A 144,179-nucleotide genomic window follows, 5' to 3' on the forward strand; every position below is an offset into this window, starting at 1 on the left:
GGAGCCCATACAGGTAAGCACTCAGTTGCTAACCAAAAGGTTGGCAATTCAAACCCACCCAATGGCTCCACAGGAGAAAAACTTGGCACTCTGCTTCAGTAAAGATTACAGCCAATAAAACCCTATGGGGCAGTTCTACCCTGTCACATGGAGTTCCTATGAGTCAAAATTGACTGGACAGCACCTAACATCAACAAGATAATGTTGTTGTTAGGTGCCATCAAGTAGGCTCTGACTCATGGCAACCTTATGTATAACAGAATGAAACACTGCCGGTCCTGCACCTTCTTCATGATTCTTGGTAGTTTAAGCCCATTGTTGCAGCTTCTATAGATATATAGGTATAGATAAACATCCTCTTGGTTCTATTTCTCAGGACAACCCTGACTAATACGCCACCCTAGGACTGCCCTGTGGGTCTCAGACTGAGAGTTTGAGGTCAGGATGACCCGGTTAGTCCAAACAGCATCACACCTCTTCAGTGCTTTCCCATCTCCCACACTCCTGGACTCCTCAGCCTTTTCTGATCTGCTGTGGAACAAGCATTGGACTGGTATCTAAGGGCCTGAGTTTTGTCCTCTCAGTAGCCAATCCTATGACTGTTGTTCAGGCTTGTAGCTCAGCCTCCCTGCTGCTTGGCTTCCTCCTGTGTATAATGAGAGTTCCTATTTCTCAGTCCCTTCCAGCTCCATGAACATCTCTGCAGCCTTATCTGCCAGTCCATCCCTTCACATTCCGCCTAAACTCACCATTTGCCCAGCCCTGGACTCCCCTCTTGCCTTCTCTCTCTCGGATCTTTGCTCCTGATGCCCTGTTCCGTGCAATCGTCTTCCTTCCCATCTCTGCCCACCCAAATCCTATTGATCCTCCCAGCTCCAGCCCCAGCGTCACTTCCTCTAAGAAGCCGCCTCTAATCCCCATTAGGAAAGCCATTTTTTTCTGAACTGTCCCAGGACGACTGTGACTTTCCTTAGGGACACAGCTCCTTTGCCTTGTTTTTATGAGGTTGCACCACCCTGGGTGGTGAAAAGAGTTAAAGTGCTCAGCTGTTAACCAAAAAGTTGGAGGTTTGAGTCCGTTCAGTGGCTTCTCAGAAGAAAGGCCTGGCAAACTACTTCTGAAAAAAAATAAGCCATTGAAAACTCTGTGGGGCCCAGTTCTGCTCCATCACACATGGGGTCACCACAGTTGGAACTGACTCAGGGGCAACCGATTGTCGTTGGGGGTGACTTTTCTTTTTTTGGTACTGCTGCAAGAAGCACAACACTGTTTGGATTAAGGACACAGGTTTCAAGTCAAACAGACCTAGATTCAAATCCCAGTTCCCCTGATTGTGATGATCTTGGGCAAGTGACTTAACCATTCTGAACTCGAGTTTCCTCCTGTGTAAAATAGGAATAACACAGTCTCTCCCTCAGAGAGCTATAGTGAAGATTAAATACAACAAGGTATGTAAAAGCTCGATAGATGGTAGGTAGGTATTACTATTGTCTCGTCTGTCTTTTATGTAAGCTCCTTGAGGGCAGACATGGTGTCTTTTTCATCTTCTCCTAGAAGCTCAGCACAGCGTCCTGAATACATCTAAGCATTTTTAGAATAAATGAAACAAAAGTAGCTTTAAGCTGAATCCCTCAAGGGTCTCAGTAGGACTAAGGAAGAGAAGCCACTGAAAAGATAGGCTTTAAAGTCAAAAATGTTTGGATGCAATGTTGTTCAAGTGTGTGAGAGCCTACCCACATATACGTACACTCAAAACGAGCTCATTTTTCTTCTCCTTTCTGCTCTGAAGGGTAACAGAGATCATCAGCACAAGAAGGATCAGAACAACCCGCTGATTACAGGATAATATTCATACAATGAGGTTAAAAGCACTGGCTGAAAAGTTCTTTCATAAAACCTGCTACATGAGAAGAGAAAATAATTTATGAGAACATGAACAATTAGCACTTTGTGAAAAAGACATAATGCACTTAACTTGATCCCTATATTTAACATCAATTAAAGATTATCCTCATGAATGAAACTCGACCTGGAAATTAACAAGGGATTTAAATTGCATTATGCAAGCTAAAGGGAGAAGCCGGTGCACCAGTTCAGGGCTTCCAATATTCTGCTAGGATGGCATCTGTGCAATGAAGCCTGGCCATTTCTTCCATTTCTCTGAGCGGCAAAGTGCTGCAACATATAGAAGCATTTGTTTCAGCACAAAAAATCTCGTGATAAAAATCCCTAGGTAGTTGCAAACACAAGGTTGGCACCCTTCATTTTTAAAAATAATTTCTGGGTCATTTTCTACCTGTAAAACAAACCAAGAGATTCCCTTAAAAGGAATGACTACACTGCTCCCAGATTTGAATCTGAATCATTTCAATAGGACTACTGAATCTATAAGAGTCCCCAGGTGTCTCAAACAGTTAAGCCCTCAACTACTGGTGGAAAGGTTGGCAGTTCGGACCCACCCAGAGGTGCCCCAGAAGACAGGACTGGCAGTCTGCTTCTGAAAGCTTACAGCCTTAAAACCCTATGAAGCAGTTCTAACCTGAAACATACGGGGTCGCCATGAGTTGGAATCAACTGGAGGGCAACTAACAACAACATTGAATCTGTAGGGCAGGGCTAGATCAGAAACTGTATTCTGGGTCACCTGCTTCCAAATCACAGAACATTTTATTACTTAAAGCTCAAGTGGTGTGAAAAGGTTCTTAGAAAACAAGAGTGGGCTGTAGATGTTTATTTGTGGTTTTTTAAATAGTTACCATGTATTGAGTTCAAATTATGTGCCAGACTCTGTGCTAAGCAACCCACAACCTATGAGGCCACTGTTATTATCTCCATTTTACAGATGAAAAGACTGAGGCTCAGAGAGGTCACTAACCTGGGGTCACACAGGCAGATCTGGGCCTGAGACCTAGGGTTGCCTGTTTCCAGAGCTCTCTGGTAGCCACTATCCTTTACTGCAGAGGATGGATATGATAGCAGAAGCACAGAACCCCTAAAGAGGACAAGTCCAACCCCGCTGGATGCTCCAGAGCCTGTACCTAGAACCAGAGACTGAGCTCTCTCTGTTTGACTCCTTCTGATTCAAAGCATCCTGCTGCTTCCCAGGGGACATGTCAGGACCACAGCGTTGATGCTGATTGCTAAGAATTGTCCCACTGGGAGGAAGCAGATAGCTTCTTGATGCCTTGCAGACCCCCTGGAAGAAAGAGTCTTGTTCACAGCCCACAAAGTGCCCCCCTGAGAGATTGGCTTTGTTTTTTTCCTATCACTGTCACTCTTGCTACATCCAGGATTTCTGGTTATTGTGCCTAGTGCCGAATCTGGGGACAATTTGCCTCTTTGCAGAGAGAGAGAGACACTCCGCTCTCACAAGCCTAGCTTGGTGTGGGCGCCTGCACAGCACAGGTTTCCCCGTTGTTATCTTGGGAAAAGGAGAAAGCAGATGTTAACCATTACCCCTTGAGAATTCACCTTGCTGTGCTGTAAAATTCTGCATTATTAACATTCCAAAATCCTTCCACTCTTGTACACGTCTTAAGACAGGAGTGAATGTTTGAGAATTCAAAACTGTGGAGAGGATGGAGGTGGCAGAAGTTTATTAAATTGGCCCAGGGCAGTTTTGAAATTTGAAAGTTTCTCACTCTCCCAGGCTCTGGGCCAACTCACAGCCGACTCTGCCGAGCAGCCTGTGCAGTGGATTCTCATTGGCAGCCCTCCCTCCACCCTTACAAGAGGTAAAGGCAAGTGCAAGGGGGAGACACTGGACTCCTGGGCACACCGGGGACAGAACACAGCAGCACAAGGAAGACACTCAAGATGACTTCACAGTAAGGGCATCAAATATTAGTTAAGTTAATGGATAGCTTTTAAAGATAAATAATTCTAAAGCCACTTTCCTTTCACATAACCCAGCAATGAACCTCAGCAGTTCCTTCTTCCTCTGATCTGGCTGACCCATTGGGAAGTGAAAGAGTTGGGTTTTCTTGGTTTTATTTTTGTTTTTCTCTGTTTTAAAGAAGAGAGAGAGAGGGAAGCAGGGAAGCCAAGCAGCCACTTATTGCAAAACTGTAAAATAAGTTTAAACAGTATTTTCCCAACATACCAATGTGCTTTGCAACAAGAAATAACTGCAGGTTTCTGTAACAATAGGGCTTTGGAGTCAGAAGGATTTAGGTTGAGCACTGTCTCAGTCCCTTTCCAGCTGTGTCATCTTGTCAGCTGCCAACAGCTGTTGTTCTGCACAAAACAATGTCCGGTCCTGCACCACCCCCGTGACTCATAGGGTTTTCACTGGCTGGTTTTTGGAAGCAGATAGCAAGGCCTCTCCTCCTAGTGTGTCTCAGGCTGGAAGCTCTGCTGAAACCCGTTCAGCATCAAAACAGCACACCAGCCTCCAGTGCTGCTGGGTGGTGGCTGCACATGAGGCACACTGGCCAGGAGTTGAACCCCGGTCTCCCCCCGGAAGGCATGAATTCTACCACCGAACTACCAATGCCTCATTAAGGAAGTTAGTTAACCTCACTGAGCCTCAGTTTGCCCTCTTGCAAAATGGGAATAACAATGGCACCTGTGGACTGCTGCGAAGATGAAGTGAGATAATGGCAATAAAGTACGCAAAAACAAACAAAAAACCCCACTGCCCTTGAGTTGACTGAGACTCATAGTGACCCTGTAGGACAGTCCTCTGGGACAAGAGAACGGCTCAATGGGGTCTCCAAGGCTGTAATGTTAATGGAAGCAGACTGCTACATCTTTGCCCCTTGGGACGGCTGCTGGGTTCAAATTACCAACCCTGACCTTTTGGTTGGCAGCTAGGGGTTAACCACTGTACCACCAGGGCTCCCTCCAATTAACTGATTCTTATTGTTGTTAAGGGCAGTAGAGCCAGCACCAACTCATAGCAATGCTGTGCACAACAGAATGAAATACTGCCTGCTCCTGTGCCATCCCCACAGTCGTTGCTATGTTTGAGCCCATTGTTGCAGCCACTGTGTTAACCTATTCTGTTGAGGGTCTTCCTCTTTTTTGCTGACCCTCTTCTTTGTCAAGCATGATGTCCTTCCCTAGGGACTAGTCCCTTCTGATAACATGTCCAAAGCACATGAGAAAACGTCTCACCTTCCTCCCTTCTAAGAAGCGTTCTGGCTGTACTTCTTCCAAGATAGATTTGTTCGTTCTTCTGACAGTCCATTCAATATTCTTGGACAACACCATAAAGATGTCAATTCTTCTTTAGTCTTCCTTATTCACTGTCCAGCTTTCACATGCATATGAGGCAACTGAAAATACCATGGATTGGGTCAAGTGCACCTTAGTCCTCAAAGTGACTCTTCTGCTTTTTAACACTTTTTTTTTTAAAACACTCTTTTGCAGCAGATTTGCCCAGTGTAACATGTTGTTTGATTTCTTGACTGCTGCTTCCATGGACATTGATTGTAGATCCAAGTAAAATGAAACCCTTGGCAACTTCAATCTTTTCTCCATTTATCATGATGTTGCCTATTGGTACAGTTGTAGGGACTTTTGTTTTCTTTATGCTCAGGTGTAATCCATACTGAAGGCTATAGTCTTTGATCTTCATCAGTAAGTGCTTCAAGTCCCCTTCTGTTTCAGCAAGCAAGGTTGTGTCATCTGCATATTGAAGGTTGTTGATGAGTCTTCCTCCAATCCTGATGCCATATTCTTCTTCATATATAGTCTTGCTCCCGTGATTATTTGCAGAGCATACAGATTGAATAAGTATAGTGAAAGGATGCAACCCTGAGACACACCTTTCTTGACTTTAAAGCACGAAGTATTCCCTTGTCTCTGTTCAATTGACTGCCTCTTGGTCTATGTACGGGTTCCTCATGAATACAATTAAGTGTTCTGCAATTCCCATTCTTTGCAATGTTATCCATAATTTGTTATGATCCACACAGTCGAATGCCTTTGCATAGTCAATAAAACACAGGTAAACATCTTTCTGGTATTATTCTCTGCTTTCACCCAAGATCCATCTGACATCAGCAAAGATATCTCTTGTCCCACATCGTCTTCTGAATCTGGCTTGAGTTTCTGGCAGTTCCCTGTCGATGTACTGCTGCAGCTGTCTTTGAATGATTTTCAGCAACATTTCACTTGGCGTGTTATTAATGATATTGTTTGATAATTTCTGCATTCTGTTGGATCACCCTCAATTAATGGAATTTTTAATTGTACAGTTTTTCCAAGAAGAAATGAACCAATACCCTCCCTCTCTGATCTCTGTCTCTTCCCAGGGGTAAACTGTTCCCTACACTAAGTGCAAAGTGCCACCAAAGACAACTCCGGTGAGTCTTGGTGCCTCCTGAGCCTCAAGCATCCGAGGAAGGAAGACCCATTTGAGTTTGTTGTCGAGCCCAAAAGGAGGCGGTGGCCGTTTGTGCGAGGTTGTCACAGATCAGAATGAAGAAACTGAAACGTATATTCTCGTTAACCCAAAATAACCGACCAAGTTAACTGACCGAGACCCATGTTTCCCCAGCATTTGGGGAAATGGGAGTTTGACGAAACGCGGCGCTGGGTGCGGGAGGCTGCGCGATGCTCCCCGCAGAGGGAGCTGTGCCGGCGCTCCCCCGCCTGAGTAGTCAGCCATCCGTCACTCCAGGAGAGCAGCGGTGGGGACGTGAACTCGGTCACCTCCTCCCTCCCACCCCCTCCGAGGAGCCGAGGCGGTAGCAGCAGCGCGAAGAACAGAACACGCTGCAAACTGCTTTGCAAGACTGAAGCCGCCGACACAAGTTTTCCCATTTCCCCAAACAGCGTCTCCGGCTGCCAATAAAGCCAGCTGCTCTGGGCCCTTGCACGCTGTCACAGGGGGCCTTGTCCAGCCGCGTCACAGACGCCTTCTCGGCCCAAAGCAGGCTCTGGGGACCTCTCGGGCGGCTCACCTAGCCCTCCTCCCTCTGCTGGCGGACCCGCCGGGACCCCGCCGATTGCCTGGCTGTGCGGAAGAATTATCCAGTCATTTGACGGTGGGCCTTCATAGGTGCCGGACCAGGTCCCCTTGGAAATCGAATGCCGCGCCCTATGCGCCCCGGATGCGCAAGGCAGGGTTAACGCCTCTGACCCATGTTCGCGAAGCTCCGGGACCGGTGTGCTCAGAGCCATTGCGGCTCCGTTAGAGAGCGGCTGTAATTGTCACTTTAACAGAGGGGCTGTAATGGGTACCAATTAAGAGCCCTCTTCCCCGCGTGGCAGTTACTAGGAATGGCTCATCAGTGGATTTCACACGACTATTGCCTACTCCCACAGGCCTACCCTCATCGGACAGGATTGGAGAAGGCACGGCCTGGAGACCCACTGAGAGGGAACCATTCCCCTCAACGACCTGCTGCACTCCTAGGGCCCAATGATCATGCAGTCCGGGACAAAGCTTCAAACGCTTCTCTAAAGGAACTCAAACTGCAGACCTTCGCAAGGACGTTGGGATCTAAAGTAGAAAATCTTTTGAGGAGACCTTGCAACAAGAATCCTAGGGTGGGAGACGTGGATGCCCTTGAGCAACCTTGGCAAAGGCATTCCCCCTCTGGGCCTCAGTGTCCCCCATCTCCAAGGGCCATTACAAGGCTCAGTTTCTCAGAATCTGAAGCCATTCAGGCCTGTCCTTGACCGACGATCATTGTTGTTGTTACGTGTGTGGAGTTGATTTCTATTCAGCATAACTCCATGTGACAGAGTAGAACTGACCCATAGGATTTTCTAGGCTGCAGTCTTTATTTATAGGAGATAGCCAGGCCCTTCTCCAGCACACAGAGCAGCTGGGTGTGTTCAAGGGCCAACCTTTGGGTTAGCAGCCAGTCACTTAACCAATGCAGCCACCAGGGCTCCTTCAATGACCCGTTGTGATCCAGTCTATTCTGACTCATAGCGACCCTACAGGACAAAGGAGAACTGCCCCATAGGGTTACCAAGGCTGTACTCTTTACCTAAGCAGGCTGCCATCTATCTCCGGCAGAGCGGCTGGTGGATTAGAGCCCTACCCCACTGCGGTTAGCACCCAAGTGCTTAACCACTGCGTTGGAAATCCTTTCTCCTGGAAAGGAGGGCAGCCATTTCTTAAGATGGAATTTGACTGGAGGAGGGAGGTGAGAGGGTGTTTGTGGACCTCACCTGCCCTGGAAGCAGCTCCCAGTCAACTGATGTAGGATCCTGGAAGGCAGAGACCATAAGACTGCACACACACGTTCCAGGAAAAACAGGTCTGGCTCCAGACCCCTGAGTCCCACTCCCACCCCCGCTCTGGGAAAGGTAGGTTGCGCTCCCTTCCCCCACACATACACCACGACCACCTCCTCTACACGTACATGCCTCTCTCCTGTGGCTAGGCCCAGGTCCCTAGGTGTGCCAGCCTCAGAGACGCCCCAATCGCTGCTCGACCCAAAGCTGCGGCCTGGAGGTAGGCAGGGGTCACTCTGCCGGACACCGGGGGTCGGGGGTGGGAGGAGTGTCGCCGGGACTAAGAGGCAGGCAGAGACTGACCCAGGTCACATAGCTATCGAGAGGATCGGAACGCCCAGATCTGTCCCGGGGACGGGGCGGGGGGCGGGGGGGCCTGACCATGGGTCACGTCGGAAAGGCCGGGGTTAGAATGCGGCCGCCGAGGATTTCACCACGCGCGGCCTGCTCGGTCAGGCCCACGCCCGCTCTGGGCCCTGCGCGCGCGTCCCGGAGTGCCCAGGGCTGAAGGTACCTGCCACCCCGCAGAGAACCGCGCCCGGAGAGCCCGAAGAAGCCCCTACTTCATCCCAGGCAGGAGAGCCTGGGCTGCTGCCGGCAACTCTCTCCCTCCTTTGGTCACCTGGACTCCGTAACCCCGGGATCAGGTGTCAATAGCAGCGCCTTCCACCGAGCAACCCGCGGGGCCTCCCGCCAGCCCCTACAGAGCGCGGGCAGCCCTGCGCGGCGGAGACCAAGGCTGCCATCTAGCGGGCGCGGCCGGCAGGCCCGTCGGGGACCGGAGCTGCCGGGAGGAGAGGTCTGTGGCAGCTGGGCTGCGTTTGGAGTCCACCGACTGGGGCGCAAACTTCAGCACGAGCTGTTTTACCTTCGTCACCGGGAAAACGGAAAGGATATGACTTCTTCCCTCAGGGTCGTCGGGAAACGCGAGACCCGGGGACCGCGTACCCCGTCCCGGAGGCCGGCTCTCCGCGCGTCCGCATCCCACCCTACTGTCTTCCAAGGGGTCTGGAGTTAACCCCGCCCGTCAAAGACGAGAAAGAGTGTAGAAGGAGACGCTGCGGAAAGCCTGCAAAGCAGGAATCCGTACAGAACAGCAGGATCCTTTTCTAGGAATTGTAAACCCAGAATTGTAAATAAAATGCTAATGATTTATTCGTGCTCAAACTCCGGGGGCTGCGTCGCAGCTTTTGAAGACAATTCCAAGAGTGGCTTTCCAGGAAGGCGGGCCTTCCCGCGGCGCCTTCCAGGGCTTTCTGGGGCCTCTCGCCCTTACCGCGGGTCGGAGTGGGGACCGGCAGTGGTTCTTGGTAGGGAGGTCCAAACCCGTCCTTCCTGAGACCCGGGTGGGGCCGGAGGACGACCCAGCTCTCCCCTTCGGTGCACAGCCTAGCCAGGCCCCTCGGCATTCACTCGGCACTCATTCAACAAATATTTACCCATCACCAAGTACCTGCTCGGCCCTTAGCTGAATAGTGGTAATCAAACGGTCGTGGAATTCATATCTGGTGGCGAAGGCTGACTTAATCAACAATCGCACAAATAAATACATGCTCACACATCACAGTAAGCGACTCAAAGCAAGAAGTGTAGGTTATTAACTTCCGGTATGGAGTCCGTGAAAGTTCTGGGAGTCTCCGTGGGCCGATCCTGCCTGCCTCTATCAGCCTTAGGAGAGCCCTACATGTTTTAACCTATTTCTTTATTTAAAAAGAAGAAGAAGAAGACTTAAAAATAACTTAAGTCATATGCATTTGCATCTCACTGTATGGGAGCTGCCCCAATGCCAGATTTGGCTGGTTAAGGTGAGGGTCACTGAACACAGCCAGGTGGACATGGAGAACACAAAGTCCGTGGAACTATGTGCCCAGCCAGCCCGACAGACAGGAGCAGCAGCAACGGCCTCACTTTGAGCTTTCCTCTCCCACCTGCCTGTGCAAGAGAGCCCAGTCCCTGGCTGAAAGCCACCTGGAGAGGCTTCAGGGCTACAAGTCCTCCACCTCAAGGGTAGGAGACCTGGAGCAGCCCCAGCCAGCTCTCCAGCAGCTCCCTGCAAAAGCACTTTGCAGGCTTTGTTTGTTTTTAATAAGAGCTTCTCTCCCCCTGCACTCTTTTTCTGTAATTTCTGGAGAAACAGTGAGTCTTTGGTTAATACTGACCTTTCTAAGGCCCTTATGAATGCAAGACACAGATGTGCTAAGGATGATCAAGGTTCCTGCCTGCACCGCTAAGCTGGTGTTTTGCATTTAAGGGGCCTCCCTCAAATTCCGCAGGAAATAGTTCCTAGGTGGCTGGTCACCAAAGATCACACTGTTGAGGAAACCCAGGCATCCTGCAGAGGACTGGACTGAACGGCCCTTATTCTGCCACTCCTTGGACGAACGTTTACTGATCGCCTCTTACAGACTGGTTCTGGACTGGGCCTTGAGGATACAGACAGATAAAACAGCTCCTGCTGGGGGCGGGGGGGGGGGTGCAGCTCACAGCCTAGGCCAGGCGTTTAATTTGCAAAGCAAAGAATTCTGGAATTTCTACCACCCTAGGGTGGAGATCTGGACCCGCAGCACAACCCTGTCTCCTAAATTTGTGTATGCTTTGAGGGAATTCCTGAAGCCTAAAGCTAAGAAAAGTGGATGGTATTTGCCCCATGGAGCCAGTCCAAAAAAATAGCCCTTTGGGGGACCGTTGTTCCAACACCTACACCCACTAGGCTGAGTTAGGTCAGGAATCCAACCTTATTTCATAAGGCAAGTCCTAGTAGGTTTCTCAAAAATAATTTTCATTTAAAAATGAGTGAAATTCCTCTCCTCCTCACTACAACATGGTAAATCTCACAACTCTGGCTGAAAGAAGCAAGGCCAAAGAGGAGATACCTGCAGTAGGGTTCCATTCTATGAAGTTTAATCACAAACAGCAGTAACCTACTTGGGTGGTGGAATTATAAAGACAGGCAAGGAAATCATCACCGTAAAAGTCAGGATAGTGGTTTCTTCTAGAAGGGAAGAGCCTGACCTAAGGGAGGGGCACCCAGTGGGTTTTGGGGGACTGGCGAGGCTTTGTTTCTCAACCTGGGTGGTGATTACAAAAGTTTTTGTAAATTATTTGTAAAATTGTATTTACATTTTATGCATTTTTCTATATATGTGTGCTATCTCACAATAAAAATTAAAAAAAATAAAAACCATGTCAAAGAAAAAGAATACCCAGCTTGGTTTTAAAATGTACTATAATTTTTTTTTTTCTGCCTGAATTCTTCAGGTTGACTGTCTATACTCTGCGCAAATTCTCCATAGTTGGCTGTATCAACCCTTTTGTTTGATTCTCTCATGTGGCCCAAACAATTTATCATCTTGATTCAGCATTATAGTTGTTGTTGTTATTAGTTGCCTTCGGGTGAGTCAGACTCAGGGCGACCTTATGTGCAACAGAACAAAATGTTGCATTATAGCTGCAGGGCAGCAAAAGAGCTTAGCCTAGGACACTTGAGCTCTAGTTCTGCAGCGCTTCTGATTTACTGTGTGACCTCGGGCAAGTCCCTTCCCTCTCTGGGCTCAGCTTCTTTTGCACAATGAGGGGGTTGGAGGAGATGACTCCCCAGGCCTGTGGTTATGGGAGAGGTGCCTCGTGTGTTGGGTGAGGTTTCTCCTGTTACTAGAAACCTCCTTCCCATCTCCCACAGGATCCACCCTTAGAGCCCAGCAAACTCTGCAGTGATGTCACCCCGCAGAAAAAGCAAGCATCCCAAAAGCAAGGTCATCGAACACCCACCATGGCTCTCTGGTAATGCCACACAGGCTGTTCTGGAGGGATGGGCATAGCACTTGGTACCCTCCATGTCCCTCCCTCCACCTCCCAGGATCCACACACAGAGAGTCACAGCCCCATCAGCTCTCAAATCCCTCCGTTCTGCGAAGACAAGAGCTGCCTTTGGGCCTGATGTCCCTAGGGGACGTGAACACCAATAAAATCCCATTGATTAATCGGGTCCCACCCTTGGATCAATGGCTGGCATTAGGCGAGCTTAGGGAAGTTTTATTAGTCTGGCTGCCCTCTAGCAGATGTTATAGATGAAGAAACAAAATGAGGAAGAGAGGGAAAAAGGACAAAATCATTAGTCTGAAAGGAGCAAAAGAGCATCTTCTCTATTTTGTATTCAGATTTAGAGCTGCTCTGTCCAAGCCGGGAGCACACACAACAATCCATTTCTACGCTGTTTCCACAAGTTCAGCTCAGCCTTCCGGTTCCCCCATTTCGCCTGGTTACCAAGATCCCAGGAGCATTCGGTCCACAGCAACTGCCAGGCTGGCCTCCGAAGCCGTTTTAGAGGGTCCCCAAAACACCTGAGGTCCCGGGCATTTGTTCCTTCATTTCTCACAGTGGCAGAAGGCGTTTCCCTGATGTAGGGAAACAGGCCTCACTCTCTGCTAGATAATCCATCTTGAAAGTGTCATATCTGCTCTGAAGGGACAGGTCCTTCCACAAGACTTGCAGAGACGCCGGCTCTGCAGTCCCCACCTTGCCAAGGCAGCAGAGGAAACCCAGAGGCTGTGCTGGCTGAAGCTCTCCAGAGAGGCCCTTTGAATTAAGACCAGAAATGCTTTTAAAAGACTTTAAGCCCCAGTCTTCTAATGATGACCTCTTCCTTAATTTTGTGATGGCTTCCTCGGCCCCTTTCGATCACGTAGGTAGCTATAAAAAGCAGAACACCTCCTACTAACCCCATTAGGATGAAAGCAGAGGATTTTATTATTCATTTTTAATAGGAAGAAGCTCAAACTCCCCCAGGAAGTGTAAAAGGTAGGGTTTTGATGTATCTGGTATGGAGAGGTGGCAACAAAGCAGACCCTCTGAGAATGGGGACGCCTGGTCGGAGCTGAGCAGGGGCGGCTGGGGTTACTAGCGTCTGCATGTAAGTAAGTAATTCTAGGCAGCTCGGACCTCGGACCGACTCCGCCGAGGGGCCTCAGTTCTGTGGCGTGGACTAATTTCAGATCTGACTGGGAATCCAGGAATAACCGAAATCCCCAAGAACACCGTCTCCTGATAATTGTCTGTTAAACATTTGCAACACACACACAAAGGTAACTAAATGGAGTGGCTCCCTCCAGGACCGTGCCGTTCACAACAGTAATAAAGCCCCTGCCACAGACAGTGTCATTATCCAAATGCCATTAACATCAATATTCGTATCAAATGCCATCTGGCAAAGGAGCCCGCAAACCTAAACCCTGCCTGCTCTGGGACTTCGCAGCCTGCTGGGGAGAGGTAGCGCCCCACAGCCCTCCTTCTCCTCCCTCACTCTGATGCTTAGGGCTTGGGGGGCCAGGCTTGCTTGGGAATCCAGGGCCAGGCCAGAGGCAGCCCCCAGGGGAAGGCAGGAAGGACAGGGAGAGCGCAAACCGTCTAAGTCTAATTTATTCACTGTCATTGACTTCTCTTCAAGTCTTAATTATGAAGATGCAACCAACTGCTCCTTCATATTGGCATAATAGGAAACTGATTGAGTATTTATATAAACCTCAGAGGAATCATTGTTTTCAAGAGAAACAGAACTTAACCTCCCGCCAGTCCCCAGGGTTGCCTTGCAGACAGCTTCACACACAGAACCCTATACTTAAGTAGGAAGAGCTTTCTGCAGGGAGTAATTATGTGACCCCAGAACACTAGCTCTTCCTGGAGAGAGAGGCAGGGTGCTGGGGGCACAGCTCAGATCCTCCTCTGGGCTAGATTCTGCTTCCCCAGCCACTGCATCGGGGTCACCCGTATGGCCTCCTGAGAACCAGGGGTCACCCAGCCGTAATGCCCAGCATTCCTGAGCTTGGCATGTACAGGGACAGAGGAAAGCAGAAGCCTTGTGGGTCTGGGGTTTGACAAGGGAGTACTGGGCAGAGATAGGAAGAAATACCGATCAGGCTTCAAGGAGATCCTAACAAGCCATGCTGAGTCTCATCTTTCCCCTCTACCAACTGTAGTAACTATTATGATTACAAATATCTATAAATAAATAGGTATCCCTGGTGGCACGAAATTTTAGGAGCTAGGCTATTAATTGAAAGTTTGGTGGCTTGAATCCACTCAGATGCCTCAGAAGAAAGGCCTGACAATCCCCGATTTCCAAAAGAACACAGCTATTGAAAACTCTACAGAGTACAGTTCTGCTCTGAAACACATGGAGTTGTCATGAGTTAGAATTACCTGAATGACAACTGGTTCGGGTTTTATAAATGAATATCTGCCACACAGAGTTATGATGAGATTTGAATTAAGTAGTAATAATGAGTCCTGGTGGCACAGTGGTTAAGAGCTCGGCTGCTAACCAAAATGTCAGCAGCTCAAATCCACCAGCCACTCCTTGAAAACCCTATGGGGCAGTTCAACCCTGTCTTATAGGGTCAATACAATTTGGAATCAACTCAGTGGCAATGGGTTTGGTTTCTTAATGATAACAAAGGTAATAATAATAATAATAATAAATAATAATAATAATACCCACCATATATTGAGCTTAATATGTGTCAGGTACAAGACTGAGCATTTACTCCCATTTTATACAACATGAAACAGAGGCTCAGAGAAGTTAAGTAATCTACTTAAACTAAATCAGCTTGTAAGTGGGCGCACTCATTTCCCAGGACTGCTGTAACAAATTACCATAAACCGGGTAGCTTAAAGTGACAGAAATTTCTTTTCTGAAAGTTCTGGAAACTAGAAGTCCACATTCAGGATGTCGGCAGGGCCGTGCTGTCTGTGAAGGGTCTAAGGGAAGATCCTGCCTTGTGTCTTCCACCTTCTGGTGGTCCCAGGCTTCGTAACTGGCAGCATAACTCCAATCTCTGCCTCCATCTTCCCCGGGCCGTCTTCCCTCTGTGTCTATCTGTCTCTGTGTCTCTTCTCCTCGCTTTATAATCACCAGATGTATTGGATTAGAGCCCACCGTAGCCTCATGTTAACTAATTACATCTGCAAAGGCCTTATTTCTAAATAAGGTCACGTTCACAGATAGTGGGGGTTAAAACCAGTTGCCATTAAGTTGACTTTGGCTCATGGCAACCCCATGTGTGTCAGAGTAAAACTGTGCTCCGTAGAATTTCCAGTGGCTGATTTTTCAGGAGTAGATTGCCAAGCCTTTTTTCCAAGGCACCTCTGAGTGGACTTGACCCTCCAACCTTACAGTTAACAACTAAGCACTTCAACTGGTTGCACCACCCAGGGACTCCATCAGGGATTAGGACTTGAGCATATCTTTTTGGAGGATGAGATTCAACCCATAACAGTGGGAGAGCTGGAATTTGAGCCCAAATCTACCAAACTGCAGCATCCAAGCTCTTGATCACTGTTCTATCCTACTACCAAAAGCATTTTATACACTCTGGAGCACTGAGCATAGAATCTTGAGTTGGAAGGCTAAGGTTCTAGTCCTGGCTCCACCACTTCCTAGCTGTGTGACCTTGGGTTATTCACTTTGCCTCTCTGGGTCTCAGTTTATCTGCCTGCCTCACAGAATAGTGGTGATGTTCTCATTAGCTGGGTGGGTGAGGCTGACTGCTCTTCCTAGTGGGTGAGGCATTGTACAGAAGAAAATAGAAACCTCAAGGAGCTTTACTGTTAGGAACAGCCTGGCACAGCAGCAAACAGCTGGGAGGCAGCAACAGCAAAGAGGCTTTAGGGAAATGTCAGGGAAGGAAGTTTTATTTGGGCCCAGGCTCTGGGGCAGCCAAAAAACAGAGGGATCATTTCCAGTCACTACTGGGATCTCCAGAGAGCAACCAAGGGCCAGAGAGACGCTGTTTGGGCTGTGGACTTAGGGAGGCCTTTGGCCCCACACAAGCCACACTCCCAGAACCAGGAACCTGGACAGTGGTAACAGAGTCATTATTACTCTTAGCAGCAGGTGCAGCATCCTTCCCACTGAGACGTGGCTGACTGGTAACAGCACTCAGAACCGCTCTGACTAGTAACTATCTCAGTGGAAGAACAGGGTACAGGGCAGGAAGCTCCTCTATACACTCCCCCCCGCTTCCACTTTAAACCCTTTCTGGAAAGATACACAGACTCAATAAATTCAAAAAATAAAACAGAAAGAAGTGAACATCCCACAACTGGAACATCCACACACGGGCTGTCAGCGATGTCCCAGGGAGGAATTCCTGCAGTGAGAGGAACATTGTCAGCCCTAGAACTTTATAGCCACCTTTCATAACCACTGAGTGCAAAGCCTTCACGCAAGAGGCAGGGTCCAGCTCAGAGAGGGGACAGAGCTAGCTCCTGGGATAATCTAAGATTTTGACTGCAGTGCAGTGCCGTGCACCCTCACACGTGTGTCTCCTGTGATAAAGTCTAACCATCTATCACTCCCGTGCTCCTTGGGGCTGACATGGGTGGGCACTTACTAAGAAGCTAGAACAGAGTAGAACATTCCCTTCGCCTGGGAAAGCAGGAGCCACCACTGCCGGGGGAAGCAAAGTCAGAGTGCAGCTCAGAGAGTCCAGAGCAAAGAGGCGAGATCTGGTGAGGCAGGTCAGGAACTAAGGGGAAACCTGAGTAATTACATCAAACGCCAGGTGCATTAGAGCTCACCTCTCCAGCCATTGAGGATGCCCTCATGGCTTGGTCAGCCCCGTTCAAAAAAGACGTGGGGAGTGCAGGTGCTTGGCGTGAAGAGGAGCGGCTCCTGTCACTAAGCGCACAAATGCCAATCCCGGCCCTTGACCGCCCACGGTGCCCTCTGAAAATCGTTCACATCACCCTCTGTGACTCCTACCTGCTAACATCACAACCCTGGCAGAGGGAACTTTTCTCCTTTTAACTTTTCCCTAACGCATTCACACAGAAGAGTCATTAATACTTCACAAAGAATGAAAAATCAAAGGGGGAAGGCAATTTTGTACTGTATTTTTAAAACATTTGGGTAAGAAAAGTCAGATGTCAAAAAAAAATCCCCATTTACATCTTTTAAAACCTGAGCAATTAATATTTTCCAAGGAGGTTCATGCTCCCTCTCTTCCTTCTGTTTGCAGGGTATTGTTCAGCCAGGCTTTGTAATTTGTTGCATGTTTAAATATTCAGTCTGTATTTCATTTGGGCTACACATTTAATTCAGCCAACATGTTCATTTTAAGATCAATACTGTCATAACTATGTTGAAAAATTAAATTATTGTAACTTTATTTACATTTCTTAAAAGTACTGTGAAAATTATTCTTAACCAGGACCTAATCAATGTTAGAGTCTAAAAATATGCCACTCTGCATGAAGCTATAAAAAGATTAATGTACATTTTTTTACAAGAAATTAGTAGCTTAATGAAGTGGATAAAAACGCTGTCACAATTTTTATTGGATCTAAATTGCATAGTAGTGGAGGTACAGTAAGTGCCTTCTACATAATGACATAATGAGTCATGACTGGTGCTGGAAGGCTAATTTGCCCTTAACTGACACAAAACCAGGGAATTAACATCCCAGTCGCTCTACGCCAATAGCAGATGCATTATTTCATTGCACAGCAGGGTTTTTAACTAAACTCTTAACTGTAGAAATATTGATCTATTCTTCTGTGAAATGATGGAATTGGAATTTTTTCAAAGGACGTCTTAAATTACAGCTGCTGCAGTGGCATTTGCTTTCGCAGTACCACGCCTGCCGACACAGCAGATGCAGCAAGAGAAGTTCACTGAGGCTCGTACCTGGGCTTTGGAGGCTTCAGTCAGAGGAGCGAGGAAGGGGGATGTTAATGACAGCGAATGCTGGCTTGAAACCACTGTGAGAAAAGGACAGCCCATCTGCGGGTGCCCAAGTTCTGGAGTGAACGTTCTCCAGCATTGTCCTAGCCCATAAACTGGTTCATTCTGAAGATTATATCATGCTTGCAAGTTGTTTCAGGTAAAGCATTACCCAAACAGTGCTATTTAACTTACGCCTGTATCATGGATTGAATTGTGTGCCCCTAAAAAGCCCTAGTGGTGAAGTGGTTAAGTGCTACGGCTGCTAACCAAAAGGTCTACTGATTGAATCCACCAGCCACTTCTTGGAAACCCTATAAGGCAGTTCTACTCTGTCCTACAGGGTTGCTATGAATCGGAATCGGTTCAATGGCATGTAACAACAGCACGATATGTTGAAGTCTTAACCTCTGGAAGCTGTGAACTTGACCTTGTTTGGACATAGGCTCTTTGAAGATGTTATCAGTTAACATGAGGTCATGCTGGAGTAGGATGAGTCCTAACCCAACCTGAGTGGTGTCCTTTTAAAAGAGAAGACAAGGCACGGAGAGACAGCCAGAGGGGCAACAGCCATGCGACATCAGAGTTATGCTGCAGCTGCGAGTCAAGGAACGCCTGGGACAACCAGAAGATGAGAGAGACAAGAAAGGACCTTTCCACAGAGGCTTCTGAGAGAACATGGCCACATCGAATGTTGATGTGCACCTCTAGCCTCCAGAACTGTGCAACAGTACATTTCTGTTGTTTAAAGCACCCACTGTGTCATACTTTGTTACAGCAGCCCTACGAAACTAATACAGTCCCAATAAGAATTTAGCGATGAAAGGTAGAATCGGAAATAGTTGAAGGGCTAGAGACCCTCATAAGAAGCAAACATAAAGTTAAAGACACTGCAATACTCTGGCTTCTGTTTTGTCGTTCATTTGTCCATTTATCGTATGTTATTGGTCGCCAACCTGTGCCAGAAATGGATATATACAGTAGCTACCCTGTGGTGTCTAATTATTGCTTCTGTTAAACAGTGCAGGGCAACACATTTCTTTGTTAAACCAAGTGAATCAAAATACATTTTGCTTTGAAACTTTCACAATAAATTTTTGTATTAACTGCAGATACTTTGAGCTGTCACAACCCAGGAATTTCAAAGGAAAAAAAAAAACGTGTACTGACTAACAGCATACATCTGACACCCTCTGTTAGACACTTTGGGGAAGAAGGAGGAGGAGAAAGAGAAGGAGAAGACAAAGCAGTAGAAAGGAGGAGAAGCAGCAGCAGCAAAAGTCAGGATTGTTTGTCCTTGATTAGCTGGAAGACCAAACATATTTAACTCAATTCAACAAGCCTTTATGAAGTCACATGACCTAGGCTTAAGCACACAAAATAACTAGATGCAGTTTAATGGAGCCTAGAGGCCAGTGGTTCTCAACACTTAGTGACATTAAATCACATGAGGGGAGCCTTATCTAATTGGCATGGGTTGGGTCTGGCATCATGAATTTTTAAAACCAGCCCAAAGATTCTAGAACGCAGCCAGGGTTGAGAACAAACACTGAAGGCACATGCGACCCAATGACAATTGAAACTGCACAATCCATGCTCAGAAAACTAGCAGAACTCGTTGATCAGCCTCTGACCAGGAGCTGAAAGGCAGGAGAGCCACAGATGGGCAAAGGTGAGGAGCCACAAGAGAAAGGCAATTTGACACACTGGAAACTGCAGGCAACAAACTCTGTCCCCTGCTCTGAGTCCAGGATCATGTTCTGCTACATGTTAAAAACCCATAAAAAGGACTCTTTGTTCAGTTGCCTTAGGTATCTCTCCTCCCTACCTCTGTGGTGTGTGAACAAGACTGTGGGACTTGGAGACAGAAAATGGTTGCCAGCTGTGTAATTTAGACCAAGCCACTTTATTTCTACTAGCCCCCCTGTTTCTCCAACTGTAAAAAGGAATTCATAATGCCTACTGTCTTAGTTTCCTAGAGACGCCATAACAAAAAGCACAAGTGGATGTCTTAAAAAAAACAGACATTTATTGCCTCACAGTTTTGGAGGCTAGAAGTCCACAGCAGGGCATCTGCTCTAGGGGAAAGTCCTTCGTTGTTGGTAGCCCTGGGCGTTCCTTGGCATTCCTTGGCTGCTTGTAGCTGTATCTTCACATAGTGCCTGTCTTCTCCTTGTGTGTGTGTGTCACTGTGTCTACTCTGCTGTTTTTTGTAAGACACTACTCAGAAGGAATTAGGTTTAGGACCCACTCCACTCCAGTATAACCTCATTCAGATAACAAAAGAAAACTGCTGTTTCTAAACAGGGCCACACTCACAGCTACAGGGGTTATAGCTTCAACATACATTTGTGGGAAGATGCAATTCAATCCATAACACCCACCAAGTTTTCTGAGAATGCAATCCAATCAGCACCATAATGACAAGGGCTTTGCTTCCTTGTTTTCTGGCATATCCTCAGAACCTAGGACAGCACCTTGCACCCTGTAATCACTCAATAACTATTTGTTGATTGAGTGAAGGAGTATCTGGTTTGGACCCTAACATAGAGCAGGTACTTAGTAAATGTTGGTTGAACCTCACTTTCACCCACAGCAAGTCCAGAAATCTTTGCTCCTAAGCAGCCTTTGACAAGGTCAGAAGCTGTACCTTGCAACCCTGCTGTGTGCATTTCTCCCATTATTCCCCAGCACTGTAAGGCATGTGCTGAGTGTGTGGTTGACACCAGCCCTGAGTTGGGCCACTTTGTGGCTAAGGCACAGACTCTGCCTTTCAGCCTGGTGATGGCCCTTCCGGAATTTCATTACACATCTGGAATCTTTGAAAGAGGAGATGAGCCAGGCCAAAAAGTGGGCCAGGAGTCTTACTGCAAAGTGGATGGAGAAGGGAAATGCAAGATCAAGGAAGACCTGTTAGAGAAGAAGAGGCCCACCAGTGGCTTTGAAGTATGGGAACACTTCAGATCTGCAGAGAAGGTGCTGGCAGGCCAGGCGAGGTGAACGTATAATCTAGGCTTACTTTTCTAAGGGGATTGGCTCCATGTTCCACTTGACCACAGACAGCACATTTTATACTCACAGTTTCCCTCACTCAGACTATTTTACTTGTTCATTGACACTTGTACCATACGCTAACGTATTGGTTTCAAGAAAAGCTTCCTTTTGTAGTTTTTACACACACAAGGGACAGAACTGGAAACCCCAGGAGGAAAAAAAAAAATGTGAAATCCAGAACATTCAGCCAAGTCAGTTTTTGCATTTCTGTTCTAAATATGCCTCCTAAGTGGCTTGTGCTCAGATTCATAACTGGTTCTTCACCTTTTTGAATGCAGGTCCCTTTGAGATGCAGTACAGGCCAGGTTCCCTCTGTCCAGATGGTACGTACAACTTTGCATACGAATTCAGGAGCTCTATCTATTGACCATCTATTGACTCCTACGGTCATCCAGCGAGCCCCTTTGCAGTGAGTCCTAAAGCTTGCCCTGAAGAGTATCCAACAAAATCCAGACTTCAAACTCTATTATCATTATAAGCCCCTGGCCTGAGAAACTTTTTTTGGAGTTTTGCAACTGCCACCAATACTGGATCTTTCTGACTAACATCTTTCCAGATACTATTTCGTTTCTCACCCACTACCTGCCTGAGTGCCTAGCCAAGAAATCATGACCCCAAAAAGGGGAAAATACACAACAGAATTTCAAATTCTCATGGAACCCAGGCTTTTGGAGCCATAGAGATGGGATGAACCCCCAAAACAATTGCCCTGAGATAATCTTTAAACTTAAACCAAAAATATTTTCTGAAGTCTTTTTTAAATCAAACAATAGTTTGACTTAACTAATAAAGAATGTCTGCCTTGAGCATTGTGTTTTTTAAGAACTGTCTATATGGGATCAAACTGACAACAGCAACTTGAAAGGTTAGATAGGAAACAGGGGAGGGTGAATTTCTGTTAATGGGGAAGGAAAATTTGGAAAAGGAGGGTGAGAACGGTTGCACAACTTGAAGAATGTAATCAGTGTCACTGAATTGTACGTGTAGAAATTGTTGAATTGGTGTATGTTCTGCTAGGAATATTCTCAACAATAAAAAGCCAAACCCAACCAAACCCAGTGCCGTCAAGTCGATTCCGACTCATAGCAACCCTATAGGACAGAGTAGAACTGCCACACAGAGTTTCCAAGGAGTGCCTGGTGGATTCGAACTGCCGACCCCTTGGTTAGCAGCCATAGCACTTAACCACTACACCACCAGGGTTTCCCAACAATAAAAGTAAATTAATAAACAAAAAGAAATAAATCATGACCCACATAGCATACAGGTGTATTAGGATAGCATTAGCTGATGTAACAAAGCCCACAATCTCAAAAGCTTAACATCACAGACTCTTATTTACTGCTTATATAGTAGTCCGAAGCAAGAGCATCTGGTCAGCAGACGATCCTCCACAGTGATTCAGGAACCCAGGTTCCTTTCAGGTCAAAGCTCCACATTGTCAGCAATGTTGCCGCAGCAATCTGGTAGAAGGGGAAAGAGCATGGAAGGTCATTCATGAGAGGATGTTATGGGCCACGCCTGGAAATGCTGTACACTTTCATTCACATTCTGTTGGCTAGAACCCAGTCCCGTGGCCATCCCTAATGGCAAGGGAAAGTGGAAATGTTATCCCTGTGCCCCAGAAGAAGAGGAAGCTTGTCTGGTGAACTGACGCCCTGCCTCTGCCACAATGCATAGCTACTCTCAAAGAGCTCTGGAATAAGCTGTTCAGAGTCCCTGTGTATCTATCTTCCTTCCTTCCTTTTGCAGAATGACTCAGCCTCTAAGGAGCCCTGACTGCTACAACCAAGAAGGCAGGTATTTTTCTCAGATGTCAGATAGACGGGACTTCAAGTCCAAGCTCTGCCAATAGCTAGCAATATGTGCTTTCAAGTCCCTCTCTGTGCCTCAGTTTTCTCATCTGTAAAATGGGCTACAATAGCTCCAACCTCACGAGGAGGATGAATTAAATACGAGAGTATGAGTAAAGCTCTTAGCCCAATGGCTGGCAAGCTATAAGCACACAAATATTAGTTTATAATACTAATGCTAATACTTACAATAATTATGGCAAAAATAGTACTATTGTTATTATAGGCTAGCCCAAATTTTGAAAAACAAGAATCTAAGAGACAAGTGTTAAGGCTGCTATAAGAATCGAGATAAAATATGTTAAGGGCCTGGTCTGAGGTAAAATGAAAAACGATACCGTTGTTAAACAAGCACTTTTACAACCATTATCATGTATCTGAAAGAAATCAGGAGTGAGACATTTAAGGGCTTAATAATACATTGGAAGAGGAGAGTCAAGGACCCACAGAAGTATGAAGTGGACCAGACCTCCAGCGTGGAGGACTTCCAAGACCACCTCTCCTAGGCAAAATGAAGGCCTCTTGTCTGTTCTCATCCTTCAGGTCTCTGTGCTGCATTTCATTGTTGAGCATGCCCTTCTCCACCTGGTTTCCTTCTCACTGCAATGACCATTCTACTTCCTAGCGTCCTCCTTCCGTCGATCGACCATGGCCCTTCCTACAAAACAATGTGGTTCCCCTCAGTGTGCTAGCACCATCCCCAGCTCAGCCTTCTTCCCTGCCATCCAGCTTCATCACTCCAGTTGCCCAGAGAACGTCCACTGACACCTACATGAGTTCTTTTTTTCCAAACAGCCTGACTGGCTCAACCATTGCATTTCCATCACTAGAATGCCCTAGGGGTCATGCAGTGAAGAAATAGAGCCCAAAGAGTCTTCAGCCTTAGACACCTGACCAGGAAGAGCTACAGTGCAGCAGAAAAGCATCCTCCAGCATGGAAATGGCAAACGGCTCCATTTCCAAAGTCAAGGAAGGTATTAGGGAGAAGGTTAGTAGAGCTATGGGCTCACCTTCTCAGTTCATCTTCCAAAGCTATAAAGCCAATGCCTTTTCTGTGACAAAATCCCAGGGTAGAGAGTCCTTGCACTGCTTTCAGAATATGATACAGCGGGTTGGCTCAAATAAATTAACATTTTCTTCTCAGCTTACTCATTACCTAGAACATGAAGTTTGCATGCCAATTTGAATAGGGACAAGGGAGGGGACACGGAAAGGAAGGAAGGGAGAGAAAGTTACAATTTACCAAGCACGTGTAACAGCACCTCTTTTTAAAAAAAGAAAGAACACTGTAGAAAATTAATATTCCATGTTTATGACCAAGCTTCTATCTGTTCTGCAGGTTATGTTGTATTAAACCAAATTAACCAGCTCCCATGTGCCTTCTGATATTTGATCACTTGAATTCAAAAGACGCTTTCTAAATGTAAGACTCTTAAAGTGGAAGTTGCAGCACACTGAGGCCAACACACTGTAGTAATGAGCACATTGTAGGGGCCAACTAGTTTCCTTCCATTCAGTTCCCCATTATAACTGTCCTTTGCAATTTTCTCAACTATATTTTAAACAGGTCTGAAGATGCATTGCTGTATCTAGTTCTTTTTTACATTAAAATCTGTCTTTGCAGAACAAAGTCACACTGGGGATCATAGAAGATATGCTCTAGAAGAGAGAAAAACAAGTGCCCATGAAAGGATAATGTGTTACATACAGCCTTTTCTTCTGCAGTGTTTTAGCTCTCAACGCCAAATCTGAAATAATTACAACAAACCTCATTTGAGGCAAAGGAAGGCGATGAAAGTGAATATTTTAATTCAAATACATGGCATTTCCTTCCATGGAAATCTTTAAGAATACAAGGGATCATCTACACGGAATAGTTTAGGGAGCAAGTAATTCTGCCTACTATAGGGATGTGAATAGAGCTGTCTTCTTAAGGCCCCTTTGTACGTAGGCCAGTAATCCTGGAAGCAAGTGTTATCACCTTGTCCTATTCAACCTTCCTTGTTAAAAAGCTGGTAACACACACACAAATAGCAAACTGCTTTACTTCCAATAAAATGCCTCAAATCAGTGTTGGTCCTGAATATTATTCAAGGAAAATAACTTCAGGAGTTCTTTGGCTCTCCAAGTTAAGAGCACCTTTGGGTGATACAGGCAATTTTAACTTTCAGAACACAGCAAATATGCAGGAACCAGAAAGCTAGAGCAGTGTTTAAATAATACAACACCGCCACCTAGAGGCCAAACACTGAGGACTTGCACACCAGAGCCAAACCCAGTGAAATGCCAGACAAGCTACTGCCCAGGCCAGAAAGGCACCTCTGCCTTTTCATCAAAGCTGGGATGAGACATGGTTTAAATGAGCAAAGGCTTTTCCTCAACATATGGAAGATTGAAGAAATGCTACACGTCCCCCCTCAATACCTACAAGGACAGGTGTTGGACTAGCTAACCAATAAACAGGTGCAGAGACCAAACCCACGCACAGTGAGGGGGTGGGCGGTGAGGGAAAGGGGGTAGTTAGAGGGCTTTTGTGGAGGATGTGGCCTTTAAACTGAGCTTGGCAGAAAGCATAGAGTTTCTACAGGCCAAGGGAAGTAGGCCCCAGGCTGAAGGAGCAGCATGAGTTACTAAACTCAATTTTGAAACTGAGCTTTACTCAGCTTCACTCTGTTGTACAACCAGGTTGCTGACAATTTTATTAAGACACTTGGGAAATGGTAGGAAAGTCATACATTCAATCCCACTGAAAACATTTCAATAGTGTCCTTCAGCATATTTACTACACACTGCTTTTGTAGGCGTTTCTTAAAGGGGCAAATAAATTTAGGAATATGGACTATAAATCAAGGCAAATAGGTTTCTTTATTGCAGGGCTTCTCAGAGCCTTTAATATTTGAATGTACATAGTAAATCTCCAAAAGGAGACTACAGAATGCATATTTTCAAAATTTAACTATAGAACCCTATAGAAACCTCTTTCTGCAAAACACCCGATGAGCAAACCCTCCCTTCCTACTAGGGAAGCAAGGAAGAGTGGCAATTTAAAGATTTGGGTTCTGGAATCAGACTGCAGGTTCCAATTCCAACTCCACCTACTTCACAATGTAGTTTCTCGGTGCCTGTTTCCCCATCTGTACCCACCTCGGAAAGGGTTGTGAAGGTTACACGAGATAACACATATAAACCACCTGAAAAAATTGGTAATAGTTGCTATCCCTTCACTTCACATCCTTCCTGGATGCTCTTTAAGTCCAAAATCTCCTAACTGAAGAAGCAATGCAGGGAAGCTACTATGAACAGAAACACTGTTTCTGGACTTCGACTTTGCCCAACTGGTGTTCACATGCCCTTTCGAGACTATGTTTCTTCAGGGCTCCCAAAGGGGAAGGAGGGGGAGCTTTTATTTTTGTTTCTTTTTATCGTGCTTTAGGCAAAAGTTTACAGCTCAAATTAATATCTCATTCAAAAATTTATACACATATTGTTTTGTGACATTGGTTGCAATCCCCACAACGTGACAGCCTGCTCTCCCTTTCCACCCCCAGTTCCCTGTGTCCGTTCTTCCAATTCCTGTCCCTTCCTGCCTTCTCGTCCTGCTTTTGGACAGTAACTGTCCATTTGGTCTCATGTATTTGATTGGGCTAAGAAGCACGTTTCCCACGTGTTATTTTTCCTTTTATAGGCCTGTCTAATCTTTGGCTGAAAAGTGGCCTTTGGGAGTGGTTTCAGTTCTGGGTTAGCAGAGCATGCGGAGGCCATAGTTTCGGGGGTTCCTCCAGTCTCCGTCAGATCAGTAAGTCTGGTCTTTTTACGTGAATTTGAATTCTGTTCTGCATTTTTCTCCTGCTCTGTCCAGGACTCTCTGTTGTGTTCCCTGTCAGGGTGGTCATTGGTGGTAGGTGGGCACCATTTAGTTCGGGTCTCAGGCTGGTGGAATCTCTGTTTCATGTGGTCCTTTAGTCTTTTGGGCTAGTATTTTCCTCATGTCTTTGGTTTTCTTCATTCTCCTTTGCTCTAGTGAGATGGGACCAATAGATGTATCTTACCTGGCCTCTCACAGGCTTTTAACACCCCAGACGCTACTCACCAAAGTAGGATGTGGAACATTTTCTTTATAAACTTTGTTATGCCAATTGACCTAGATGTAAGAGGGGGAATTTTTTAGATTTTGACATCCCTGGTGGTGTAGTGGTTAAGAACTCAGCTGCTAACCAAAAGGTCAGCAGTTGTTGAATCCACCAGCCACCCCTGGGAAACCCTATGGGGCAGTTCTCCTCTGTCCTGTAGGGTCACTATGAGTTGGAATCAACTCGACAGCAACAGGTCTTTTGGCTTTTCCACTTCACTAGGAAAAAATAACCGTATTCATTAATAATCTTTTCTGAATAATTGGATGCACTTTCAGCATTTGCCAAACAAAAAGAACGAAATACAGAATCAAACCAAAGTCCACAAATCACACACACGGCTTTCCCCAGTTACAAATCTTATGACTATCATAATTTTATCTTTTAAATCATGTGTTTGTATAAAGGAACCCTGGTGGTACAGTGGTTAAAGTAATTGGCTTTTAACCAAAGTTTGATCAGTGGTTTGAACCCACCAGCCACTCAGCAGGACAAAGATGTGGCAGTCTGCTTCTGTAAAGATTACAGCCTTGGAAACCCTGTGGTTTCTGTCCTAAAGGGTCTCTAGGAATAGGAATAGACCTGACAGCAACAGATTGTCTAAGGATAGAACTCAATGTAGAAGGTAAATGACTGCAACTCGCAGATACCTTTAGCATTCTATATTGGGACATCATTACATGTGTGTGTTTATGCATATATGTGCACGTGTGCGTACGTGTGTTTATCTCTGTTTGAACTGGAGATGTAGTGGTATGTAGAATAGCTAAAATATCTTGCCACAAAATATTTTAAATGTATTGTTTTAACTATCTGTCCTGGCTTTCTCTGAGGTAGCCTGGTACAGATAAATGTCCATATGGATGCAAAACATCTCAGGCAAATCCTTCTTAATAGTTTTACATAGTTCTTCTATTTCCTTCTTCCCAAGCTGTCTCCTGTCCTCATTCACTTTATTTCTGCTTCACTTTTTACTCCTCAATCATTCCCTGAATTTATAATTTTCAGTAGTAGTAAAAATAACACTTACATGTTGCCTGGGTGGTACAAATGGTTTGTGCTCGACTGCTAACCTAAAGGCTGGCAGTTCAAATCCACCCAGAGGCACCATGGAAGAGAGGCCTGGCCTGGCAATCTGCTTTCATAAAGACTACAGCCAAGAAAACCTTATGGAGCAGTTCTATTCTGTAAGACACGGGGTTGCCATGAGTTGGAATCAACGGCAACAGGTTTGGTTGTAGTGTTTTTTGTTTTTTGTTTTTTTTAATGCACCAACTACAATTATCTTGAAAGGACCCCTGGTGGCACAACGATTAAGTGCTCAGCTGCTAAACAAAATGCTGGCTGTTCAAACCCACCCTGCCGCTCTATGGGAGAAAGACCTGCTTTTATACAGATTACAGCCAAGAAAACCCTACAGGGCAGTTTTACTCTGTCATACGGGGTCACTATAAGCCAGAATCAACTTGATAGCACCCAACAACAACACAATCATCTTGAAGTATTTTCTCCATATAACCAATGAGGAGCATGAGGCTGAAGGTAGACAGCACTAGGCTGCCAGATCTGAAGTACGGGCCCCATTTTACCACTAACTAGATTTATGACCCGCCACTCCTCTGTTGGAAACCCTGGTGGCATAGTTGTTAAGAGCTATGGCTGCTAACCAAAAGGTCAGTGGTTTGAAACCACCAGGTGCTCCTTGGAAATCCTATGAGACAGTTCTACTCTATCCTATATGGTCATTATGAGTCCAAATCAACTCTACAGCAATGCGTTTTTTTTGTTTTTGTTTTTGTTTTTAGGTTACTTCCCTGTTAATTTGTCATACCCTGGTGGCTGCGTGTTGCTGTGATGCTGGAAGCTATGCCACCAGTATTTCAAATACCAGCAGCGTCATCCATGGTGGACAGGTTTCAGCAGAGCTCCCAGGCTAAGACAGAGTAGGAAGAAGGAACTGGAGGTCTACTTCTGGAAAAACTGGCCAATGAAAACCTTATGAATAACGGAATATTGTCTGATATAGTGCTGGAAGATGAGCCTCTCAGGTTGTAAGGCACTCAATATACGGCTGGGGAAGAGTTGCCTTCTCAAAGTAGTGTCAACTTTAATGGCATGGATGGAGTCAAGCTTTTGGGACCTTCATTGCAGATATGGCACAACACAAAATGAGAAGAAACAGCTGCAAGTATTCATTAGTAATTTAAACCCGGAATGTATGAAGCATGAATCTAGGAAAACTGGAAGTCCTCAAAAATGAAATGAAACACATAAACATTGATATCTTAAGAATTAGCGAGCTGACCAAGCCCCTTCCTGTCCTCTGGCTCTCTCTGCACTCTGCTTCCTGTAACTGTTTTGCAAATTACTCCACAGAGAAAAGCATTTGGAATTCTCAAATTTTTTTTTAATCTACAAATAAATTATTACAACTAATAAAAGACTTCAGTAAGCGTCTTAGTTACCTAGTGCTGTCATAACACAAATATCACAGTTGTGTGGCTTTAACAAGCAGAAAATTATTTCCTCAAGTTCAGGAGGCTGGAAGTCTGAATTCAGGGTGCCATGGATTGAATTGTGCCCCCAAAAAATATCTGTCATTTTGGCTAGGTCATAATTCCCAGTATTGTATGATTGTCTACCATTTTGTCCTGTGATGTGATTTCCCTATGTGTTGTAAATCTTATGACTATGATGTAATGAGATGGATTAGTGGCAGTTATATTAATGAGATCTACAAGATGAGACAGTGTCTTAAGCCAATCTCTTTTGAGATATAAAAGAAAGAAGCGAGCCGAGAGGCATGAAGATCTCATACCACCAAGAAAGCAGTACCAGGGTCAGAGAGCATCCTTTGGACTGGGGGTCCCTGCGTGGAGAAGCTCCCAGGCCAAGGGAAGATTGATGACAAGGACTTTCCTCCAGAGCAGACAGAGAAAGCCTTCCGCTGAAGCTGACACCTTGAATTTAGGCTTGTATGCTACCAGACTGTGAGAGAGTAAATTTCTCTTTGTTAAAGCCAAAAAAAAAAAAGAAGAATTAGTGACCTGAAATGGACTGGTATTCATCATTTTGAATCAGACAATCACATGATCTACTATGCCAAAAATTACAAATTGAAGCGGAATGGCATCACGTTCATCTTCGAAAAGAACATTTCAAGATATATCCTGAAATACAATGCTGTCAGTGATATGACAACATCCATAGGCCTACAAAGAAGACCAGTTAATACAACTATTAACTTAGACACCAAATTTAGGCACCAACCACTAAGGCCGAAGATGAGGAAACTGAAGATTTTTACCAACTTCTGCAGTCTGAAATTGATCAAACATGCAGTCAAGATGCACTGATAATTACTGGTGATAGGAGTGCGAAACCTGGAAACAAAGAAGGAACAGTTGTTGGAAAACATGGCCTTGGTGATAGAAATGACGAAGGAGATGGCATGATAGAATTTTGCAAGACCAACAACTTCTTAATTGCAAATCCTTTTTCCAACAACATAAACAGAGGCTATACACATGGCCCTTGCCAGTTAGAATACACAGGAATCAAATCAACTACCTCTGTGGAAAGAGATGATGGAGAAGCTCAATATCATCAGTCAGAACAAGGCCAGGGGCCAACTGTGGAAAAGACCATTTATTGCTCATATGCAAGCTCAAACTGAAGCTGAAGAAAATCAGAGCAAGTCCACAAGAGCCAAAATACAACCTTGAATATATCCCACCTAAGTTTAGAACCATCTCAAGAATAGATTTGACACATTGAACACTAATGACCAGAGACGAGTTGTGGAATGACATGAAGGACATCATATATAAAAAAGCAAGTGGTATTAAAAAGACAGGAAAGAAAGAGAAGACCAAAATGGATGTCAGAAGGGACTCTGGAACTTGCTCTTGAATGTCGAGTAGCTAAAGCAAAAGGAAGAAATGATGAAGTAAATGAGCTGGACAGAAGATTTCAAAGGGCAGCTCAAGAAAACAAAGTAAAGTATGATAATGAAATGTGCAATGACCTGGAATTAGGAAACCAAAAAGGAAGAACACACTTGGCATTTCTCAAGCTAAAATAACTGAAGAAAATATTCAAGCCTCGAGTTGCAATGTTGAAGGATTCTATGGGGGAAAATATTAAAGGACTCAGGAAGCATCAAAAGAAACTGGAAGGAATACACAGAGTCACTATACCAAAAAGAATTGGTCGCTGTTCAACCATTTCAGGAGGTAGCATATGATCAAGAACCAATGGTACTAAAGGAAGAAGTCCAAGCTGCACTGAAGACATTGGCAAAAAAACAAGGCTTCAGGAATTGATGGAACACCAATTGAGATGTTTCAACAAACAGATGTAGCCTGGAGGTGCTCACTCGTCTATGCCAAGAAATTTGGAAGACAGCTACCTGGCCAATCACTGGAACAGATTCATATTTGTGCCCATTACCAAGAAAGCTGATCCAACAGAATGCAGAAATTACTGAACAGTATCATTAATGTCAGAAACCCTGGTGCCATAGTGGCTAAGGGCTACAGCTGCTAACCAAAAGTTTAGCAGTTGGAATCCACCAGGTGTTCCTTGGAAACCCTATGGGGCAGTTCTATTCTGTCCTATAGAGTTGGAAGTGACTCGACAGCAATGGGTTTATTTTTTATTTTTTATCATTAATATCACGCACAAATAAAATGTTGCTGAAGGTCATTCAAAAGTAGCTGCTACAGCAGTAAGTTAACAGGGAACTGCCAGAAATTCAAGCTGGATTCAGAAAAGGATGAGTAATGAGGGATATCGTTGCTGATATCAGATGGATGCTGGCTGAAAGCACAGAATACGAGAAAGATGTTTACCTGTGTTTTATTGACTATGCACAAAAGCATTCGACTGTGTGGATCCTAACAAATTATGGATAACACTGCAAAGAATGGGAATTCCAGAACACTTCATTATGCTCACGAGGAATCTGTACGTAGACCGTCTTGGTCATCTAGTGCTACTATAACAGAAATACCACAAGTGGATGGCTTTAACAAAAAGAAGTTTATTCTCTCACTGTCCAAACTCAGGGTGCAGGCTCCAGTGGAATGCTTTCTTCGATAGCTCTGGATGAAGGTCCTTGTGATACCAGTCTTCCCTTGGTCTGGGAGCATCTCAGTGCAGGAACCTCAGGTCCAAAGGACGTGCTCTGCTACCAGCACTGCTTTCTTGGTGGTATGAAGTCCCCAACTCTCTGCTTGCTTCCCTTTCATCTCTTGTAAGATGTAAGGTGGTGCAGGCCACACCCCAGGGAAACTCCCTTTACATTGGATCAGGGATGTGACCTTAGTAAGGGTGTTACAATCCTACCCTAATCCTCTTTAGCATAAAATTACAATCACAAAATGGAGGACAACCACACAATAGTGGGAATCATGGTCTAACCAACTTGACACATTTCTGGGGGGACACAATTCAATCTATGTCATAGACTAAGAGGCAGTCGTGTAAACAAGGGGATACTGCGTGGTTTAAAGTCGGGAAAGGCGTGCATCAGGGTTGTTTCCTTTCACCACACGTACTCAATCTGTATGCTGAGCAAACAATTCGAGAAGCTGGACTGTATAAAGAAGAACGGGGCATCAGGATTAGAAGAAGACTCATTAACAACCTGCAATATGCAGATGACACAACTTTCCCTGCTGAAAGTGAAGAGGACTTGAAGGACTTACTGATGAAGATCAAAGACTACAATCTTCAGTATGGATTGCACCTCAACATAAAGAAAACAAAAATCCTCACGACTGGACCAATAAGCAATATCATGATAAATGGAGAAAATACTGAAGTTGTCAAGGATTTCATTTTCTTGGATTCTCAGTCAATGCCCATGGAAGTCAAACAACACATTGCATTGGGCAAATCTGCTGCAAAAGACCTCTTTGAAGTGTTCAAAAGCAAAGATGTCACTTAAAGGACTAAGGTGCACCTGACCCAAGCCATGGCATTTTAAATTGCCTCATATGAATGCGAAAGCTGGACAATGAATAAAGACGACCAAAGAAGAATTGACGCCTTTGAATTAAGCTAGTCGAAAAATACTGAATATTCTGTGGACTGCCAGAAAAATGAGCAAGTCTGTCTCGGAAGAAGTACAGCCAGAATGCTCCTTAGAAGGGTGGCAAGACTTCATCTCACATGCTTTGGATGTTATCAGTAGGGGCCAGTCCCTGGAGAAGGACATCACGCTTGGTAAGGTCTTAGCAAAAGAGAGGAAGACCTCAATGAAATGGATGGACACCGTGGCTGCAACGACCGTCTGAGGATAGCATAGGACCAGGCACTATTTTGTTCTGTTATACATAGGGTCACTATGAATTGGAACCAACTTGATGACACCTACCACCACCAGAGATCTGTGACTAGATTAGGCATTCCTATTTTACAGGACAGAGCCAGTTTACACCTGTTTTTCTGGCATAATTATTAATGGCATCCCTTTCACTCTCAAAAATATCCTGGTTTGGAGGATAAGTTACATGGTCACCCTATCTATAACCCTCCTTGGACCTGTTTCCACATTTTAAAAATTACACAGGATTAGATAGTTTGAGTTCTTTTCAAACTGTTTTTTTGTGATTTCCATTTCAGTTTTAAAATTGAGCTTCTATTTGGCTGGCCTTTGTTCAGGTTCTTGGAGGTAACCTCCAAACTCCTAGAATGTCCTCAATGACGGGAGCAGGTTATTTACGGTGTGTCCCTCAGATCACACCTGATAATTTATGCTAGCAAGGTGACACTGGGTGGAGGCTGGCCACTACAAAAGCAAACCATGTGATTTGAGGGTTGGGGCTTTGAGTGATGTGTAATCAGTCCCATCTTCAGAGTGGAATGGGAGGAGCTGGAGATTGAGTTCAACCATGTAGGTGGTGATTCAATCAATCATGTGTATGTCATGAAACCCCAATAAAAACTCTAGACGCCAAAGCTTCCTGGGTTGGCAATACTCCATGCCCATATTGCCAGCACGTGGAGATGCCTAGAAGGTAACACACCCATGAGGACACAGAAGCTTCACATCTCAAACACCTTCAGTCCCAGATTCTGCTCCACGTGTCTCTTCCTTTGGCTAGTTCTGATTTGTACCCTTTTGCTATAATAAAAACTTTAATAGTAAGTATAGCATTTCCTGGAGTTCTGTGACTTCTTCCAGTGAATTACCAAACCTGAGGGTGTCTGTGGGACCCCCAGATTTGTAGCCAGCTAGTCAGAAATGAAGGTGACCCTGAACTTGCAAAATTGGTGTCTGAAGCGAGGGCAGCCTTGTGGAGGACTGTCCCCTTGGTCTGCACATTTGGCAAACTCATTGCAGTAGTCCAATTATGAGATTAAAAATCTTCCAACCTCCACCTACCTCCCCTATTTCAAAAAACTAGTGTATACTTTTCTCCAGTTTAGATCTAACCTAACTGTATAAGGCTTTATACAGATCAACATTGATTTAACTGACATTTAAGGGTCAACAAGGAGTATCAGGAACTAAAAACAAAAAACAAGCTGGAATTGGTATACTTTTATATGGTATTCTACTTAGTTCATCTGCTTAATGCCTTCTTAGCTTGGGTATAATGCATCAGTTATGCAAGACCTTTGATATTCCCCCAGCATGAGTGAGATTTGTTGGTATGAAACATCACAACCAAAAATAACATTTTACCTGGGCCTAGACCTCCTACCCTAAAGCAGAAATCAGCCAGAGGGGATGCCTGGACACCAGGCCATGAAATTCCTAAACCAAGAAAGAACTTTTAAGTCCTGAAACATAAGGAATTCTAGCTATATGAGGCAGCAAAAAGAAGGCGGAGGGGGGAACAGATGAGAAAATGATAGGGTGCGGCAATCCAAAGTTCCATCACCCCACCCACCCACACCTTAGGCAAACAGAAAAACTGGTTTTGGAGTAAATACATTTATTGATACCCATTTTATATAGTTCAAGGAAATAATCTATAAATATAAAAGCATTTTTCTTTTGGATATCACCATGGTCCATGTAAATACTCAACAGTCAGGATCATCTGCGGGAAGCACTCCAAGTCACACTGTTAGATTTACAGACCTGAATATACATATTTCATAAAACAGTGGCACTTATGTACTCAAGGGGTCCAGTGGCTTTGGAATATATGACTATTAGGCATGTGGAGTAAAAATAATGTGTAAATTTAAATCAACGGAAAGGGTATCAACCATCAACAAAAAAGAAACAATTAAGAATTAATATCCTAGGCAAAGAAAGTACCACAGTTGACACTTGGTGTCAGAATACTGGAGACAAAGTATGTGAAACAACACATGTTGTGGCACCATGTGCTCGCTCCAACTCCCAGTGGACAGTTTCACCAGTGCCTTAGGGTCATTCATGGTCAACAAAACAGCAATTCTGAAGGAATCTCAATAGCTTAGAATAAAAGGTATACAGCGGCTGATGACAAGATTAAAGAAGAGTGATCTATATTTCAATGACATAAGGAGTTTCTCCCCTAGAAGGAGAAAACCGGAGTGGGAGGATTCTTTTTAACTTCCTGTTACATTGATAATGATCATTTATCTAACGCAACAGAAAAAACCCGGACATGAGGTACCCAAAAACACAGGTCCAAGATTTTCTTCAGTTTCGGAGTTTTTTCCTTAACATTTCCAAAGGAACTAACGCAGCCACTGTTGAGCCTTGCCTTCCAGCTGATGCAGCATAAAATTTTCTCTCATTTCTTCAGTAACGAATACAGGAATGTCTTTTGCTGCAGCCAGACTACCTGTCTTCTGAGTTAGCAAGCAAACGCATTTAAAAGGTCTTAGGTGTGCAATGTCCAAAATTGAAATCTGAGAGGCAGTGTTAGAACTTAAGCGAGGCAGGAATTTTAAAGACTACTCAAATGAAAACCTAAGTGAAGCATATAAAAATTCAGTTTTTTCTATTATTCTCAACTGGTAATTGATGGTGACATTCCCTGGCAAAGGTAGGTAACCGGTGTCATCTCCAAGTCCAAAAGAGCCCAACTAGTAAAGTAGGACCCAAAAGAGGGGAAAGACACACTTGAGTTCTGTGGTCTCTAGAATTCTTTTCTGCCATGTAAGAAAAAAAAAAAAGAGAGAGATAGTAGCTTCAGTTGTACACCACCGGTTGAAGGGGGTTTCCATCCAAATGAGAAACTCTACCCCTTGTCTCTAGTGGGACAGGCACCAGGTTCCCACAAGCGGCAGCTCCCTTGTGCTGTAGCACGTGACATCTGACCCTGGAGTGAAGAGCAAGCTGGCACAGAGCCCCAACCACTGGGGTTCAGGCTAGATGGCGTTTCGTGGTGTGCCATTGTGTGTCAACGTTTTCAGGCTGGGCGCACTGGTCTGGTGGCCACAGCTCCTGTGAGAAGTCACGCCCACCTCAAAAACTTCATGAATAGCTTTTCGGAAACAGTGGAAGTTGTAGTCTATTAAACCTGTAAGGGAGAAAAAGATCAGGCATCCTGAATGCCAACTGTGGAATTATATATAAGAAACATGTGGTGACAGAAAAAAATTGATGTGTCTACAAAAAAAGATACACCCAATTGAGGAACTCTCTATGTTGGACACACGATAAAGCATATACTCAACATTAGCGACACTGGTTGCTGGGAACTGGCAGGGGACATGGTAGACAATAGGGCAGGAAAGGTGATTAGACAATAACATACACCACTAGATTTCTGCATATACGCTCTCATACTATTCATTTAATTGTTAACAAACAGCATGTATTACTATCACAATTACAAAAATGTTGGCAGCAATGACCAGCAGGTAGAAATCGCTAGAATGATCATGTTCATGTATCCACAGAAAAAGACTGGAGAGACTCAGGCAGAAAAACAGAGTCCAGGTATTTTCAGGTCAGGCCCATAAAGGGAAAAGGCCCTGGCAGTGGAGGGTCTCTCAGAGTCAGCATTGTGTCACAGGGTTCTAAGGCGGCATCTGGGGCCTCCAAGATCTGGTGTCTGGGGCCACTGCCCAGAACACACTGAAACAGAAGGATGTCAACAAACTGGGGCCCTGGAAAACCAAAATGGCCCAAGCATTGTTATTGCTTTTGATACTATTTAACAGATGAGGAATTTTTTAAATTTAAACACACTTCTGTATAAACACAAATCATAACAGAATCAACTATCACTAAAAACTTAAGTTTCAGTATGTTTATCTAGTAAAAAAAAAAAAATTCTTTTTTTTTTCTAAACAAACTCCTACTATCTGGACATCTCAACTCCTGGGGGGAAAACGTTCAGGGTAAGAACAGGTAACACATGAATGATTCTTCAGAACCTAGAAATGGATACAAATAAGAGAGGCCCATCTGAATGATGTTACAATTTATCAGAGTTACCTAGTGTTGAGAAGGATTGAAAAACTAGAATCACTCAAGGGGAAAGTAAAACTAAAAAGCCACTTTCCTCCCTGTGGCATCCTTCCGGAACAGTAACTTAGGCACAGGAGTTGGAAGAGGAGATTGGCTTCTTTCTAGCCTGGAGGAAGAGTGCTAGGGCATTCTGGACTGGCAAATCACGCCCCGCCTTTCACTCTGTTCTTGGATCAAGGCGCAGGTATGCTTGATAAGTGAAGGATGAACTGAATAGGTGAGCATGTTGATAAAGAGCCTATCGAATGGTCAGTTCTGGGTCAAGCGATGGTGGGGTTAGCATAACTATGGGAATGAGCTGAAAATCCAACTCAATTTAAATATGTATACATAATAATTTTATCATCTTTCGGGGAAGAGCGAAGAGGCTTTTCTCTTCCCCCTGCATACCACCAACTACACACACATACACAAGTCTCCCGATCTTTGTTCATTCTCACACTTGACTATCAGCAAAAGCATTCTCCAGACTCAAGTCCTAAACACCCAAAATAAAAATACAATGTTCCTACTTGTTCAAATCCTTGGGGATGTAATGAGGACTTCTGTCCACTCTAAATATTGGCTATAGTTCTAAAGTAGCACATAAAAATCATTTCCACATACAGGGCATTCCCACAGAGCGAACAGGAAAGCTACCTAAAACTACTCACAACATGGATACTACCTGCCTTATTATCACCAACATCTTTCTTCCTGCCACTTACCACCTACTGTTCAGAATCAAAAAGTTGCTGTCTCCAAAAATGCATCAAAATAGACACCAGAAGAGAAAAAAGAAAGAAATGTTTTAGACTTCCTTCCTTATACTTATTTTATAATTTAATATTGTTTTTACTCTGAATTGTTTGGGGGTGGGGGCCACCTTAATCTTTTCAGTGCTTAGTACAAAAAGTTTTAAATGCACCCTGGCTCCATAAGGAAATACAGACTAACTTCAGTAATTAATCCAAGTAAAGCAATGAGGAAATGTCTTAGTTATCTAGTGCTGCTATAATAGAAATACCAGAAGTGGATGGCATTAACAAAGAGAAATTTATTCTCTCATAGTCTAGGAGGCTAGAAGTCCTAATTCAGGGACACCAGTTTCAGGGAAGCCTGTCTATCAGTTCTGGGGGAAGATCCTTGTCATCAATCTTCCTCTGGTCTAGGAGCTTCTCAGCACAGGAACCCTAGGTCCAAACGACACACTTTGTGCCCAGCGCTGCTTTCTTGGTGGTATGAGGTCCCCCTGACTCTCTGTTTGCTTCTCTTTTTTATATCTCAAACGAGACTCACTGAAGATACAGCCTAATCTTGTAGATTGAGTTCTGCCTCATTAACGTAACTGCCTCTAATCCTCCCTTATTAACATCACAGAAGGAGGATTTACAACACACAGGATAACCGCATCGGATGACAAAATAGTGGACAATCACACAATACCAGGGATCATGACCTAGCCCCCCAGATATTTTGGGGGGACACAATCCGATCCATCATAAGTGCTTACAGGGTGCAAGGCACTGTCCTAGGTTCTGAGGATATGGCAGGGAACAAGATAGCAAAGTCCTTGCCTTCTGACCTGGAACTAAGCCGTTCACGGAGACAACCTTTCAGCCAAATAATAAGCCCAAAAAAACCAAACCCACTGCTGTTGAGCAGATTCTCACTCATAGCAACCCCACAGGACGAAGCAGAGCTGCCCCATAAGGTTCCCAAGGAGCAGCTGGTAGATTCGAACTGCTGACCTTTTGGTTAACAGCCAAACGCTTAACCACTGGTGTCACCAGGGCTCCAAACAATAAACAGGCCCATAAAATAACAACACTTGAAAGGAACGTTCTAATGCCCTTAGAACAATTATACAAGATCAAAAGGGCAAAATCTGCCCAAAAACAAAGATGAGAGGGCAGAAGGAAAAGAAAATCAGGACGAAAGGAAATGGGGAACCCAGGGTAGAATTGGGGAGAGTGCTGGCACATTGAGGGGAATGCAATCAATGTCATGGAACACTTTATGTACAAACTATCAAATGGGAAACTAATTTGCTCTGTAAACTTTTATCTAAAACACAAAAAAAATTAAAAAAAAAAAAATCATCTCCCAGCCTTCTTTGAAGTTAAGTCTGGCCACGTGACCAATTCTGACCCCTGAGATAAGTGCAAGTGTTGGGGGTCTTCTGAGAGGTCTTCTTCAAAGGAAGAGGATGTACTCTCTCCTCCACCCCTGTTCCTTCTTAATGCTCACAACATGGATGAGATGGCTGGAGCCCGAGGAGAGTCATTTGATCACGCATTGACGTCAAGACTAGAAGCCAGTGCTAAGAGTGACAGAGCAGAAAGAGAAACCCTATGTCCTCAAAGAAACTGGAAAGCTGCGTTAACTGTCCCAGACTTCTTTGATGTGAGATAGAAATAAACTTCCACTGTTATTTAGGTTCGCAGCCAAATCTAATCCAACTGGTAGACACTGCTTGAAATTTTTTAACTAGTTCAGGTGGTGTTGCAGTTAAAAGCTCATCTACTAGGCAAAAGGTCGGCAGTTTCAATCCACCATCTGCTCTTTGGGGGCCCTACAGGGCAGCTCTACCCTGTCCTATAGGGTCGCTATGATTCAGAATAGACTTGATGGCAACCGATTTGATTTCTTTTGTTTGTTTTTCTGCAGGGGGAGGGCCATTCAACTAGAGAGCAGCCTCCTCAGTCGTAACAGCTGGACATCATATACCCATCACAACATTCTGCTAGACCACAAATGTGCAATTTGACTGTCACCCTTGGCCGAATTAACATCTCTGGCATCTAAGTTTTCAAATCACTCAATTCACATTCAGGCCAAAACAAAATATTAAAATACATTGTCTGGCCCTGCTTGAACATGGTGTGATTTTCAAAAATTTATATTTGGTTTGACAAAAATCAGTAAGTCCTTACGGAACAGTACTACACAAAGGCAACGATGGGTCAAAATAAGCAGCACATATGGTTTATCCCTTTAAGGAGATGCTCCTACCCACCAAACTCACTGCCAGTGAGTCGATTCTGACTCACAGTGACCCTCTAGACAGGGTAGAAATAACCCCACGGGGTTTTCAAGGCTGTAAATCTTTACAGACTCAGACTATTATCCTTCTCCTGTGAAGCAGCTGGTGGATCTGAACCACTGACCTTTCAGTTAGCAGATGAGCGCTTAACCATTCCACCACCACTGCTCCTTAAGGAGATGCTAGCTGGGGCATAAACCAACACACCAGAAACAAGTCAGAAACCACTTAATGTCAAATTGACTACAAATGAGAAAGAAGCCCAGCGAAGGGAGAGCCAAGTACAGGACAAATGTATCCAATGGAAGTTTCATGGATGAGGCAGAACTCTGGGATACAGGCAAGATTTGCCCAGACAGGAAAGAGGAGCAAAATTGACTTGACAATGAGAACACAGCACAGGTGGGGGTAGGAAAAACACTGGCCTCACTGGAGCACGGCTTGGAACCAGTTGTTTCTGGCTGAAACGTCTGCCAAGAACGGGCATTTCTAACAAGTTCCCAGGCGATGCTAAATGCTGCCGATTAAGGACCAATTCTGAGAACCAGCAGTACAGCAGTGGTTCTCAAATTTTATTATACATACAAATCACCTGGAGATCTTGTTAAATGTAGATTCTGATTCAGTACGTCTGGGGTGGGAACGCAAATTCTCTGCAGAGGTTCACACCAGAAGGCACCAGTTCAAAAGCAAAGACTGAAGAGAGAAGCATGGAAGAATTCGCAGTAGGAAGCACTGAGAATCTAGTCTGAGTAACTAGGTTAGAGCCAGATTAAAGTGGTCCTTAATAGTCAGGAAAAAAACAAACTATAAAGAAAAAGTTTTGACAAATTCAACTACACTAAAATTAACTTCTATGAAAACTGTGAAATAAAACTGACTATTAGGGAAACATGAACACTGACCAGAAATAATTGCTCATTTTTTTCAAGCTTATTAATGGTAATATTATTTTTGCACTGGGCAAATCTGCTGCAAAAGACCTCCTTAAAGTATTAAAAAGCAAAGATGTCACCTTGAGGATTAAGATGCATCTGACCCAAGCCATGGTATTTTCAACCTCCTCATACGCGAACGAAAGCTGAACAATGAATAAGGAAGAATGAAGGAGAAGTGACACCTTTGAGTTATGGTGTTGGCAAAGTATACTGAATATACCATGGACTGTCAGAAGAGCTAACAACTCTGTCTAGGAAGAAGTACAGCCAGAATGCTCCTTAAAAGCAAGGATGGTGAGACTTTGTCTCACATGCTTTGGACAGATTATCAGGACGGACTGGTCCCTAGAGAAGGACATCATGCTTGGTAGAGGGTCAGCAAAAGAGGACCCTCAGCAAGATCTACTGACACAGTGGCTGCAACAATGAGCTCAAACACAGCAACGACTGTGAAGATGGCACAGGACTGGGCAGTGTTTTGTTCTGTTGTACACAGGGTCGCTATGAGTCGTTATGCTTTTAAAAGAGCACCATTTTCTAGAGATACCTATGAAAATCTCCATAGACAAAATGATTTGCTTCAAAATAATACAACAGGCAAAGAGGAATAGAGATGAAATAAGATTGGCTATGACTTAGGTAATCGTTAAATCTAGGTGATGGGTACAAAGGGGTTCATTACACATTTTCTCTACCTTTTTAAAAATATATATTTGACAGTTTCCACAATAAAAGGTTAGAAAGTAATCTATGAGAGAGTGAGCACACATGAAACCAGAGTGAACATGTTAATGACTGCTGAAGCTGGGAGGCAGGTATGTGGACAGTCATTGTGTTGATCTCCCTATACTTTGGTATGTATCTAAAAATTTTCCTAAAAGTCTAAAAAATTTCAAAAAGATTAGAATGAAGAAAAATAAAGAACTCCTAAGAATCAGTAGGGAAACCCTGGTGGCATAGTGGTTAAGTGCTACTGCGGATGCTAACCAAGACGTCAACAGTTCAAATCCACCAGACGCTCTTTGGAAACTCTATGGGGCAGTTCTACTCTGTCCTATAGAGTCACTATGATTCGGAATCGACTTGAGAGCAGTGGGCAGTGGGTTAGGAATCAGCAAGAAAAAGATAAAGGTCTATGAACAGGTAAATTACCAAAGAAATCTGAACAGTCATGAAAAGATGCTTGCCCTGACTAGTAGTTAAAGAAGTAAAACTTAAAACCAAATGAAATAACGTTTCACACCTACCAGACTGACAAGAATTAAATGATCTGATAACATCAAGCATTATCAAAGACGTGGTGTGACAAGAACTCTCTCATCCAGTGCTGCTAGGGGTGAAAACAGTAAGCCGCTCTGAAAGCCGTCTGGCAGCATCTGATAAAGTTGAAAACGTATATACGCTATAACCCAGAAATTCCACTCCGGAATACATACCCTAGAGAAAAGTCTCCGCATGTGCAAAGGCAGACTTGTTCACAAATATTCGCTGCAGAACTACTGTTAATTAAAAAAAAGAATCTAAATGTCCAGCAACAAGAAAATAAGCTGTGGAACATTCAACCAATAGAATACTGCATGGCAGCGAAAACAGATGAACTAGAGCTACATGTTCTCAATATGGGTAAGTCTCAAGACCATCTTTGAATGGGAGGAAACAAGCAAGTTGCAGAAAACTTGATTTTGATACCATTTATATAAAGATACATGACACTTTATATAAAGATATACAATACCCTCGTGGTGCAAAAGAGCTATGGCTGCTAACCAAAAGGTCAGCAGTTCAAATTCACCAGCCACTCCTTGGAAACCCTATGGGACAGTTCTACTCTGTCCTGTAGGGTCACTATGAGTATGAATCAACTTGACGGCAACAGGTTTGGTTTAGGTTTATACGATACTCTACACTGCTCAGGGATAGATATAAAGAGAATAAATTGTGCATGGGAAAAATAAAACACTAAATTCAGCATAGCGTGAAAGAAGGGATTTCAACTGAGAGAAATACACAGAGGACTTCAACTCTATTTGTAACGTTCTATTTCTTGAGCTCGAAAGTGAATACATTTTCGTTTCATCTACAATATTCTGTATACCTGAAATATTCCACTAAGAACTCAGGCAGATGAGAAACTAATTTGCTCTTTAAACCTTCATCTAAAATGCTATATACATATATAAAAATTCAGGCAGAAGAGCTGGGACTTGTTGCAGTAAATAACAGAGCTACCACAAATCCTTTAGTGATTAAATAACATGATAAAACTAATTTGCTGAAAACCAGTCTGCCTCTGAAATAAAAAATGATACATACTAGACCCTCAATATATACTTGCTGCTACAGAACCAAGTCTACATGAACAACAACATCACATACCTTGAGACTGGATGAACTAGATGATGCCTGGCTACCACTACTGACTGTTCCAACCAGGCACTCAATTAGAATGGGATACAATAGAATGGAGGAAAAATGTGGAACAAAACTCAAATTCCTAAAAAAAAAGGCCAAACTTACTGAACTGGTAAAGACTAGATAAACCCCCTAGACTATCACCCTGAGATCTCTTTAAACTTGGAACTCAAACCACTCCCAGAGGTCACCTTTCAGTCAAAAGACAGACTGGCCCATAAAATAAATAATATCACCCATGAGTACTGTGCACCTCAAAATAATCATCTAAACGAAACCAAATGGTAAACAGTTACCCTAGACCAAACATGAGAAGCCAAGGAGGGGCAGGGAAGGTAGATTAATGGAAACAGAAAAACCAGAATGGAAATAATGAGAATGCTGATATTGTGAAAAATGTGAGCAATGTCACTGAACAATATGTATAGAAATTGTTAAATGAGAACCTAATTTCCTGTGTAAACTTTCACAAAAAACACAATAAAATTATTATCTTTTAATATGTATATATATACTTGCTGAATGCCTGTATAGTATCAAGTAGGAAGTTATTGCAATACCACAGGCCTAGAGAGAAGATGACCTAGACTGGAGCCACTGACAGTAGAAATGGAAAGGAAACCAAAAAAATAGTTCCAAGGGCCCCTTCAGCAATTAACAGGATTACTTGACTATAAGCCATCTCAGCTTGGACACACAAAAAACGGGATCACTAGAGAGAGAAGCAGGTGAGCCAGGAGGGTCATGAAATAGTAAAATAATTAATCAGTTTTTGACACTATGGACAAGACAACAAAACATCTAAGTGAGGATGCTGTACTAATAACTCCAAACATGAGACTGGCACACAGGCCCAAAAGCTGGAAATGTGAATTTTTCTATCAGTCTAATAGAGAAGATTAGCCAAAGCCATGGATTGAATATGCTGACCAGGAGAATGAGAATTAGTAAAGAAGTGAGCAGAAAGATTTGGCTCTGAAGAACACTCATGACTGAGAAAAAGAAAAACAGAAGAGGTGGCCAAAGAAACAAACAAAAAAACACTGAAGGTTCAGCTTTAGGGAAGCAAAGGGAAAAGAAAGCTTCAAGAAAGGAAGAACTGATAGGGTCCCCTGCCTCACAAGACTCAAGGGGTTGTGGAATGAGAAACGGCCACTGAATGCAGCCAGAAGGTAACCTGGTAACCTCTCAAAAAAGGTTCAGTAGATTGGTTCAGAAGGAACCAAAACTGCAGGTGTTAAACAGGTAATGAAAGGATCTGAAGTAAGAAAAACCAGCTGCCACTATGTCGATTCCAACTCATGGCGACCCCATGTGTGCAGAGTAGAACTGCTCCACAGGGTTTTCAAGACTGTGACCTTTTGGATGCAGGTTGCCAGGCCTACCTTCTAAGGTGCCTCTGGGTGGGTTCGAACCACCAATCTGTCAGTTAATAGTCGAGCACACAACTGTTTTTGCCACCCAGGAATTCCTCTGAAGTAAGAGAGGCCAAAATAAAAAAACTTAATTAAGAAAAAAAAAAAAAAGGACAAAAGAAAGAAAAAGTCTGGACTATACAAGGGAAGGGGTAAAAGTAGTTAGAACTTTTTTTTTCAAGTAACCATGTGTCTAACACTGCAGTATTATTGCCTGTAGTGTTCAAGGGCCTAAAAAATTATGACAAATTATATAATAATTTTTTTAAATGCCGTTACCTTTTCTTTCAAAGCTTTCTTCTCTAAGAATGCAGACCAGTGCCAAAAATTTAGTCACTTCCTTTAAATAAAGGACAGTTGTATTATTCAGCTTGATAATTGCCATAGATTCTTTGTCATAAGCACTTCCACTTCCATCTTCCTTTAACCTATTTTAAAAGAAAATATTTTTCATTTTAAGTTTCCCAGCTAAGCATTTTGTTACACTTAACTTGCATCTAAACACGTCTTACTACCCAGTTTCCCAAATGAAAAATGAAAAATACCGGCTTAAATCCATTGGAACAGAAGTTGTCGTTTAGGTATAGGGCTGCCAAACAGAGTCTCAGGGATTCATGGTAAAGGCAACAATAGCAAACGACTCCTTACGTATCCTTTCCTACTACAGATAATCAGGCATTTAGGGAAAAAAAGTGAAAACATATGTAGCTCTTAACCAGGGAAATGACAGCATTTCCAACATTCTGCCAGACGGGGCTACTAACCCTCTTAGATCACATTTTGTAGGCCCAGCTGAGGCCTCCTTTCTTTACTTCCTTCAGGTCACAGGTCCCTCTGTGACCTACTATCGCCTAAGTGAGATGCTGCAAGGCATAGTCTATATGCCAGATCCATTGCGTATTTTCTCAGAAAACACATTTTTGCTTCTTCACAAAAGCTGGAAAATTCTTAGACCACGCAAGAACAGTCCCAGCTAGAGACCAGTAGGAACTATGCTGAAATCACCTTTTAAGAGATAACGCACTCTGAGAGTTATTTCTGATGTACTCTTAGTAAAGGTTAGACTTTTACTAAGAGTACATCAGAAATAACTATTGTTAGGAATAAAAAGTTGTCAGAATTGCCTTTTAAATTCCTTAAAACCCATTGCCGTTGAGTCAATCTCGACTCATAGCAACCCTATAGGACAGAGCAGAACTGACCTGTATGGTTTCCAAGGCTGTAATCTCTATAGAACCAGACTGCCACATCTTTCTGCCAAGGAGCAGCTGGTGGGTTTGAACTGCCAACCTTTTGGTTAGCAGCCAAGCACTTAACTTTTAAATTCCCCTACTCCCAGCAAGAAATACATGGGTTTTGGTGGAGTGGGGGAGGCCAGGATGTTAGCAGTAGTAGTCTTTGGTAGTGAAACAATGGCTTTTTTTTTCCTATTTTCATTTTTCTACATTTTCCTTTTTTTAAATGAATGTGGGTGGGGAGCTCATTTTGAAAACTATTCTCAACCTTCTTACACGTAGTTTGATCCTCACAGCAACCCTGAGAGTAGGAATTATTACTATAGCTCCATTTGTTGTTGTTGTTAGGTGCCGTGGAGTCAGTTCCGACTTATAGTGACCCTATGCACAACAGGAGGAAACACTGCCCTGTCCTGAGCCATCCTTACAATAGTTGTTATGCTTGAGCTCATTGTTGCAGTCACTGTGTCAATCCACCTTGTTGAGAGTCTTCCTCTTTTCTGCTGACCCTGTACTTTGCCAAGCATGATGTCCTTCTCCAGGGACTGATCCCTCCTGACAACACATCCGAAGTATGTACCATGCAGTTTCACCATCCTTGCTTCTAAGGAGCATTCTGGTTGTGCTTCTTCTAAGACAGATTTGTTCGTTCTTTTGGCAGTCCATGGTATATTCAATATTCTTCACCAGCACCACAATTCAGAGGCATCAATTCTTCTTCAGTCTTCCTTATTCACTGTCCAGCTTTCACATGCATATGATGTGCTTGAAAATACCATGGCTTGGGTCAGGGGCATCTTAGTCTTCAAGGTGACATCTTTGCTCTTCAATACTTTAAAGAGGTCCTTTGCAGCAGATTTACCCAATGCAATGTGTCTTTTGATTTCCTGACTGCTGTTTCCATGGCTGTTGATTGTGGATACAAGCCCCATTTAACCATTTTAAATCCTTTCTGGAACAAGTCAAAGTATAAGCTAAAAAAATATAAGAGGACTATACCCATTTCAAAGATGTAAAAACAGAAGTTCAATAAAAGCAAAGTAATTCCCTCAAGATCTCACACCCTGCCAAAGTCAGACTCAAACTTTCTAAAGTTGATTTGGTAAGGCTGAGTGGTAGGGAAGGAGGTGTCATCTGCTTTGAGTATGAAAGAAAACTACCTCCTTCTGACTGGAGAAGAGGAAGTTATAAGTGCTATGTGTTCTCAGCCTATAGTTAAAACTCCCCAAGTAGATCCTTGATTCTCTAAGCCAGTGCTCATAGCCAGCAGCTGTAAAGCTTCTAATGTTGAGCCAGCATATGACCTTGAATTGCACACTAACATAAGAAATATGAAAAGTGCATTCTAATTAAAGTTTGGACATTAAATTTGATTTCTCTGTGATTAACAAAATTAGGAATTAAAATATGCTAAGGACCTTAAAAAGCTTGCTCAGAAAGCCTTTCAACTGTAATATTTGCTTTCTATGTTTTAATAATTTTTAAGACTATTAGGAAAACGTACTTTTCTAAACCTCAGCCAAAATATGCCTGACCCAGTGCCGTCGAGTCGATTCTGACTCATAGCGACCCTATACAACAGAGCAGAACTGCCCCATAGAGTTTCCAAGGAGCGCCTGGTGGATTTGAACTGCTGACCCTTTGGTTAGCAGCTGTAGCACTTAACAACTACACCACCAGGGTTTCCCACAATATATGCCCAGGCACCACCATACTTAGTGGTAACCTGTTTCCGTCAATTCGAATCCGACTCACAGTGACCCCACAGTAGCATACACTAATGGCTGCCACCAAGGCAAAATGGAGTATAACATAGTATAACGAGGGACAAAATTTAACCTGGTAAGTCCTGAAACTATAAAGCGAAGCATCTGTAGCAAATATTATGGGACAAAAAGTATACCAGTATCAACAAGAGATACCTTCTCTTTCTGTGACCCTGTGATACTCCACACTTTCATCCTGTTTACTAGGACGCATGGAATACAGAAGGCTTCAAATCTTCCCTCATACTAATCTGTACTGACATGGTCTGCAAATAAACAAGGGCCTAAAATACGAAAATTGCCATTAGTGAAAAAGAAGTATAAAAACTAAAAGAAATAGAGTCTATTAATGATATTAATGGTATTAAAGAATCCTTATACTTACAAAGTGAGTCTTACAGGGTCTGAAGGCTACTTCATGTATTAAATTAGAATTGCTGAAGTTATATGTAGTCTTTACTACATGTGATTATAAGGATCAAGTAAAAAGCAAATCAAACACACAAAAGTGCTTGCACAGATTACGTTAAGAAAAATGAAATAATGGACTTTTTTTCTTCCTTTTTATAATGTGCTTTATAGTATACAATGTATCTTATAAGAAAATGAAAATAAATTTTAGAACTAAATTTGGCTTTTTTAATTATAAAAAAGTTTGTAAGATTGTTTCTTTTAAAGAAAATGCAAATATTCTATTCATCCATTTTGTCAAATTAAGAATAGGGTACAGGAAACTTTACTGAATTATATAAAACAAACACTATGTCTCACTTTCATTTTAGAAAAATTAAACCAAAAACAAAAACCCAAACCTGTTGCCATCGAGTTGCTTCCAACTCACAGCGACCCTGGAGGACAGAATCAAACTGCCCCATAGAGTTTCCAAGGAGCACCTGGTGGATCTGAACCTTTTGGTCAGCAGCCAAGCTCTTAACCACTATACCACCAGGGTTTCCATTAAACCAAAAAGGAGCATATAATCACAAAAGTGAAAACTGAATAGACAGAAGTGGAAGACAGGAACAGATAGATAAAGAACAGGTAAGACATACCCATTCTCCTACTCAGAGGCAGCTAGAGAAAAAAACACTGACAAATCTGGCAGAGACCAAGGTGAAGCGTAGGGACAGACAGATCAAAGAGGTGAAACTTAGGGACAGACAGATGAAAGAGGTGAAACCATGAGGAAAGTAATGGCAGAGGACACAGGTATTAGAAGGCAAAGGAAAGCAGCTTGGGGATCCTAATGCTAAGGTATTAGGGGAATCAGGACTATTAGGGGATACAGAGGGCATTGCCTTTTGAAATGCCAGTAATTCTCCCAAGCTCTGGACTATTCTACAAAATCACTTGTTTGCTGGTGTTTATACATTTCTGCATAGAGTTTCAATAAATTACATAAAGGAAGAGCTTACATTTTAAAGACTTATTTTAGAACCTTAGATGTATAGATCAAATTTGTAACTTGTTTCCTTGCTTAAGATTAAGGACCCCTCCTTCCACAAAATCTGAAGATTAAATTAGGAATCAGTACTTACTTTGTTACACAAACCATTTTAAGTATCTATTTTCTTGCTTACTTGTTTGTTTTTGTTTTTTTATTTAGAAGGCACACTGCAAACCCCCTAAATACCATAATGGAGGGGAAGAATTTTCAGTGATAAATAAGCCCAGCACTAATACTTTTCAACTGCTCTTATCTATTCTCTCTGAAGGAGTTACATCCAGGAGCCCAACTAAGGAGAAATCACGCTCCCAACTGAAGCACTACGGTCAGGACAAGGCCACTTTATATAATCCTTGCCCCAACAAATTTGGCTTACAGTTTTCCATTTGTCTGAGATCTCACAGAAGTATGTATACAACTTACCCATATATACAAGATACATCAATTACAACATCAATCATGTCACAGCAAAGTTCATAAGACTGCATATCCACAGGAGAACTGTCTGTTGCAATATAGATTTTGCTGACAACATCGAAGAGAAAAGCTTTCTCGATACCTGAATTCTTGGAAAAACAAAATTAGTGAAGTGTTCAGTTCTTTTAAGAATCACAACATGAAATTTCTCAAGGATCTTGAATCAATGAATAACATCCAAAGTCATTTTTAATTATACAATCCAATACCAAAAAAACAAATGGTACTTGGTTGAGACATTTCTATTATCCAAAGAATGAAAGTGGAATTACTTCTCTGCTCTGATTTACTGACAGATGTAATTCCACCAAATTTATTTTTTCCTCCTATTTTATTTTGTTGTTGAGAATATACACAGCAAAATATACACTAGTTCAATAGTTTCTACATGTACCATTTAGTGACACTGATGACATTCTTTGAGTCATACAACCGTTCTCATCCTCCTCTTGAGTTGTTCCTCCCCCATTAATATAAACTCACTGTCCCCTAAGGTTCCCATCTAATCTTTCAAGTGGCTGTTATCGATTTGGTCCCATGTATATAGTTCTTAAAAAAGCTTAAGGCCCAAGGCAGACATCTTTTACTTATTAAGCTAAACTATTTTTGGTTTTAAGATGACTTCAGGGTATATTTTTGGTTTCAGGTTTAAAGATTATCTCAGGGCAATAGTTTCAGGGGTTCATCCAGCTTCCATGGCTCCATAAAGTCTGGAGAATTTGTAATTCTGTTCTGCAGTTCTCCCCCTTTCATCAGGATTCTTCCAAAGAATCTACGATCAAAATGTTCAGTAATGGTAGCCAGACACCATCCAGTTCTTCTGGTCTCCTGGCAAAGGAGGCAGTTGTTCATGGAGGCAATTAGCCACACATTCCACATCCTCTTTCAATTCCTAAGGCTCCTTCTTCCTGTTGCTCCAGCTGAATAGAGACCAACTGGAGTGCCTTGGGTGGCCACTAACAAGCTTTGAAGCCCCCAGGCACTGCACAACAAACTAAGAGGCAGAACAGAAGCACTAAATATGGTATCATGCCAATTCACTAGGATGTTCCATGTAATCATGACCCTAAGCCTCCAAACCAAGAAGCCAAACCCTATAAGGTTTTTGGTTGTATATAAGCAGCCTCAGCAGCTACTTTTTTCCCTTTTTCTGTCATTGTTGTAAATCTATCACCCAACTTTGCCAATCTGACTTTTTACAGGTGACAACTTATTGACAGTAATTGGCTGTGCAACCCCACCCTCAATCAATGCAATATTTCCATCACTTTTAACCCCCATTTCCCCCTCCCTCCCGCCCCTGGTGGCCACTAATAAACTTTGTACTCTACACATTTGCCTTCTCTTGTCTTTTTACATAAGTGAAATTATTCCTTCTATTTAAATGAATTGCTTTTTAAGACATCACCAAAAAACTTTTAAAATTTTTCTCCAAAAATCAAGCCATGCTACATTTTCAATAATCTTTTCTTTTTAAAATAATCCATCTCTAATTTGAATGACCTTGCCACTAGAAAGGCTTTATATGGCAATTAGCAAAACATAAGAGTTACAGCTCAACGTCAACATCTACCATAACTCAAAAGCCCAAAAGAGTCTACTTGGGAATAACCACACACTGAATCCTTTTTCAAAGCAATTTTTGGAAAATATAACCACCAAATTTTAAATTTATCGGACGGATATCTTTTTTATTAAGCTGAATCCTCAAAACAAGAATGTAAAATATGATACAAGATTAAATTTAGCAAAGAAAGAAAAGATCAATTTTTCAACATGACCTCCAATAAGGCAGAGATTCCACCCACTGCTGTCGAGTCAATTCCTACTCATAGCAACCCTATAGGACAGAGTAGAACTGCCCCACAGAGTTTCCAAGGAGTGCCTGGTGGATTCGAACTGCCGACCCTTTGGTTAGCAGCCATAGCACTTAACCACTATGCCACCAGCGACCCTATAGGCAGAGATTAGGCTGAGTCGAATTCCCAAAACCCAGTTTTTCCAGTTACTACTTTTCCTTTAGGAGACAAATGTCAGGGAGATGTTTTCTAGTTAAGAAAACATGAGAAAATTTTTCATCAGTTAATTTTAAGACACGGTGAATACTAAGGAAAGAATTCAGAAAATAATAATTCTAAGCATTTTTTTAAGAACTTGACACCACAAACATATTCAATGGAAATGGAATCAAAAGCTATAACGAATTAAACGGCTCACTTACTGATATAAAGATATTTAATAGGTTTTCCAAGGTCGGCAGCTGTGGAATGAGTTTCTGTACCACCTTACTAAAGGCTTCAAATATTGAATGGTCATAGATACTAGTCAAATAAAAGCTGAAAAACACAACACAGTTTGATTTATTTGAAAAATACCTTTAGTTTAAAAACAACTATAATAATACATAAAATTTTAGATTTTATAACACTTGACTTCAGTAAATTCAAATAAAGCCTCTTTATCTTGTCCACTATTCCCATCATTCAAGATGACAAAGGCCATTTCCCACCCGGCTTGTGGCTATCCACCCCTTCACTGCATTCCAACTGATGGCAACTGAGGTGGTACCTAGGCACACATTTTCAGTTGCAGAAGTTTGACTATTTATCAAAGCCTTTGAAAACAGATCAGAAAAGCTTGGTTTTTCAAGTACATAACTGAACAGAGGCCAAAAATAAAAACCAGGAGAAAGCTCAGAGGAGATGCAAGACATTCATTACATAAGAATATAATTCAGATCTCTACTAAAATGTTACCTCCTCGGAGAGTTCTTTCCAGACCACCCAATCTAAAACAGTCTCCCTTTTCCCCAATTAATTTTTCTTTATAGCACTGATAAATACTTAAATACACAGTGTAACTTAGAATTACATTATATATTTATTCACCAAGTATTTTTCTTATGTCTCCCGCATCAGAATGTAAGCTCCATGAGCACAGAGATTCTATGAGTCTTGCTCATACCTGTAAGCCCGCTGCCCTAAGCAGTGCTAAATAAGCAAATGACTATAACTAATGCTTATAAAATTGATAAGACATATTAAGGTAGATGGGAGCTGATGCCCTATAGAGAATGGAATGCAAGTCTGGAAGCCTAAAACAATATGCAGTGGAGAAGTAACATCTGTGGATTTAACAAAAGATATACCTGAGAGAGACCTTTAACAATATAAACAGCATGAACAACTCTACCTGCTTTTTTACTCAGTCAGTATGCATACTTTTCAGTACATATTTTACATAGCTGTATCCATTATACATTTATGTGCACATATTACAAAGTCAGAAACACGGAATTGTGTATACCACACTTTCAAGGCAATTTTAAGATAACTTTCAAGGAGCTCACTTAAGAACCCGACCGCACGCAAGACAGGGCTTTATTCTAGATGGTAGAACGCTGAAACACGTAAGACCAAGATAACCCCCACAGGTATGAGGGAGAAAGAAGTATTTTAGTGTTTCCTTTAGGCAAAAAAGTTAGCAAAGTAAGAAGGGCCTACAGGACTTGTCAGGCATGGAAGTGGGTGGAAGCAGGAAGAACTCACAAGGCTTTAGGGTGCACAGGACATTTAAATAAGTCAAGCTTCTAGAAAATGGAAGCTGAACGGAGCCTAATCCGTAGGCCTGCTAAGACATCATAAAAGCTTGATGCAAAATTCTCCTGAGGTTAACAAGGCATAGAGCCCTGTAGGGAATAAGGGAAAAGAATGGTGTGTACCAATGGGGTAGGATGCCCTGGAAAGGCACACAGATATGGGGTGAAGAGGATCAGGAGGATCCCCGTGAGTACTGGGGAACAGTGTTAGTAATGACACATTTTTCAGGGCTCTCGTATCAAACACACATGTTGTTACCTAAGATGGAGTTTTTCTAGCCCAGCATCTGCAAGGTCATCATTGGCCCTTTGATGAATGTCCCTCTGTGTTTCTATTTTGTGATCATCAGACAGACCATCAACTTTGTGAATAAAAACCTCAAAATTCATGTCTGGGTTAACTTTGTAGGCTTTAGAAACAGTAATGTGAAGTCTTGTTAAAGCCTCCATGTAGTCATCCTGTAAGTCAGAACAAAATAGTTTTTAAAAAGAAATCTTACAACAGGAATGTGTTAAGTAAGCCTCAAACCACCCTTTCCCCAACTATAGCAAACATATTATCCTAAGCATACACAAGCACTCAAACATTCTAATACATTAACTTATACCAATTAACAGCTCTTCAATTTCTCAATCACCAAATTAAATGACTGTAATTTTTAAGACTGATAATATAAAAAGAAAATGGGTATTTCTTCACAACAGAATTTTTTTCAAGTAATCCCAGCTCTGCCATTTATTAGGTATGTGACTTTGAACAAGTTGCTATGATCTCAGTTTACTCATCTGTAAAACTGGAATTACAGTACCAACTTCACAGTATTGTGAAGATCCAGTTAAATTAGATCATATATGTGAAAGCACCCATTACAGAGCCTGTCACTCAGAAAGCTTCCCTAACTAATGTTTAAGTTTATAAAAGGCATGCTTCTTAAGGACAGGGGCCATGTCCCATTCATCTGGGTACCTACTACATCCTAGGCCCTCAATAAATGCCTGTTGGGCTAAACAAAATTTGGGCAATTAAAGAAACTATTTAATATTTACTGACTCCATTCTCATATTCCTCCTTATATTATGGGCACTGATGGGATCTTTTCAGTGAATGATGTCACTACAATACCAGGTAATAACGTTCAGCAACAGCTACTATTCACCAATAAACGTGGAAAGCCAACGTTGGCTGCTTATTAATGAGGACTCTAGGATGTAAACCACATCTCCTAATCATCCGATATTTTATACTTGCACAACGGGCTTCCTGCTCCCAAAGCACCTCTGCAATTACACCCCTCTTTGCTGTTAGGGAATCTACTGGCAAAGAAATAAGCTTCAAGAAGCACATGATAAAGAAGATAAACATTTTCCTTTGTTTCTACATCTTTTGCCACCAAGGAAGAAAAGTAAGCATCATTATTCCTAGCTACCTGCGCATCAATGACATATATCAATGCTCCCGTTCCCCTGAAGATCATCTCATAATCAAAGGTTGGGTCAAAAAAGTCCATTTGCCCAGGAAAATCCCAGATCTGGAAATTCACAAAGGAGCTGTTGGAGATGTCGTCTTTATAAATCTTGTTGGTACTTTCCAAAAAGAGGGTCTCATTGGGTGACATTTTATGAAACACCACCTGTCAAAAGATAAAAAAAAAGACTTTTATTACTTTCTTAAACTTTAGTATCTAAAGTTTAAAATTGTTAACAAGATAATTTAAAGAATGATTCCACAGCAAAAATTTTAAAGGAGATAAAAACTTAATAGTGTACCCATTGCTACTCTCACCATCCTTTTAATTGTGACAGGAACGAACACATCAAATTACATTCTATTAAATCCATTTGGAACTGAAACTTATCTGCATTTTCTCTGCAATATATTCTGTATTTACCATCTTCACTGCCTGTCTGTTTTTTGTTAACCTGTATTAATTTTGTCAAAATCTGTTTTAAGATTATAAAAGCTTTATAGCTAAAGCTTAAGAAATTTCATTCATCCAAAAAACAGTCAAAACGGAAACTAACCTGGAATCTGCCCTCACTGAGTTTGCAGCCTTTTGGAAGAAATAAAACAAGGACAGTACTATAATAGCAGTTAGGAAGTGATAAATGTCAAGGCGCAGGGAAAGGAGGGGCACTTTGGGAGCTCACAGAGAAAAGGCAGTGACCATAAGAAGTAAACTATTAAAATCGATTGTTAAGAAACACAATAATCACAACCCATACAATCCTAACATAAAAGTAATTTTATTTGCTGAAAAAGAAAAATAGACAGTTACTCCCAATTTTAGCCAGTGACTAACAGAATTAAATTAAAATCAGTTTTCTAAAAACTTACCACAAATACACCTACATCTTACTGTAAAGGTGAAAAGCAAGGTAAATAGAACACAGTAGTAGCAGTCCAACAAATAAAGAACCAAAAACCAAACCCATCACCGTCAAGTCAATTTTGACTCATGGCGACCCTACAGGACAGAGTAGAACTGCCCCATAGGGTTTCCAAGGCTGTAATCTTTATGGAAGCAGACTGCCACGTCTTTCTCCTGCTAAGCGGCTGGTGGGTTTGAACCACCAACCTTTTGTAAACAGCCTGGCGCTTAACTATTGTGCCACCATGGCTCCTCAAACACAAAAGAGGGCTACTTTTCTAAAACATCGTACCTACAAAATATCACTCAGAGATATATTTTGGAAAGACTTTTGCAAATGAATGGAAAGGGTAAAAGACCAAGTGTCTAACAAGACTAGTTTTACTACCAGGTCACTCCATGTGTAATGGGGGTGGGCTAATGGAGGTCCAACTTGCCTCTATTTCCCCCTTACTAAAAAGTATACAGCCCTCCCTTCTTTCTTGACAGACTCACGTGGAAACAAATGGACTGAAGAACATCTGCAAAATATTCTCAAAGTCTCAAAAGATTTGTTTTTTAACAACACACACAGGGGGAATCACCTGCAGTTAACTTTCACCAGGCCACAAGTACTAAAACGGGTATACCAAAGCTAAACCAAATCCACCCTGAGTGGATTCCGACTCACAGCAACCCACAGGACACACAGAACTGCCCCATAGGGTCTGCAAGGCTGTAAACTTTTACGGAAACAGACTGCCACATCGGCCCCCCTCCCCCGCAGGGCGGCTGGTGGGTTCGAACCCCTGACCATTCGTTTGCAGCCGAGCGCTTAACCACTGCGCCACCCAGGCTCCTTATAATAAGTATGATAGTACCCAATTCCCAATAAAGTCACAGTAAAGTCTCCTTCATACTAGTAGTAGACCAAGCACTACTGTGGCCAGTGACTTTGTCACAACTCTTCCCGACGCTGCTCCCTGGGGGGGCTCAGCTGGGGATCCTTGCACACCCAGGTCACCTGAAGTGAGAGGAACAACAAAAAAAAAAGGGTGGCCGGGGAAGGAGTCCATGAAGTTCTGCAAGTTGGATCTGGAGAGTACATCTCAGTTTCGTAAATGACACAGGGTCTGGGGTCCCAAAAGGCGGAGGTCTCGGGCGGGGCCGCCGGGCACCTGCCTCCCTCCAGCCAGTTTCGCCTTCAGGGACCCACTTCGCCTCAGCTGACTTGGGCGTGTACTCACTCAGAGGTCGGGATCCTCGCACCGGGCCGCGCCTCGGGCTCTGTCCTCCCGAGAGGAGAAGAGAAAGTGCGCTGGGACAGACCTCTAGGCCACCCCCGGCCGCCGACCTCCTCGGGGGCCTCCCCCGCCCGGCGCCCACCTGAGCCCCGGGGAGGGGGAGGGGCGGAGGGGGCCCGCGCGGACCCGCTCACCTTCTGGATGGAAGACTTGCCGCTGCGCCGGAGCCCCATGAGCAGGATCCGCGGCTTGGAGCTGTCAGCGCCCCCCGGGCCACAGCCTCCGCCGGCCCCCGCCCCAACCCCGCCGCCTGCAGCTGCCGCCTCCTCTTCCTCCTCCTCCACACCGTAGCCGAAGTCCTTTGGAAACGAATCCGCTGCGCCGTAACTCCCGGCGAGGGGCGCATCCTCCGTCCCGTACTGCAGGGACATGGTGCTGGAGCCGCCGCCGCCCGCGCCCTGACAGGCCAGGCCGAGCCAGGCCGCCGCCTCCCCTGTCCGCCGCCGCCGCCGCCTCCCCCGGCAGCCGCCAGCACCGTCCGGCCCGCCCCCTAGAGCCGCGCTCTCATAGGCTCCGAGGCGAGGCCCAGCCCCTCATTGGCCGCCAGGGCTGCCACTCGGGAGCAGCAGGGTAGGTGGTGCCGTCACGTGCTCGGAATCACCTGACTGGAAGCGGCGGAGGGGGAGGAGGAGGAGTCACGAGGAGGGTGGCCCCGGCCGGCCGAGCCTCTCGCTCCGGGCTCCCGGCCCTCGGCCCCAGCCCGCGCCTCCGTCCTGCCGGGCCATGCTCTGTGCCCCTCGGCCTTCCCTTGCCTCCTCGCGGGCTCCGGAGATCACCGGAATGGGGACCGCGCTCTGCGCATTTTGAGGGAAGAATTGCGTGGACTCGAGCAAACGTACCCGCCCAACCAGCATGATGCCTGCGATGTCCTGGATACCAAGGGGCACAACACTGGAATCGACTCGGACCCTGCCTGCCCACACGTTGCTCGAAAATTAATAGAGATCGGACCTCTGCGTAAGTAGCCGCTGAACGAGATACGAAGGGGGAAGTTCACAGGTACAGATAAAAATGCTCGGGGAAATCCGGGGTGGAAAGGAGTGCTCGCATTATTGTGCAACTAAAAAAAGGGTCGCATAACTATGTGTGTATGAATTGTGTATGAGAAACTATCTTGAGCTGTAAACTTTCACTTAAAACACAATTAAAAAAAAAAACAAAAACAGAGGTCGGGAATTGGCAGTCTATAAAGAGGTAGCGCCAGACCCGGTGTAGGTGGGTGGATATGGTTGGGATAGGCAAAGGGGTGGAGGAGGAGCGAGCTAGATTGAGGGCAAAGCGTCAACCAAGGCAGGTTAAGTGTGATGCAGACACTTCCTTCTGGTAGGAAAGCAAATGCACCAAGCTAGAACATCTTTCTTTCTAGAGCAAATCGCTGATTGTTGATACTACTGCCGCTTCAAACTCAACACGAACTTCCCCTCCTTCCCAACTAGTCAGTTTCTCCAGCTATTCCATCTTCTGTAACCCCCTTGGAAACCCTGGTGGCATTGTGGTTAACTGCTAGGGCTGCTAGCCACAACGGCAGCAGTTCAAATCCACCAGGCACTCCTTGGAAACTCCATGGGGCAGATCTACTCTGTCCTATAGGGTCACTATGAGTCGGAATCGACTCGAGGGCAACGGGTTTTTGTTTTTTTTTTATGATGCCCTGTGGATCAGAGGCCAAAGAAATGAATTAATGAAGGCTAACCAAAGCTTGTCACCAAATGTGTTTGAGGAAGCTAGAGAATTTTCAATCTTGTCATGTTCTAGAGTTTAAAATCTGAGAGATCCTCCTCTTAAGTACTGCCCTATATGTTAAAAAAGGGGTAGGGCAAGAGGATTCTGGTCTTCCAATGAGACTGATTTGGCTATGAAGGGAAAGCACGTTAGTGCAGGTTTGGGACTAGTTATATCTAAAAATGGAAGTTAAAGGTAGGACACACCTTTAGAGGCACTTAGTCCAGCCTCTCACCTAAATAAGATTCCACAGTAGTGTCTCTGACTGATAAGACAGGCAGAATACACTTAATTATCCAGGTGATGAAAGCTCACTATCTCACATCTCCACAGTGATAAAGCTTTGTTTAAAAGTTTCTTATTCAACCCAAAAAAAAAAAAATACTCCCTGGAGCTTATATAAGCCCCATTGGCACAGTGGTTAAGTGCTCGGCTGCTAACCGAAAGGTCAGCAGTTCAAACCCACCAACCACTCCTTAGGAGAAAGATGTGGCAGTCTGCTTCCGTAAAGATGACAGCCTTGGAAACCCTATGGGACAGTTCTCTGTCCTATAGGGTCACTATGAGTTGGAACTGACTGAACGACAATAGATTTGGTTTTTTGTTTTTTGCTTGGGGGGACGCTTATAATGGAACAATACAGGAGCAGTCTTCATCTTTTTCATGGCAGCTCTTCAAATGTTAGATTGCAGTCTTCATCACTCACTAATCTATGTTCCAGGTTAAACGTCCTCAGTTCCTTCAACCATTCCTTCTGTCAGTGTTATATGTACTACAACTTTCTGCAATAGGATGTTCTTTATTTGCACTGTTCAATATGGTAGCCACTTCCCAGTGTGGATTAGCACTTGAAATGTTGCTTGTGTGAATGAGAAACTGAACTTTTATTTAATTGCAACATGGCCAGTGGCTACCATACTGGACAGCACAGCCTTATATTTTCAAAGCCCCTCTCCCTATTGGTCGCTCTCCTTCATATGCATTTGAACTTGTCAACATCTATCAAATGTATGACACCTGCAGTACAATACTGCCCAATAACAGGTGACTATTTAGAACCTAGACGGTATTTCTATTAATGCGTTCCAAAATGGACTTTTTTTTTAAGTAGCCACAAGTGGTTCACATTGATAATCACTGAAACTAGTACTTTGTCAGCAATTCTAGTGCCCAAACTTGTGTAACTGCTTTTTTGAACCTAAATACAAGACTTGATATCTCAGCCTTTTGATTTAGGCCCAGCAGTTCTTAATCTCCAGGTTGTTGATCATTTTAAAGCTTGTTTCAATGTATCCTACCAACCAGCCCTTCCAACTCTGTGGCACTTACAGATCTGACATTACTGTCTGATCCATACGTAGTCCTTTACATTTTGCAAGGCATTTTTAAATCCATTATGTTTAATTTGATCCTCACAGTAACCTTGTAAGGTAGGCCAGAGATGAAATTCCATTTTACATATAGATAAGCTGAAGCACAGCAGGAACTGAATTTATAGAATGCTTTTTCTTCTCCATTGAGCATCCTCAAGTGTACTGTTTTCATCCAAATCCTTGACATAAATTTTGAAAAGGATGTCCAGAAACAAGGCTGAACCCAGGAAAGGATTATCCAATAGGCAAGGTAACCACAGTGCTCACCTTGCTTACCAGATCACCTGTAGTCAACAATTTCACATTTTTTCACCACATTAAAGACTCTGCTTCTAGGTATGACTGGCATCTGTCTCTCTCCCAACCCCACAGCACATTCCTACAGAATCAAAGCCTCTTTTCAAATTTACAATCCCTGACGGGTGGATGACAAGCAAGGTAAGCATAGGCTTACTTACTACTCTGTAGCAAACAATTTCACTACAGATGATCTGGTAAGCAAGGTAAGCACTGTGCTTACCTTGGCTATGGGATAATCCACCCTTGGCTGATCCTGAATTCTTAAACAGCACTGACTGGTACAGAAGTTTAAGCAGGTCAGTTCCACCTAAGTGTGATTATCCAACCCATATGCTGCCATTCAATTCAAAAACCAAAAAACCAAACCAAACCCAGTGCCCTCGAGTTGATTCCAACTCATAGCGACCCTATAGGACAGAGTAGAACTGCCCCGTAAGAGTTTCCAAGGAGCACCTGGTGGATTCGAACTGCCAACCCTTTGGTTAGCAGCCGTAGCACTTAACCACTATGCAACCAGGGTTTCCTTCAATTCAAAGGGATGGTAAAAAAAAAAAAAAAATCACCTGATTTACTGACAGACATAGTACTAATCCCATGGGAAAAAAATCAAATGAGCGTTGACTACCAAAAATAATTTCTACTTCTGTATCCACAAAGGGAGTGTCATACCAACTGCTTAAAGAAGCCAAATCTCTCTCTCTTTCAAAACTACCATAGGGCCATATTTTATACTTCTCATGGCTCTTAGCACATCCTATCCTATATTGTAATTGCTTATATACGTGCCTTTTAACTTTAAGTCATTCATCTTCATAACACCCAGTGCTGTCAATGTCGGAGGCACTCAAATTAGTAAGATATCGATTCAAGTTAATGTTGTTCCAACAGTATTCGCCACCCCGCAAAAAAACAAAAAGCAAACCTGTGACTAGAAGAGGCACAGATCATTGGCCGCACTCCTGCCAACATGACTGATTAAAAATGCCCTTAAAATTGGTTTGATCACAGTTTCCAGCAGATGCTGAGCCTTTTGCTAGTCAAACCAGCTTTCCTTGGAGTCATTTTGTTTTATATGTTGTGGTTTGACAAAAAAATAGACAGGTTCTCTAACAACTGGGAGAGAATACATGAAATCGGACTTCTTGTTAATGTCAGTCAATCATTGAAGAAAATGAGTGATCAATAAAACAACATCTGGCTGTAGGTCTTCCAAAAGACAATAAAACAAACAAGTATATAGTGCTTTACCATTTACACATCTTTCACATACATACTCATCTGACCCTCACAACAACCCTGTGAGGTAGGCAGCACAGATATTCTTCTCATTTAACAGATGCAGAAAGTGACTCTCAGAGTGGTTCACTGATATGGCCAAGTTTCTACAGTCAGTAAATGGCTTATGTTAATACAGTCTTTGGCCTGAAATTTCAGCACCCAACATCCTTCCCTCATACTTGCCCTACCTACTTCACAGGTATAGTGAAGATAAAATGAATTCAAAGGCTAGAAAAATACTTTGAGGAAAAAAGCACTATATAATTATACCCCAAAACTATAATCTCCCCCGATATATGGCTCATTCCCCTTCTCATCCCAGCTTAGGCATGAACCCAGAATTTTCTGTTGCCTCTGTTCTCTGCTCACTAACAGCTTTCGTAAGGGTAAAGGACGTTTAAAGTTATAAATTACAGTCAGGGTAACTGCTCTTATAGCAAATTGAAAAATAACACAGAAAGACCAACATGCACGTAGGACCCACTGAAGCACAGAGTGAAGCAAGGCAACATTATCAGATAGGGCATGATTGCATAGAAGAGAAACGTGGTGTCAGTCGGAGTTCAGACTGGCACACACGATTATCTAAGGCAAAGTGGTGGCAAAGAAGAGTTATTCATTTCGTATTATATAAACAAGAGCAGAGGACTCATGGGAGCCTGTGCAAAAGCATCGTATGTCACACAGATCTCTCCAGCTGCCCACAGGGAATATAAACAACAGCGTCATCTTCATTTTAAAGAATGACTATACCCGTGCGCGTGTCCTGAACCTAACCAAGAAATAGCTCCATGCTGAACTTCCTTGATTAAAATCAGGACTTCGAACCTGTTTGTTCTGGCTGAGAATTTGCATTCTAACAAGTTGCCAGGCAATGCTAATGCTGTTGGTTAGGGACCAATTCTGAGGACCACTAGTAGAGCAGTGGTTCTCAAAATTTATTATACATAAGAATCCCCTGGGAATCTTGTTAAATGGTAAATTCTGATTCAGTGTATCTGGGGTAGAAATGCATATCTCAGCAGGGGTTCGAATTGGAACAAACCAGTTCAAAGCTCTGGTTAAAAAACAACTACTACCATCATTCTGAATCAGACTGGCAAACAGAACGTATTTTGGTTATGAAAACTATCTAGATGGCTATATCCGTAGTTTTTTGAGGATATACTTTGGATTCTCCCAAATAAAGTGATATTGAGTGTTTATTAGTGATTCTAAGTATGTGTTTATAACAAAGTGTGGTAAGTGAATTTAACATATTAAAAGTTTTATATCATCTGTTCAGAAAAGATCATATACTATACAAACTATTCAAGTCATACAAAACCATTTTTCAGTGTCTTTTTCAACTGAGAAGAATCCTATTCAGCACGCTTCTCCTCCTGAGGTGGTTCATATTGAGCAAGCTATGAGGCAAAGAGAGAGGAGTTTAGGTGGATTTTATTCCAAACTGGGTAAAAAAATAGTAAAACAAAATGAGGTAACAATTCAATTATTGAACAAGTTTGTTAATATCACTTTCTATACTTATTTTTTCAAAACCACTCAGTGATTTAAGATTTAATACAATCAACACCGATAAAAGCCCTTTTTATATATAACTTTTAAAATTACTAGGAAACTTAGGGGCATACCAGTTGGGGCAAGGACCAGAAGGCAGGAGGGGACAGGAAAGCTGGTAACAGGGAACCCAAGGTCAAGAAGGGAGACTGTTGACATGTTGTGGGGTTGGTAACCAATGTCACAAAACAATATGTGTACTGTTTAATGAGAAGCTAGTTAGTTTTGTAAACCTTCATCTAAAGTACAATAAAAAAAAAATTTACTGGGAAACTAAGATTTAACTCCAGTTTATGACTACTGCTCAGATACATCCTATGCAGTAATCTCTATCTTCCCAAAGATTCGAAACTTTTGTGGCTTATAATAAGGAACTTTCTTCCTCTCCACCAAAAATGTACTGAAATTTCCCCGAAAACTTAGAGAAAGGTAACTATGTGACACATATTAATCTAGCCAGTCAAGGAAGAGGAACTAATGCCTTTGACTTAAAAGGTGTCTAAGAGTTAACTGACATTTTTTACATCCTGAATCTTGGATAGTTTGAGATATTGCATTTTCTCATATGCTAAATTGTGGTCCCGAGAGAACACGAGGCTAAGAAAAGATTTGGGTTCTGCCAATTAGCTGTGAGATTTGAGAAGCTCATTTGACTTCATCATGCTTTAGTTTCCTCACCTGTGTACCCCTATGTCCGTTATCTCACAAAGTTGCTGAGGAGATAACAAGCACTGTGAGAAATGCCTAGGATAATGTAAGAATGTGTCATGTGATTCAGAATGTGGTAAAACTTCAAAGATGGAGAGTTAAGTGATATGAAGTTTATGAAGATGCCCAGGGGCACCAGAAAAAAATTAAGTGCAAATAAGTTTATAGAGGTGTATTAACTCAGGGCCACCGCGTATGACCATGCACATTGTATACTAAGCAACTCTAAGAGGAACTATTCACAAAGTAGTGCCTCTATATTCACCTACTTAAATCAACTGCTTAAGAATCTCAGTTCATTTCCTTATAAGCAGCATTAACCAATATTCTCATCTTTTTGTTGATGCAGGTTCCCAAGAATCTATTCCTTGACCACACTGTGCTAGTCCTATCACAACTGGTCCTTTCTAAAGGGGGCATAAGTTCAGTCTTGCAGTTAATTCAGATTGATATTTACCCTCCCCTTCTTCCCCTACTGTCTGTTTTGGTGAGGTTTTAATTACATAATCATTAAAGGTAAAATGATTTTTAACACGAATGCTTTTTTAGAAGTTTACCTTTGCTTTCAGTTTTTTATTTTCTTCTACAATAGCTTCGTATTTCTCTTTCATTTCTGCCAATTCTAGGCGAAGAAGCTCTATTTCTGGATTTTCTGGGGTTGCAGCTCCTAAGTGATGCTTTAAAAAACTAATACCAATGTTAAGAATTTACTTCTTAAAGTTGAATGAAACTAACAAAATAGCAATTTATCCAGAGATCATCACCCAAAAACTTACTTTCAAATAAGCATTTCTTATTGACTATTATTGCACGTATCGTTGCACATATTAACCCATTGCCATTGAGTCGATTCCAACTCACAGCAACCTGATAAGACAGAGTAGAACTGCCCCAAAGGGTTTCCAAGGAGCAGCTGCTGGATTCGAACTGCCAGCCTTTTGGTTAGCTGCCGAGCTCTTAACCACTGCACCACCAGGGTTCCATTTCACATATCAGCTATGTGAAAAAAGAAGAGTATCAAAAATAAGGCTCTTTTGTCTGACTTCATATTGGGAAAGGATACTCCAAAGCACTGTTAGGTTTCTCTGGTTCTTCATATAAGGCTACCAACACTGCAAATCAAAAAGCAGAAAAATCAACAAAATCTTAAATTTGATTACATTCCATAACTCAAATGCCCACTACATGCCAAGCACACTGCTAGACACTATCCATACAGTGATGAACAAGGCAGATAAGGTTCCTGCTCTCAATAAATTTAGCCTAGTTCAGAAGATAAACAAGGAACTAGACAAAAAGAGTTCTAAACCACAATGCTGGATTATGGGGTTATGGGAGCACTATGGAGGGCTATGCAAGTTTGGTTGGATTTTGATCCTCAGAACAACAGGCAAATAATTAAACAGGTTTAAGCAGGGCAGTGACAGGATCATGCTTGACTGCAGTGTGGAAGACGGACTGGAATGGGACAAGAATAAAGGCAGGAAGCTCAGTTAAGAGGCTGATGTGGTAATCAAGTTAAAAAAATATATAGTGACCTGTATTAGAGGGATGGAACTAGGTGGGTGGATTTGAGAAAAATTTTAGGCAAATCCACGGGTCTGTGGTAAGTATTGGAGAAGCTGTGAATTCAAAAATATTCTTCAAGTACCAAGTTTTATATACAACATGCTAAATAATCACAAACCTTTTACTAGTAATCAACATGGTCAAATCACCATTGACGTATACACTTAGTGGCTTCATATATCCAGGGGTTCATGTCAGCACCACCTTGCTTATGTTCTATTAAACAGATTCCCCGTAGAATGTGCTACTCAGGTAAAAAAAAAAAATCCCTCTAGACCAGTGGTTAGCCATTTTGTGGGACGTGGAACCCTTGGAATAATCTGATCAAAACCAAGAAAAATCTAATCACACACACAACAAATGTGCCTATCTAGGCCCCCCATTATTAACTCATAAAAATTTAGACAGTATGAAAAAAACAGGGAAAACTACTTTTAAACATTGAGTTTTCATAGTTATTCTCCATCTAAATACCCTTAGAACAGTATTTTGTTAGCAGTTGACATTTATAGCACTAATACCCTCTCCTCCCCTCTCCCTTTTCAGCCTCTCACGGTTACAACCAGTTGCCATCGAGTTGATTCTGGCTCACAGTAGGACTTCGCTCCATAGGGTTTTCAAGGCTGTGACCCTTCAGAAGCAGATTGCCAGGCCCTTCTTCCCAAGCACTTCTGGGTGGGTTCAAACCACCAACCTCTTGGCTAGTACTCAAGTATTTAACCATTTGCACCACCCAAGGGCTCCTTGATAGTTGCAGTACTCTTTAGTTCGTCTATTATTTTTCCTTTAAATTATATGGTCAAACCTGTTTCCTCCTCCATGAATTTCCACTGTCTGTATTGAATCTTAATTTTATAAGACAGATATTAATACTCTACCCTTTCCTCCACATCTTCCCCCACTCCATTTCTTTCAGAGTCTGAATTTTGGCCAATGGTGTTTAAAGAACCTGTTGCAGTCAGTCATGTCCAACTCAATCAGAGGTGCTTACAAGGTTGATAATTACAGAAAAGAATGTAAATATATAGGGGCCCTTGTGGTGAAACAGTTGGAACAGTTAAGCACTCGGCTGCTAACCAAAAGGTTGGCAGTCCAAACCCACCCAGCAGCTCTTTGGGAGAAAGACCTGGTGATCTGCTTCCGTAAAGATTATGGCCAAGAAAGCCCTGTGGGGCAGTTCTACTCTGTCACATGGGATTGCTATGAATCTAAGTTGACTCAGTGGCACTCAGCAACAACTGTAAATGTTAAGTTTTCTGTGTTCTTCTGTAGATGAAGACGACAAGGAGGACTCTATACCTGGTCATGTTTTCCCTCTTGCCTTAGCAGCCAGAACTTTTGGAAGTTGATGTAGTGCTCAAAATAACTAATCAACTTACGTGCCTTTTCCTCCAAATGATTTATCATCGAATTTTATGTTTAACCATCCTGTCTGTTATGGATTGAATTATGTCTCCCAAAAATACATGTTGTAAATCCTAACCTCTATGCCTGTGGTTACAATCCCATTTGGGAACAGGTGTGTTTGTTATGTTAATGAGGAAGGATTAGTGTAGGGTGTATCTTGAGTCAATCTCTTGAGATATAAAAGAGATACAAACCAAGCTGATTAGAGAGAGAAGCAAGCAGAAATGAGGGAAGAGAGATATCAAGCCACAAGAAGACTGCCAAGGAGCAGAGGCTTAAAGAGGCAAGGACCTTCCTCTAGAGCGGACAGAGAGAGAAAGCCTTCCCCTAGAGACAGCACCCTGAATTTAAACTTCTAGTCTCCTAAACTGAGAAAATAAATTTGTTTGTTAAAGCCACCCACTTGTGGTATTTCTGTTATAGCAGCACTAGACAACTAAGACACTGTCTTACAGTGTTTTAATGTTATAAGCAATGTCGAATCCTCTTGGAAATAAACTGGATAAAAATTACACATAAAACCTGTACAAAATACCAGTGTTTGGGGTTGAAAATCAAATTTTAGATAGGCCATATCAATAGACACTATGTTAAGTTGCCTGACATTATTTGGGAGACTGGAGATCTAGGGAGATGGAGGGGTTAGATTCCACTGGATGTGAACAAGGGAAAGGAAGCCTCCAGTGGTTTCTGATCTCTCAAAAAGCAAAATCCTTGTATGGCCACAAGGCTGTACATCTGTGCAGTCACCTTCCACAACCATCACTTCTCTTTTACCATTCTATCTTTCACTCACTCTATCCAGCCAGTCTGGCCTCCTTGTTGGAACTCTTGACATGTATTACTTCATTCAGGTCTCTGTTCATACTTCTTGAGAGGCCTTCCCCTACCACCCTGTATGAAATGGCACACACATTCCACCCATCACTCTTCATGCCTTTCTTTACCGTGCTATGTTCTTATTCATAACACTTATCACCAGCTGACACTATGTATTTATTATCTGTCTCTCCTAACTAGAAAATAAACTCCTAAGAGCAGGAACTTTTTTTTCCCACTGCTCTATCCCCAGGTTATTATGAGTCAAATTCAACTGGAGGGCAGTTGAATATCTGCAGTGCCTGAAACAGAAACTTCAATAAAGTGGTTACTAAATAAATGAAAGAAACGATTTTGTGGAGATTTTCAAGAGGGGGGTGTTGACAGCATTCCAAGCATTTGTGACACTTCCAGAGACAACATAGCGCAACACTTTCACAGACCAAACCTGTTGCTGTGGAGTTGACCCCAACTCACAGCAACCCTGTAGGACAGAATAGAACTGTCCCATAGGGTTTCCAAGGAGCGAACTGCCGACCTTTTGGTTAGCCGTCGAGCTCTTAACCACTGTGCCACCAGAGTGTCCCCATAATGTTTGCTGAAATTTATTTCCAAAACATTGGGAAACTAGCATGTGAGCCCAGGATAGGTAGCAATTCAAAATTTCTAGCCCATGCATGGTAATTAAAAACACTGCTTTCTGCTAAGACTCAGAATTATCTTTCTCCCAGAGTTTTCCCCTAACCTTTGCTTTTGCCCAAGGAACAGTTACCAAATTATTTCTCAAACGCTTCCTATTCTTTTCATATGGACCCAGATCCTCATCCCTTCCAGCTCTTCCATTCTATACCTTTGAAAATCCCAGCCAGTGAGTTTAGTGACACATACCAGGCATTCAAATTACTGCTGAGCTAATGAAGTAAGCAGAGTCCCTGAGCGGTGCAAACTGTCAATGGTTGGGGGTTCCAGTCCAATCAGGACACCTCAGAAGACACATCTCTTGATCTACTTTTGAAAAATCAGCCATTGAAAATCCTGTGGAGCACAGTTCTACTCTGACACATGGGGAGTCAGAATCAACTCGACAGCAACTAGTTGAATGAAGTAAACAGTACCCTATCGTGGAACCCTCCTGTTTCAAGCGCCTTGTCTACTTAGATTCTGTACCCCTGGACGAAGAGATACAGTGTGAAAGTAAGTTTCCGTTTTTAAGAAGTGAAAACAGTATAACCCATGTTGATGTGCCCTCAAACTCTAAACTTTAATTCTACTTTAATTTTGAAATCTGCACAAAGAATTGATAGAGACTAAGAAATCGGCGTTGAAAAGCCACAACCAAATTGGCTATGAATCGCCTACCATGGGGATTAGGCTCAGCTACTTCATCATAGCTCACTTTAAATCTGCCAGTTTTCCCACTTGCCCCTTGGTTCGACGGAAAATGTTTCTCAACAAGATTCTGATACTTCACAAAAACCAAGGCGGGAGGTATCCGGAGTTCGAGGTCTTTTACAATCACGCCCACTGCGGCGCTAGAAGCAAAGCAACGGAAGTTGGAGAGACTTTGCAACAGCTGCAAGAGTTTCACTCCCTGGCCCGGAGAGTGGTAACATGAGCGAGGCTACCCTCACCAGGGCGGCGTCCGGCAGTCGGCGTGTGCTGATCCCCGCGGAACCCCGGAGCCCACCTTGCTGGACCCAGGACGGGTTCCACCTGTTCTCCCTCCTCCACGCCACCGCCCGTCAGGGGCGCAGCGCCACGAGCACGGCGAGGGCACGAGGAGCCCTCTCCTAGTTATGCTCACCCTTGGTCAGCGTGTCCAGCACCCCCGACTTCTCCAAGTACCTCCGGAACTGCTCGCGCTTCGAGTCGGCGGCCTGAGAAGACACGGCGGGTCAGTGGCCGAAGCCCACAGGGGCCGGAGGAGGAAGAGGGCGCTGGGAGTCCGGTAACCCCACCTCCGCCTCGCTACTTCAGGCCCCCCAAAATCTGCGCGCGTCCCCACTCCCACCGGTAGCCGACCGGCGGCTGGCTACCGCCCTCACGCCCCCAGCCACGCCGCGCCCCCTCACTTTGTAATGGGCCATAGTGACAGCCGCAGCGGCGTAGCTGGCGCCCGAGACCGTGGCTGGCGGGCTCTGGTCAGCACCGCTCATGCGCGGAAGGGCGCGTGCGCCTGCGCACTTGCGAAACGCGGCGGGGGATCGTCGGGGTGTGGCCTGTTTTCATGGCGACCGGGACGCTCTGAGTTTCCTACAGCGAACTGAGCGGAGGGAGGCTGCGTATGCCCGCCCCTGTCGCTATCAAAGCAGCGCCTCTTCTTCCGGTCCGCACAGCGATTCGGTTGCTTAGGCGAGAGACGAGGTTACGGTGACTGCGGACCAGTGTCCGGGTGGGGCTCGAGATGGGCGTGGCGTCCGGGGCGGTGCCTGCGGAGCCCTCGAGGTTTGCTGCTGGGAGCCGTGGGGGAGCGCACGGCACCGGGAGTGGGCAGGCTTTTCTCGGGGTTTTGGAACCCGTGGTAACCTGTGGGCGCGACAGATGCACAGCGACCCTGGGATTTCAGTTGGCTTGAGGGGAGTGGTTAGGATCGTATGCTCTGACGCCTCCTTTACGTTTGGTTTCTCCTTGTTTCTGTGGCTAACTTGATTGGGCCTCTGGAAGGTGAGTAGTAATATGCTAATAATATAGCCAGCAATTTTAACGGCTTACTGTGTGCCAGGCACTGTACTAAACACGTGTTTATGTAAGTCTTCACAGCATCCCAGTAAAGGAGGTACTTAGCTCCAGAACTCTCTTTTAATCATGATGCTATATATAGGTGAGCTGGTAAAAGAAAAGCCACCAGTCTTTTTAAGATTTTATTTACTACGTAGGAGCATAATGGTTATTCTCAAGACACATCAGGCTGCAGTCTATAAGGAAACTGAGAAGTCTTAGAGGCAAAGAAAATTTACCCAGTGTTCAGAATTAAAAGATTAATAACTAAAAGGAGCAATTATATTGATCAAGAACAGCCTCCTAAGGCTGTGGTCCTTTCAAGGAGAAAACCTGGTTCCAAACCATTTGGCCTCCATTCGGAACACTGATTTTCCTAAAATCTGTTTTCACACATTCTGATGAGAACCATGCCTGATTTGGTAATTTTAGGTTTTTGAATTTAAACTGTCCTTTCACAACTCAGAATTAGAGCTGTTTTTCCCTTCTTGAAGGTCCCTGGGTGGCATAGTTTGCCCTCAACTGCTAACCTAAAAGTTGGCAATTCGAACCCACCCAGCAGCGGTGCTGTGGAAGAAGAGGCCTGATGATTTCCATTCATAAGACTGAAAACCAAAATTAAACCCGTTGCTATCAAGTCGATTATGTAGTGATCCTAAAGGACACAGTAGAACTGCCCCATTGGGTTTCCAAGGAGCAGCTGGTGGATTCAAACTGCTACCCTTTTGGTTAGCAGCTGGGCTCTTAACCACTGTACCACCAGGGCGCCTTCATACAACTACAGCTAAGAAAATCCTATTGAACAGTTCTGCTCTGTCTAAGAAAACTCTATTGAACAGTTCTTGTCTGTAACACACGGGGTCACCATGAGTCAGAATCTACTCCTTAGCAACACATTAGGTGGTTTTTTTGTTTCCCTTTTTTAAATGAGTTTACAGTTGTCTTAACAGCTGGTCCTCAGAGCTGTCTTTGTCCCTATATTCTCCCTGCTCCATCCCCACTAGGCCACTTCTGTAATATAATATGCACAATGTCTAAAAGCCAAAAGCTGTTCATATCTGAAGGTCTGTGGGTGCCCGCCTACCGATGACGTTGTTTGTCAGAGACACTAAATGATTTGAAGGATAAGCACTAGGATTTTTGCAGGTTCTGACAAACTTAGTCTCAAAGGACAACTCTCCCCAAGAGTCAGGAGTGCCTGGAATGTCAAGTGGTCGGGAGTCTCCCTGTAAAGGAGAAAGGGTTCTGATGGTGCCCTCTCCAAACGGGCCCTGGAGGCTACCTTTAGGAGGTAGTCTCTGGTTTTGATCCTCTGTAAAGGGTCTCCATGTAGCACTAAGCCTCTTTGGTTTCCAGTTGCAGTTAGCTGGCAGAGAGAAAACTTTTTGGGGTGACTGTGACACGTGGTTTTCCAAATCTACAGAAACACCTTTAGAGTAATGGCACCTTTCACTGTCTGTGCCAAAGTTTTCTCTTCTTTCCTTTACCTGGTTGTCATCCACATCTTTTCCAGATATTTTATGAGTTCCATCATTATTTGAGTTGATGTGTTGAAGATGACTACCAGTAGTACTAATTGTGTGCATCTTACTAGAAAGTACAGTTTCCTGTTCATCCAAAATGCATTTCTCATCATTTCCACTATAACTGTCAGGGTCTACCTGCAATGCAGAAGATGAATTGAAACTAGGATACACTGTTTTGTGTGTTTTCTTTTCCACTAACAGGTTATAATCAGGTGCAGAAGGGAGTCCCTTCAGTGAATTTGCAGATACGCTCTTATATTTGGTAGGATTTTGTTTTGATTTGTTTGCAAAGAATTCATTATGTTCATCCTTCAGTTTATATTGTCCCCAAAGCCCTCCTTTAATCTTTTTAAAACCTAGGTGAGCAATTTCTAGAACATTTAAGAAAAGTGAAACAGTGGCTATGGACTGCATAAACAATAGGAATATTGTTTTTTCTGTTGGTCTTGAGATAAAACAATCAATCGTGTTTGGACATGGGTGGCTATGGCATTTAAATAGAGGCTCTAAGTAAAATCCATATAAAAAATACTGTCCAATCATGAACCCAACTTCAACCGCAGAGCGAGTGAAAATGTGTATCACGTAAGTGCAAAGTAACATTCCTCTGAGCGGAGCTTTATTTAGTTTTCTTTGCTCCAACTGACAAAGCTCCTGCTCCAGTCTCCTCCGATGCCCAGTTACTTCAAATTCAACCTCTTCCAGTTCTCTTCTCAACTGAGTTTTCATCTCCTGCCTCTCTTTCTCCAGAACTCTCAGTCGGTACAAAGCATGGCCCATGTAGACCAGAGATGGTGAAGACACAAATATGACCTGTAGAACCCAGTATCTAATGAGGGAGATAGGAAAGGCCTGGTCATAGCATACATTTCTGCAGCCGGGTTGTTCTGTATTGCAGATGAAGCCAGACTGCTCATCATTCCAGACGTCTTCAGCTGCTACACCCAGAACAAGCATTCGAAATATGAACAGGATGGTGAGCCAGATCTTTCCAATCATGGTGGAGTGGATGTGAACTTCCTCCAGAATACCTCCAAGGAAGTTCCAGTCCCCCATGTTTATTTAGTCAGCCATCTTAGGCCTGAACCCCACCAATTAGGAGACAAGTAGATTTCTTCCATTCTAAAGAGAGCGCTGTTCCTTAAAGCAAACCTATGGCCAAAAGATGAATAAAGCATCATTCTTACAGTGTGCTGGTTGCTTACTTTTTCCCTAGATAGCAGTGATAATCTGTTGTTGTTAGTTGCTATAGACTTGGCTCCGACTCATGGCAACCTTATATATGACAGAAAGAAAAGTTGCTCTGTCCTGCACTAATAATGTTACCAGGAATATATTTAAGATAAGCCAGGAATTTAAAATCACTCATGTTTCAACCTAATAATGCAATTAAAAAAAAAAAAGTGATACCTGGGCAAGGTACGTATACATTCTCTACTAAGAATAGAATTGTAAGATTTTCTGTTAAAAAAAAAAAAAAGTCTCCTTACTTGGCTGATAGGAAGTTTGTTCTTTGTCTAAGCTGTAGAGTTTTCCTAAAATGACTGGCTTAATCTTACAAACGTATTTACTAAGATTATGTTGTTGTTGTTAGTTGCCGTCAGGTCCGTTCCAACTCATGGCAACCTGTGTGTGGAGAGCAGAACTGCCCCACAAGGTTTTCAAGGCTGTGGCCTTTCAGAAGCAGATTGCCAGGCCTTTCTTCCCTGGCGCCTCTGGGTGGGTTTGAACCACTAACCTTTCAGTTAGTAGTCAAGCAGTTAACCAGTTGTGTCACCCAGGGACTATGTTATATAACCAAAGTCAGTGATTTTTAAATCTCATTTATACACAAAGGAAAATGAATTTGATTAATTCAGTAAGATACAGCATTTAATAAAACCAGAGGAGACAGATCTGGCTCTTGCTGCAGGAATTTTGATTAGTTTTTAAATCCACATTTAAATGTTTAAATTCTGATTTCTTTCTGGCAGATGTTGAGCATTTCCAGAAATCCATTTTAGTAACATTTATGAATATTTATAAAATTCTTATTATACTTTGCAATGAAAATCTTTGGAAAGTTTTACCATGTTAAAACGAATTCCAGAAATTCTAACTATTTTGTTGTAACAGAATGCTATTAGATATTACCTAAAATAAGTGGACCCGGGTGTAGTGGTGGTACTATAGAAATTTTCCTCGTAACAATATTTGATCTACTTAAAACATGTAGCTTTCTATTTTGGAAGGGGCAGTGGGGCAGGTTATAATTTAGCTACGAGGAGGTTCATATTAAAACTGATATCCTAGGCTCTCAAAGAAAAGATGAGAGTGAATGTTTTCATTTAAAAAATAAATGTATGTCCTGGATCCCTTATATAAAGGCAGTATTACACACTCAAACAAAATCCTACAATAGTGTAACTTCAAAATTTGTTCATTACAAAAATCCTGTGAGGTAGGTATATTGCTTCCCCATTTGACAGAGGGGGAAACTAAGGCATACTTTAATTAACTTACCCACAGTCACACAGCTGGTGATGGTGGAGCTGGCATTTAAACCCAAGAAGTCTTGTTTTAGAGTCTGCTCTTAACTGTTTAAACTGATACTTTTTCTCTTTGAGCAAACTTGAAACTTGCATGAAAGACATAATAGATCATCTGTTTTCCTCTTATAAAGTTTAATTATTTGAATAAGAAATGTCAAATAGTGCTATTTTTAGCTTTTTAAATGACTGAGTCTAGACTTTTAACTTCTTTGTTAAAGCTTTGTAGAGTTATTAAGACTTGCAAAAGCATCAACCTTCTAAAATTTAGTTGTATTCCTGATATAGAGGAAATTTCTATTTGACTTTATTATGTTAAAAATAGTATACTCTTTGACCCAACAATGCAAGGCACTTTGAAATGTGAGCAAGAATGTTTGTAATAGTCATAAAGTTAAAACATCCAAAATAATTATTAATATAAGAAAGACTGGTTAAATAAATAATGGTACATCCACAGTGTGGTACTATGCAGACAGTAGAAATGATAAATATATACATTTCAGTGAAATTCAAATAATAGAATAGAATGGTCCTCATTTTTGAAAATACATATATTTACATGTAGAGATGCATACAAAAAGTCCAGAAGGTTCACCTAAAGCACAATTAAAAAAAAAAAAGTCTAGAAGGAAATTAATCAAAATAATTGTATCTCTGGATGGTGGGATTACAATTGATTTAATTTTTATAAGCATTTTTTTATGTATTTTAATTATTTATAATAAGCCTTTGACGTCTATAATCACAAAAGGAAATAAAAGATTGCTCTTTTTGTTGTTGTTTGTTTGCTTTTTCCCTTAAAGGAAAAGAGCATTGTATTTCATAAAAGCAGCAGCAGTATCATTTAGATAGTATTATTTAGAAAATCCTTTCTTTCAAAGCTTTTGTAGCAAAAACATGAAAACTAGCATATATTAATACAGTACTATAGAATGCAAAAGCAAAAGATAAAAACATTTCTAACAACTTTCTTAATTAGCCAAAAGAGAGAGATTAACACAAACCTTTCTTAGTTTAGGTAAATCTGAGAAGCAAATCATGCTTAGGAGAAGTTATATCACGGCTATCTTCAACTTGTTCTCCAAATTTGTCCTTTTGGGCACGTAGAACAGATTGAGTGCAGTTCAGTGCAGTGAGTGAGTCAGCCATCAGCTAAAATCCATTTCTGTTTGCTCATTCTTGCTTCTAGAACGGCAGTGTCCAATAGAACTTTCTGCGATGATGGAAATACTCTGCGTTGTCCAGTCAGGTAGCCACTCACCACATGTCACTATTGAGCCCTTGCAGTGTGCCTTGTGCAACAGACGAATTGAGTTTTTAATTTTATTTGATTTTAATTAAATTCTGAAGGACTACATGTGCCCAGTGGCTACCTTATTGAACAGCACAGATACAGACTATTTTCAACATTTCTAATAGCACACCCAGTTCTAGAAGACTAGAGATAAAAAAAAAAAAAAAAAATTTTTTTTTTTCTTTTTAGGAGCCTCAAATTAAGCTGAATAAATGGTTCTCTATCATTCAGAGATGTCAGATTCAAAATACAAGGAAATACTTGTGTCCTTTTTTTTTAACTGTAATGTCTGCCACCTGGGGCCCCAATAAGCTACCACTGTTTTTGGTAATGTGAACTATGTTTCTAGTACCATAAATTCAGATTAGGTAACTTCTTAGTCATCAGCCTCATTAGCTGCAGGAATCAATTGGTCATGTCTGATTTCATCGTTAGGTAAATCCTGTTCTTCTGTTTACTTTTGTTATTAACAATTACGTTGATATTAAAGGTCTTTCTTCAGAACTTGTGACCTGGTGGGTTGGCATGGCAAGTTCTTCCCTGGGCCTCTTTGCCAACTAATAACTCCTTTTGGATTAAATGCAAACATTTCATCAGGGAAATATGTTGTATATATTCATATTTTTGTATATTATGTATTATGACTATATAAGGAATCCTGGTGGCACAACAGTTAAACACTCCGCTGTTAACCAAAAGGTTGGCAGGTCAAACCCACCCAGCAGCTCTGTGGGAGAGGGACCTGGTAAGCTGCTTCCATAAAGATTACAACCAAGAAAACTTGTGGGGCAGTTCTCCTGTGTCACATGGGGTTGGTATGAGTCAGAATCAACTCGACAGCACCCAATAACAATAACATTATGTGTATGTAAATTATACTATGTAGAATATTTATGAATTACATATAAATTATTAATAACCTTGAAAAATACTCAGCCTCTGTAGTCAGAGAAATACATATTAAAATTGAGGTATTATTTTCTTAATTATCAAAATGCAAAAACTTCAAAGATATATAATACCTTCACTTGGCAAAGGTGTGGGGAAACCGTTATTCTCATATACTGTAGATGAGAATATAAATGGATACAGCTATTTAAATAGCAGTTTAAATCTATAAAATTACCGTGGCATTTCTGCTGCTGGGTGCCTGAAATAGTCATACATTCAGCAAACACACTCGAAGGCACACTGCATGTACTAGGATGTTCACGTACTACTGTTGGCAATAGTACAAAATCAGCAATAATTTAAATGTCCAACAGAGAAATAGGTAAATAAACTAAAACCAGTTATCAGCAGCCGTCAAATGTATTCCTACTCATGGTGACCCCATGTGCGTCAGAGTATAACAGCTCCACAGGGTCTTCGGTGGCTGATTTTTCGCAAGTAGATCACTAGGCGTTTCTTCCGAGGTGCCTCTAGGTGGACTCAAACCTCCAGCCTTTCAGTTAGCAGCTGATCACATTGACCACTTCTACCACATAAGGACTCCAAATAAGCTGTAAACCAAAAAACCAAACCCATTGCCATCGAGTCGATTCTGACTCATAGCAACCCTATAGGATGGAGTAGAACTGCCCCCATAGGGTTTCCAAGGAGCACCTGGTGCATTTAAACTGCTGACCTTTTGGTTAGCAGCCAGGCTCTTAACCACTGCACCACTGGGGTTTCCAAAATAAACTATAGTACATCTAAATCACTCAGCGATTCATGGAATGACGATGTCTAGGAACCAACACAGAAAGATCCTCAAGTCGCAGAACAGTACATGTAAAATGGTCTCATTTATCTTGGTAAAACCTACATTTTATATGTGTATTTATAGATAGAAAAAGGTCTGCAAGAATACACACCAAACTACTGGCAGTGGTTACCTCTAGGAAAAAGCAGGTTTGGGGCAGGAAGGTGAAAGGGGCTTTTTATCTTTTATGTTAAGTTCTTGTTTGAATCTTTGTTTAATGAAGAACATACTCATACTGTATACATTTTTTACACTTAAAAATTATCTAGCAAATCCCAGATCAGTTTTTCTGAAAATGCTAAAATACCACTGTTCTCACTGTAGCTAATTGAATGTATATAATCCTTTCAGAATACAGCAACATGTTTAAATGGGTGTTTAATAAAATATGAGGATGATGAAAAAAGAAAAAAGCTGTATTTCCTGTGTTCAGATGACCTAAACGGCCATTTTGGAAAACAAAATGGCCAGTAGTCTGGGTTCTGCACAGGAAAAAGACAAAGGCTTCTCAGCTTTCAGATATATTTTATCTTTTGTAAATAAATCCTATTTAATGCTAGGAGAGCCACTAGCCACATGAAGGATAAGAGTCTTATAGACAAGAATCCAAAGAGTCCAGGTACATAGTGTGCACGAGAAAGCCAATTACAAGTTCATTGGGATCTTAGACAAACCACTAGAATCTTAAACTAGCAGTCCTGAAAATTCTAAGCCTTCTTCTGTATTTCTTTTTTTTTCATGGTGTACCCACAGAGATGTTTGTCCCTGTACTGTTATGATGCTCCAATTTTCAGTATTTGGGGAATATAGCATTGCTAGGCCAGTAGAGGAAAGAGTATAGGTTTTCAGGTCATTACCCAAAAACCCATTGCCATTGAGTCGATTTTGACTCATAGTGACCCTATAGGACAGAGAAGAACTGACTTACAGGGTTTCCAAGGAGCAGCTGATGGATTCATACTGCTGACCTTTTGGTTAGCAGCCAAACACTTAACTACTGCGTCACCAGGGCCCCTTCAGGTCATTACCTACATTTAAATTCTGCCTCATCTTAGACAAGTTACTTGATTTCTTAAGAGTTTCCATGCCCTAGTTTCCATAAAGATTGTTGTTGTTGTTAGGTGCCGTTGAGTCAGTTCCAACTCATAGCACCCTCTGTACAACCGAATGAAACACTGTCTGATCCTGCGCTGTCCTCACAATCGTTGCTGCCCAGGAAATCCTATGGGGCGGTTCTGCTGTGTCATATGGGGCTGCTATGAGTCAGAATCAACTGGATGGCATCTAACAACAATAGTCTCTAAGATACAGAGTAGTAGTTACCTTTCTGGGTTATGTCTCATCTCTAAGATACAGAGTAATATCTACCTTTCTGGGTTGTCAAAAAGATCAGCAATAATGTATATAAAGCGCCTGTCACAGTGATCTATCTAAAAGTGATTATCAAGAGCCTGACACAGGCATGGGAAGGTTTAATTACAACATAGTATTCGTGGGTTCTATCAAGCAATGTCTAGAAGGTATCTTCCAGGGAGAACGAGTCTCTTTTATAGAATACATACCTGCATACCGTATGCCTGGAGAAGACCCAATCTCTGGTGTTCACTACCCTCCCTTTCCCTCTTCCATTTCCTTCCCTTTGCTTTCAGAAGCCTCTTCCTTTAGCCCTAAATTTTTTTTTGTATATGGTCCTTGCAACTTATGAGTTCGGTTATGTTTTATCCTGTTTGTAAAATCATTAGCATTTGCTAGAACTTCTTCTATTTCTTGAGTTCTTTATTTTTTGTTTTTTTTTTCCCCCAGATGACTCTTTTTATTAATGGGCTTATATTTGAGATGAATCAGTTTGCTGGTGATAGGAAAATATTGAAAAACACAGCAAATACGAAACAAGCTAAATAAGCAGCAATCGCTATCCAAAACCTTGGATCTTTCAGCAGTGCCGTATCAAAGCAGCTAAACACAGTGTATCCTATGGACATTCCAGCAAATCCACCTGCAATGTGAGCTGCAAAAGACACCTTTGGAGAAAAAGAAAAAATAGAAATTAGTGAAGAAAATGCTAATTGCATATTTCCGTTGCTTCCCTCTTGACTCACACAAATACCATCAGAGCCAAACAAGAGTCTTAAAAGTCTGGAGAACTAAGGAGTAAGGCAAAAGAGAGAAGTCTGTGTACACAGAGAGGTGTTCTAAAACATGCAAAGCCAAAAAAATGTCATTTTCGCCCACTCTCTTGAGTACACAAGATAAGCAAGCCATTGTTTCTTCCTGTTCTTGATCATCATTGCATTTAGAATTGTTCTTTATTAATGCCAACCAAGAGAATAGGAGTTGACTTGTCCAAGGCAAGGTCATGGAAGCTCCACAGCCAGTTCCATACTCCCCAAGGAACTGAATTACTGGCCAGAGGGCTGTGGGGACCATGGTCTTGGGAAATATCTAGCTCAATTTGCATAACATAGTTTATAAAGAAAATGTTCTACATTCTGCTTTGATGAGTAGCGTCTTATAAGCTTGTGAGCAGCCATCTAAAATACTCCACTGGTTTCACCCTGTCTGGAGCAAGGGCGAATGAATAAACCAGAGATAAAAGGGAAAGATTAGTCCAGAGGACGAATGGACCACATCTACCGTGGCCTCTACCAGACCGAGTTGAGTACAGCGAGATGGTGCCCAGCTACCACCACTGACTGCTCTGACAGGGATCACAATAGAGGGTCCCAGACAGAGCTGGAGAAAAATGTAGAACAAAATTCTAACTCAAAGACCGAACTTGTTGGCCTGACAGAGACTGGAGAAACCCTAAGAGTATGGCCCCCGGATGCCCTTTTAGCTCAGTAATGAAGTCACTCCTGAGGTTCACACCTTCAGCCAAAAATTAGACAGGCCCATAAAACAAAATGATTCTAAAGGGGTATACTAGCCCAGGGGCAAGGACTAGAAGGCAGGAGGGGACAGGAAAGCTGGTAATAGGGAACCCAAGGTCAAGAAAGGAGAGTGCTGACATGTCGTGGGGTTGGTAACCAATGTCACAAAACAACGTGTGTACTAATTGTTTAATGAAAAGCTAGTCCTGTAAACCTTCATCTAAAGTACGATAATAAGAATAAGAAGTAAAATAGGAGTTGAGTTGCCATGAGGGATCTCCATAGGAGTATCATCTGATCCCACATAAATGGCATGTCAGAATCAAAACAAAAGTAATATATACATACAGATACTCAGCAGAAACTACCAAATTCAAAGACAAATCCCAGCAAAACTAGAAATCTGTGTCAGTTTTCTTTATACACCCACTCCTTATGTACATGGTTAAGTTCCAAAGACCACGTCCTTATGCAAAAATTGGCGTTATGTGAAAATGGAGGATTTTTTTCTTCTCTTTTCAGACCGTCAACTTGTCCAATTTTTTAAATTTAGAAAATACAATCATTGACATAATAACAACTAAGGTCTACTGTCATCACTGTGATGAGTCCACTCATGGATTATTCCTCTGCAGAAAAGGAGGCTTGAAGGAGACAAAGCTAGATAAAGCTGGGCTGTGTGACTGAAGGGCTCATGGCTTAACCACCTTCCTCCTGTGCTGGGTCAGAGCTTCCCTCACAGAGCCACCTCCAGGGCTCCACTCCCACCCCTGCAAGCCCTGTGTTCACCATCCAGGAGCCTGCTCTGCCCTCCAGACCTGGCAAGTCGCCAAGGCCCAGGGCTTCCTGCAAGAGTGCTGGGAGCCTGGCTGTGCGCCCAGCCCCGCCAAGGCGGAAGCTCCAGGCCCAGTTCGTTCACTTTGAGATGTCAATAAACTCACGTGCATTTCCTTCAAACGCTCCCTCCAATGCCCCTTTCTTTCTCCCCTCCTACCCCACAGCAGTTTTAAGCTGCAGGGCCGCTGGCAGCATGGGAACTGGGAACCCAGAACAGGCACCGGCTAGCTCGGTGCTGCCTGCACGTCCGCCCCGGGCTGTGGCCACAGAGGAGGCCTGCCCTGCGTGGCAGCTAGACTTGGAGCCCTCGTGAGGCAGGAGGGAGTGGAGGATGCGGGGCAATGCAGAGACCTTCCTGGAAGGAGGGGAGGCTCTTCAGCTGTTGCTGCCATGCCCACTGCCTCCTTAATGCACAAAACAGTCACAGGGTAGATTTTTTTTACTATTGTCATAAGGGTAGAATGTCGAATAACAAAATAGTCGATAAATGAGGAGTAGATATAAATTCATCTGGACCCATATTTTCATCAGTTTTCCAATCTGCTGATTATTCTCTGTGGACAGTGAAACCCTTTCTCTCCTGTTTGGTAAGTTACTAGTGTGGCAGGTGCTGAGAAGTAGAGCCCAGTGTCAGGGCTATAAGAAAATTAAGTGAGAAGAACAATCCAAAAGTCTGATTTTCCTAGCAATTTTCTTAACTTCCAAATGGAAATATGCCCAGAGTAAAATTTTTTAGAGTTTAAAAAAAAAAGAAAAAATCACTTGCCATTGAGTAGATTTCATTCAACTCATGGCAACCCCATGTGTCAGAGTAGAACTGTGCTCCACATAGTTTTCAATGGCTGATTTTTCAGAAGGAGATTGCCAGGCCTTTCTTCTAGGGCACCTCTGGGTGGACTCGAACCACCAACCTTTCAGTTAGCAGCCAAGCACATTAACCTTTTACATCACCCAGGAACTCCAAATCACAGAAGATTTGTCCCTATTTGATGACAAATTTTCGTTAGAAAACAAACACACACACACAAAAAAAACAATGAACTCACCGGTGACCCGTTTGCAGGGACAAAGAATCTTCTGTAGAGAGCAAATCCCATATCTGATGCAACTAGAAGGAAAAACAACCTGAAGAATGTTTTTGATTGCTCTCTAATAACAGCTAATATTTATTGAGACTCACTCTGTGCCAGGTGCTGGTCCAACAGTTTTAACAATGTATTAACTCATTAATCCTCATAACAACTCCATGAAATAGGTACTATTGTTATTCCATTTTACAAATGTATTCATCTGACAAGTATTTATTGTTTTTTTATGTGCCAGGCACTATTCTAGGTGGTGGAGATAAAGCAATGAATAGATCAGACAAATAGCCTGGCCTAATGGAGCTAGCTGATGGTGTAGTTGAGGAAGGCAAAGAAATAAGTAAAACATACAGTATGTCAAATGGTGCAAAGTGCTATGGAGAAGATACAAAACTAGGACAGAGAATTGGGAATGCCAGGAGTAGGGCGTCATTTTTAACAGGATGATCCGGGAGGATCTCACTAAGAATAAGACATCTGCTGGAGATAAGCAAGAAAAACCCAAACCAAACCAGTTGCCATGGAGTGGATTCCAACTTTTCATTTTTCAGAGGCTGACTTTTCAGAAGTAAATCGCCAGGCCTTTCTTCCAGGCTGCCTCTAGGTGAACTCAAACCTCCAAATTTTGGGCTAGCAGCTGAGCGCATTAACTGTTTGCACCACCCAGGACCTCATATAAGGGAGCAAGCAATGCTGATATTTGAGGTAAGAGTCTTCCAGACAGAGGGAAGAGCAACTGCAAGGTACCTAAGGCAGGAGTGTACCCGGGGTGTTTGAAGAATACCAGAGCAGTTTCTCTGCCTAGATCAGTGGTTTTCAGAGCGTGATCACCCCAAGACCAGCAGCATCAGCATCACCTAGGAACTTAGAGATGAAAATTCTCAAGCCCCACCCCCAAACCTATTGAACCAGAAACTCTGAGGTGGGGTCAGCTTGTTTTAACAAGCCCTCCAGGTAATTCTGGACTGGAGTAAGGGGTGAAATGGTAGGTGATGAGATCAGACAGGTAGCGGGGACAGGTCATGTGGGGACCTTCTGGCCACTATAGGCATTTTGGCTTTTATTCTGCATAGAAGCCTTTGAAGGATTTTGAGCACAGGAGTAACATGATCTGACTTATGTTTTTAAAAAGATCATTCTGGCTGCTCTACAGGAACTAGACTCAAAGGGAGCAAGAATAGGAACAGGGAGACCAGCTAGGATATTATTGCATAAATCCAAATGAGGAATGAGGGTGGCAGCTTATATATAAACCAAGACACAGAGATTAAGTACTTGCCCTAGGCTACACAGCAGAGAGGCAAGGGCAGGATTTAAACTTTAAGTCATCTGGTTGCAAGGGCTAACCACTCTTCATATACCACAGTAACTGCCTCTAACTACTGCCAGGAGCACTGAAGACAGGCCATGAAAGGAAATGAGTCACATGTTCCAGTAGGATGGTGAGAGCCAGAATTTAGGCATTCAAAGAAGCCAGATCTGTGCTGCAAAAGGAGGTTCCGGGGTTCTTGGCCTAGAACTCTGTCCTATGCGTGCAGGCCCCTTGGAAACATCTCATGCAGCCATGACTTTCCACACCATCCCCCAATTCCCTCTGCTCTACTTAGTGAGCCACAGTATCCTAGTAGAGATAAGGACCTAGTCCTTGCCTTTGGGAAAACAGCATCAGTCCCATGTGCTCTGGCTACTTGACTTGTCAATATTGTATTGATGTTGAAGTCACTGGACAGAAAATGAGGTCGAGGAAGTATTCAATAGTAATTTAATTGTAAATGACTTACACAAAATGTTCAATAAATGTGGCTGTGCCATGTTTTAAAACATCGCCTGCATTTCCTGGTCCAGTGTACATAGCACACAAATGTAGGACTGTGAAAGGAGAAGGAAACCACGGCCAGAGAGCAGGGCTGCCTTACTGGAAGGATTACATGATTACATTGGTCTAGTCTAGCTGTTCTGCAGTAGGAGGACCTCTCTCAGAAACACTTTGTAACCATGAACACGTCAGTTCCTCTCTTACTTCTCTCTTATCTTGTCTCCCTCCTAAGGATCTCTGCCTGGCTCTTTCTGCTTCCTAGGAGAGCTTGCTTCTCAGTTGTTGCAGCCTCTAGACTGAGAAACAACCTCCCATCTCAAAAGAAGCCCTTATTCCAATGAACCAAATCATTTTCCTCCCTAAAAATCTGAGGCCCCCATTGCTTGGTTGAGCTTAAAGGTAGCAAGCTTCAATACATACCAAAATTATATAGTGAGTTTTAAACTTTTTTTCATAATAATGGATATTATTATATAATAAAAGGTATAAAGAAATGGATTTTTAAATTGTCCATTATCCCACCCCATTTTGGCATAGTTCCTTCCATCAGCCCTTTCCTATGTGTTTTTAAACATTACTCAGATATTACTATATATAAAATTTTCAACACAGCATTATAGGTAAGGCATTTTTTTCCTCAGATCAGTAAAAATGCTCTTTGGAAACATTAAAAAAAAAAAAGTCTCTTCTTTTATGACAGTTACCTTTATGCAGATTTTTTTAAAGAATGAAAATGTGAGATTTCCTACCTTTTTCCAAAGGGAAGCTCAGTTACTTAATTAGAAAATAACATCCAACAAATAATGCTTTGGTGAAAGAAGGTCCTTAAGGCTAATTGTCCTTCAGAATTAAGAACAATATTTACCATTTAAAAAAGAAAAAAAAAACTACATTTTTCCAAGGAAAAGTGGTTAAAATAAAAATATAATTGTATTTCTCAATTTGTTTTTTATTAACCTGGTGTGTATTGTAACTTTTCTCATTTTCAATAGGTAAACCAGGTCAAAGAACTTTTAGAAACGACATGTTCCAGGAAGTGGGGATGGTTCATGTTAGCATAGGCTAACTACTCTTTAAGGTGTTTATAGAATGTAATAAAAGCCTATCATTCGCTGATTTCATCACTTACCTCAAGAATGAAATATTACATAAACTATATTTGGAGATACCCTGTAATGAGAAAAGGGCTCCCCCCCCGCCCCCACTCCAATATTGACAATAAAGAAGGGTAGTAAATACATTTCCCCTTTAAGGGTTTGAGGCTTATTTTCATCATTACCTAAGAAAAGCAGATTGGCTGAAGACCCAGGTAACATGTGTAACAGTATTTTTTTTTTTTTTTTTTTTTGGTCAGAGTACTTGTGCCTTGGTCCTGGTTGTGACTTTCAGCAACTCAGGTGGCAGCTATGATCACACAACAACTCTCCCACCTCCCTTTTCTGCTGACAATTGTCCCTTACTTTTCTGACTTGTGGAGAAAAAAAGAATTGCATACAGTGTGATATAGTCTAAAAGCAAGTGAATTATTTTCTCTCGGAATGAAATATTGGTGTTTTACAGTTAAATTGTTCATAAACTAAATTTAGTCTCCTTCCTCAGAGGTAGTAGCTGCTCCTGTTCCCACAATGTGGATAATTGAACTCTGGATACCAATTAGCAGAATCATTTTTTGTCTTATCTTCTGGACAGGCGAAATCTTAGGCTTCATCACATGTCACCTGTGTCTCAGCATGTCATCTTTGTCACCAAGGCCATCCACAGTCTGACCCCAGGAGCTGCCCTTATCCCCACAGCCCTCTGGGTGGACAAGCTTCAGCTGGAGCAGGTAGGTGAGCACACTAAGCTAGCCCTGCCTTTGCTCTCCTTTTCTTCTGCCTTGGATTCAGCTAAAATTCCACGTTCTGTCCAGACTGAACACTCTTCTTAAACTCATTTAGCATGTCACTCTACCTGTAATTCTTGGAGATTTCAAAAGCCACATCAGTCATGTAGCCTGGCCTCTGAGTTCCTTGACCTCCTCTCCCTTGTCTTCAGTCCTCAGCCACCACTCCATGCTTTATCACATATCTTGTCATTACCAGTAATTGTACCATCTTCCAAAAATCTCACATTTCAAGGCCCCTAGTTTGTCTGCTCGTTGACTCCCTCTAGTACACCACATGTATCTCGATGCCACTGCAACCTGTGGCCCATTGAGCCCCCCACCTTTTCGTCTTCCCTCACCTCCCTCATGTTCTCACTTCTATCTATAATCATGGTCTATCCTTCTGTTTAGTCCCTTGCATACATTCACAGCTCCCATACTCTCCTCTCCATCATAAAAAAACCAAACCAATCGCCATCAAGCCAATCTGATTCGTGGCAACCCCATGTGTGTCAGAGTAGAACTGTGCTCCACAGGGTTTTCAATGACTGATTTTTTAGAAATAGATCACCAGGCCTTTCTTCCAAGGTGCCTCTGGGTGGACTCGTACCTCCAACCTTTCAGTTAGCAGCTGAGCACATTTACCATTTGCACAACCCAGTGACTCCATAATTCTCACCTATAAAACCCCAGCAAAAACAAAAAACCCATTGCCATTGAGTCGATTCCTACTCATAGCAACCCTGTAGGACAGAGTGAAGCTTCCCCACAGAGTTTCCAAGGCTGTGAATGTTTACAGAAGGAGACTGCCACATCTTTCTCCTGTGGAATGGCTGGTGGGAAAATCCCAACCCTAGTTAATCACACTCTCCACATATTCCATTCCTACACCCACACAGTTGAATGTGGCTAGAGATAAACACGCAATCATGCTTACTATCCTCACTTGAAATGTTACCACCAGCTTCAATCCTACTATATTTCCATCATTCATTCTCTTTTTCCACTCTCCTAGATGACTATTTCATACATTTTCTTCTCGTCAAATCTCCCCCATCTTACTCGTTACCAATTTCACTAAGAAACAGAAGCAATGAGAAGACGAATTCCATAAGCTCTTGTCACCATGTATTCTACGTCCTGTATCCATACCATACAATCTGCCTTCCCTCCTGATACTATGAATGACTTGAACAAGCTGTTTTGCTCCTGTCTAAGGCTAACCTCTTCTCTTGTGTGTAGGACCATCTCTCTCTCCCACTCAAGGACAGAGCTCCAGCAATTTTCTCCTATATCATCAGTTTTTATCCTCTCTATTGGATCACTGTCATTAGCATACAAGCAAACTAAATTTCTCCAATCTGAAAAAAAAAAAAAAGCAGAAACAACCCTCTTTTGACCCCCATATCATCCACTGCTTTTCTGGTCCCCTTTATAGTAAAACTCCTTTAAAACTTCCAAAGACTTGTGTCTGTCTGCTCTGTCCAATTCTACTCCTCCTAATCTCTCCTGAACTCACTTCTCCAAGACTGTCCTTGTCATGGTCACCAATGATAAGTTTTGAGGCTTCATCTTGGACCATCCTCAGCATAGTTGATCACTCCCTCCCTAAAAAACTTTCTTGACTTTGTGCCTAGGACACCATTGTCTATTGGTTTTTCTGCTACATAGCTGGCTGCTCCTTCTCAGTCTCTTTTGTAGGTACTTCCCCATCTTCCCCAACCTCTAAGTATTGGAGTACTCTAGGACTCAGTCCTCAATCCTCAGACCTTTTATCTTCTCTATTCTCATTGTCCAGGAGCTCTCATTCAGTCTCATGACTTTAGATACCATCTATAAGCTGACTATTCCCCATTATACATCTTACCCAGACCTCTCCCCTGAACTCACTGTTCAACATGTGACACCGTACCTACTCTTTATCTCCATATTGATCTCTAAGCATCACAGACTCAACCTATTCAAACTTTTGCTTTCCTCCCCAAAACTTTGTTCCTCTCCATCTAAAAAAAAAGGTAACTCTGTGTTTCCAGTTGCTCAGGCCAAAATTCTTAGTCACCCTTAACACCTCTCTTTCTTTCCCACACCACATCTCACCCTCATTTGTCACCACTACCACTAACACCCTGTACCAGGCAACTGTATCTTGCCTGAATTTTTGCAGTATCCTCCTGGCTAGTCTCCCTGCTTCCACTCTTGTTCACCACTACCACTACTACCGCCACACACAGGGGTTGGGCAAGTGTCATATCAGTCAATTTTATTTTTTGATTTCCTTTTTGTGGAAGTCTAATAACTCTTCATTAGCTGGATGAGGGAACATTTGGAGAAAGAAAGTCCCAGAACAAAGGCCCTGGAGATGGAAGTTTCAGCTCTTCTTATCAAATGGATTAGTTGGGTATTTACTTCTCCCTTCTCCTGTTCTATCTCCTGTGATAGATGTTTTAAACTGAATTTTTAAGAACTGGGGTTTTCTTGTGGAAGAGGATAGAAAGGCTTACAGGAGGCTCTTCTTGAGCCAGTGGCATGACTGTTAATTCCTGACCTCATATTCCTCTGCAGCTTAAAACCACCTCAGACCCCCAGGAGTCTGCCTGCAGCCCACCTCTAGATGAGCCTGAAGATGAAACCACTTCTCATGTTTTTTGGTGACAGCAAATGGTGATAATACTGGCATTGCATGACTGCCAGGGAGAACCACCATACTTTTTGACATTCTGGATTAGTGAGGGCCATCAGCAGGTAGGACTTCCACAGACTCTCTCTGATTTCAGGTTCATGGGAAACCATGGTTAATACATATGACTGGTCATTAAATTTCAGTTTAGCCCCTAGTCCCACCCTCTAACCTCCTTTCCCACCCAGCCATCACTGATGCTAAAACAAAGTGAATGGTTTAAGTTTTTTCTTTGAATATGAGTAAGATATGGACGAACCAATAAAATATGAATAAAAAAGTGAGAAATTTGCATTTAGACTTCTTATTCTTATAAAAGTTTACTTTTTTTTATAAAAGTTTCTCTTATTAAAGGATATTTAAAATGTAAACATTGGGAAAACTTGTCTTTTTTTTTTAACTTAAACTAGGAGTAATAGCAGTGAATTGGAAATCGGAATACCTGGTTTCTAGTCCCAATTCAACAGAAATTAGTTGACAAGCTTTTTACTTCATTTTTTTTTGATCTGAAAATTGAGAAATCAAGGAAGAAGACAGATTAAATCAGTGGTTTCCAAGCTTTATCAAATACTGGAACCCCTATAAATTCCTGTATATAAAATATAAGTGAAGCTATTGTGGTTGAAGTGGAAGGGGTGCCTAGAGCTCTATTCTCCTGGCTCCCCCCACTCCAGAAAGAAAAAATAGCAGCATATGTCCACGAAGTACCTCTAAGAGCCACCCATGATGGTCAATGAAAGCACTTCCATTTACACCTGTTTGCTTGGGGCTGTGGAACCAAAGATTCTTTCTGACTCCGTGCTAGCAGTCATCCTGCAGGTTAGCGTTTGGAAATGTGAAAAGGCTCGCTGAAGGCTGAACCTGTAAAACTGAAAGTGGCCATGAAACACACTTACTTATGAGGATGCTGATCAGTAGTCTGGCAATTCCAAAGGCAGGAATCATTTCTTGAAAATTCTAGCAAAGAGATAAATAGTAATAATAATAATAAGTTATTGGTTGGTAAATGAAACATCAGCTCCACTTCATCTGCTTTTTCGTTTTAAAGTTCGAAGTGTTAAATATTTGTTAAACAGAGCACTGGTGTAACTGCCCAGTTTTCAGGTGTATTTGGAAAGTTCAGAGTGCACTTTGGAGAACAGGTGAAACATGGTGTTTAATTTCATTATAAAAGCCAGATACAATTTTACTAGTCTGATACAATCTAAATATAAATAATACAAAATTAATGCTTCACGTGTCCATAAAAAAAAAAAAAAGCTGTGAAACTAAGCCTGATAAAATATTTCCAAGTGTTTTGGTTAGTACTTATTTGATCTTCCTTCAACCTCTTTCACAATAGTAGTTAGCAAAGACTTAATGAATATTTGAATATTACCCTAAATTTTTTTTCAAAAACTTTTAAAATGTTGGTCAAAAAACATCGTTTAAACTGAGTCCAGTACAAGGAGATGGTGCCCGGCTACCACCGCTGACTGCTCTGACAGGGATCACAATAGAGGGTCCCAGACAGAGCCGGAGAAAAATGTAGAACAAAATTCTAACTCAAAAAGAAAGGCCAGACTTGCTGGCCTGACAGAGACTGGAGAAACCATGAGAGTATGGCCCCCGGACACCCTTTCAGCTCAGTAATGAAGTCACTCCTGAGGTTCACCCTTCAGCCAAAGACTGAACAGGCCCATAAAACAAAACGATACTAAAGGGGCACACCAGCCCAGGGGCAAGGACTAGCAGGTAGGAGGGGACAGGAAAGCTGGTAATAGGGAACCCAAAGTTGAGAAAGGATAGTGTTGACATGTCGTGGGGTTGTTAATCAATGTCATAAAACAATATGTATACTAACTGTTTAATGAGAAACTAGTTTGTTCTGTAAACCTTCCTCTAAAGTACAATAAAAAATTAAAAATAAATAAAAAATATCTTAATAAAATAATTAACAAGCTTAAAAAGAAAAAAAATTTTTTGATTTTAACTTTGAAGAATCTCAGTCCAGCTTGCAATACCCCCATGTTTCACCAGAGAACTGTTGAGTCAGAAAAACATTTCTACTTCAACTGATTGGGTTACTTCTCCCTTCCCTTTCAATTTATTAACTCTCTTTCTAAGGAATAAAGATGCTAAAATAGCCATGTTTATTCTAAATCAATTATTTTCAAACTTTTATGACCATGACCCATGGTAAGAAATAATTTATATATCACCACACACATAAATCAAGCAGTAGTTACCTTATTATACATGATACACACTGTTTTGTTTTTTTTTTCTTTTACATTTTGGTCACAACCACCTAAACTGAGCTCACAACCACTAATAGGTTGCCCATGGGGTCATCATGGGTCAGGGGCCCACTGGAAGGCAGCTAACAACAACAATAGGTTGCAACCCATAGTTTGAAAGTCACTTTTCTAAGTAACTTCTATATTTGGAACAGTTTCTATACTTGCTTCATATTTTTCCTCCAGAAGTATTTTTAAAGTATACCTAACTGCTAGCTAAAGGGTTAAAACTAGTCAGGATTTTAGCCTGTTTCAAAAAATAGTTGGCACTCTCACTACTATCAGTGGAAGTGTAAAATTGTACAGAGCAATTTGGCAAATATCTATTAAAATTTAAAGTCTATCTGGTAAATCCATTTCTAGAAATTTGTCCTACAGGAAAAAAAAAAATCACACAAATGCGAAAAGATAAATGTGAAGAACAATTTTTGCAGCATTATTTGTAAATGTGAAGAGCTGGAATAACCCCAAATGTCTTTCAGTGAAGGACTGGTTAAATCAATGAGGCAGCTATATAGAGGAAGCTGGGGAGCAGCTGATAGATGGAGGTGCTCCTCCCTGTACTAATACGATTAGATGGTCAGGATACTCTGTTAGGATGCAGAACAGTATAAGGCCAGTCCCATTTTTGTAGTATTAGTAGGATTTTGAGTGCATAAAAAAAAGTATTCAAACCATTAACAGATACTATCTTGGGGACTTTGACTTTCTATTTCTTTAATTCAAAATTTTAGTTAATACTCATTACTTTTGAGTTCATAGGAGCCCTGGTGGTACAGGGGTTAGAGCGATTGACTGCTAACCAAAAGGTAGGCGGTTCGAAACCCCCAGTGGCTGTGCTGGGAGAAAGATGTGGCCATCAGCTTTTATAGAGATTTACAGCCTCGGAAACCCTATGGGGTTGCAATGAGTCGGAATCAACTCGATGGCAGTGGGCAGTGGGTATTTTTGAGATCAGAAGAAATAAAGATGAAATATGAAAGGAAAATTGAATGTTTGGTGGCCATACAATTCTCATAAAGAAGAGTGGTGCTCTTTCTTGAGTAAATATTGGTAAGTGAAGACTCTGTGAACCAAATACAGTCAATCCTCATTATTTGCGAATTCTGTATTTGTGAATTTGCCTGCTCACTAAAATTTGTGACCCCAAAATCAATCCTTGAGGTACTTTCGTGGCCATTCACAAACACGCACAAAGGGGTGAAAATTTTGTTTTGTCCAACATGCACATTCCCAGCTAGGGTCAAACAAGGTGACACCGCCTTCTTGTTTCAGCTCATTCTACAAATAAGTTCCTTTTCCAGTCTCACTTAGCATCACATTTTTTGGGTTTTTGTGCTTTTTCTTGGTGATTTCAGTGTTTAGAATGGCCCTACAGATAGTGTTGAAGTGCTCCCTAGTGTTCCTAAGCACACTAAGGTTGTGATGTGCCTTATGGCAAAAATACATATGTTAGATGAGCTTCATTCAGGCATGAGTTAGAGTGCCGTTGTTCGTGAGTTCAACGATAATCAATCAACAATATATATTAAATAAAGTGTCTTTAAACAGGAACACACATAAAACAAGGTTATGTATTGATCAGTTGATGAAAATGTTGTGACCAGAGGCTCATAGGAACCTAACTACTTCCTCTAGGAGTAATGGTTCAGAACTTGCTAACACAGTGTTCTGGTGACTTTATAAGAACATAAACCATTGCCATCAAGTCGATTCTGACTCATGGTAACCCCATATGTACAGAGTAGTACTGCTCCATAGGGTTTTCTTGGCTTTTATCTTTATGGAGCAGGTCACATGCTTTTCTTCCATGGTGCCAATGGGTGGATTCTAACCACCAACCTTTAGGATAGTAGGTGAGTGCAAACCATTTGTGCCACCTAGGGGCCTTTTATAGAACCTAACTACCACAAATAACGAGAATCGACTATACCAGTTACTGTTTAAAAAAAAACTTTTTTTTTTTTAACTACCACAAATAACGAGAATCGACTATACCAGTTACTGTTTAAAAAAAAACTATAGACTCCATTTCCCGAAGGACTTCTTACCACTAAAACATTCATAAAATAGCCTCCCATCAGAGCATAGACTCCTCCTGAAGCACCCACAAGATATTTGAGTGGATCAAAGATGGAACTGGCAAGGGAACCTAAAAGAATAAAACATAAAAGATCAAGCATAACTATAAGAATCATGAAAGATAAATATTTCTAATCTAGGGTAAGAGTTTCTGGTGTTTGGGCCATTTTCATATTAACAAGCAACAAATTCACTGTGTCCCTTCCATACCTTAGAAGTACAGCTAGGTGGGTTAGCTATTCCAATTTTTCTGAAACATTAAATGTTCCTTAGAAAGGCAGTGTACCAGTGATAAAGAGCACAGATTCTACAGCCAGACCTACCAGCTGTAGGACTTAAACAAGTTATTTAACCTCTCTGTGCTTCAGTTTCCCTACCCTACAAAATGGGAATATTAATAAAACTTACCACAATGAGTTGTTATAGGAAGAATACGAGTTGACATATGTATATTGCTTAGAATGATGCCTGATGCATCATATACTTGTTAGCTATTATTATTTAAGTATCCTACATGCTTAGAAAAAGTATCAAAACATCTGAGACATTCCAACATTTTATTATCTAAATTCATTTCATTCCTAAAGCAGCTCATAAATCATTTTTCAGATCATGATTGCATAATATTTTTATCATATATCTTAAACCAAAAGAGAAAAGCTCTTATCAGTGTTGAAAAATGTATGGCATGCCTATAATCACTTCCTCGTCCCACAACCATGGCAGATATAGCTAACCAACCATGGCTGCCTTTCTCATGAAGTCAGAATGTAGCCTCAGAATCCTTCTCAACATACATTCAGGCAAATTCACCAAGCAAGATGAAACCTATTTGCTAAGCTAATCTTACATTGCCTGGACCAAAACAAGGCTCTACCAGCCACGTTATGTAACCCTAAGATGGTCTCTCTATACTGCTTAGTTTTACTACTTGGTCTCTTGTGTTCGAGGCCCTCCTTCATTCCTTAACAAATATTAATTGAATACAGTCCTTACTTTGTACAAGAAAGACAAGGTGTCTGATCTTAGAGATCTTACAAATATATGAGTGAACAATGATCACAAAATGAAGACTATAACTGCTATGGCAAAAATATAAAAAGGAAATTACCATATTTTTTATCAGGAAGCACTTAGGAAGGAATGACTTTCTCTGCAGAGAGGGGAGGGGAGGCCTTACTCCTCTGAGAAGGAGATAGCATTTTGATTAAATTTTCAATCTTTAAGATTTGGACAAGGAAGAAACTATTCAGGACGGGGAACTGAAAAAGGAAAGACGTAGAGAAACAGAGGTATATGGATGACTGAAGATCAGTGGGAAGTAGTCCAGCAGAGTTAGAGCAAAACAAAACACAACAAAAAAACCCTTTGCCATCAAGTCAATTGCAACTCATAGCAAATCTACAGGACAGAGTAGAACTGCCCCATAGGGTTTCCAAGGAGCACCTGGTGGATTCGAAATCCCAGCCTCTTGGTTAGCAGCCAAGCTCTTAACAATTGTGCCACCAGGGCTCCTGGGTTAGAGCAGTGGTTCTCAAATGCTAACCTACAGACCAGGGGTGGGGTAATTGCATCCTAATCATGTAAGAAACTTATTTTAAAAATACAGATATAAACATCCACTTTTTTTTTATCCACTTCTGACCAAAATGGACAAACAAGGATGGGATTTACCATTCCACCTGAAGCAACCAAAGCACTGGATAAAATATATAAAACAATGGTTTTCAAGATACTAGGTATTAGACAAAAAAGGACAATGAAGCCCGAGAGGCAGAAAGTAGATGTGCAATTTCCCAGCCTTAAGTGAGATTACAGTGCACAAAGGGGCAACCCACGCAGAGCCCAGTAAACCTCTAGTTGATGAGATGGAGATGAGGGTCCAGACAGACCTAGGCTGCTAGAGTTTGCAGAACATAATACCAGAGAGGAGAGCACTACAAAGAGAACTCCAGAAAGGAGCACGTATGAAAATTACCCAAACTAGGAAAGAACCACCAAGAAGGAATAAAGGGAAGAGTACCTGTTACTCACACAGGGCCAGAAACTGTTACTTAACAGAGACTTTAAGTAACTTTCCAAACTGTAAAACTTTATAATTCATGGGGTATTGGGTAGCGTACACAGAAGGTCCTGCGCCAGTAATGGGGATCCTTACCACTAAACGTGGCTCTAAACAGTTTGACCTCGTAAGTCTTTCCAGAAAGCATCACACTGTTTTCAATTAACTGAGCCCCACAACAAATCTAAAAAATACCTACAGGTATACAAAAAATATCTACCATTTGACAAGGTAAAATGCATCCAATCAAAAACTATCCGACATGCAAAGAAGCAGGAAAATATGACCAAAATGGAAAGAAAAATCAATCAAATATAAAACCGACCCAGAACTGACAGAGGTGTTAGATTCAGCAGACAAGGGTTTTAAACAGTTATTACAACTGTATTTTATATGTTTAAAAAGCTAAATGGAGATATGTAACATATAAAACAGACCCTAATTGAACTTCTAAAGATGAAAATTCAATGTCTAAGATGAAAGAAAAAACTGATTGAGTTTAGTGGCAGATTAGACATTGCAGAAGAAAAAAACAACAAATTTGAAAACACAGCAATAGAAACTATCCAAATGAAACACGCACAAAGAAAAAGAATATTTGAAAAAATGAATGCAGTATCAGTGAGCTGAGGGAAATTTTCAAGCTGCCTAGTATTTTTTTTAGTAAATGCATAGTTGAAGTTGCCAAAGGAGAAGAGAAGTCACAGAAAAAATTTTGAAGAAATTATGGACAAATTTTTTTTTTCAAATTTGATGAAAACTATAAATGCACAGATCCAAGAATCTCAACAAACCTCAAGCACAAGAAACATGAAGAAAACGACAATGAAGGCACACAAAATCAAATTGCTCAAAACCAGTGAAAATCTTAAAAGCAGCCAGGATAAAAAGACATGTCTCCTAACAAGGAACATGATAACAGATTCCTTGTTGGAAACAATACAATTTTGAAAACAGTGGAGCAACAGCTTTAAAGTAGTAAAAGAAAAACACTGTCAACCTAGAATTCTATACCTAGTAAAGACATATTTCAAAAACAAAGGTGAAATAAAGACTTTTTCAGACATACAAAGGCTGAATGAATTAATTACCAGTAGATTTGCACATAAGAAATGTAAAAGAAAGTCCTTTGGGTAGAAGTAGAAAGAGCCCAGGTAGAATTATGGATTTACACAAAGAATGAAGAGCACTGGAAATGGTAAGAACATGGGCAAATAAACAAAAATTTTTTATTTAAATCCCTTTAAAAGACAAGTGACTGTTTAAACAAAGATAATAACAGTGTAGTGTGGGGTTTATAGTATACGTAAAACGTATGACAACACCAGCACAAAGGGAAGAAATGCAAGTATGACCAAACCAAAAAACCAATTGCCGTGGAGTCAATTCCGACTGATAGCAACCCTGTAGGACAGAGTAGAACTGCCTCATAAGAGTTTCCAAAGAGCACCTGGTGGATTTGAACTGCTGATCTTTTGGTTAGCCCATGGTAAGATTAGTATACTATATGTAAAGTGATCTTTGCTTTTTAACAAGCAAAGGTGTCACCTTAAAGATTAAGGTGCGTGCACCTGACCCAAGTCATGGTGTTTCAGTTGCCTCATATGCATGTGAAAGCTGGACGATGAATAAGGAAGACTGAAGAAGAACTGACCACTTTGAATTATGGTGTTGGCAAAGAATGTTGAGTATACCATGGGCTGCCAAAAGAACAAAGAAATCTGTCTTGGAAGAAGTACAACCCCAGAATGCTTCTTAGAAGCAAGGATGGAGAGATTATGTCTCATACTTTAGACATGTTATCAGGATGGATCAGTCCCTGGAGAAAGACATCATGCTTGGTAAAGTAAAGGGTCAGCAAAAAAAGAGGAAGACCCTCGATGAGATGGATTGACACAGTGGCTGCAACAATGGGCTCAAGCATAACAACAGTTGTGAGGACGGCACAGGACCGGGCAGTGTTTCATTCTATTGTACATGGGGTCGCTATGAGTCAGGACTGGCTGAACGGCACCTAACAACAACAGCAGCAACGTGTAAAGTGATATAATATCACCTAGAAGTAGAGTATAAGAAGTCGAAGGTGGATACTATACACCCTAAAGAAAACACTGAAATAACAAAACAGAGTTACAGCTAATAAGCCAACAAAGGACATAAAATAGGCTCATAAAAAATACACAATTCAAAAGAAAACAGAAAAGTGGGGGAAAGGGAAGACAGAACAGATTGGACAAACAGAAGACAAATGGCAAGATGATGGACTGAAACCTAACCATATCAATAATCTCATTAAAAGATCTAAGCACCCAACTTAAAATGCAGAGATTGTCAGATTGGATAAAAAAGCAAGACCCAACTACATGCTGCCTATAAAAAACATACTTAAATATAAAGGATAAAAAAAAAAAAAAGGATAGAAAAGATAGATAATGCTAACACTAATTAAAAGAAAGGTGGGGTGTCTACATTAATATTAGACAAAGCAGATTTCATAGCAAAGAATATCAGGAATAAAGAAGGTTATTTCATATTGATAAAGGAGTCAATTCATCAGAAAGACATACCCTAAATGTTTATGCATCTGTCTTAGTTACCTAGTGCTGCTGTAACAGAAATACCAGAAGTAGTAACAAACAGAAATTTATTTTCTCAAAGTTTAGGAAGCTAAAAGCCCAAATTCAGGGTGTCAGCTCTAAGGGGAGGCATTCCTCTCTGTCGGCTCTAAAGGAAGGTCCCTGTCTCTGCAGCTTCTATTCTTTGGCTCCTTGGGGATCTTCATGTGGTATGGCATCTATCTTCCCCACTTCTGCTTACCTTAATCTGCTCCTTTTAGATCTCAAAAGAGATTGACTCAGGACACACCTTATACTAATATCTTCTCATTAACGTAACAAAGAAAACCCATTCCCAAATGGGATTATAACCACAGGTAGAGGAGTTGGGATTTACAATACATATTTTTGGCGGACACAATTGAATCTCTAACAGCGACTGATAACAGAACTTCAAAATACACAAAGCAAAAACTGATAGAACCACTAGGTGAAACAGACAAATCCACAATTTAAGTTGGAGATTTCAAAATCCCTCTCTCAAGAATTTATAGAAAAAGGAAACAAAAAATCAGTAAGGATCTAGAAGACAAACAACATAATCAACCAAATACAACCCAACTGACATTTATACCACAGTCCACCACCAACAGCAGAACACACATTCTTTTTAAATGCACAGAGAACACTTATTACCATAGACCATATTCTGGACCATAAAACAAATCTTAGTAATTTAAAAGAATTCAAGTCATACAAAGTGTGTTCTCTAAACACAATGAAATTAAATTAGAAATCAGCAACAGAACATCTCTGGAAAATCCACAAACATTTGAAAACTGGAATAACATACCTCTAAATAACCCATGTGTCAAAGAAAAAATAAAAAGGGTAATTAGCAAGTATTTTGAAAGGAATAAAAACGAAAACATAACAAAATTTGAGGGATAATACAAAAGCAGTATCCTGGGGAGAAATTTATAGCATTAAATGCCTATATTAGAAAAAATGAAATTTCCCAAATCAGTGACCTCACCTACCACCTTAAGGAACTAGAACAGCAAATGAAACACCAAGTAGAAGAAAAAACCTGTTCTGTCTAGTTGATTCTGACTCATAGTGAACCTATAGGACAGAGTAGAACTGCCACATAGTGTTTCCAAGGAGTGGCTGGTGGATGCAAACTGCCAACCTTTTGTTTAGCAGCCGATCTCCTAACCACTGCGCCACCAGGGCTCCAAAGTAGAGGAGAGGAAATAATAAAACTCAGAGGAGAAACCAATGAAACAGAAAACAGAATAAAATCAAAGAAACCAAAAGATACTCATTGAGAAGATCAGTAAAGTTAATAAACCTCTAATCAAATGGAATAGAGGGGGAAAAAAGAAAATACAAATTACCAATATCAGGAATGAGAAAAGTAATATCATTAAATATTCTACAGATATTAAAAGGATAATAGGGGAATATTATGAATGAGAGCCAAGAAAAACAAAAACATTTGTTCACATAAAGACTTGTACACAAATGTTCATAGCAGCTTTACCCGTAATAGCTCCAAACTGGAAACAATGCAGATTTCCATCCACAGAAAAAAAAAAAAAGGAGATGGATAAACAGATCGTGGTATATCCTCACAATGAAATACTACTCGGCTATAAAAAGCGAGGAAATATTGACATGCACAATAACATGGATAAAGCTCACAATAATTATGCTGAGTGAAAGAAGCCAGACAAAAAAGAGTAAATACTCTTATGATTGTATAAAATTCTGGAAAAAACAAACTAATGTATAATGACAGCATATCAGTGGTTGCCTTGCGGGGCGTGAAGGAGGCAGAGGCAGAAAGAGATGGGATGAAAGGATTACGAAGAGGCCCAAGGAGATCTGGGGGGTGATGGACATGTTCATTACCTTCATTGTGGTGATAGTTTCACAGTTACAGACACATGCCACAACTTAACAAGTTGTACACTTTAAATGTGTGCACTTTATCACATGTCGGTAATACCTCACTAAACAAATAGAAGGGAGCCCTGATGATGCAGTGTTTAAGCACTCAGCTGCCAACCAAAAAGTGGGCAGTTCGAACCCACCAGCTATTCCACAGAAGAAAGATGTGGCAGTCTGCTTCTGTAAAGATTACAGCCTTGGAAACCCTATGGAACAGTTCTACCCTGTCCTATAGGGTCGCTGTGAGTCAGAATTGACTCTACGGCAATGGGGTTTTTTTTTAATTTAAACAAACAGAAAAGCAAAAGCAAAAAAAAAAAAATACAGATCCCAGGGCCATATCTCCAGAGATTTGATTCAGTAGGTCTGGGGGTGATATGGATAGCTTTATTTGTAACAAGTTCTCCAGGTGATTCTGGGGACCCTGGAACCCCAGACTTTTTTTTTTAATAATTTTTATTGTGCTTTAAGTGAAAGTTTACAAATCAAGTCTCTCACATATAAACTTATATACACCTTACTACATACTCCTATTTACTCTCCCCCTAATGAGTCAGCCCACTCCCTCCTTCCAGTCTCTCCTTTCCTTTCCTCTCCGTTTTGCCAGTTTCTAACCCTCTCTACCCTCCCATCTTCCTTCCAGACAGGAGATGCCAACAGTCTTAACTGTCCACCTGATACAAGTAGCTCACTCATCAGCATCTCTCTCCAACCCATTGTCCAGTCCAATCCATGTCTGATGAGTTGTCTTCAGGAATGGTTCCTGTCCTGGGCCAACAGAAAGTTTGGGGACCATGGCCGCCGGGATTCTTCTAGTCTCAGTCAGACCATTAAGTCTGGTCTTTTTATGAGAATTTGGGGTCTGCATCCCACTGCTCTCCTGCTCCCTCAGGGGTTCTCTGTTGTGCTCCCTGTCAGGGCAGTCATCGGTTGTGGCCGGGCACCATCTAGTTCTTCTGGTCTCAGGATGATGCAAGTCTGTAGGAACCCCAAACTTTAATGTCACCTGTGGATAGTGTTGAATGCGGTTTCTGATTAGTAGGGTGTGGAACCTGACATTCTGCATTTTAACAAGCTCCCAGGTGATACCAAAACTGCTGATCCATGAACCACACTCTGAGGAGCAAGTAGGGAAACTAGAATTATATTACTTATGCAGGAATCTAGGGGGAAAAAAAAAAAGAGAGGGATTGGGGCCAGATGGAGGAGGATAATGAAGCATTCTTGAATGTTTCAACTTTCTTTTGGCCATTGTAAATGTTTTAGGAAGGGTATAATATCATCTAATCTGTGTTTGAGGAAGGTAACTCAGGCAAAGGTGTGAAGGATACACTGGAATGGCAAAGAAACACCTGCTAGGAGGCTACTGCAAAAATAGGCAGAGGATGTGAACAGGTTATTCACGTTCTCCCTTCTCTGCTCCTCTGAAACTAGGGCAAGACTGAGCCCACAGGTTCAAATCAAGTTGCAGGGGAAACAGGTGTAGATGCGGGAGCCAGGTATACCCTGACCTTTGCAAAAGACTCCCATAGATGGGAGAAATCAGCGTGTGCAGGAACAGAAGGAGAAGGTGGGAAGACAGAATCCAAAGGTGTAGGAGGTGAGTGAAATGTGGGACTACGTCACCAAGCCTTGCTGATTCTCTTTAACATGGTTCCTGACTGCTGCTTTCTCTCCATCCCCACAGCCACTGCCACCCTGCCAGATTGCAACCCTCTGCTCTCAGACGCTGGCAAGTTTTTGATCAGTAAAAAAAAAAACTGAGCACCCATTACAATACATATATATTCACTTTTTATAAATTATACAGATATATACTGCTATGCTAATATATTTTAAACACAAAAATAGAATTTAAAAAGGATGAGACATTGATTAAACAATATTTTTAAATTATTTTTTATTTCATTAATGGTATAAAAATCTATAAGTAGTGTCATTAAATAAGCTTCAATATTTTTTAAAATCTGGTTGAATATGCTTACATTGAAATGCAAATGTGTCATTCTAAGGTTAATTAATTTCTATAGAAATGTGCTCTAAATTGGCAGCCACTGGCAAAAAATAAAGATGTGTATAAAAAGCAAGACCCAACTACATGCTGTCTATAAATATATAGGCTAAAAATAAAAGAACCTAAAAGACACACGGATGAAATGGAAGACTTAAACATCATTAGCTGTAATTCCTCCAATTTTGCAACATTTCTTGTAATTTGGCTATTAATTTCCACCTCCCCTACTGTTAATTGTGTTTTTTTTCTTTCAAACCAATCAGATAGTATCACAATAAATGAAATTAAAACCCACTAAAGTTCTGAACCACCACTTATCTGCCAGTATGTCGTACTGTCGTGGCTTGTTGCTGTTATGCTGGAAGGTATGGTGTTTAAAATACCAGCAGGGTCATACATGGTGGACAGGTTTCAGTGGAGCCACCAGACTAAAACAGACGAGGAAGAAGGACCTGGCAGTATACTTCGGAAAGAATTGGCCAGTGAAAACCTTATCAGTACCAGCAGAACATTGTCTGATATAGTGCTGGAAGATGAGCCCCTCAGGTTGGAAGGCACTCAAAATAAGGATAGGGTACTATCCATATGCCTACAAGGGAGACCACTTAATACGACTATTATTCAAATTTACACACTAACCACTAAGGCCAAAGATGAAGAAACTGAAGGTTTTTACCAACTTCTGCAGTCTGAAATTGTATGCAATCAAGACACATTGATAATCAAGATATTGATTACTGGTGATTGTATATGTGAATGTGAAAGTTGGAAACAAAGAAAAACAATCAGTAGTTGGAAAATATGGCCTTGGTGATAGAAATGATGCCAGAGATTGCATGATAGAATTTTGCAAGACCGATGACTTCTTCATTCCAAATACCTTTTTTCAACAATGTAAATGAAGACTATACACATGGACCTCGCCAGAGAGAATACACAGGAATCAAATCGACTATATCTGTGGAAAGAGACAGTGGAGAAGCTCAATATCATCAGCCAGAACAAGGCCAGGAACCAACTGTGGGACAGACCATCAATTGATTATAGCAAATCCAAGCTAAAGCCAGAATACAACCTTGAATATATTCCACCTGAATTTAGAGACCATCTCAAGAATACATTTGATGCATCGAACACTAATGACCGAAGACCAGATGAGTTCTGGAACGACATCAAGGTCACCATATATGAAGAAAGTAAAAGGTCACTTAAAAGACAGGAAAGAAAGAAAAGACGAAAACGGATGTGAGAAGAGACTCTGCAACTTGCTCTAGAACATAGAGTAGCTAAAGCAAACGGAAGAAATTATGAAGTAAAAGAACTGAACTGAAGATTTCTAAGGGTGGCTCGAGAAGACAAAGTGAAGTTTTATAACGAAATGTGCAAAGACCTAGAATTAGAAAACCAAAAGGGAAGAACACACTGTATTTGTCAAGCTGAAAGAATTCAAGCCTTGAGTTGCAATATTGAAGGATTCTACAGGAAAAATATTGCACAACGCAGGAAGCATCAAAAGAAGATGGATGGAATACAGAATCACTGTACCAAAAAGAATTAGTTGATGTTCAACCATTTCAGGAGGTAGCATATGATCAAGAACTGATTATACTAAAGGTTGAAGTCCGGTCTGCATTGAAGGCGTTTTAGCAAAAAACAAGGCTCCAGGAATTAATGGAATACCAATTGAGATGTTTCAACAAACAGATGCAATACTGGAGGTGCTCAATGTCTATGCCAAGAAATGTGGAAGACAGCCATCTGGCCAACTGACTGGACGAGATCCGTATTTGTATCCGTTTCAGAGAAAAGTAATCCAAAAGGATGCAGAAATTATCGAACAATATCATTAATATCCACACAAGTAAAATTTTGTTGAAGATCATTCAAAAGCAGCTGCAGCAGTCCATCAACAGGGAACTGCCAGAAATTCAAGCAGGATTCAGAAGAGGATGTGGAACGAGGGATATGATTGCTGATGTCAGATGGATTATGGCTGAAAGCAGAGAATATCAGAAAGATGTTTACCTGTGTTTTATTGACTGTCTTAGTTATCTGGCGGTGCTATAACAGAAATACCACAAGTGGATGGCTTTAACAAAGAGAAGTTTATTCTCTCACAGTGTAGTAGGTTACAAGTCCAAATTCAGGGTTTCAGCTCCAGGGGAAGGCTTTCTTTCTCTGTCAGCTCTGGAGAAAGATTCCTTGTCCTCAATCTTCCACTGGTCGAGGAGCTTCTCAGGCACAGGGACCCCATGTCCAAAGGATGCGCTGTGCTCCTGGTGCTGCTTTCTTGCTGGTACGAGGTCCCCCTGTCTCTCTGCTTGCTTCTATCTTTTATATCTCAAGAGATTGCCTCAAGACACAATACAATCCTGTAGATTGAGTCCTACCTCACTAACACAACTGCCGCCCATCCTCCCTCATTAACATCATAGAGACAGAATTTACAACATATAGGAATATCACACAATACTGGAATCATGGCCCAGCCCAACTGATACACATTTTGGGGGAGACATAATTCAATCCATGACATTGACTAAGCAAAGACATTCGACAGTATGCATCATAAATTATGGATAGCATTCCAAAGAATAGGAATTCCAGAACACTTAATTGTGCTCATGAGGAAACTATACACAGAACAAGAGGCAGCTGTTCAAACAGAACAAGGGGATACTACATGGTTTAAAATCAGGAAAGGCATGTGTCGGGTTATATCCTTTCATCATACTTATTCAGTCTTTATGATGAGCAAATAATCTGAGAAGCTGGACTATATGAGGAAGAGCACATCATCAGAATTGGAGGAAGGCTCATTAACAACCTGCGGCATGTAGGTGACACAACCTTGCTTGCTGAAAGTGAAAAGGACTTGAAGCACTTACTGATGAAGATCAAAGACTACAGCCTTCAGTATGGATTACACTATAAACATAAAGAAAACAAAAATCCTCACAACTGAACCAATAAGCAATATCATGATAAATGGAGAAAAGATTAAAGTTGTTAAGGATTTCGTTTTACTTGGATCCACAATCAACACCCATGGAAGCAGCAGTCAAGAAATCAAAGAATGCATTGCATTGGCAAATCTGCTATAAAAGACCTCTTTAAAGTCTTAAAAAGCGAAGATGTTACCTTGAGGACTAAGGTGTGCCTGACCCAAACCATGGCATTTTCAATTGCTTCATATGCATGGGAAAGTTGGAAAATGAATTAGGAGGACGGAAGAAGAATTGATGCCTTTGAATTATGGTGTTGGTGAAGAATATTGAATATACCATGGATTGCCAAAAGAATGAATAAATCTGTCTTGGAAGAGGTACAACCAGAATGCTCCTTAAAAGCAAGGGTAGTGAGACTTCATCTCATGTACTTTGGACATGTTATTAGGAGGGACCATTCCCTGGAGAAGGACATCATTCTTCATAAAGTAGACGGTCAGCAAAAGAGAAGAAGACCCTCAACGAGATGAATTGACACAGTGGCTGCAACAATGGTCCCAAACATAACAATTGTGAGGATGGCACAGGACTGAGCAATGTTTCATTCTGTTAAAGGGTCGCTATGAGTTGAAACAGACTCAACAGCACCTAACGACAACAAAAACTCTTCACTGAGAAACTTGAAAACAAATTAGAAAATTGGTTCCCAGTTTTTTAAGTGTGAAGTGTAACATACTACATCATTTCAGCAGAAAAATCAGATAATGATGGAACTATTTCCAATTACCAATTCAAAATGCCCTTACCATACTACGGGTATTTTTGGAAAAGCTGTTACTTTCACACTCATGGAGAGAAAAATGTCACCCTGTCTTCGAAGGGATATATATATTTTTTTAAGCAACATCTGTTACATAGCATACTACTGAAAGCCTTTTGTTATCACAGAAAAAAGTCAGCAAATTAGACATTCATCTTTTTATAAAAGAAAAAAGCATAACTAAGTCACCTGGAGCCCTGGTGGCACAGTGGTTAAAGCACTCGGCCGCCAAGCAAAAGGTCAGTGATTGGAATCCACCAGCAGCTGCGCAGGAGGGAGATGTGGCAATCTGCTTCCATTAAAGACTACAGCCTTGGAAACTATGTGGCAGTTCTACTGTGTCCTATAGGGTTGCTATCAATTAGAATCAACTTGATGGCAACGGGTTTGGTTTTTGGTTAATGTAAGTCACAACTCTTCTAACTAATTTACCATGAAATAATTAGCAAATCTCTGGGAGGTACAGAAGATTTTCATTCATGACCTCCTAATTCTAGACTTCCTTTCACTCCTTGTAAAGATTCCCACATTTACTTAACCAGGACATAAAGACTGCAATGTGTTCTACTACGTGACAGGGAACAAGCTAGTGAGGACTTTCAGTTCCTGCGTGCTGTAGAGCTCACGCCTGGCCCAGGGAAAGTGCATACGCTTCTGTGATACATAAAGACCAAAGAGAGATCTCTGTCAACCTGTGTATTCCATGTTAGTTGTGCTTGATTATGTGCTTATTTTTTAGATTATGAATAAATAGATAATGAACATCTACACGAAAACCTACAGCTAATATTAAACTTAATGGTGAAAGACTAAATTCTTTCCTCTTAAGACTGGAACAAGGCAAAGATGTCTGCTGTCACCACTCTTATTCAACATAGTGCCAGAAACCCTAGTCAGCACAAGAATGCAAGAAAGAGAAAACGAGGTCTACTGATTAGAAAGGAAAAAATAAAACTGTCCCTATTTGTAGGTGACATGGTGATTTGTAGACAATGCAGAAAACCCCAAGGAGTCTACCAAAAATATCCTAGAACTAATAAGTGAGTTCAGCAAGGTCTCAGAATATAAGATGAACATATAAAAATCAATTGCATTTCTATTTACTAGCAATGAATATATGGACACTGAAATTAAAAATACAGTACTATTTACAATCATTCAAAAAAAACTTAAGTGTAAATCTAATAACACATGTATAGGACTTACATATTGAAAACTACAAAATGCTGATTAAAGAAATCAAAGATCTGAATAAATGGAGAGACATACAGTATTCCAATAAATGGAAGATTCAACATAAAAAGTGTATATTGAGTTCAATTGTGCTCAAACAATGCAATTTCTATCAAAATTTCAGCATGAGTTTTTGTAGATATAGACAAAAATTATTCTAAAATTTATATAGAAAGGCAAAGGAACTAGAATAGCTAAAAACAATTTTGAAACACAGGAATAAAGAGGAATGAATCACTCTACCCAATTTCAAGACTTATTAGATAGCTACAGTAATCAAGTCTGTGTGGGTAAGGGGATAGACACGTAGCTCAATGGAACAGAAAAGAGAACCCAGAGACAGCCCCACTCAGCTATGACCAACTGATTTTAGACAAAAATACAAAAGTAATCAAAGAAGTATAGTCTTTTCAATAAATAGTGCTGGAGTAATTGAATATCCATGAGCATAAAAAGAAAACCAAAAAACCTTAACCTCCCACTTTATACAAAAATTAAGTCAAAATGAAAAAAAAAAAAAAAAACTCACAATGGATCACAGGTTTAAATGTAAAACGTACCATTATAACGTTTTTAGAAGACAACATAGGAGAAAATCTTCAGACTCTAGAGCTCAGTAAAGAGTTCTTAGACATGACACCAAAAGCACGATCCATAAAAGGAAAAATTGATAAATTGGACTGCATCAAAATTTGAAACCTTTGTTCTGTGAAAGACCCTGTTAAGAGGATGAAAAGACAAGCTAAAGACTGGGAGAAAATATCTACACACCACATATTCAGTAAAGGACTAGTATCTAGAATATATAAAGAACTCTCAAAACTCAACTGTAAAGTAAACAATTCAATTAGAAATGAACAAAAGACACAACAGGCATCTCACAGAAGAGAATATACAGATGGCAAACGAGCACAGAAAAAAGATGTTCAACATCATTAGCCATTAGCGAAACACAAATTAAAACCACAGTGAGATATCAAGATATCACTACACACTTATCAGAATGGCTAACATAAAAAATAATGACAACACCAAAGTCTGGTGAGAATACAGAGAAACTGGATCACTCAGACATTGCTGATAGGAATGTAAAATGGAAAACAATTCGGCAGTTTCTTAAAAAAAATAAACATGCAGCTACCGTATGATGCAGCAATTGTGCTCTTGGGTATTTATCCCAAAGAAATGAAAGCTTATGTTCACGCAAAAACCCATACACAAATTTTTGTAGCAACTTTATTCATCAGAGGCAAAAACTGGAAACAATCCAGATACCCTTCAATGGGTGAATGGTTAAACAAACCATGGTACATCCACACTACGGACTACTACTCAGCAATAAAAAGGAACGAACTACCGGTATCTGCAACAATGCAGATGACTCTCCAGAGAATTTCGCTGACTGAAGAAAGCCAATTCTAAAAGACTATGTACTGTATGATTCCATTTATATAAGATTTTTGAAATGACAAAATTATAGAAATAGAGAACAGACTAGTGGTTGCCACAGGTTAAGAAGGGGGTGGAGGTGGGACGGAAGTAGGTGTGGCTATAAAAAGGCAACATGAGTGATCCTTGTGGCACTAGACATGTTCTGTATCTCGACTGTATCAATGTTGATATCCTGACTGTGATATTATACTATAGGTTTGCAAGAAGTTACCATTGGGAGTAAGTGGTTAAAGGGGATACAGGATCTGTAGGTATTATTTCTTACAAATGCATGTGAAATTTACAATGATCTCAAAATAAAAAGTTTATTTAAACTTCCATAAAAAAATATTTCCAATATATGCACAAACACACACACAAATAGAAGTTCTAGTATTTTCTTCCCACACCATAATGGATCATCTTAGGCACGCTCAGCTTTAGAGATCACAGCCATAGATATGTTTCCAAACCCTACTTGATCTTTGGGCCCTATCTCTACCTACCCCCACCCCCACCCCCAGCTCTTCTCGGCATTCTCCCTAAGTCATCTCCCTTAAAAGCAAATTTTACCACGTTACTTCCAAAAATCATTAGTCTGACAATCTGGCTTTTGGCTTTTACCTAACATATACACACTTACACCAAACTACTGACAGTTTCCAATTGTATAAAACCCTATCTGACTGTGAGATACCTAAAGACAGATACAAGGGCTTAATCTTTTTACCTCTAATGCTTAGGGTGCTCCCTAGCACATCTGAGCAGTGCAATAAGTCTTGACTTACTGGGGTCATAAACGCTAGCAAGCAAGTGGCCATCTAAGATAACATCAATTGGTCTCAACCCACCTGGAGCAAAGGAGAATGAAGAACACCAAAGACATATGGTAAAGATGAGCCCAAGAGACAGAAAAGGCCACATAAATCAGAGGCTACATCAGCCTGAGACCAGAAGAACTAGACGGTGCCCGGCTATAACCAATGACTGCCCTGACAGGGAACACAACAGACAATCCCTGATGGAGCAGGAGAACAGTCGGGGAGACCTCAAATTCTCATAAAAAGACCAGACTTAATGGTATGACTGAGACTAGAAGGACCCCAGAGGTCATGGTCCCCAGACCTTCTGTTAGCCCAAGACTGGAACCATTCCCAAAGCCAACTCTTCAGACAGGGGTTGGACTGGACTATAAGATAGAAAATGATACTGGTGAGGAGTGAGCTTTTTGGCTCAGATAGACACATGAGACTATGTGGGCAGCTCCTGTCTGGAGGGGAGATGAGAAGGCAGAGGGGGTCAGAAGCTGGCTGAATGGACACAGAAATACCAGGTGGAGAGAAATAATGTGTTGTCTCATTAGGGGGAGAGCAACTAGGAGTATATAGCAAAGTGTACATAAAGGTTTGTATGAGAAACTGACTTGATTTGTAAACTTTCAGTTAAAGCACAGTAAAAAAAAAAAGTGAAAAAAAATCTTGACTTAAATAAGAAGCCCACTCTAAATGTTAGCTTTTGTACTTCCGAGCCCAGAGGTTTCACTTCCGTGTTACCCTCAGAACACTGACCTGCAATCACCCCTGCCAGGTACACTAGCCCCACTCGATGGCCTTTGTGGACCATTTCCAAGGGGATGCCCAAAACAAGCTGCATAACAAGATTCCCCAAGATGTGCTGAACTCTGCAAAAGCAAACACATAACGTCAAACATTATGACTAAACCAAGCAACTCTTTCCTTGGGAAGCTAATGGACATCGGTGTGTTTCCAGGTAAGGACTTCCTTCACCAGCATTCCATTTTCTAATCTTTTTTTTTTTAATTTTTTAAGCAGGAGAATCTTTATTTTACATAAAATCTTACATGGAGCCTCAATATATAAAGCAGAAAAAAGGGTATTTTAGAAGTATAAATTTATTTTGTAAGTTATATTTTTATAATACTTATGTCAAACAAATCAATGAGGCTGTTTAAGGAACATAAATGTGAAGTTAGGGGATTGAGATGACAATCGCCATCTTATGGCAGCCTCGGCATCTGATCTTGTTTCCGTTGCATGCTATAGAGAAAATCATAATTCACTCACATCGAGTTCCAATTTTAATAAGTTTTTAAAACAGCCTGTCTCGCAACCTCAGGAGATTCTTCAGTAGACAGAGATGACAAGAGAAAACCTCATTCCCACTTCTCCACAAAAACGTTGACCCAGTAACACTTGCTAAAGTTGGCATCTCCAGTGCACTAAAGTTTAGCGTATAAGATATCTGAGTGCAGGTGGTTCTTATCAGTTTTTAAATAGACAAAATTATATTTTAAAATGAAATACCAGAAGTATATCTGCAGAATCTCAGACCAAAATTGGAAAAATTCTTACATTAGAATAACCCTTAATTTAGTAGCTATGTAACACAATGTTTTAATTTTTAAAGAGATTTCAGATTAAACACAAAACTCAAATAAATAATAAGCATTGCGTCTTCCACAAAGTCCAGCAGCTTTTGTATTAATGTTAAGGTTTGTACTTTTGCATTATAATTTAGTCAACAAATATTCAGCATATCATTGAAGGCTATCGGCGGGGGGGGGGATATCCTTCTGAATGGATTACTTACTTTTTACAGTTGGGTGTGTACCCACCCACAACTATCAGTGTCCAAGCCATCTTCAAAGACATATGAGGGTTTACATGTAATTCAGCACAGAAGTGTCTAGCAAGGACAGTGTTTTGGAGACCTCAGACATAAAGGAGATATGAAATATCTGCTCCTGAATCTGAACAAGAAGATCAAAGAAAACCATCCTGTTTCCTGGGAACTGTTTGAGGACAAGTTGACTGAGTTACCTAGTGCTGCTGTAACAGAAATACACAATTGGTGGCTTTAACAAACAGAAATTTATTTTCTCACACTTTAGAAGGCTAGAAGTCCAAATTCAGGCCACCAGCTCTAGGGGAGGTCTTTCTCTCTCGGTCCTTGTCTCTTCTGAACTTCTACTCCTGGGCAATCTTCATGTGGCTTGGCATCTCTCTTCTCCCAACTCTGTTTATCTCGCTTGCTTGTTTAATCTCTTTTATATCTCAAAAGAGATTGACTCAAGACACACCCTACACTAATCCTGCCTGTTAACAAAGACAACTCATTCTCAAATGGGGTTATAACCATAGGCATAGAGGTTAGGATTTACAACACATATTTTTGGAAGACACAATTCAATCTGTAACAGTGACCAATAGCACAAAACGCCCCTCAAAAATCGCCCTTTTTTGCAATTCTAAGCAATTTTTCCACTGGTCAGTAGCAAGACTGGAGGTGGCAAAAAGCTGGAATCTTTTCATATACCCAAAATAAAAATATTAATTTTTTTCATTCAAATTTTATACACCCAGCAAAATCCAGTTTAAATCCATATTATCCGTGAAGCCATCCCTACTTTGATATTTCCCCCTTCATATGTGGTTGTTGATGGTGTGTACCATCAAATCGATTCTGACCCATAGCGACCCTATAAGAGAAAGGAGAATTCCCCACAGAGTTTCCTAGGCCATAATCTTCACTGGAAGGAGCCTTGGTGGTACTGTGGTTAAGTGCTCAGCTGCTAATCAAAAGGTTGGCAGTTGGAACCCACCAGCTGCTTCTCGGGACAAAGATGTGGCAGTCTGCTTCAGTAAATACTACAGTCTTGGAAACCCTATGAGGCAGTTCTGCTCTATTCTGCAGGGTCACTAGTAGTCAGAATCGACTTGACAGCAATGGATTTTGCTGTCTTTTCTCCTGTGGAGCCACTGGTAGGTTTGAACGGTCGATCTTTCAGGAATCAACAGCTTAACTATTGTGCCACCAAGGCTCCCTTCTCTTTATATAACTATAGCTAATCCAACATCTACTTCCTTCATATCTTCTCTACCTCCTCTATCCAGACTGGAAGAACTAATGTCAACTTACCCAACCTCTCTAGCAATGTCACGTGGCTCTGGCCAATGAGATGCAAGTAAAAGCGCTACTGGGAGATTTAAGAAAGTTTTTGCATTGACAAAAGGGATGGATGCACTAGTACCTAGTGCTACTCATTCCTTCTTTTTCCCTTGAATGCAGAGTTACAGCAACCAACTTGCAACCAGGAGAAAAAGGCCAAGTGATGAGAGATGCCAGCATAGTAGCAGAACCTGGCTTTATTAAAGTGTTGAACCAGCCACCTACCTCTGGAGTTACTATACGGGGAAAAAATTAGCCTCTATTTGTTTAAGCCACTGCTAGATTGTTTTTGTTACTTGCATCCAAAAGAATTCCTAATTTATACAACCCCATATGTAACATGTCCTACACAGCCGGCTTTTTGAGTGCTTATCATGGAGCCCTGGTCGCACAGCAGCTAACGGCTTGGCTGCTAACTAAAAGGTCGGCAGTTCAAATCCACTAGCCGCTGCTTGGAAGCCCTATGGGGTAGTTCTACTCTGTCATACAGGGTCACTATGAGTCGGAATCAACTTGACGGGAATGAGTTTGATTTGGGGCTTTTTTTTACCATGTGTCAGACACTGTGAAAATTATAACTACTGTTTCATTTAATCACAGCAACCTTATGAGGTAAGCATATATTGTCCCATTTTACAGATGAGGAAAATGAAGCACAAAGATTAAGTAACTACTGTATACTGTAATACTATGTTGCCTTACGTTTTTATTTAGGGGACTCCTTCCCCTTATAAATTTTGTCTTTGAGCGCAGGAGCCACGTTTGCTCAGAACATACTGATAAATGGAAAACTGAAATGTGGAAGTGTCTACAGAAATTGGTGTTTTTAGTGATTCTGCCCCTGACTTGTCTGAGCCCTGTGTCCTGCTATGGATGCTTGTTTAGCCACTGGCCAAAGGTCCAACCAACCCTTCAGGTCCAGGGCAGGGTAGGTCCCATTGATGAGGATGGCCTCACCTGAAGCTACAGGAGTCCCCCAGAGAGGTGAGGCCAGAAGCAAGCTCCTGACTGTCTGCAGTGGCCATTGTAGGTCATGAATTTTGAGCTAGGTCAAGAAAGACTACTAACATTTAAGAAACTATAAGCAAATTAAAAGGCAGGCCCTTCATTTCCTATCGTCTGTATTATTCCACGTGGATAACAGTATTATAAAAAAAAAAAATACATTCATTAAAATGTTCATAAAATAGTTTTTTAAAAGGCTGGGATGGGAGAACCAGTGATTCAGTTAAACCATTTCATTACCTAAAGGAACATTTACAAAGCAGTTGCTGTGGAATCAAACCAACTTATAGTGACCTCACGTGTGTCAGAGTCGAACTGTGCTCTATAGTGTTTTCAATGGCTGATTTTTTGGGAGTAGGTTGCCAGGCCTTTCTTCCAAGGTAGCTCTGAGTAGATTTGAACTGCCAACCTTTCAGTTAGCAGCCTAGCACATTACCTTCTGCACTACCCAGGGACTCCTAGGGAACATTTAAGAACATCAAAAGACTTGGGAAACATAGCTTTGGTTTTTAAAGGTTTGGTCTCTTCTCATTCATATTCCTATGTAAATACCAATATCAGGAAGTGATAATGCAATATAAAGTACACAGGACTTAGAGTAAGTCACATAGGTTCAGGGCCTAGGGTCGCTATGAGGATCAAACAAGACTGTGGACATGAAGATGATTCATCAATACTAATGTGCTGAACAAACGTTAGGGGTTATAATGACTTAATAGTCCCTTCTGACATCAGTGACTTAACGGTCACTCCTTACCCAGCATGTACTAGCATGTATGAGATAAACCTCCAGGCTTCTTCCCTCTTGTCAGGAGAGTAGATAAAGGGGCTCTCCAAGATGCCGGTGTCCAAGGTAATCCACTGTTTCTGAGGCTTCCACACTGCATAGTAAATAAACACTGCCAGCTGACAGCAAGAGACAAACATAAATGTTAACCCTCCTTCTCCAGGAAAAAAAAACAAAAAAACAAACCCACTGCCATGCAGTTGATTCCAACTAATGGTGACCCCATGTGTTACAGAGTAAAACTGAACTTGCTAGGGTTTTCTTGGCTGTAATATTTACAGAAGCAGATTGCCAGGCCTTTATGGCACCACTGGGTGGTTTCAAACCACCAACCTTTTGGTTAGTAGATAAGCTAAGACCATTTGCACCACCCAGGGACCTTTCCTTCTCCAGACACTGGCCTAAGTAAGCCCATGGGCAGAACTCTCAAATGGACCACTCATAGCATGTGCTCAGAAGATGATAGGAATATTCTCACCATCCCCCACTGTGGTCATATCTTATCTCCCCCAGTAGTTAGGCGCAGCCATAGGCCAAAGCGTAAAGGAGACTTTTTTCCAAGCCCTCTCCCCTTCGCTTTTACACCCTGCTCTCTGGCACTGTGTTCTCCAGCTATCCTCCCCCATCTCAAATACCCTCTCCCCTTATCTTCCCCCATCCCCCACCACCACTTGCTCTTTCATTTACAACTTAGTATAAAACTAAGTCAGTGTTCATTTCCAAGGAACAGATTAGGAAAATGGAAAAACAGTAACTTTACAGAGGAGAAACTTGGCAAACACTACACTAATACCCAAGTGAAGGTTATCACCAGTGACATGTGGATATCATGCACCCCTGATATGATATGGTGAGAAGGGCACTTCACCTCCATGGTATTCTTCCCCAAACCCATAATCCCAGCCAAACCCTGAAAAAAACATCAAACTCAGATTGAGAGGCATTCCGCAAGCTACCTGGTCAGTACTCCTCTAGCCTGTCAATGTCATGAAAAACAAAGAAAGACTGAGAAATGGTCACAGATGAGTGGAGGCTGGGGAGACATGACAACTAAATGCTGGATCCTAGAACAGAAAAAGGGCATTAATGGAAAAACTGGTAAAATCCATGTAAAGTAGTAATGTACCAGTGTCCGTTTTTTAGTTTTGACGAACGTAACACTGAAATAAGATGTTACTGATTGGGGAAAGTGGATGAGGAGTAAACAGGAACTCACCGTATTAGTTTTGCAACTTTTCGGTAAACCTAAAATTATTTCAAAACAAAAAGTTTATTTTTAAAAAGTTAATTTAAAAAAAAGTTAAGCCGATGCATCTCCTTCTGTAAGAGGCAGAGACCTCAGCAGCTGCTCCATGACCCTTCCAAGGAAAACTGCCTTCTCTGTGGCACTCACTGTCTAGACCAGCTTATTTTGTACAATGTGACCTTACCCCATTCTTCTCCAATCCTGGCCTCACCCGCACACCGACTGATTGGACCATGGGCAGGCTAGTTGATCTGTAGCCTTTCATTTTTTTTTCCCAGCGCTGTCGATAGCCTTTCATAGTCAGTTTGAAAAGATAAGCTAGGCAGACCAAAGCAGTTAGCAATGAGAGCAAAATCTGGAAGGATAACATAAAAGCTAGCGTGCTGAGAAGCAGAAAGAATCCAGATACACATCCAGAGCAAATGCTTACCTGAAGTATACTTATCTTTATCTAAGCCAGCAGAGGCTTGGTCCCTGATAAGGAGGTTGAGGCATCAGTGGAAACTAGGAGGATTACATAAGGGTTTTCCTAATGTCCCTGAAATGTCCCTAGGTGGCGCAAACGGTTTGCACTCAGGTACTAACCAAAAGGTGGGTAGTTGGAACCCACTCAGCGGCACCACAGAGAAAGGCCTGGCAATCTGCTTCTGTAAAGATTACAGCCAACACATGAACCAGAGACTTACATCATCCTGAGACCAGAAGAACTAGATGGTGCCCGGCCACAACCGATGACTGCCCTGACAGGGAGCACAACAGAGAACCCCTGAGGGAGCAGGAGATCAGTGGGATGCAGACCCCAGATTCTCATAAAAAGACCAGACTTAATGGTCTGACTGAGACTAGAGGAATCCTGGCGGTCACGGTCCCCAAACCTTCTGTTGGCTCAGGACAGGAACCCTTCTCGAAGACAACTCATCAGACATGGAAGGGACTAGACAATGGGTAGGAGAGAGATGCTGATGAAGAGTGAGCTACTTGTATCAGGGGGACACTTGAGACTGTGTTGGCATCTCCTGTCTGGAGGGGAGATAAGAGGGTAGAGAGGGTTAGAAACTGGCAAAATTGTCACGAAAGGAGAGACTGGAAGGGCTGACTCATTAGGGGGAGAGTAAGTGGGAGTATGGAGTGAGGTGTACATAAGCTTATATGTGACAGACTGACTTGATTTGTAAACGTTCGCTTAAAGCTCAAAAAAATTATTAAAAAAAAGATTACAGCCAAGAAAATCCTATGGGCAGTTCTACTTTGTAATATATGGGGTCACCATGAGTCTGAATCCACCTGACAGCAATGGGTTTGAGTTAACGCCGCTGAAGTCACACCCCACAAGCAGCCACGCTCTGCCAATTCTCTTATGAGACATCATGATGTGGGACAAAAAGCTAGGTGTAATGAGACTCATGAGCAGCCCAGTCACTAACTATGACTCGGACGACTCATTCCACCTCTCTGGGCCTTGCAGTCTCTCTGGAAAAAAAAAAAGGGTTAACGAGATCAAAGTCTGAAAACACACTTAACATGGAACTCCCCACTTCCTTGCCCAAAGCAGACATGGTGAGAGGATACCATTTTCTTTACCACTGAAATTTGGAGGCTGTTGTTGTTAAGTGCTGTCAAGTTGGTTCCGACTCATACCAACCTTATAACAGAATGAAACATTGCCTAGTCCTGTGCTATCCTGACAATCGTTGCTACATTTGAGCCCATTGTTGCAGCCACCGTGTCAATCCATCTTCTTCTACACATATGGCTCCAGACAGACCTTACCAATCAATAGAAGTTGACTCATGAGATCAATCCAATTCGCAACCTCAGGATTAGCTGGTCCCCAAGCCTCCCACCAGTTAAATGAAACAAAGCCACTGAAATTAAAATCACTGCTGGTTAAGGGATTCGTTAGAAAAATGAAACTCAACCCTTGGTTGAAAGTGATGGGCAGCATAGGAAAAGACTGAAAAGGGACTCTGGAGAGGGTGAGGTAGAGGTTCTGTGTCTGCTATACTGCCCCCAATAAGCTTTCTTCTTGAATGTTTTCCAGACTATTAACCTCAGAGTTTGTTTGCAACTCCCCGAGGACTTCAGCTAGTGCCCACCACCCAAAACATTTACCTCAGCAAGGCTGATGGAGATGATGAACACAGGGGGTGGGAAGCAGTTAGCTCTGTCCAAGTATGATCTTCGGGCCTTTTCAGGAAGCATCCATTTTGAGACAATCCTGTGGACTTTTTTATCTTTGGAAGGAGCCTTACCTCCCCTGTTCTCCCCCACTTTTTCTTCTTCCTCCAGCTCTTGTTTCATCTCTCTCTCCATATCCAGGTTCATACTTTCCAGCTCCAAATCATGAGCATCGGCCATTGTCCTGGATCCTCCCTCCACCTGAAAGGGACATAAATGTCAGGGAAAAACAAATAACTCTATAGCCTTTGGCCATGGAAACCACAATCATTAGTTTCTAAGCCATGTGTTACTAGAAGGCAGCTTAAGATGATTAAAATGTTCTCTGTGCTCAAGCACTTATATTCAAGCCAGATTTAGAAGAGTACATAGAATCAGGGATATCATTGCTGATGTCAGATGGATTTTGGATGGAAGCAAAGAATACCAGAAATATATTTACCTGTGTTTTATTGACTATACAAAGACATTCGACTATGTGGATCATAAATTATGCATAACATTGCAAAGAATGGAAATTCCAGAACACTTAATTGTGCTCATGCAGAATATATACATAGACCAAGAGGCAGTTGTTTCAACAGAACAAGGGAATACTGAGTGGTTGAAAATCAGGAAACATGTGCATCATGGTTGTATCCTTTCACCACACGTATTCAATCTGTATGCTGAGCAAATCCAATAAACTGGACTATCTGAAGATAAGCACATTATCAGGATTAGAGAAAGGCTTATTAACAACCTGCAATATGCAGATGGAACAACCTTCTTTGCTGAAAGCAAAAATGACTTGAAGCACTTACTAATGAAGATCAAAGACTATAGCCTTCAGTATGATTTACACCTCAACACAAAGAACACAGAAATCCTCACAACTGGACTGATAAGCAACATGATTATAAACACAGAAAAGATGGAGGTTGTCAAAGACTTCATTTTACTTGGATCCACAATCAACACCCATGGACATAGCAGTCCAGAAATCAAATGACATATTACATTGGGCAAATCTGCTGCAAAAGATCTATTTGAAGCATTAGAAAACAAAGATGCCACCTTGAGGACTAAGGTGTGCCTGATCCAACCATAATATTTTCAATTGCCTCATATGCATTCAAAAGCTAGACAATGGATAAGGAAGACCAAAGAAGAATTAACCCTTTTGAATTACAGTGTTGGTGAAGAATATTGAATATGCCATGGACTGCCAGAAAAATAAACAAATCTGTTTTGGAAGAAGCACAGCCAGAATGCTCCTTAGAAGCAAGGGTGGTGAGACTTTGTCTCATACACTTTGTACGTGTTATCAGGAGGGTCCCGTCCCTGGAGAAGGACATCATGCTTGGTAAAGTAGACGGTCAGCAAAAAAGAGGAAGACCCGCAACGAGATGGATTGACATAGTAGCTACAACAATTAGCTCAAACATAGCAACAATTGTGAGGATGGTGCAAGACCAGGAGGTGTTTTGTTCTGTTGTACCTAGGGTCGCTATCAGTCAAAACCAACTGGACAGGACCTAACAACAATAAAGTACTGTAGCCTCCCCTAATGAGGGAAAGTTTCCAAGGGCCACTTCTGGTTTTATCTATTGCCACCACCCAAGGGGGTGGACTGGAGCACTGGAATGGCAACCCTACTTCATATGCACCTTTCTTACCCTCTGCCACTGACTTTCACTCCACCATTAGTGTAAAATGGCTTTGCCATGAGGAGATTTATGTCAGAGCCCAAACCATGCACACTGCTTAATTAAACTCAGCTTTTTTTTTGTCTAGCTTAAGTGAGCAGTCTCAATTCCCTTCTTAGTTTCACCTTGCTTCTACTCCCAGGCCAAACATAGGTCTCTTGTTTCTGATTCAGAATAAGATACCATTAATTGAGCATCTACTGTGTGTCAGGCATTGTGCTGGGGCTTTCACCTCCATTGATTCACTGGACCCCACAACAATCCCAGGAGACGGGGAATTTTATCCCCATTTAGAGACGAGGAACCAAGCCCTCCTTCAAAAAATGAAAAGACTAAATTACTTTCTCAGGATTCAAACCCAAGTCTTCTCTTTCTAACTTATCAGTGTTCTTTCTAAAACACCACAGATGCCCATTCTGTATCAGACTTGAGTTAAGAAGGCCATCCCTTACTGGTTCTTCAGGTACAACATCAGCATCCTTGCTAACACACATCTTCCCCACAACTCTATGACACCCTCAACCCTTGGCTGTGTTCCTACTAACTTCCATACCTATGAATCTTTTCCTCAGCAGTCCCTTGAACTCAAGTCTTAACATTCAATCATCTAGGCATTTATTCAACAAATATTTATTGAATACCTATTAGGTATCAGGCCACCATCCCTATCCTCAAAGTATTTACAATCTAGTAGAGGAGACAGATGTCAAATAAAGTTTAGACAAACAATTGTATAATTAGAGTTATGCTAGGTGAAACCAAGCAGATGTACAGGATCCTGAGCCAGCATGTATGCAAGAGTGAAGCGTACCTATGCGCACTTCCCTATTCCTGTGCCATTGTACTACCTGGAAGGCCTTTCTCCTTTTTGTTTTGTTTTGTTTTACTCCTAGTAAAACTACTGAAATCACTGTCGTAGTCATTGTCTTAGTCATCTAGTGCTGCTATAACAGAAATACCACAAGTGGATGGCTTTAACAAAGAGAAATTTATTTTCTTACAGTCTAGTAGGCTAGAAGTCCAAATTCAGGGCATCAGCTCCAGAGGAAGGCTTTCTCTCTCTCTGGGGCCAGGCCCTTGTCATCCTTTTTCTCTCAGTCTGGGAGCATCTCAGTACAGGAATCTCATGTCCAGAGGACACGCCCTGCTCCCAGAGCTGGTTTCTTGGTAGTATGAGGCCCCTAACTCTCTGCTTGATTCCCTTTCCTTTTATCTCTTGAAAGATAAAAGGTGGTACAGGCCACACCCCAGGGAAACTCCCTTTACCTTGGATCAAAGAGGTGACCTGACTAAGGGTGGTATTACAATCCCACCCTAATCCTCTCAACATAAAAGTACAATCACGAAATGGAGGACAACCACACACTACTGGGAATCATGGCCTTACCAAGTTGATACACACACTTTTAGGGGAACATAATTCAATCTATGACAGTCATCTAATGCTGCTATAACAGAAATACCACAAGTGCATGGCTTTAAGAAAGAAAAATTTATTTTCTCACAGTCTAGGAGGCTAAAAGTCCAAATTCAAGGTGCCACCTCTAGGGGAAGGCTTCTCTCTCTGTCAGCTCTGGAGGAAGGTCTTTGTCATCAATCTTCCCCTGAACTAGGAGCTTCTCAGCGCAGGGATCCCAGGTCCAAAGGATACGCCCTGCTCCTGGCACTGCTTTCTTGGTGGTATGAGGTCCCTATGTCTCTCTCCTTGCTACTCTCTTTTATATCTCAGAAGAGATTGATTTAAAACACAACCTAATCTTGTAGACTGAATCCTGCCTCACTAACATAACTGCTGCTAATCTCACCTCATTAATATCCTAGAGGTAAGATTTACAACATGTAGGAAAATCACATCAGATCACAAAATGGTGGACAATCACACAATACTGGGAATCACAGACTAGCCAAGCTGACACACATTTTTGGGGGGATACAATTCAATCCATAACGATCACTCGATCAAATGTTTTGTGGTCAAAACAAAGCAAAAAAGGGCTGGAATATATGAAGAGAAAAGATCCTGTTGCAGAGTAATACATAGAGTACACTCCATATTTTGTAAATAGTAATGTACTAATATACATAGTGAGCCCTGGTAATACAGTAGTTAAGAGCTCAGCTGCTAACCAAAAGGTTAGCAGTTCGAATCCACCAGCTGCTCCTTGGAAACCCCATGGGCAGTTCTACTCTGTCCTATAGGATAACTATGAGTCAGAATCTACTCCAAGCTATGGGTTTTTTGTTTGTTTGTTTTTGGTTTAATACACACAGAGGAAGAAATCTGGAGAATTAACCTGATTATCTCTGTAGGATAGGGTTCTGCTGGATTGTTGCCCTTCATGCAGGGGCTGCCAAGAAGTCTGGTAGCATGGTGGTTAAGCACTAGACTGCTAATCTAAAGGTCATGGGTTCAAACTCACCAGCTGCTCCAAAGGTTAAAGATATGGCATTGCTTCCGTAAAGATTCTCCAGCCACCACAGTATGACACACTGATAGACGTGTCCAGATTTTGCTCTGTAACTTGGGTTCTGTCACAGCCGCACCTTGGATTCATGGGCTTCCTTTACTAAGGTTTCCATGATTCCTCATTTGAATGATTCTTGGCTTTCAATAAATCCATTGCATTGGGCAAATCTGCTGCAAAAGACCTCTTTAAAGTGTTAAAAAGCAAAGATATTACTTTAAGGACTGAAGTGTGCTGGACCCAAGCCATGGTGTTTTCAATCACCTCACATGTATGCAAAAGCTGGACAATGAATAAAGAAGATAGAAGAAGAATTGACACCTTTGAATTATGGTGTTGGTGAAGAATACTGAATATACTATGGACTGCCTGAAGAACATACAAATCTGTCTTGGAAGAAGTACAGCCAGAATGCTCCTTACAAGCAAGGATAGCAGGACTTCATCCTTTGGATGTGTTATCAGGAGGGCCCAGTCCCTGGAGAAGGACATCATGCTTGGTAGAGGGTCATTGAAAAAGACGAAGATCCTCAGTGAGATGGATTGACACAATGGCTGCAACAACAGGCTGAAGAATAATAACACTTGTGGGTATGGCACAGGACTGGGCAGTGTTTCCTTTTGTCGTACACAGGGTCACCATGAGTCGTAACCGATTCTACTGCACCTAACAACAACAACGCACAATAATCTGATTGATGGACGATGAGGTAAGAGAATCAAAGGCAGGACAATGAAAAGAGGTGCTTTGCATGTCATTGGTTACGTTATTATGGCTGGCTTTTAGAGACTGGATACAGGGCATGATTGTACAGAGCATAATTGAAGAAATCAGTGCTGGGGAGGGGGGTCCTTAGGTGTTCACAGGATGATTACAAAGTACATGTTCTGAGAACAAATTATTAAAATATCCTGAGGACATTTTACACAACCAGTTTTGATTATCATTTGAGTCAAGACGCACCCCCCACACACACATTGTTTAGCTTAACCTCAAAGAAAAACATTTCCTTAGTGATAGGGCTGAATCTGCGTAAAAGATCGACAGCCTATTAGTAAGAAGCAGAAGTTAAGATGGGGTATGATAACAAGGCTGGCATTAATTCCAAAAACCAAAATAATAAATGTTGGGGAGGTTGTGGAAAGACTAGAACACTTATACACTGCTGGTGGGAATGTAAAATGGTACGACCACTTTGGAAATCAATCTGGCACTTCTTAAAAAGCTAGAAATAGAACTACCATATGACCCATCAATTCCATTCCTTGGAATATACCCTAAAGAAATAAGAGCCTTCACATGAACAGATACATGCATGCCCATGTTCACTGTAGCATTGTTTACAATAGCAAAAAGATGGAAGCAACGAAGGCACCCATCAATGGATGAATGGATAAAATAAATTATGGTATATTCACACAAAGGAATACTACACAACAATTAAGAACAACAATGAATCTGTGAAACATTTCATAACATGGATAAATCTGGAAGGCATTATGCTGAGTGAAATTAGTCGATTGCAAAAGGACAAATATTGTATGAGACCATTATTATAAGAACTCTAGATAAAGTTTAAACACAGAAGAAAATATTCTTTGATGGTTACAAGGGTGGGGAGGGAGGGAGAGGGGTATTCACTAACTGGATAGTAGACAAAACACAGGGATAGTCAATAAACTGGACTAAACTAAAAGCAAAGAAGTTTCCTGAATACAACCAAACGCTTCGAAGGCCAGAGTACGAGGGACGGGGGTCTGGGTACCATGGTTTCAGGGGACATCTAGGTCAACTGGCATAACAAAATGTATTAAGAAAATGTTCTGCATCCTACTTTGGTGAGAGGCGTCTGGGGTCTTAAACGTTAGCAAGCGGCCATCTAAGATGCATAAATTGGTCTCAACCCACCTGGAGCAAAGGAGAATGAAGAACACCAAAGACACAAGGTAAATATGAGCCCAAGAGACAGAAAAGGCCACATAAACCAGAGACTCCATCAGCCAGAGACCTGAAGAATTAGATGGTACCCAGCTACCACTGATCACTGCCATGACAGGGGAACACAACAGGGAATCCCTGGTGGAGCAGGAGAACAGTGGGATGCAGATCTCAAATTCTCGTAAAAAGACCAGGCTTAATGGTCTGACTGAAGCTGGAGGGGCCCTGATGGTCATGGTCCCCAGATCTTTCAATAGCCCAAGATTGGAACCATTCCTGAAACCAACTCTCCAGACAGGCATTGGCCTGGACTATAAGATAGACAACGATGCTGGTAAGGAGTGAACTTCATGGCTAAGTAGACACATGAGACTACGTGGGTGACTCCTGTCTGGCAGTGGGATAAGAAGGAAGAGGGGGACAAGAGCTGGTTGAACGGACACGGGGAATACAGGGTGGAGAGGTAGAATGTGCTGTCTCTTTAAGAGGAGAGCAGCTAGGAGTACACAGCAAGGTGTGTATAATATTTTGTATGAGAGGCTGATTTGATTTGTAAACTTTCACCTAAAGCATAATAAATAAATTTTAAAAAAGATGGGGTATGAGACCAGACTCTGGATCAGTCATTTTACTTCAGTGTAGTGTCCTATAATTTTGGGGGGCTCCACAGCATACCAGTACTTCATTCCTTTTTATGGCTGAGTAATATTCCATTATATACATATACCATATTTTTTTTATCCATTCTTCTGTTGATGGATACTTGTGTTTTTCTATCTTTTGGCTATCGTGAATAGAACTGCTATGAACATTTACATACACATTTTTGTTTGAACACCTGTTTCAGTTCTCTTGGGTATGTATACCTAGGAATGGAATTGCTGGGTCACATGGTAATTCTATGTTTAACTCATTGAGAAACCATCAAATTACATTCTCAAGTGAGAGTAATGATACCAATTACCTCACAGCATTGCTTGGAGAATGGACTATAAGATAATGAACTATAAGAACAATATCTGGCATGTAATAAAGACTTCATAATTATTAGTTATTATTGGCTATGGATGGATGGGTGGGTAGATGGATGAATGGATGCATGGAATGATGAAAGGAATCAGGATGGGACCCATTTTCACACTGAAGTTACTGGCAATCAGGTCAATTAAATTTATTTTTACATGAATCTTATTAGGAAAGGTGCCAGGTTACAATAGGTTGTATTTAATAAATTTAGGGAAGAAGAGAATTCTCCTTTTATTTTTCTTTTCCCCAGCAACTCTTCTGAAAATGAAAGTTTATTCCTTACCCTGCATCTTCACTCCTCCTATTCACCCATTCCAGGCTCAGACATTAAGCCTATAAGATATAACTATTTTATCAGTTTTCCTTGAACATTAATGATTATGTCCAGTTTTTGCCACTTCTCATAATTGGCAAAACCATAGTATGGATTTCAAATCAGCAGCTTTCATCCACAAATATTAAAGGATCATAAAAATAAATTCAATTAAAAATGACTAAGATTATATTTATATGCTATATTGTAAACAAATGCTATACATGATCATTTTATGAGAAAATAAAATTCTACCTTGCTAACAATAAACTTCATATCTATAAAAGCATCTAGAAGAATAAGGATCACGTTTTCCCCTAAATTTACTCTTTCCTCCAAATTTCAGTATTTCCAGAAATTTTACAACTTCAAGCCCACTCATTTTAAGTATTAAAAATAAATAAATAACCACCAAACCAGTTGCCACTGAGTCAATTCTGACTATGGCGACCCCATGTGTGCAGAGTAGAACTGCTCTATAGGATTTTTAAGGCCGTGCCATCTTTTGGAAAGGAGCCCTGGTGGCGCAATGGTTAAAGCCCTCGGCTGCTAACCAAAAGGTCAGCGGTTTAAACCCACCGACAGCTCCACAGGAGAAAGATGTGGTAGTCTGCTTCTGTAAAGATTTACCACCTTGGTGTCTGGGGTCTTAAAAGCTAGCAAGCAGCCATCTAAGATGCATCAATTGGTCTCAACCCACTTGGAACAAAGGAGAATGAAGAACACCAAAGACACAAGGAAAATAGGAGCCCTAAAGAAAGAAAGGGCCACATAAACCAGAGACTTCATCAGCCTGAGACCAGAAGAACTAGTGACCGCCCTGACAGGGAAAACATCAGAGAATCCCCGATGGAGCAGGAGAAAAGTAGGACGCGGACCTCAAATTCTAGTAAAAGGACCAGACTTAATGGTCGGACTAAGACTGAAGGGACCCCAGAGGTCATAGGCCCCGGACTCTCTGTTAGCCCAAAACTAAAACCATTCTCAAAGCTAACTCTTTGACAAAAATTAGACTGGACTAGAAGACATTAAATGATACTGGTGAGGAGTGTGCTTCTTAGCTCAAGTAGACACATGAGACTATGTGGGCAGCCCATGTCTGGAGGCAAGATGAGAAGGCAGAGGGGGACAGAGGCTGGTTGAATGGACACGGGAAGTACAGGGTGGAGAGAAGGAGTGTGCTGTCACATTGTAGGGAGAGCAACTAGGGTCACATAACAATGTGTGTATAAGTTTTTGTATGAGAAACTGACTTGAATTGTAAACTTTCACTTAAAGCACAACAAAAAAAAGATTTACCACCTTGAAAACCCTATGCGGCAGTTCTACTTTGTCCTATAAGGTCAATATGAGTCGGCATCAACTCGACGGCAATGGATTTTTGGTTTTTGGTTTTGATCTTTCAGAAGCAGGTTGCCAGGCCTTTCTTCCCAGGCTCTTCTGGTTGGGTTTGAACCATCAACCTTTTGGTTAGTAGTCGAGGGCTTAATCGTTTGCACCATCCAGGGTTAGGTATTTTTTAGTGAAACATATTTCCTGTGCTACAAAGATATCTGACCCATTTGGTTTAGCCAAGACTCATTGCTTTCTTCCTTATCTGCTTTGTTGCTTGGCGAGTACAGTAAAGAGATCTGACATGTAGTTCTAGCTACTGGAGCCCTGGTGGTACAGTGGTTAAGAGCTATGGCTGCTACATCAACCGTTTGAATCCACCAGCTGCTGCTGGGAAACCCTATAAGGCAGTTCTACTCTATCCTATAGGGTCGCTATGCGTCGGAACTACCTTGATGGCACCTAACAACAACAACAACACGTAAGCACAGTGTACTGCCATTCCTATCCCTTAAAGACAGGGGTAGTAATTGCAGCATTTGATTTCAACCACTAACACATTATCAATACCTGTCTGTCTGCCCTGTTCCCTGAGGGGAGGGGCCTCTCTCTGAGTCATCCTCTCTCCAGCACCTGGTGCTGTGATGCTCACAGGGGCTCCTTCCAGTCTCTGACATTCTCCATTCTTCCCACTCCTGTTCTTCTTCTGCCCCCACATCTAAATTTCTGAGCTTAGTTAACCCCATTGGAAATATTACCAATCGGATTGGCAAAAATGAAGGAGATTGATAATATTCCATACTTAGGAGGCTATGTGGAAATAGGCGCAGCTGAGAGGGCGTAAATTGATGCAGCCTTTTTGGAAGGCAATTGGGCAGCATCTCTGAAATATAAAAGTATATTCCCTCCAACACAACAGTCCTACTTTTAGAAATCTATCCCACAAATGCATTTGAACAAGTACACAATGTCTATTACAGGGATGTCCAGTGCAGAACTATTTATCGTAGTGAAAAATTATAAACTACCTAAATGTACTTCATGTTGTTGTTAAGTGCCATCAAGTCAGTTCCGACTCACAGGGACCCTATGCACAACAGAACAAAACACTGCCCAGTCCAGTGCCATCCTCACAATCGTTGCTGTGTTTGAGCCCATTGTTGCAGCCACTGTGTCAATCCATCTCATTGAGGGTCTTGCCTTTTTTCTCTGACCCTCTACTTTACCAAGCATGATGTCCTCCTCCAGGGGCTGATTCTTCCTGATATCATGTCCAAAGTACCTAAGACGAAGTCTCGCCATCCTCGCTTCTAAGGAGCATTCTGGTTGTACTTCTTCCAAGACAGATTTGTTCATTCTTCTGGCAGTCCATGTGTAAAAATGGCAAGCCAGGAGTGTCTGACCTCCTCTAACCATGAGGGAGAAGGAGAAGTAAGATCAACAGCCCAAGGCTGATTCCTATGAACTGGAGGTCAGACAGGCTTCCACCCTCCAATCTTTTTACCAATTCTGATTCTGACCATCCCTCTCACAGCACTCTACTTCTTTGCTGGGTTCAATAATTCATTGCAATGGCCACATAGAACTCACAGAGCATACTCACAGTTACGGGGTTTATTAGGGAAGTAACAGTGTCATAGACTGGTCTCCCAAAAATATGTGTCAACTTAGTTAGGCCATGATTCCCAGTATTGTGTGGTTGTCCTCCATTTCGTGATTGTAATTTTATGATGAGAGGATTAGGGTGGGATTGTAACACCACCCTTGCTCAGGTCACCTCCCTGATCCAAGGTAAAGGAAGTTTCCCTGGGGTGTAGCCTGCACCACCTTTTATCTCTCAAGAGACAAAAGGAAAAGGAAGCAAGCAAAGAGTTAGGGACCTCATACCACCAAGAAAGCAGCAAAAGCTGCAGAGCACGTCCTTTGAACCTGGGATCCCTGCGCCTGAGAAGCTCCTCGACCAGGGGAAGACTGAGGACAAGGACCTTCCTCCAGAGCCCACAGAGAGAAAGTCTTCCCCTGGAACTGACGCCCTGAATTTGGACTTATATTCTACTAGACTGTGAGAAAATAAATTTCTCTTTGTTAAAGCCATCCACTTGTGGCATTTCTGTTAAAGCAGCACTAGATGACTAAGACAAACAGGTTACAGTTCAGGTTCAGAGACACTCAGGATACAGTTCTTAAATCAGGACAGTCTCTTCTCAGTCGTGCTGATAAGCAGGCCTCTCTCAAGCCCTCGGCCTCTCAGCTCCTCCGCACAGCCTCTGCCCTGCTCGGGCAAATGTTACAAATCTGTTTTAGCTCTGCAGATAAGTACCCAGAGGCACCGCATTCAGCCAGCAAGCCTCAGCCCGAAGGCACTCAGCTCTAGCTCCATGGGTCAGCAAACCTAGCTCCACCAAGTCCCAGGAGGCACCCTACTCTGCCAGTATGCCTCCTGCCAGTAGGCACTCAGCTTTCTCACTCTGGGCCAGAAAGCCTACAGACTGTCTCCTGCCAGTCTCCTGCCTCTACTGCCGGCGCTTCTCACTATCTTCAGTGTTACGGCTCTTTCCCTTGGTCTCCCGGTTCCAGGAGCTTCTCAGCTCCACTCCTGGCTCTTCTTTCTTGGTGGTGGTGTGATCCTCTCTTCCAGCCTCTGGGATAACTCATTTTAAGCTGAGTGGGATGGCAAAACTGACCAATCCCCTCATTACGGTTCCATGCACCTTACTTGCATGGTCCCACCAAATCATTGTGTGGGACTCACAAAGACTATGGCTAGAAGGGCCATATTAAGTAATTCACTGTACCACACCGTGGTATATTTAATATTCTTTGCCAATACCATAGTTCAAATGCATCAATTCCTCAGTCTTCCTTATTCATTGTCCAGCTTTCAAATGCGTATGAGGTGGTTGAAAATACTATGGCTTGGATCAGGTGCATCTTAGTCTTCAAGGTGACATCTTTGCTTTTTAACACTTTAAAGAAGTCTTTTGCAGCAGATTTGCCAAATGCAATACATTGTTTGATTTCTTGACTGCTACTTCCATGGGCATTGATTGTGGATCCAAGTAAAATAAAATAAAATCCTTGACAACTTCATTATTTTCTCCATTTATCATGATGTTGCTTATTGGTCCAGTTGTTAAGGATTGGTCCAGTTGATGAAGATCAAAGACTACAGCCCTCAGTATGGATTATACCTCAAACATAATGAAAACAAAAGTTCTCTGGACCAATAAGCAGAATTGTGTACCTCAATAGGGGTCACGTATTTTTTGATAGTTCTAATTCTTAGGTAGTTCTTTCATACACTGTGCTGAAATCTCTCAAATAGCTGCTCCTGGGTCCAAGGTTCCCCTCCATGCTGTTGTTCTTAGGTGCCATTGAGTCAGTTCCGACTCACAGTGACCCTATGTACAACATAACGAAACACTGCCCTGTCCTGCACCATCCTCACAATCGGTGTTATGCTTGAGTCCCTTGTTGCAGCCACTGTATCAATCCATCTCGTTGAGGGTCTTCCTCTTTTTTGCTGACCCTGTACTTTACCAAGCATGATGTTCTTCTCCAGGGACTGGTCCCTCCCAATAACATGTCCAAAGTACATGAGACGAAGTCTCTCCATCCTTGTTTCTAAGGAGCAGTCTGGCTGTACTTCTTTCAAGACAGATTTGTTTGTTCTTCTGGCACTCTGTGGTATGTATATTCAATATTCTTTGCCAACACCTTAATCCAAAGGCATCGATTCTTCTTAGGTCTTACTTATTCATTGCCCACCTTTTGTATGCATATGAGACAACTGAAAATACCTCCCTAGAGCCTCTCAAAGCAAGTCTAATCGAAGGTCATGTTGTCATTAATTTTGACCTTACTTGGGTGTGGCCTGTATAAACTTTATGGGCTATAGGTCAAAGTTGGGATACTGTATCTGGAAGTACACTATTGATTACCAGAACCTTTGGAAGCCCAAATGAATATATCCAAAAAAAAAAAAAAAAACAACCGTTGCTGTCGAGTTGGTTCCAACTCATAATGACCATATGGGACAGAGTAGAACTGCCCCATAGGGGTTTCCAAGGAGCTCCTGGTGGATTCAAACTGCTGACCTTTTGATTAGCAGCTCTAGCTCTTAATCACTACACCACCAGGGTTTCCACTGAATATATTAGGAGCCTCAAAATAAATCAGCAATAATTACAACACATTATAGTCTCAAGGAGATATATAAGCACTCATAGCTATCAAATTATTTACTTGGTCACCATGGTTCATTGTGTCACTTGTTGAGTGGAATGATATATTTCACTGGCTGCTTTCTTACACATTCACTAAGCAGAGATCATTCATGCTTGTCGAGCTTTCTTTAGTGTTGACTTGATATGCTTCACCTCCCACCTCTTAATCTGCAGCAAGTTGCTGCTTGCTAACTCTTTGCTGAAATGCTATACACTGATCAAAATTGGGCAACACTGCTATAAAATGTTCTCATTCTACCAGTAGGGACCAACTGTGGTAGATTGTCAGGAAGAATGCCTCTAGCCTTCTGGTTAAAAATGGAGATGTCTCCCCTATACACCAAGAACCAAAGACCTTCTCTTCAAGGTTGACAAGTATTCCTAGGAAGAGAAATATGTAAAGAACTTCCCTGCTTCCTGACTGTACCTGGAATAAGAATTGCTGTTGGTATGAATCACGTAACTAGTATTTTGGCCAAGGAATGAAGGCAGGACTATGCTCATTCACCCATAATAGTCGTCTATCCTTAACTAAACTTTAGAAAAGGTATTTTCATAAGGAAATTTACATAGTAGACCCTTGACAATGGCAAGGGATTTTTTCCAAAGATCTTTCAGATGCCCCAACTCACTATAAACCACATAATGTTCCCCCCAAATTACATTGTAAGCTATAGCCAAACAAATCTAAGTGATTCAATTTCACAGCCTAAATGAGTCTAAAAATGCAGAATTAAAGTTATTTATAAAATTAACAATTCAAGGAGTATTAACCATATTCAACACTTTGCACCCAAGCTCTCAAAAATTTGTACCTCTTTTCATCTTTTTGTGAATTTTAATCTCTCTCTTGAGGAGCAGTTTTTACCCTGGCTGAAGCACTCACTAGATCAACTTCCCAAAGCACTTTTCCTGATATCTCCATGATACACATGGTGAATCTATGGCTATCAGAGATCCCAAATACCACTGAACTTGACATTCTACACAAATTAATCCCAAACTTCTGTTTGTAGCCAAGAAAAAAATCACTTTCTCAGGCCTCTTTCTCTTCATTTCCATCACTGGCACAACCAAGTGATTTATGAGTCTCTTGTACTCTCCCACCAAGAAACAAAGTTTGTAATCACTGCAGGCAAGTCACATATACAGGTAATAAGTAGTGGAGAATAATAAAGTCAGGTGCGATGTCAAGGTGGGGCAGCAGGCCTGGTTCACTAAATAGTAAATGACTGGCTCCAGCAGAAGCCAATCATTCAACTCATATTCATTTTTTACAACGTGGCTTGAGGGCAGCTAATGACATATAAAAATTATTGAGTTGAATTTGCAAATGCAAAGGACTAGACCGTGAGGAATGAAAAAGGGAGCGTCCAAATAGAAGTTGTGGGAAAAATGGCAGGTGGCCACCCTGAGGGAGGGGGTAGGAATCCCACCATCCCCGTTGCCACCACAGGAAGCCAGGATGGAAAGATGTGTCTGGAAAAGGAATTGGCCTCTCTGAGAACCCAAAGGGCTAAGTCAGGCTCACCTTCCATTCTTCACCTCACCCAGGAGAGCACTGGCCGGGCCACCACCCTTAGGATAACTCCTCTTTGGTGGAAGAGACCTTTGGTCACGAGCTTGTGCGGCTTTCCTAGCTGCATTCAAATCAGTAGGCTTTGAATATCTGAATTGTCTTTTTGAACGGCTGGCCCCACCCATTCATCAGTACCAGGCGGGCCCCTGCCGGGGCTGAGTCTAGCCTTGATGTGGTCTGGGAGCCCAGGAGCTGGGCAGCAGGCTGGGCTGAGTATGCCCGATTGCTCCCCAGTGGGGCCTGGTGGGGAGGCTTTTTGGTGGCGTTGCTAAGCAACCTGGGTAATTGGGGAGGCCACGGATTGGGCTTCTGGGCCACAGAGATTAACAGACTTCTTCATCACACTGCAAACCATCATTATGCCCAGTTCCAGAGGCCTGCACCAATCACTCTGTGGTTATAGCTTGAAAGGAAGCCTTTTTAGTTACAGAAATTAGGAACTGGCTTTTCAATATTATGGGTTTATAGTTATGGTTGTTTTCTTTTTTGCTACCTCCCTGAGAATACACTTGGAATAAATAGGCCAAAGATTTAAAAACCAAAAATTGCCTTCACAAACCCTTGTTTCCAAAAGTGTTTTTTCCTGAAGCAAACCACACTTGCCCTCCATTGTGAGGACAACTGAGGTAAGGACACTGTGCTTCCTGAGGTCATTGTGTGACCCACCACAGCTGTGGTGGTGGTTCCTGGTAGGGGGACCAAGGCCTGGGTCATGTGCAGGGCGTCTCAGCAGGAGAGACAGACAGAATAATTTCTTTGTCTTCCTCCCATTCAAAGGCAATCATGATACCTCACCCTTCCCAGTCTACAGAATCACTTCCACTTTTATTATTTCAGTGGATCCTCCCTGTTGCCCTGTGAAAGACATCATTATTCCCATTTTACAGATGAACAACAAGGCAAAAAAAGGCACCCATAATTACATATCTAGCAACAGCAAAGCCAGGGCACAAATCTTATTCTTCGAGGCCAGATCTTGGGCATCTCCGCTATTCCACACTGAGCTATTTAAGGTATTACATATATTTGTGGTTAACACCCTCCTCAGCTACTAACCAAATATTGAGGTTTAAGTTTACCCAGAGGCACCTCAGAAAAAAAAGCCTGGCAATCTACTTCTGAAAATGCAGCCATTGAAAACCCTATGGACTCAACTTGACAGTAACTGGTTTGTATATTATAATATTAATGCTAGTGATAATACCAGTAAAAAACCAGATGCCATCGTGTCAAGTCCAACCTATGGCAACCCTATGTGTCAGAGTAGAACTGTGCTCCACAGGTTTTCGATGACTGAGTTTTTGAAATTAGATTGCCAGGCCTTTATTCCGAGGTGTCTCTGGGTGGACCCAAAACTCCAAGCTTTCGGTTAGCTGCAGAGCACATTAACCATTGGCACCACCCAGGGACCGGTATATAAGGCCAGAAATTTCACACTTGACCGTCCTTAACACATCATCCTTGTTGACTGTAGTCAGGCTTTCAAAGCTGTCTCACTTTCACCAGGGAATACAGTTTGGAAGAATTCACGAAGACACTGTTTAACCTTGAGTTCACAGACTCAGCACACAGGTGAGGGGTGAGGTGGAGCCCTGACCCTGGGCCATTCCCTCCTTATCCAAGAAATTGGCTCCATTTGATAATATTATGATAGTGAGTCAATCCCCTAAGGAGTAAAAAGGCTTTTACTGCTTCTAATAGGGTGGTCCACTGATAGTGTGGCCAACTGTGCCAGTTTGTGCAGGACTAAGGGGTTTCTGGGGATGAGGGACTTTCACTGCTAAAGTCGGGATAGTCCTGGGCAAACCAGGATGGTTAGTCACCTTATCATGGACCACCTGCATCAGAATTATCTGAGAGGTAGGTAAACATGGCTGGTTCTTACCCTAAGGCAATGGTTCTTAACCCGGGCTACACATCAGAACTGTCTGAGAAGATTTTAAAAAGTATGGATGTCTGAACCTCACCCCAAATAATGGAATCAGAGTCTGTGGGGCTAAAGCCTGGTCACTGGTTTCTTTTTTTTTTTTTTTTTAATACTTTATTGTGTTTTTGGCAAAAGTTTACATAGCAAATTAGGTACTCATTCAACAATTTCTGTACATATTGATCAGAAACCCTTGTGGCATAGTGGTTAAGAGCTATGGCTGCTAATTGAAAGGTCGGCAGTTCAAATCCACCAGGTGCTCCTTGGAAACCATATGGGGCAGTTCTACTGTCCTGTAGGGTCACTATGAGTCAGAATCGACTCAAGAGCAACGGGTTTTTTTAATACACATTGTTCAGTGACATTGGTGACATTTTTCATAACATATCAGCATTCTCATTATTTCTATTCTGGTTGTCCTATTTCAATTACTCTAGCTTCCCTGTCCCCCTTTACCTTCTCATCTTTGGTCTAGGGTAAATGTTTACCATTTGGTTTTATTTAGATGATTATTTAGAGGAGCACAGTACTCACGGGTGATATTGTTTGTTTTATGGATCAGTCTGTCATTTGGCTGAAAGGTGGCCCTGGGAGCGGTATGAGTTTCAAGTTTAAAGGGTATCCAGGGCAATAATCTCAGGAGTTCATCTAGTCTGTACCAGTCCAGTAAGTCTGACCTTTTTTTAGGAATTTGAGTTTTGTTCTACATTTTTCTCCCGTTCTATCTGGGACCATCTATTGAGTTCCCGGTCTGAACAGTCGGTAGTGGTAGCCAGGCACCATCTAGTTCTGGTTTCAAGGTAGGTGAGGGTGTTGTTTGTATAGGCTGTTGTTTCTGTAGATTAGATTTTTTGTTAGTTTTGGTTTCCTTCTTTCTCTTTTGCTCCAGATGAGTAGAGACCAATATCTTATATGGCCGTTTGCAAGCTTTTAAGACCCCAGACACTACTCACCATACCAGGATGTAGAACATTGTCATTATGGACTATATTGTGCCAATTGACTGAGTTGCCCTATGAGACTATAATCCTAAACCCTCAAATGCAGTAAGCCAATCCCGTGAAGTGTTTGGTTATGTCTGGGCACTGGTATTTTTTAATGTGCAGTTAGGACTGAGAATTCCTGCCCTAGAGATTTAGATTCAGAGGGTCTGGGCTAGGGTCCTGTCCAGGAATCTGCATTTTTAACAGCTCCCCGGGGAATCCTATGTACACCAGGGTTTGATAACCACTGGATTTTTACATGATATGTGCATTATTTGGACAAGCACTTCCTGAATGCTTTGTTTGTGGTAGGCATGGAAATACAAAGACAATTAGGAAAAAAAAAAACCAACTTCTATTCTCCAGATCCCCTTATTCAGCGGGCGAGAAAGACATAAAAATTGTTCCCAGTCAGTGCACTGTGATTAATAAATAGATTAAAGGGTAGGTCAGCACCACCAGGGTCATTATGATTATTCAGTTTCCAGATGCCTACTGTTGTGGATCAAAGAGAGCACATATTATTTGCCATTCCTCCCACTAAGAGGTAAAATCAGTTTTCCCTCCCCTTGAATCTTGGCTGCCCCTGTGACTGGTTTGACCAATAGAACACAGCAGAAATATTGCTGTGAAACTTCCAAAGCTAGCCTTAAGAGGTCTGCAGCCCCCACTGTTGTGCCTCTTAGAATGCTCTATCTTGGTAGCCTCCCACCACAAAAGATGGTCAAATACCCTGAGGCTACCATTCTGTGAGGAAGCCCAAAGTCCTCACATGGAGAGAGAGACCATATATATGAACACCAAGGTGCCAGACCTAAGGGTGAAGTCTTCTTGGACCTTCTAGCCCAGTCCATTCACCAGCTGAATACAATCAAATAAATGACTGCAGCTGATACGATATGGAGCAGAACTACCCAGCTGAACCTTGCCCAAATTCCTGACCACAGAACCATGAAAAAATGAAATGGTTGTTGCTTCTAGCAACGAAGTTTTGAGGTAATTTGCTGTACAGCAATAGATACCAACACACCTCATCAAAACTAGAAGATAAGACTGCCATCCCATGCCATTCTACTTTCCGATTAACTCAGCCATCAAGAGGTACAGCTTTTCCAGAATGGTTGTACAACTTTAAGAATGTAATCAATATCACTGAATTATACACGCAGAAATTGTTGAATCTGTGTGTTTTATTGTATATACTTTTACCACAATTAAAAAAAAAAAAGAGGTACAGCTTCTCAATATTCTCCAAACAAGAAATAAGGAGGCTAGATCATATGCTTGCTGCCTGAGGGCACGGATCATGCATTGTTCATCTGTGTAACCCCCATAGAGCAGACTGCAGTCATCTCACCTGAAAGAGCCTCCCAACTAGTCTACATCTGTTTCCACTCCTGTTCCCTCCAGTCAATAAACAAACAAACAAACCGGGTATATAGACTTAAAAACCCTTCAATGGCTTCCGGTTATCTTCAGGACAAATACAAGATCCTTATCATGGCCATGACCCAGCTCCTGCCTTCCTTATGGAATTCAAATTCTACCACTCTTTCCCATCCCTGTACTGCAGCCACAGGGCCTTCTTTCTGTTCCTGAAATACACCAAGCTTTCTCCTGCCTCAGTGTCTTTGCACTTGCTGTTCCCTCTACCTGGTCATTTCTTTCCTCTCCTCTTCTCTTCCTCCCTCCCCTGCACGCGCGCGCACACACACACACACAGAGGGACACACACACACACACACAAAGGCTGGCTCCTTCATAATGAGTAGCACCTCCCTAGGAAGTCTTTCGTGTCCTGTCTGGAGTGGCAGCCGCCTACTCCCTCCACCACCATGTACTCAATCGCATTGCCCAGAATATTTGCTTCCAGCTTTTATCATCATCTAAAAATATCTGGTTTATTTATTTATTGTCTGTCTCTTTCCACTAGAATACAAGCTCCAGAAAAGGAAACGCTTATCTTATAACCCATCTGTACCCCCCCCAAAAAAACAAAAACTGAACCCATTGCTGCCGAGTTGATTCCAACTCATAGTGACCCTAAAAGACAGAGTAGAGCTGCACCATAGGGTTTCCAAGGAGCGCCTGGTGGGTTCGAACTGCCCATCTTTTGGTTAGCAGCCGTAGCTCTTAATCACTACACCACAAGTGTACCCTCCAGCACCTAGAATATTCCCTAGCACAGAACAGATGCTCAATAAGTGTTTTCTGAATAAACCATGGGGGGAAGGAAGGAGGGAATGGAGGAAAGGAGAGTGAGAGGGAGGGAGGGAAGAACGGAAGAGAAGGAGGGAGGAAGGAAACCACGGTTCTAGTTCCAGCTCTGCCCCTGCTTACCTGGCAGCCTGTGGACAAGCCACTTCACCTCACCTGATCAGGAAAAGGGGTTCTCTACCTCATCCCCACCATGATACACATGGCTAGTGATGTTTGTGCCACACACCAGAGGTCTTCACAATTTTTTGTTCATAAATACCCATAAGAATTTTGAAAAAGCTATGTCTCCTCTCGCACATTTTTAACAACTAAATTTATTTTTCACAAGTTAAAACTGTTTCCAAGACTGAATTTTCTGACATAGTCTTTATCAGAGACATGCTTTAAATACATTTTCATCAAAACTTTGGAGCTACAGATTTAGCTTGTTTGGTTTATGGAAAAATTCTGCTGTATAATCGAATTGGCAAAGCAAGTCCTCACTGTCAAACCAATCAACCAAATCAGACTGACTTGCTGACCCTAAAATCCACCTTCAGTTTTAAAAATTTCCGTAAATGTGTTCATTTGCATCCCGTGACAACCATCTCATGTCTCAATTCTAATTTTCCAGTACATAGATAAATAGCTAAAGCAGTTAATCTTAATACAGAGTAGCATAATGGCTAAGGGCACAAACTCTAGAGGGAAGCTGCCCACGTTTGTATCCTGATTTCACCACTAAATAACTCTGTGACCTTAGACAACTTATTAAACCTCTTACTGTCTTGGGAACCTCATGAAAGGAGGCTAGTAAGTCTCTGTAGATTTGATATAAGCAATAAGGTCCTTAAAACAGTGCCTGGCACATAATAAGCATTAAACAGGTGTTTTTAAATAAAATATATACCATGAGTCTATAAATAAGGCACCCACTCTCTTTCCTTATTCTCTTTCAGGAGCAAAGCATTCTCCAAAGGTGTCTTGTTTTTTATACCTCTGGGCAATGTACCCTAGAAAGACTCAGGATGGAGGAGAGGTGTGACTTTCTTTTGTAATGCCAGAGAAGGGCAACAACGAAGTCGAGTGGAAAAGAAAAGCTTAAAGAATGCATCACGCAGATTGCTTTTAGAAAAGAATACCTGTGGAAGTTGAGGGTCTGGAAACTGTTTCCCTAAAGCTATCCATGGCCATAAACTCCCAGTTCCAGGACAACTGCCATATTGGACACACCCTCCCTGGGCACTTTCAGAGCTGAGAGTAATTCCTGGTGCCCAATCTATAAACCCTCATCCTTTTCTCTCCTACTTAAGACAGCACAAGGGATTTCAAGTTAGCAATCAGAGTAACCTTGCATTTGCTCAAAATTATACAAACGTAGATCATTCAGTACTTTTATTAGGAGGAACAGATTAGCTGTGACCCAAGGCACAGCTGAGGGCAACGCACTTAGGGAACAGACCCTTCACGTTCAAGCACCCTAAAATGTTCCTGATCCAAATCCTAAAAAGGAAAGCTCATTTCCTCAGGCAAGGAGGGGCCCTATCAGGCCTGGAGACTTTGAGGTTATCAAGGGCCCCACCCTTGAGCCACACTTCTGAATGCTAATCAGGTGGTGTCTCTCCCTTCACTGAATCCCTTTCCTGGGGACTCATTGCCCTTGGGATAAAGTACTCCCACTTTCCTGCCATTCCCTCCATATACAGCCTACATACACTCCAGCCATACTGAGTCTCAAACAATACCAGCACCCAGCCTCCACTAGGCCTTCTCATGAGCTCCTCTCTCTGTTAGGACATCTTCCCTCCCCAGTTTGTTCTCCTGGTGAAATCTTAACACCCTCTTCAAGGCTGTCCTTTACACCTCCTCTGCAAAGTCATATTGAGCCTTCTGGTAGCCACTGAGAACCCAGAAGAGAATGGCAGACATAGTAGAATTAAGGGACTTTCTGAGTTTCCTCAGCAACCTTGCTCATGTCTAGGATATCAATGACCTCTTTGTATTATAACTATCTCCTCCACAAGGCTGTGGGGATCCTGAAGACTGTGTTTTATCCATCTTTGAATTCCCATTATTCAGCCCATGGAATGCATCAATAAATGTTTGTTGGAATCATTTACTCACCAAGAATTCATCTAACATCTCCGTACCAGGGATCTTACATGGCGCTGGTTATATAATTGTGAACCAACAGACATGATCCTTTGCCATCTCATGGGCCAAATAGAGCACTTGACTGAATGAATGATATATGAATGAATGAATGAACGAGGGAAGGAGTGTGCTCTTCCTCACCCTAGATGAAGCAGCCCAGAGCAGGAAATGTACAGAAAAGGAAATGCTGGTGTCTAGGTTGTTTTCTTTTTTGGGGGGGGATGTATCTTAGTTATCAAGTGCTGCTATAACAGAAATACCACAAGTGGATGGCTTCAACACAGAGGAATTTATTATCTCACAGTCTAGGAGGCTAGAAGTCTAAATTCAGCTCTGGGGAAAGGCTTCTTGTCTCTTTTGGCTCTGGAGGAAGGTCCTTGTCATCTGTCTTCCCCAGTCAAAGGAGCTTCTCAGCAAAGGGACCTCATATCACCAAGAAACACGAACTAGGAGAATAGCTCATCCTTTGGGCCCAGGGCCTCTGTGCCGAGAAGCTCCTCTACTGGGGAAGATTGATGACAAGGACCTTCCCCCAGAACTGACAGAGAAAGCCTACCCTTGGAGCTGGCACCCTGAATTCAGACTTCTATCCTCCTAAACTGAAAGAATAAATTTCTCTTTGTTAAAGCTATTCACTTGTGGCATTTCTGTTATAACAGCCCTGGATAACTAAAACACGGTGTACTGATGTATCTTTGGCCTTTCTGTACAGAGAAATTTGAAAAACAGCAAGGAGTCAAAGAAAGAGCTTGGGGTCTAGAGATTGACCTAGATTTGAATCTGAATGCACTTCTTATTAGCCATGTGACTTTACACAAGTCCCTTAGCCTGTTTGTATCTTCATTTCCTCATCTGTAAAACGGGGATAATAATAATAATAGCATCATAACAGGATTATGATTACACAAGATAATGCATTTAAAAGCCCTTAGCCAGGGCTAGAGCCCTGGTGGCGAAGTGGTTAAGAGTTTGGCTGCTAATCAAAAGGATGGCAGTTCAAATTCACCAGCGGCTCCTTCGAAACCCTATGGGGCAGTTCTACTCTATCCTATATGGCCACTGTGAGTTGGAATTGACTCAACAGCGATGGGTTTGGTTTTTGGCTTTAGCCAGGGCCAGACAGAGTTGGTTTTAGAAACTGGCAGTTCCTATCTCTGGCTCACACAGGAGAGCCACCAAGCCTGTGGTCCCAGCCCTGGTCCAGTTTTCTTACCTCAAACCTGTAGCTGGCATCTTCCCTACCCAGCTCCACACTTACCCTGTCTTGGCCTCCCTTCTCCCTTCACCACCTCCCCTTTCACTGCCCAGCTCTACGTATTTACAAGTCTAAGTGTTTCCAAGGGGAAGGGTGGTCTTACATATCTTTACAAGCCCATGGCGGGTGAGGGTGAGGGGGGTAGTGGGGAAGGAGGTGGAGTGGTGGGAAGCCTCACTATGTGCCTAGAGGCCTCACTATGTGCCTGGCAGCGGGCTTGGTGCTTGACATGCATTGTCTCATGCCATCTTCCTAACAATACCATTTTACAGATGAGGAAACTGAAGCTCAGGAAGTAAACAGGAGAGGTGTGATATGAATCTATGTTTCTCTGTGAGTCCAAAATAATTTTCCACTATGCAACACTGCCTGCCAGCTTGTAGAGGACCATTAAAAGTCTGTTGAACAAATTTCTGTTTTCTGGTTCCCAGTAAGGGCAGTAATTGTGCGTCCTTCTTTCCTGAGGATCCAGTCACACACTCAAACAATAATGATAAACGAATGACTAATAAATGAATAAACCAAACCCACTGCGGTGGAGCTGGTTCTGAGTCATAGCAACCCTATAGGGCAGAGTAGAACTGCCCCATAGAGTCTCCAAGGAGCGCCTGGTGGATTCAAACTGCTGACCTTTTGGTTAGCACTTAACCACTACACCACTAGGGTTTCCATACCTATACCAAGAAGGAAGAAACCACTTTGGGGCAGCTGCCTTGCAGGAAGAAGCTGTGAGACTGCCACCTGGGCTGTGGTCTGCGTGCCCAGGGCAGGGGCAGAGACTCTGCAAGGCAGGAGGGCTAACAGCAGGCTCCCTTGGAGGTTGAAAAAAATTGGAGGAGTGTGGAGGTGCTGGGGGGAGTGTGATGGTGGGAGAGAAGGCCAAGGATTGGCCAAGGGTGGGAGGAGGAATGGTGTTACCTGGTTCCCCCACCATGTCCCTGGGGCAAGAAGCCAGCGACAGCCCCCTGGCCCCTGGCCCAACATGCTGCCAACTTTTGAATAGAAGGCGCAGGATCCCAACGCGGCCACTCCAGGAGGTTACTCATAAGGGAGGTTACCAAGGGAGCACCAAAACTTCCCCCAGCTTCCCGCCTCCTTCCGGCACCAACCCTGGGCCTCGGGCTTTTATGCCGGGCGGGCGCTTCCTGCACGGCCTCGGTTCTCCGACGGCCGGGCTCCGTCCACCCGGCTCCCGGCTCCCCGCCCCTTACCTTGGGAGGCCGGGCAGGGATGTCCGATGCAGAACCGGCTGGTCCCAGTGGTCCCGGCGTTCCGGGCCAAGGGGCTGCCTTTGCTGCCCTGAAGCTCGAGCCCTACCAGGAAGACGGTCCTCGGTCCCTCCCAGAACAGAAATCATCCAGACAGGTTCCTGACCCGCCCGGTCCAGGGGGAGGGAGCCTGAGGAAATCCCCTCCCAGCCCTGAGGCAGGCCTGGGCCGGGCAAGCTGGCTCTCAGTCTCATTCTTGGCTGGCCCTGGATGAGTGAGTCTTCCCCGTCACCTGCCTGGATCTGAGCCAGGGTGCCTGCTACAGCCTCTCTGCTCTCTCTCCAAGGCACTGATCGCCATTCCTGCTCCAAGTCCTGCCCTCCTGCATTATGGCTGTGTCCCCTGAGCTCTGTTGGACTGCCTGCCTTCAACCCTCAGCTCTCTGGGAACAGCCAGTGTCAGGATGGTCTCTTGCCCTCTGCCTTTGGTTGTGCTGTGGTGAGTCACCCCAGGCCCCCGAAGTCAGGCCTGGTACTGGGCATCAGGGTATGATGACCTGATGACCCTTGGCAAAGGTTTGGTCATAAAGCCCATGGGCTCTGTACACCCAACTGGTTGTACCTTGGCCTATGGTGAAACAGGTTTGCCAGTTCCTGATCATTCATTCAATGCCTTCTGAAAATAAGTAGTCTTGTGCTAGGCCCTGAGGATGAAGAAATGACTTAACTTGGTCCCTGCCCACATGTTCTGCTAGGAATGAAGCACTACAGTAAAAAAAAGTAGATGCCCACAATTCAGGCCACAGGGACCAGGAAGGACTCACCCTGGGTGGAGGGTTCTGGAAAGCCTCTTAGAGAAGATGACATACAAGATAGGTTTTGAATGATGAACAGAAGTTCTCCAAAATCATAAGGGGCAGGAGACAGCACAGGCAGAAAGAAGACGCCATCCAATGGGGTGGAGTCTGGTGGGAAGCTCAAAATTGTCAGTGAGGAGTAGATTAGGAGGCTGGGGAGGCTGATAGCGCCAAGTCCGGAAGGTCCTTGGTGTGTTGCAAAAGAGCTTGGACTTTATTCTGTAGATAATGGGGTTTTAAACAAAGGAGGAATACTTTCAGATTGCATATTAAATAGATCACTGGGGCCTGCAATGTCAAGAATGGTTTGGAAGGGGCAAGGCTGGAGGCAAAAAGCCCAATCGGGCTGCTGCAAGAGTCAAGACAATCAATAATGTGGACTTAAACCAAGGCACTGGAAACCCTGGTGGTATAGTGGTTAAGTGCTACGGCTGCTAACCAGAAGGTCAGCAGTTGAAGTCCTGCAGGCGCTCCTTGGGAACTCTATGGGGCAGTTCTACTCTGACCTATAAGTTCACTTTGAGTTGGAATCGACTCTATGGCAACAGGTTTGTTTTGTTTTGTTTTTAAACCAGGGCATTGTTACGGGAATGGAGAGAAAGGGGCAGATTCAGGAGATGTTAAGGGGCTAGCACTGATGAGACTTAATGAGTAAGAGAGGAGTCTAGGATGCATCTCAGGTTTCCAATGTGAACAACAAACTAGGTTGCTAGTGGAGCCTACAGCATGGTGGAGAAATCTGAAGGAAGAGTTAGTTTGAGGGAAATGATTAATTCAGTTCCTGACTTGTTGAGTCTGGGCACACAGAGATGTCCAGGAAGCAGTTAGATAAATAAGTCGTGACTCTAGGGAGAGACGTGAGCTAGTAGTGTATCAGTCAGGGTCCTAGCAGGAAGGAGAAGGAACATTCAGCTAGAGTCTGAAGAAAATTTAATGAAAGGACTCTTAACAGAGACCTGGGAAGGGTAAGGGAAGAGATAAGGGATATTGAACAATCAGGGATAGCAATAATGGGAAGCTGTTATAATTCCTACGCTCAAAGGGATGCAGAGAGGAAATGGTGTTAACTGAGCCCAATAACATCTGGAGCCCAGGAAAAGGGGTCCCTGACAGGACCTGTGTTGTAAAGGGAAACATTGTTGGAACCAAGAGGAAGCAGGGAAACACCCTACCACTTTCTTCTCCCACCTTCCTATTTCCTGCTTCCTCTCATTGGCTGAACTTTACCAGCAGCGAGAGGGTAAGGGAGCCCATTGGTGCAGCCCATAGGGGTCAGCAACCCACAGTACAGAGAAAGGCCGCGAATGGATGGTGGCTGGGGAAGTAAACAGCTGGAAAAAAAAGAGTTTTAGGATTCATCAGCACAGAAATGGCAACTGAAGCCATGGGAGTAGATGAGGTCACTCAGGAGAG

The 144,179-nt window shown here is 42.2% G+C and overlaps 4 protein-coding genes and 1 long non-coding RNA gene across 8 annotated transcripts; 1 reads left to right on the top strand and 4 right to left on the bottom strand.

Moving 5' to 3' along the window:
• Positions 1 to 22,208: 22,208 nt before the first annotated feature.
• RRAGC (Ras related GTP binding C) lies at positions 22,209 to 57,782 on the bottom strand. Of its 4 annotated transcripts, XR_010321372.1 has the most exons (8): positions 57,489 to 57,782; positions 55,130 to 55,333; positions 53,962 to 54,161; positions 52,326 to 52,440; positions 50,051 to 50,193; positions 45,459 to 45,607; positions 23,838 to 23,983; positions 22,209 to 22,437 (listed from the first exon to the last, which is right to left on the bottom strand). XR_010321372.1 is itself a non-coding variant. In XM_064281762.1 (7 exons), exons 1-7 carry the CDS (start codon positions 57,723 to 57,725, stop codon positions 22,400 to 22,402), a joined length of 1,086 nt encoding a protein of 361 aa, XP_064137832.1. In that variant the 5' UTR covers positions 57,726 to 57,782; the 3' UTR covers positions 22,214 to 22,399. The 4 variants fall into 4 exon arrangements, 3 of the variants coding, with proteins under 3 accessions (XP_064137832.1, XP_064137831.1, XP_064137833.1); XM_064281762.1 differs by lacking the exon at positions 23,838 to 23,983 and having other exon boundaries at positions 22,214 to 22,437; XM_064281761.1 differs by lacking the exons at positions 22,209 to 22,437; positions 23,838 to 23,983 and adding an exon at positions 34,890 to 36,433.
• A 189-nt stretch (positions 57,783 to 57,971) lies between these two features.
• On the top strand, positions 57,972 to 89,344 carry LOC104846355 (uncharacterized). Its single transcript, XR_010321373.1, has 3 exons — positions 57,972 to 58,311; positions 86,201 to 86,336; positions 88,938 to 89,344. It is a non-coding gene; the product is annotated as an uncharacterized LOC104846355 (long non-coding RNA).
• On the bottom strand, positions 60,014 to 70,262 carry MYCBP (MYC binding protein). The gene is made up of 5 exons (XM_003415511.4): positions 70,163 to 70,262; positions 69,895 to 69,967; positions 65,359 to 65,407; positions 64,853 to 64,982; positions 60,014 to 63,433 (listed from the first exon to the last, which is right to left on the bottom strand). The coding sequence occupies exons 1-5, from the start codon at positions 70,244 to 70,246 to the stop codon at positions 63,389 to 63,391; spliced, it is 381 nt and encodes a 126-aa protein (XP_003415559.2). The 5' UTR covers positions 70,247 to 70,262; the 3' UTR covers positions 60,014 to 63,388.
• Positions 71,168 to 73,728, bottom strand: GJA9 (gap junction protein alpha 9). The gene has a single exon (XM_003415512.4). It carries the CDS (start codon positions 73,388 to 73,390, stop codon positions 71,861 to 71,863), a length of 1,530 nt encoding a protein of 509 aa, XP_003415560.2. The 5' UTR covers positions 73,391 to 73,728; the 3' UTR covers positions 71,168 to 71,860.
• On the bottom strand, positions 78,006 to 117,814 carry RHBDL2 (rhomboid like 2). The gene is made up of 7 exons (XM_003415513.4): positions 117,552 to 117,814; positions 114,164 to 114,312; positions 110,001 to 110,113; positions 93,383 to 93,483; positions 89,949 to 90,009; positions 82,657 to 82,718; positions 78,006 to 79,924 (listed from the first exon to the last, which is right to left on the bottom strand). The coding sequence occupies exons 1-7, from the start codon at positions 117,795 to 117,797 to the stop codon at positions 79,745 to 79,747; spliced, it is 912 nt and encodes a 303-aa protein (XP_003415561.1). The 5' UTR covers positions 117,798 to 117,814; the 3' UTR covers positions 78,006 to 79,744.
• Positions 117,815 to 144,179: the final 26,365 nt, after the last annotated feature.

Source organism: Loxodonta africana, chromosome 3 (genome assembly GCF_030014295.1).
Source record: "Loxodonta africana isolate mLoxAfr1 chromosome 3, mLoxAfr1.hap2, whole genome shotgun sequence".
Classification (NCBI taxonomy): Eukaryota; Metazoa; Chordata; class Mammalia; order Proboscidea; family Elephantidae; genus Loxodonta; species Loxodonta africana.

Bases quoted from the DNA above. Each gene is read 5' to 3' on its own strand.
- RRAGC (XM_064281761.1), bottom strand. From the start codon at position 57,725: ATGTCCCTGCAGTACGGGACGGAGGATGCGCCCCTCGCCGGGAGTTAC. The intron at 52,441-53,961 runs GTAACAACATGT...TGTGTTTTTCAG, and splicing joins CTAGAAAAACTCCATCTTAG to CTTTTATTTGACTAGTATCT. The intron at 36,434-45,458 runs GTAACGGCATTT...TCTCCCTTACAG, and splicing joins AGAAAGCTTTGAAAGAAAAG to GTTTAATAGACTACAACTTC.
- MYCBP (XM_003415511.4), bottom strand. From the start codon at position 70,246: ATGAGCGGTGCTGACCAGAGCCCGCCAGCCACGGTCTCGGGCGCCAGC. The intron at 69,968-70,162 runs GTGAGGGGGCGC...GTGTCTTCTCAG, and splicing joins TCACTATGGCCCATTACAAA to GCCGCCGACTCGAAGCGCGA. The intron at 64,983-65,358 runs GTATCCTTTCCC...CATTGGTATTAG, and splicing joins AAACCTAACAGTGCTTTGGA to TTTTTTAAAGCATCACTTAG.
- GJA9 (XM_003415512.4), bottom strand. From the start codon at position 73,390: ATGGGGGACTGGAACTTCCTTGGAGGTATTCTGGAGGAAGTTCACATC.
- RHBDL2 (XM_003415513.4), bottom strand. From the start codon at position 117,797: ATGGCCGATGCTCATGATTTGGAGCTGGAAAGTATGAACCTGGATATG. The intron at 82,719-89,948 runs GTAAGTGTGTTT...TTTTCCTTCTAG, and splicing joins ACTGATCAGCATCCTCATAA to TTGCATCAGATATGGGATTT. The intron at 79,925-82,656 runs GTGAGTTCATTG...TTTTCTCCAAAG, and splicing joins TCCCTGCAAACGGGTCACCG to GTGTCTTTTGCAGCTCACAT.